Consider the following 144,179-nt stretch of genomic DNA (forward strand, 5'->3'; position numbering starts at 1 on the left):
CATGTTTTATGATTATCGACTCACGTTTTTATTACAAAAACCTTGTTACATTCAAAGTTTAAAACTTATCAATTTAAACAGTAATAGCTAAGTTAAAGTTTAATCTTTTTTCATCAAACTAACAAATCATAAAAGATAGTGTTGATCATTTAAAAAAAAGAGTTTAATTATAGTATATAACACTTAAACGATTGAGTCTTGTCTTTTTCTTATTTATAAAAGTAGTGGGCAATCTATACTGAGTCAATATGTTTTTCGTATTTCCTAATTCAAGTGAACTTTGATTTCGAAAAACGTGATGACAATATGCATGCATTGTTAAAGCAAATTATTTCTCATCTCAAAATTGTGACACACTTTTGTTATTAATTTTTACTTATATTGTCCTAGTCGTCATTTCGTTTTATCTTTTATTCCCATAAATAAATAGATTACACTAATAAAAATAAGATTTAATGCTTAAAGAAGATAACAGCTTGGTTATATTTTGTAACATGCATTTAATAAAACACCATATTTTCTTTTCATTTATAAGCTAATTAGGGAATACGTACCTTTGTTTTCTAGTCAGAAACAGGGGTGAAGATATTATTTAAAAGCAAATTTTCAAAATAAAAATTCACGAGATATTTCTTCGTCCTTCTTTCCTAAAACACAAACGCAAAAGGAAGGTTTAAAAATCCTGAATTACTTTCGGTTTACTGGCACAACATTCCTTAGAAACGACCATCCGTGAATTCCTTTCAGAAAAACAAGCTGAAGAACTAAATTTAAAATATCCAGCATCTAACCTGCCTAGTATTTTGTTTCTCATGTTTTATGTACTTATCTTCTTTGTTGGAACACGTATAATGCTTTAGGATATTCGAAAAAAGAATAATACAATGTTGTGATATTTTGTTATATAGATTTAATAAAGCTTCATATTATTTTTATTAGAAACTAATTAATTGCAAAGTTATCAGATAATATTGATTCCGTCACTATTTTTCCCATCCCTGCAATCATATGCATTGCCAAGAACGTTTGGGTGTTCTACGAAAATGTGTTGAATATGCTTCTTGAACGCATCCCTAAAACATTATTTTTGTGTTTTTCTATCTTTGAAAAATAAGCTGTCCTAGTTATCGAAAACCGCACTTAAAATACGTTTTTAATGGTAAATTGATATTTTTATTTTAAAAAAATGAATTATAAATAAAAGACAAGTTGCTGTCCTTTAAAAAAGGACTACAATACGTGGACCATTTGCATGTGTTACCAACGAAAACGTGAAAGCCTTAAGATTATCAGAGATTCCATCGGCTCTAGCCCTCTGCTTTTAACCACTAAATTTGTACGTTTTATTACGTATACATGTATGAATAGCCCTGACATAATCTCCGAATTTAAAGGGTTCATACTTCTGAAATGATTATGATCTATCTATGAATGAAATTTGCATGTATAGTATCAGGCATTCGGTTAATTCTACTATTTGCGCACACATTACGATTCGCGCTACTTAGTTAACTATGCAATGATAGCTTTTTGATAATTAAAAATTTCATATTTTGATGCATTTTTCTTGAGATTTAAACTTTTATACAGTGACATATAAATTATTCAATCATACTTAAATGCTTTAAAAAAATTAATCGGGAAATTCTCTAGCCTCGGCTACTCTAAAAGTAAAGTTAAGTTACATACATGTGCATTAGGAAAACAACAAAACATTGCAAATTATGCTGTGATAATTCTTTCGGGCACCAGTGTGTGTATCACAAAATGCTAGTAAAACCAAAAGCGCTGGTTACAAGTTAAAGAAATAAACTAGCTGTCACGCAAGATGAACAAAATCTCTATTCCATATATTGTTTAGGCCAACAATATGTGGAACATGGGTAAGTGCATAACGTCGTCGATGTTTTATTTGCGAGATGACTATGTATTGTCACGAAATAGAAATGTGATAAGGCCCGTCTCCAGCTTAACACAACCGTGCACAGGAACAAATCTTACAACCCTTAAAACAGTAGGCCTATCTATTTCAGATTTTTAAAAGCCTGTTGTTACATAGCATTCTCTTTTTTAAGCAATCTCTTACAAACCTTCGTGCTTCAAGTTCTACACTTTTTTAAATAAAACACTCAAGATAGATTGACATTGAAAATATTTTAATATTCCAAACATTGTCTAATCTACAGCTAACAAAAGTTTCGGTTATTTTTTTTTATTATTTGTCAAGGATGAAACATACATTAACTTTACAAAACATAACCATCTTTATTCTGAGCAAGTACAATATATGGTAATAACAATAATTATAAATGTTTTTGATTCCATCTGGATAGGGTACATGTGTAAACTGAAGTTTTGCTTTTTCTTTTCTTTCATGACCTGATAGGAAACCTTGCAATTCGGGAATAAAAAAGTCATAAATTCAGTTTTATCAGCTAATGACAGACTGTGCATAACTTTCAAAGTTAATAGAGAATGTACAGGTATAACTTAAGCATGATTATGAGGCAGAAATTACAGCTTCCTTACGATCAAATAACGAAAGCAGGCACCGTCACACATAAACTTGGCATATAAATCCTTTGATTCCGTTACACCCGATTGCACTCCTGAAACTCGTGGTCGACGTGTAGTATTCCTTTCGTAGTCTTTCGATTTTATACATTTATTTCTTATTTTATGTGCATATTCTGTTTGTAAATAATGCATTGGCCAACTTATTTGATGAAAATATTCTCCTAGATTGAAAAAAGTGCGTAAAATTGGATAATTTGATCGCAACCGGGGAACACGGCGATTCAAGATTTACGCTTACAGAGGTGAAGTACTTTGGACTGTTTAGACGTCTGTGTCTTATATAGAGGTTGAAGAGACATCAGTGATAAAAGAGAAATATGGCAGACATTGCCTATTTACGAGTGGTGTTTAGCTTTAAAGGGGCAAACTTTATTTTTCCGATTTTATTGTTTACAATGCTTTAGTAAGGCATTTGTTACAAGCAACCAAAATATGAGTGTTATTTGTTGAGTTATAAGCAAGTTACAGTCTTTGCTATGTAAACAAACCGTTTGTTTACATTGTGAACATTGAAGTGAAAATTCCAGTTTTAGACCTACATTGAATGAGTTAAACGTTAAAAACTTTTCATTTATGCTTTATTTATGCTTAAAATGAATAAGAAGATAGATAACTCAGCTTGAAAAAGATTTTCTTACTGGTATATTGAACCATGGTAAACAAAAACAAAAAAACTTGTTTACATGACAAAGAATTGTGGGCCCTGTATCTTGCTTTTAACCTTTAACCTTACAATTCACTCTACAATTTTGGTTAATCATTACCAAAGCATTCCTAAAGCATTGTAAATAACACAAAAAAATGAAATTTTACCAAAATCGAGACCATGCCCCTTTATGGCTGACTATGAAAATATCAAGGGATTTAAACGTTCGTAAAAACAATGCATCTATTACAATTACAAAATAAAATTTTTACTTATTTTGTTATGTTAAGAAACTGATATCAAATTGAACAGCGTAGTAAATCCCACTTTGTATGACATTAAGTGTTTATTTACAGTAACGTGATCTGTGTTGATATTTCACCCGATTGGAGGTCTAACAAATTTTAATATTGTATGGGCATACCCTTCTTTGAATTAAGATTTTAAAATGATACTTAAAATTGTACTACACTAGTAGATTGTGACAAATGTACCTGCTTTGTATAAAGTTCATTTTTTATTAGAATACATATCAAAGAAATAGCTCCGGTTGAAATTTATAACTTAAAGTCCTTTGCTTAATACTTTACTTATATTTATCAATTTATGCTATAGATTTCACAAAGCAGCAGCTCTTTGAAATAAATAAAACAAGCCATTACATTATATTAAAAAGATCGTAATCTTACGGTCCAGTAAGAGTATGCCTGTGTAAAAAGAGAATGTAGATCGGCATCCCAATGTCAAATAAATCGACCTTGTTGTAGTGTTTGTTATTTACACTAAGTATTCCAAGAGAGGTGACTCTATGCTATCCCCTATTGTGTTATGTTGGATTATTGCCCCTGTATAATGTGTGACGTTGTTCCCGGTTTAATAAAGGTCTTCAATGACGAAGATCTTATTTATTGATACACTAAATGCGGCTTGTTCCGTAGTGTAGCATGCAAGGACGCTACATGAAATTGGTGACGAGGATAATTAAGGCTTAGTGATCACGATGGCAAGTGTTTTGATGCATGATTTGCATGGACCTCCGAGTTTCGATGTTTCCAATTTGACCGGCATTGCATCCAAATGGCAGAGATAGCGTCGGGCATTTGAATTACTACAGGGAAAGGGATAGAGGATGCGGCTCAGGTAAAAGCTTTGCTGCTACATATAGCAGGTATATACGTGCAAGACATTTTCTTTAAGTTACAGAAAAGTACGGGTGATAACGTTTACGCAAAAGCGTAGAACGCTTTGGACAAATATTTTAAGCCCCAAGCAAATGTTCCCTATGAAAGATCTGTTTTTCGAAGTATGGCACAGTCCGCACAAGAGACTATTGAACAGTGCATAAATCGATTATGTCAGCGTGCAGAAACGTGTGAATCGTCGGGAAATGTGACGCAATGGACCAGCGGATACGTGACCATATTATCGACAAGTGTGTACGTCAAAACGTGCACCGTAAACTACTTGAGAAGGGTAGAGAACTCACTCTCGACCATGTCCGTGAAAGAGCAATGGAAGACTCTGAGAGACAAGCCACATCAATTGAAAATCAGCCCCAAAGAGCCAGTAGCAGTGATGTCAACAAGGTAAGTGTTCAGAATAAGAAACGTTTTGTGAAAAAGACTAACAGTACATTGTAAATGTTACAGTTGCGATTATAAAGGGCACTCACGGAATGATCCTAGATGTCCTGCTAAGGGGGAAAAGTGTCGTAAGTGTAATAAAGTGGGACATTTTGAACGACAACTGGGGTACTAAGGTGAAACACGGAGGAGTTCATAATATCACAGAGCAGCCAGATCAAGGCGATGAGGACAAAGTTTACGCATTTAGTGTCCGTATTTTTGTGTTAGATGATGGCCTCGTTTTGAATATTGGGGGTGTTGATTCTCAGTATGATTATCGACTCAGGAGCAAGTTGTAACATTATGGGAAAGCCTTTATGGAACAGCGTGTAGAATGTTTTTCCTCCAAAACTGACAAGCAACTCTTCGCTTATGGAAGTCAAGAGCCCCTGAAGGTAGCTAGCATATTTACAGCAATCGTGAAATACATCCAAACCGTTATACCGAATGTGAAGTTCGTGGTCATTGATGGGAAGGAACAAACCCTACATGGTCGTGATACAGCTCTTCAGTTGGACGTTCTACAGATTAATGGCGTCAACGTTGATAACCGTTGATATCTGTGTTTGATAAGACCCTCAGTGCATCAATGAACTGCTCAACCTGGACATCATTGAACGCGTTGAAAAGCCGTGTTCGTGGGTGTCATCCGTTGTGTGCGTTCCGAAACATTAAGAGGATGACATCAGATTGTGCGTAGACATGCGCCAGGCCAATACCGCCGTCAAGAGAGTTCGTTATCCTATACCAACCATTGATGAACTTTTGCATGAAATGAACTCTAGTACTATTTTTAGCAAACTTATTGTTACTTGGGCATATCACCAAACTAAATAGAAACCTGAATCTCGAGAAATTACTACTTTTGTAACACACAAGGGTTTATTTAGATACAAACGTCTTATGTTTGGTATTAGTTGTGCCCCTGAAATGTATCAGAAGGTCATGCGACAAGTGTTGCAAGGTTGTGAGGGTGTACACAATATGATGGATGATATCATTGTACATGCAAGTAGTCAGGTAAAACATGATAGTGTAAAATTCACACTTTAAAGTGTAAAATTCACACTAACATAGTCGACATCGCGATGTTGACCAACATTGAGTCGACATTGTGTCTACATCCATGCCCCTTGTTTTTTGTCTACATCGTCTGCATCGCAATGTTGGCCAACATCGTCAACATTGTGTTTAGATGCGATGTATGACGATCTAAAGGGTAAAGAAATATCGACAATGTCGACGATGTAAACTCGATATTGTTTCAACATTGTCTACGTTGCGATATCAAAGGTGTTTAACATCAAAGAAATATAAGCAATATCGATATCGATGATAAACACTCAATATTGTGTTAAGTTCGTTGCGATGTCGACGAAGTTTACATAAGATAAATCATTATATTTATGATGCGTACGACGTTAATCGATATCGTATCAATATTGTCTACATTGTGATGTTAACAATATGCATATATGGCATTGTAAAGTATTATCGGAGCCTGCAGTATATGTGCTTGTTCACTTTTATTTCCATTACATATGCTCAACAAAAATATCAACCTACGTCTTTGCTACATAAATAAATATGACACCACATTTTAAGGGTCCTCTGCACATCTGGGAAACGTTCTGCATACAATCCCATTTTTCTTAATTACTCAAAGATATGGAGTTTTAGCAGGTGTTTGATTTGAAAATGACAAATTTGGTTTTTCTATTTTAGAAAAAAAAAATAAACTTTATAAATGTTACCACTCCTTGCAGTATTCGAACTGAGGACCTGCGGGTTCGTAGACCGAAGTAATACCTATTGCGTCACAGAGATAAATTCGGCGATATAAACTGTTTCACAAATTAGCGTTAAATTCGCTATGTTGTGACGTACTGTCATAAAAATATAGGACTTACGGGGTCACTGTGATCCTTTTAACTTTATTTTAGGAAAAAAAATACTCTTCATTACATCTTTCTGTTGTTGAAAATATAATACATGTCTTACTCATTTGGTTTGGTCAGAATTGTTTTACTTTCATACATTAAATGCATGTAACATATGGAATTTAGAAAACTTTAGAATACCAGAATAATTTTTTTTACCATTTATTGAGAAATCAATTTTTTTTATCCTGTATTAGTTTATTATGCAGTATAATACATCTATTTCAATGCCATTCTTGAAATTCTATATAGGTTTGTCTAACACTTAGGCAACCATTAGATACCCATTTTCTTTTAATCGACACATTTCCTTTAATGTATTATAAAAAAAAACTATAATAAAACTATAATTTATTGTATCAATAATATCACTAAAAGTATTGTTAAGATCTCAAAATCTACTGTAACATAGATGTAACATAGAGTTTGATACTTTGATTCTTTGTTTGCCTGAAACAGATCATATTGGTATCAATAATAAGGAAACCTTACCCAGAAACAATCATGTGAATATTTTTTTTTAAAGAAAACTAGCTCTGATGATTTGCGACTATTAAATGCTGGTGATCCGTATGATTTATTGCAAAATGTTCACGCCGTTAAAAATAAGTATTTTTGTGACCTACGTATTTGATTTGGACGGTGAATTTTAAATGAAAAGTAAATGCTTTTAATATTTAAATTGATACAATCTTGAAATATATTTTTTAATTGTATTTTACAGACAGTATACAAACAGATATACAACACCGTCAAGTAATGTAAATAAATTATCAATACAATTGTGTTTATGAAAAATTCCTTTGCATATATTTCCATGGCGACAATTGATGGTCATCATATCAATGTCATTATTTTTTTTTTACTCATGAATGGTACACTACTTTATGAGTTAAGAGGTTTAATTTGCGGTCCTCTCTAAACACAAAAAGAGCAAGACTTGGTTGCATTGCAATTTACGAACTGTTCATTTCATGGAAAATAACTCAAACTTTTAAAAGCCGCAGACAAATTTAAAGGTTGACAGCCTTTCTTCCAAGAACAGCGCTTGATTTTTTTTTCAACATTAAGAAGATGTTGAAAGCACATTCCGGCGAGAATTAGATAATATTGCACTTAGGTTCCAAAGAAGCGAACGGAAAGGTCGAATCGATGGTCCTAAGGATTTCCTGGAGCACCACCGAAAAAAACCCTCGAGATCGTCGCTTGTTCAACAGTTTCCCAATCCATTGATTCTGATCCGGCGCGTAATGGTCCCTTATTTTAGGGCCGGTTAATTTTCCCTGGTTAAACATCTTAATGAATCGTGCTTCAATTTATTTCCGAGTCGTTGTTGAATTGACATCAATATTTCAAAGCTTTACGGAAACATTGGAAGAGTTTAGTGTGTTTGGATTAGGTCGTGATTCCGCCGACCGCTACAGTACAACAGCTTCAGGGATTCCAAAATCTTCTTTCTTCTGTGTCACTTAATAGAAAGGTAGAGGTAAGTGTTTTAGGTTTTGTAAAGGGCAGGGTTAAAAGCCTTTTAAAGCTCGTATATATTTAACGACTGACTTTTGTAAAGGCTGGTAATAAATCTCTTTGAAGTTTCTTTAGCAGCAATTCGATACTCACTAGAGAGTAACGGTGCCAAGTTAGAGCAATAGTAATGAACGAGTTTGCTTTTTCATGAAATTAATCACGTTTAAAAAAAATTGGTTGCGAGGTTTTGTAATTGATGAAATGTTGCATTATTGAATGACTGCATATACATGCTGCCTCTCCAAAAAACAAAGCAAGGTTAAAAAACAAAACCAACCATAACAATACTATAAAAATATTTTGGATGAAAATATGAAATAATAATTATTGTAATTATTTCATATTTTAAAAGGTAAAGTACATGTAAGTAGATAAAGAAAATTCCAAATTAGTTATTTTTAGGCCCTATCTATGATTCAAATTTTAAAACAAATATGACAACTTAAAAATACGCCTTAATAGCCTCATGATCACTGGGGGTTTTTTATCGTCCTTTATTCGTAATTTTGCGATGCATCATGCTTCCAAAAAAAATCTAAAATGGGGGCTTTTTTGGCAGATTTTTTTTTTGTTACTTTTCATGGGAAATTATTTTTTTGTTGTTGATGTGATTGGCTTGGAAAAGCTGAACAAATGTTTTTCTGATACAAATCTCTTTTTAAACTATTGTTTGAAATACGATGTATCGTTAAACATTTCGATAAGTCATTGAGACATAAATGTATTGTCACAACATTTTAATGTGATGATAAAGCGATGAGCTAATTCAATTTTTCTGAAAGTTCAGGCGCATTAGTCAAGATAATATGATGCGCCATCCGGTAATTTGTGCATAATCACATGTGTAGCTATGAATCATTAATGCTAAAAAGTTGTAATGGAACAATAATTTATCCTCGTTGTGGCTGCTTTTGTGGAGTCTTTTCAGGTCCATGGGAACATTTTTTTTTTCATGGATTTATTTGTACGTTCGCTGTATATAAATTAGGCAGTCATCGAGAAAAACATAGAGAAAAACATTTGTGGATGAGAGGTGTCCATGTAATCCTGAAAAATTGAGCAAACTCGAGAGTTGATGAGTTCGCAGTATCTAAAAGGAAATATAAAATTCCTTACATAAAGTGCAGAGTTTTTCTGAGCAGCGATTACATGCATCATTGGGTTCTGGTCGTTTTATTTGTTTTAAACCAGAAAAAAATCTATGTACGTATACCCTTTGTAAACAGCGAGGAGATACGAAAAAATTGACAGTTTATAAACAATCTATTTCGAATTGATATTAAATTAGTTTCAAATTTTTTTTCTATCAGGGCAATAAGAAACATATGTGAGATGTGTGGGTTTTTTGTTTTAAATCTAGATGCGAATGTTGATCAGTTATGTGAAAGTCTTAATTGTCAAAGTGTTAAAAGAAGAAGCGGAAACTTAAATGAAATTTATCAATTATAGTTATAGAACAAAGTCCGTTTGATAAATTTAAGGTGCATGCAGCGGAAAACAGTATGACAATGTTTACATGAAGTATATAATTATCACTAGCCAAAAACATATTGTTTAAGCTAAAAGATTTTGTGTAGTCGGGGGTTAGCCCAACGCATTTTTGTATTTTTAACCTTGTTCATTTTCTTGTATTTTCAAGAAATCTACGACACCCTGCTTTATATCAGAACATTTTAACTAATACTGCTACAAATCAGTAATAAATTTTACAAAGCTCATGTGCAGATTTCAAAAGTTATTCCGTGGGGATATTAAAGATTTATAGGTGAGGAGGGATCCGAGACATATTTTCGATCATTTTACAGTGTGAATTTAGGAAATTAAAACTTGGTGGGGATCCAGATTCTCCCCCCCCTCCCCTCCCCTCTAGATATGCGCATGAAGCTGGGTCTTCATGAAGAGAACATGCATAAATAAAAACACTGTGGGAAGTATGTGCTGGCACAATAAAGGTAGAATCTTGTGGGCCAGGAAAAACAGTGACCTTCGAACCAATGGTGTAGGCTTTCTTTCACTAGTGGATTAGGGCTTTTCATTTAGTTTATTATGACTGACGTTCACGGTGAATGTTGGGGATCATCTTCTTCGACATAAAAAGTTAACGTAATGTTGAATGCATCTGCGGATTCAGTAAACTTGGAGGTGGTTTTAGAGGGATAGTTATTAAACCCCCTTGCAAAATAAATCATGGGGGGGGGGGGGGGGGGTTACACAGGAATCATCTTTTTCGTCTGTCTCTGCAATCGTGGCCGGTTCATATCTCTCTTACGGAGAAACATTGGAAGTTCATACTCCAAAAAATACATATCATTGCGAATGACCTGTAAGTGTGCCATGAACTTGACCCATAATAGTTTGGCTAATTTTACGATCACTGGATCGAAAAGTTCAAAACACGTGTTCGGTTTATATCTTTCTTACACATAAAAATTAGAAGCTCATACCTCACAAAATAATGCTTATCAATTAAAGCTGTGCCGTGATTTTGCCATTAGGTCATGTGGGTTCAAGAACACTCGAAGAAAAGAGTGGTAAATTCGTGTCTGGTTTATAATTAATAACTCTCTCTTATGGAAAATCATTTAAGGTTCTTGCTGTACACAAAGAATGCCCATGACCTGAGGGTGTGTCATGATTTTGACCAAAGGCCATTTGAACAAGTTTAATGTCATTGGAAAGAAAATCTTCATAATTTGTGTACGGTCTTGATACGTCTATTATGGAGAAAATTGGACGTTACTACTTCATATAAAGATTGCTAATAACCCGAGGATGTGTCATGAACTTGACCCAGGCTCAGTTTTCCAAGGTCATTGTTAAAAGCATTTCTTGCGTGGCCATTGCAATTGAAAATGAGAAGAAGCTAAAAAATTTACACAAAGATAGCTTGCGACCTGTAAATATGTCTTGATCATGATTCATGGGCGATGGCCGGTTTTGCAACTTCGAGGTCACTATAAAAAATTGCATGTGCATCTTCTACTATTCAATGGAGATGTAATTATCATATTTTCTTGGCAATGGGATATCATTTGTGAGCTTGCTCTTAGTACCTCTAGCTTTATTTGCAGGGGGTCGGGGAGGAGGGGGCTTTTATTTTCCTTTTTTCAAAACATTTACTATTTATGAACTAAAGTAACAAAAACCCACCCCATCCCCCTTTCCGGGATGTCATAAACGTTAAAATGTTTTAATTACGATTTTATGAGATTGAGATTTATTTAAAAAAAAGATTTTATCAACAACTGCTGTATTGTATGACTCTCATTAACAAAGTAGACGCCTTTTATGCAAATACTTTTTTTCAAATTCTTTATTATCTTAAATGATTTTGTACAATATATATTAATAAACAATACTCTGTCCCGCGTTTTTGCTTCGACCACTTTTTGCTTGATATTTCAATAATAGTAAATGCCTTTGTGCTCAAACTACGTTCATCCACTAATATGAAAAATGTCCAGATTATCTGTTTTGAAACGCCCCCTCTACCGCGTCAGGTTTCAATACACATCCCAAAATTGAAAGTCTACGGAGATTTTGCATTGCATCAGCCATTAATAAGCCCGGATGATAATGTTAAAAAATTGCGCGATGTATTCCGAGTGTATTCCGAATGGGGAAAAGATGTAAACATTTCCCATTATAAATCTCCGTAAGAAAATTGTTTTCGTTCCTGTGGAATTTTATGAGTGAAAAGGGATAATAGTCCAATCCACACTTTGCAAAAGTTGTTCCCCTTTGCGGGGTCAACCCAAAGGTCAAAAGGGAAAAAACAACTTTTCCCTTCTGTATGCAACCAAATGTGTGGGCGTCCTGTGAAATAATCTTTTGGAATTTAATTTATTCCTTCAATGTGTGGGTTGCCCCAACTTGGGGCAATCAGAGGAAACCGATTTCTAAAGTCAAATGACGAAGTTACAACCCTTTAAACTACAAAGGCTACTGTGAGAAATATATGGGTTTTTCCCCAAAGATGGCGGTCAGGGGACATAACTTTTGTAAAGTGTGGATTGGTCTATTGTTCTATGAAGATATCTTGGATATATTCCCTTTCATCGATTTCAATTGTGTTTCTTTCACATGTATGTGTATTTTTATTAAAAATCATCAAAAAGTGATGGAAGCAATAACTTGGGACAGACTATAGTAAATGTTTTAATAACTAGATCTCGTTACGAGTAACGAGTAGGTCTTCCGTCCGATTTTGTTTTCATATGATACGATGAAATATCGATATTCTCTGCCAAATCTGCGATCTTGGTGAATCTAGGTTTTTTGTCTCGAGACCGAAAACGGACGAACAAAAGAGGTTTATGAAAATAAAACCTAGGTTTTTTTATACATTTGTTTAGTGTACACTACTGTTAATCATGGAAGATGAAACACCAACGATAATCAGTTAAACTTGTGAAAAAAATGAATTGTTTGAACTCTTCTGGTGAGTACCGGAAGTGACGGTTGACAAAAGAAAGCCCGTTAAATATATCTTCAATCGATTGTCTATCATTTATAAAACTTTGTGTCTCAATCACTTACTGTAACAGTGACTAAAATCTCGCTGGTATCAATTTTGTAAAAAGGCTAGGTACCAAAGATATTTGAAATCTTGATTGTTTTCAAGTTATCTGTAATATAGTTAACGAGTGTCTTGGCCCCTCATTTAAGGGGCCAGTCCCTTTTTCTTGAGTTCAATCGAAATGTCTCACGAATACTAACATTTTTTGTTCTTACACCCATCTAAAATTGTTGTTCATTTTTGAGATACAAATGATTGAATATTTTAGGGGCCAGCCCTCTAGATCCTTAATGGGGACAGACCTTAGAGTTTTGATTAGTGGAATCGATTAAAATCATCAATGCAAACATTTTCTTTTCTACATTGCCTAACAAAATATGTCTCCTTCTCTAGAGATATTGCATCAAAGTTTAAGTACTTTGGCCCCTTAAAATCCCTAATTACGTCATAAATGGGTGTGAAAATGATTTTACCTGATCAATATTGCTACAATCAACAACTTTGCTTCTATATTGTATTACAAAATTTTGATCGTTTTTAAGTTATTTGTAATAGAGTTTACGAGTGTCTTGGCCCCTAATTTAAGGGGTCAGCCCCTTTTTTTGATTTTGTTGGAAAGAACGTATAATTATCTACTACTTTTGTTATATATGTTTTAACAAAATATTAACTGAAAAAAAGATACAGATGAAAACGTATGAAAATTTTGCATGAAAATTCGTACTCAATTTTCGAGCCCAGGCGAGCTCCAAGAAATGGCGCCACTGGCGTAAAACAATATAATAGTGCACAACTTCAAACTATAGACTACCTATCCTGAAAATTTCATAGTCATATCTCTGAGAGTTTCTGAGATCAGCTCTGCACAAAATAGGTCGTTAAAATAGACAAAATGGCCGATAAATCGGTACCGGAAGTGCTGACAGAAAAAATCTCAAAAACGTATGAAGTTTACATCAAGTCTCATCTTCTGTGAAAAAATGGTTGAAATCGGTCGAATAGTTTTCGAGAAATCTCGTGCACAAAATTTGTGGAAAAAAATAATAATAACTAGACACGATCTCGTTGCGAGCAACGAGGAGGTCTTCCGTCCGATTTTTAGAAAGGAAATGACCTTGCCTTTTATCTTCATCAGCGAAACATATCAGGAAATGCAGATGTGATCTAAAAGAGCGATGGATGAAGGATTATCCACCCTGTAGGATCCTTAATTTTAAGGACCAGTCCCATTTTATTACACATTTAATAAGAGGTCTTTTGACTTAATAACAGGTCTAATAACCTGTAATAAAAAGAAACCGAAGAAAAAAAAGAGGGTCTACCTTTGTAAACGGAAGACCTTAATAACAATAAGAATAGAAGGGTCTTCCGCTGAAGACGGAAGACCCTAATAATAAAAGACTGTTTTTGTCTAAATCTTAATTGAAGAGTGTTTTTCAACTTGTACTATAGAAGTATAGTTTAGTATAATTTGTACTATAATTAATTGTAATTAGTACAGTCTTAGTTGAAATTAAAGGACCAATATCAAAGATCAAGTAAAATAGGACCAGAAAAACTAAATGATTTTATGAATGGGGGGGGGGGGGGGGGTTGGTTGGTGACTTCTATATTAAAATAGAATATTAAATTCTAAATATCACATATTACACAATTTCTAAACAAAATACATATGTTAGAACATTGTATAAGCGCTGTATAAGCCACTGTACCATTGATTTGAAATTTAAAATCTCAAAATCTTAATTATGATTTTTTCTTTGATATTTACCTTTATTCTAATATATGTATAGCATTAACATTAGGTACATGGAGATGAATGCAACAGGTCAAAACGTTTGAAATGGGCGGGAACAAATTGACGCGGACGTCTGATGAAGCGTATTTTCAATCCACCTCAGCATTTTTAATTTGCTATATAAGTTAATAGAAAAACATTTTATTTCATCAATAATAGTGATTTTATTTCATCAATAGTAATCGGATCCCCATCCGAGAGAGATTATACGCAGGGCAAAGCATATTGTCCCATGACTCGTCAAAAGTCTGAAACCAAGTGAGGGCGATTTTGAAACGGGGTTTATTCCCAGGGGAGAATAATTAATTCAAATTTCGATTTAATAAATTAATACATATATTATACCCATATGAAAATGTTCGCTAGGCTAATTTATACGGATATGCACATTCATTGTTTATCTAGCTATAATGAGAGAGAGAGAGAGAGAGAGAGAGAGAGAGAGAGAGAGAGAGAGAGAGAATTATTGACCCCGCTGCTTAATCACTAATCCCGCTTTTGGGCGAGCATGTACATGTTTATAGACTTTTGTAAATAAATCTAAACTTTAAAAGACTGATTGTTTAATGATTATAATCCCAATCCACCCTGCCGTAATGATTTTTATAAATCAAAAGTGAATAATCAGACTCTCTGTTTCAACAGTGTATATCAACGATCAGTGTTTACATCTGTTAATACATAGGCCCAAACACAGATACAAGGGTGGTCAGTTTTCACACCGTATCGCAGTCACCTGGTTGTCAGAGAGAGAGAGAGAGAGAGAGAGAGAGAGAGAGAGAGAGAGAGAGAGAGAGAGAGAGAGAGAGATTTCATAGTGTTTTATAGTGTTCAGGAAATCAATATATAAGCAACCTATGTCAATAAACGCATGTATTCATGCATGCGTTTATCTATATAATTATGTAAATAAATACTAATCAGTCCTCATTTTAAAGACATGTAGAATAACGTTTGTGCATTGCTTAGTAAATGTTGTGTGCATACAGTCAAGGAGATGGCGGCATTTCTTTGATGCCGGCAAAGCGACCCAGTGAACTCTAATGTAGTCGTACTGCAAGGGAGCTTCGGCGGCATGTCTTTGATGCTGGCGATGGGACGAGCGTCTGAATTAAGCCAACTGCTGACAGAAACGAGCTCTATATTTGTACTAAAAAAGCTGTTATTATCTTTATTTATTATAAAAATAAAACGGAAAACAATAAAAACCATCATTTTAAAGATAAAATCATTAACCAAAACAAAATTAGGGAAGAAATATAATCGGCACTTGGGGACGGAACCCGGGTCGCCTGGGCACAAGTCCACCACTCTAACGACTGAGCTACGCGGACTTTCGCTTATGAACTTTTGAGCTCAAAATCTCGGGAATGCGTGGATCGATTTAAAAACGAATTTCCTATTCTGAAGTGTTTTAAGTGTCTCTATCGAATAGTAACATTAAAAAAATTCAAATTCAAAAAATTGAAAAATTAAGGTTTTTCATTTCCTTCCGGTGACGACCGGAAGTGACGGCGGACGTTCGGATATGCGAAGGGCACTGCGGCCGTTCACTCTCTACCATCTCTGAAAATTGAAAGGTTCTATCTTAAATACTTTTTGAGAAAAATCGTGAACAAGCAAAAACGTAAAATCTTTGATATCTCGGTACCGGAAGTGACGACCAAAAAAAGCTCGTGTAATTTTCTTACAAATTTTGTCATGAATAAGCTCTGAAAATTTCATGAAAATCGGCTGAAGCATTTTTGAGAAAACGTGGGAGAAAAAAAAAAGAATAATAATAATAATAGAGGAAAAGAATCAAAGCAATAACAATAAGGTCTTCCGTTGGAAACGGAAGACCTTAATAATAATAAGAAATCGTACGAAAACTATAAGGTCTTCCGTTGGAAACGGAAGACCTTAATAAATATCAAGTCTGACGTTTTAAGTAGAAATTGCTACACATTCACATGACTAATGTCGCAAACAACTCATATGTACGCTTTAAATAATTCTATAACTAAATAACATTTTGCAATCATGTACTGACCCAGTAACTGTCATTTCATTCGTATTTTGTCAATTTACATTTGCTTAACTGGTCCGTCGTAAAATAAACTTTATTACTTTGAAGCTAGGAAAGCTACTTCTCTTTTGGTCTATGGCCGCTAACTAGTAATTCTGTTTGAATTGTACTCGCTACCTTATCACCACTACCGGCTAAAGCAAAACTACAATCATCAACGTCCCTTCATCAGTATGGATAATCCACGTTTAACAAACAAGCTCCATTACAACAAGTGTCATGAATCTCAATCACATACTCAGATTCATTGCGCAGCGCCGCTCAAATTGGGATAATTCATTTCCTGTACATGCTACGGCGACCTCTGGCGGCAGATAGGATAATTTCGCCATTAATCTTGTTCGCCGCTGTTAACAAATTACAAAGAATCGATAACACAAGAAAACATTTATCTATTCAATTAATCTTGTATGTTTCATAGAGAACGAACTAAGTACGGGGGATTCTTTACAGAAGTAAACGTGTCTGGTGATAAAAACGATAGACTAGAAACACGAAGAAGTCATTATTTAACTCCGTTCTTCCAATCTTAATATGGGAGTTATAGCAACTACAGCCGGCGTAATTGAGTAGAGCAAGGTTTTTATCAGTGCATGTAAACTGCAGACTGCTAATTATTAAGTTCCCTTACACGAAAAATGAATGTTATAAGAAAAATAGTTCGGCCGACACTTGTTGTAGAATTAGTTAATTTATAAATATGAAAACATCATACGATGTAAGTTTCCTCAAAATGTTTACACTTTTTCTATCAATAAAATATGTTTTTCAATTCCTTGTGTCAAATCATTAACAAATTTATAATCATTCCAGCTGAAACTACATGTACATTGTAATCTATTTTCAAGAGATGGAAAATAACATTGCAGATTTTGAAATTAGAAACTTTATTTTTCAGTTATTTGTCGTTTTAAACTTGCATACAATATGGAAACTTAAAATAAATCTAAGTTGACTAGTTTTAAATAAAGTTTTGTCAAACGCATTATCATTTACATGTATGTGGAGACACGAAAAATAATTAAATACCTCTGGAACTCCAATGTATTTTATGTTTAGTAGAGTATAATCATGATACCAAATTTGTGACATATACTCAGTATATATACATGTAGTGGATAAAGTATAAGCCTAGACAGAAGAAAAAATGATAAGCAAGTCTAAATAAACGATGGCCATAGAAAACTGACAACTCTTTGTCGAAATGGCGATAAAGAAAGTCTTGGTCTTTGCTGTATCTTATATAGTGCAGACTTGCCGGACTCTGGTCTAACCAACTGTTGTATACATCAATACTTGTAGACGCACGATTCCTGTAAAACTCAGTTTAATCCTTGTAAAAATATCATCCCTAACGACACCAGAGACTTGATTTTATTATGGCGAGAGAAACAATAAATTTTCCTGGTCTAACTTAATTTGGGTTATCCGTTGATACACGTCAACAACGGCAATGAATTGTACAGCCGATGTCCGACGCCTTATTATGAACGGATATACTTTCTTATTATACATGCTCAGAGGCTTTTTCTCGTTTGGATTGGAAATACTTGAGGCCAATAAATGAGGCCATTTGGACTGTTTCGCATTAGAGTAACACGCGTACGAATTTGAACGTTAACTTATCTAGCAATGTTAATTTGCATATATCCGAAAACTGAAAAGAAAATCGAATAATGATTTCTTTTGAAAATTTCACAAGATGACATGTCTATACATATAAATGCAACGCGTAATAAACTGATAATGAGTAAAACTCGATATGGAGGATCTTTTTGATCGACATGTATATCTTACACTATACTTAATGTAGGAACTTGTGCAATTTCAAATAAATGCTTTTGAACTGAAGTGTATGTATGTAAAACTGAGAGAGAAAACCAAGAATAAATGTTACGATTGAAAAAGGAATAATGATCACTTTCTTGTCTATGTCTGCAAGAAAATTATTAAGTCGAAAATTATGGATTATCCCTAATCTTTCTTACCATTAACCATCTTTTTATCAGAAGGAAATTCAGTTCAGAAGGTAGTTGTAAGTATATAGGGAAATTACACTGTAGTTTAACTAGCAGACAGACCGTTATGGGTGAGGATTTTTGACTGATTAAACGTACTTTTGCAAAGCCTGCCTGACAGTCTACATCAACGTTAAAGCACACAACTCCTAATATGAAAAGAATTTTAATTATTAGACTACGAAAGGCTAAAGCTCGGTTAAACTATCGGTTTACTAGTCTGCATTTTGAAATGAAAGACTATCCATATCGCCGTCCTTGAATGAACACTATGATTATTTCGAATTCGTTCAAAGTTATTATAATGATAAATAAATGTTATGTTAGAAAAATAGGTATATGGTATATAAACGAAACAGCCAGAACTTCACCATCTTAAGTATAAATTTCATAAGCTTACATATATCAATATACATCTACTCAAAAGAAATTTAAATATCAATTTGCTCACAAAAATTTAAAGATAGATAGTTTATGAGAAATGGTTTTTAAAAAGTTGATATTTTTTTTAAATTGACAATATTTGAGAAATATATGACGTTACGTCTGCAAAACTGAAATTCTTTTCACAGAATATACATGTTTCATTTCCTATGATATTCGTAAGTACGCCTTTAATTTAAATTAAATTACATGTACATACACTTTTTAATAATTTTAGCATTTGGTGATGGATATATTCATCAACCAAATCTTATGACCTCCAAATTCATTTCGCGCTATGCATGCACGGATTTAAAAGGGAAAATGAAATTCTTAAATTGACATTGTAAAATTGGCGAGAATGTGCCTTGGAACCACCCCCCCCCCCCCGACTGACATAAATATTCCCTCGGACACCCCCTCCCCCTTTTTGGAAATAAAATCTGGATCCGCGTTTTCAAATTCGGATTGTTATAAAGTTCAATGTCATGAGTGAAATTTGTTCTAATCACATAAATATAAAATTAATTATTATTGACATTTATTTTGATATGTTTACTTTATTATGAAAATAGGCCTAGCAATCGTGCACTTTTAGCAACTGAAAGGAAATTCGGACAAAATTTTTTAGATTTTGTTTTTCAATGAGATATTTTTGGCAGTTCTATAATATTAAAAGGTTCATGTTTTATTTGATATTCAGCACGATTTTGCATACTTTCTAGCTGTTCGTTTTATCTCACTTTTTCATTTATATAATCGTATCGTGCACACTACAAATATATTGAGAAATGTAAAAATGATAAAAGACACAATATCTCAAAATTTTGAACATTGACATCATATGAATTTGTATGCCAGCTGAAAAAGGTCAATATAATGATTTTAACACTATAAATATTTTAAGTATTTTCTTCATTCAATTTTTGTTAAATTGAATTAAGAACGGGTAGGGCTTAACTGGTAGATGAAATTCGGAATAGGCCTATTTATAAACATTGTCAATGAAAACTTAATGCTTTGTATCAAATTACTACCACTGCCATTCATAAACTGTATTTCATTTTAAAAAGAGATTAGCAGTTTGCAATGTTTTTACTGTTAAAAAAATCTTAATGATGGTGTAAAATTTTAAGGGATTTTTCTTTAAAGAGACAGTACAGCGCTGAAAACACATGTGTGAATAACTTCAGATTTACCTATTGTATCGTTAGGAAATAAGACACAACGTTGATTGTAATAGTTGAAATACATAAAAATCCCTTTCACATACTTAATTAATGTAATTATGAGCTTCCAGAAATTTAAGGGTCGTACAAACTGGAATAATCGTATATCGTTTATTTGTACCACGTGGACTTTGATTGACAGAAATTGACACGTGCTGAAAACTACAAGATCTTCGTCCGACGACTATGGTCATCTTGGTATACGAGCTTAAAGGGACTCTCTAAACGGAACACATAATCACTTTCTCGATAATTTATAAATGATTTACCAATTTTCGTTTATTTTAAAATGAACAGACATACATGTAGATATGTCAAATAACCCCTTAAAGGGTCTCATTTACAAAAATGAATTTAGGTTGTAGCCACTCCTATGATAAACACGAAAAATACATGCTTACAAAATAAAAATTGTGGTTATTTTAAAAACGTTGAAAAATTTTTATCTGGGAGAAGGAGAAAAAGACATGTCCAGGAGAATCTTCGCAAGCCCTGCATGTGTTTTGTTAACAGTAAATACACATGCGTAATGGTATAGAAGGCTGAACCCCGTAACACGTTGCGATGTAAATATGTTTACTTATAAGATAATACGTAATTATTAATTTTAATGAAATAATTAGATTTAATTCATGGGGAACTTTGTAATTTTCTGAAAAATTATACATTCATGAGTAGTACAAAAGTTCTTTTTTACAAGTCGGTTTTTGATAAGGTGCGCCGTAATGTCTCTTTAATTTGCTTAAAATATTCAGTCATTGACCTACTTTTATAAAAGTGAAATATAACACTACAATAAAACGTCTTCGACACACAATAGATGGCTTTTCATTATCATCAGTGGAATTTTTACATTCCCTTTACAGTGGCGAAGCGAATGTTGTGCGAACAATCAAAGGTTGTGCCAAGGATGACGTCACGTTTGTCAAAACAAATTTGGAACATATTTGGAAATTCCTGATAATGTCAAACTCCATACAACAGTAAATAGAAAATTTTGAGTTGTAACACAAAGTCGTCAAATCCTAATAAAGGAGATTAATCAGCTTAGACATTTGATTACATTAATGACATTAAAACATGCAAACATATGCAATTTGATCAGCTGGCGGGGTTCTGGAAATTATTAGAAAGACATGAATGACGCTTCCGAACGTCCCTCGGGAGTCATCGGTTTTATTCCTTAACAAACACACAAACTTCTTTGGACATAAAATCAATAAAGATGGCGGTTGTTCTGTAAATAAAGACTCCCAATGGTTGTTCCCCTTTTTCTTAACTTGGTTCGATAACTATTTCCACTGTTTGCTTGTAGAGGGAACGTTCAATTACTGCGCTTTATTAAGTGTTAGTTTAACCACCGGGGAATTGCCGACAACAAATATACCATCTATTGTAAAACAATCACATAAAATTGAAATTATCTCTAGCTATCTCGGCTTTAATGGAGTCAATAGTAAGCTCGAGCTCGGCTTTGAAACTGTCTCTCCAGGATTTTTATCTGTTCTAATGCATAACAGCAAGTCACAGCAGCCTAAAACACGTTGTTTGATTTTGATTGTGTAAAAGGATATTTCTAAAACTAGTTTTCCGCCATTCCTTTTTTATGATTTTTTTGGCTGTGTTTTGGAGGAATTTTTGATTTATGGAGACAATGATTTTGTTCTATAGTTATAGATAGGCAACGTTCTTTATATAATTCGTCACTTGATTTAAAACTAATCATGTCCGTAAAGTGTAAGTAAATTAAACATATAATTATATATTCTTCATTATGAACTGATGTATTTTATAACAAAAATACTTCTATTTGCTTTAATGTACAACGTTTTTGTTTATCCATTTATCCAAACGGTCCATTTTGCAAATAGTTCTTTAAAATGTTTTTTGATTTGCAATAAGTTTATATTCATGACAATTGTTAACGAGTATTTCTTTTGTTCCATGTTGTAAATTAGGGGCCGGTTTTTTTTTTAGATCTAAATATGCTTGAAGACATTGTAGAGTAAAGAACAACATTTAATATATATTCTTGTATGAATCCGTTAAAAAATTAATTAAGTAGTATTTGTTAGGAAGGAACATATTATATTCCTTAATCAATAAATTAGAAAAATCACACCTTTTACATTTTTGGCACACTGCTTTTGCTATATGTATATTTTCTAACACTTTTTCACTCTGAACATATTTCCTTGAAGTATTAGAGAAGGTGTGCTCTCGTTCTTTCAGTAGTGTCTCCTCGTCTCTTCTTGGTATATTTGAAACGGTTTTAAATGCTTTATACATACATAACTGAAAGTCTGAACTAAACGGTGTCACTTAAAGGGGCATGGTCACGATTTTGATCAAATTTTATTTTTCTGTTTTTATTATTTACAATGCATTGCAAATGCATTTCTAATGATCAAATGAAATTTGGGTGCCAGTCGATGAGTTTTAAGCAAGATACAGGGCTCACAATTCTTCGTCATGTAAACAAGGCTCGTGCTTTGTTTTTTTTTACATAGGTACAATCTACCGGTAAAAAAAATCTGTTTCAAGCTGATTTGTCTATCTTTTTATTCATTTTAAGCATAAATAAACAGTTCCTTACGTTAAACAAATTCATTTTAGGTCTAAGACTGGAATTTTCACTTCAACATTTAAAATGTAAACAAAAGCTTTGTTTACACAGCGAAGACTTGTAAGCTGTGCAACTCGCTTATAACTTAACAAACGACACTCAACATTTGGTTGCCTATTAAAAAAGCCCAACTGAAGCATTCAAATCGAAAAAAAAATTTGGACCAAAATCGTGACCATGCCCCTTTAATGTTATAAGATATGGAATTGCAGCATCAGTTAATGCATTGTTATTATATTCATACAGTTAAGTATTGCTACATTTTTTAAATTCCATTTGTGAGGGGGTGACTGAATTTGTTTTCACTCTTTGCTCTACGTCAAACAAAGAATTTGTGAAATAAAAAAAAAATAACATGGTTATGATATTTCTAATTATGTATCCTAAATACGCCTAAATATAGAATACGATTATTAAAAACACCTCACAGGTAAACATACTCACTCTAGGTACCTCTGTAGATTTTGGGAGTTGATTTTAATCAACTCTTCCATGCAGTTACTCAAACAAACCGAAAGTGGAACAGTGTTTGGACCTCAGCACAAATCATTGCTGCTGATAAGACTTAGTTCTTGAAAATAATCGATAAATTCGATGTAATGTATGCTAAAGCATTGTTTTTCAAGGAAACTTATTTATAAATGCCTTGAAAATAGTCAGATTTTAAATGGTACGAACAATTCAAATATGTTTTGTAGTTGTATGTATTCCTACGCCAGAGTTCAATATAGTCTCGTTCAGCTCGACGCTTGGGTGTCTCCGTAAATCCTTGTCGGGGATTTATGGTGTCATCCGAGCGTTTGGTTGAACGAGACTAGAGTTCAATATTGCTTGGATCCATACAATTTTCGAGAAATATTTCTATTACTGATACATGTACATAGTTTGATTGAATTAATTTTATCTTTAAATATTATTTAACATGATTCACATGGGGGTTTCTCGACATTCTTGTCGAAAAAGTCCAAAAATTCATATTATAAAAATGTGCGTAATTCAAATTAGAAACTACATGTACTTGTCATGCAAAATAACATATTATTGATTTTAAAATAAATTAACATCGACAAAGTCAACTCCCGTCAGTTCTTCAGTACTTTGATCTTAAAATTCTATTTGATAGATGACTATATATAATGTATATATTTTATATAAAACCTACAAAAAGTACATTTCTGTTCAGGATTTATCTAGGTACAAAGTCCTCTTTATGAAAAGTTAATCTATAATTTAGCAATGCATTAAGTTACCATAGTTAATTTAAACTATCTAAAAAAAAAACACCCAAAATTTGTGTTGGCATTCTCGAGTAAAACTTCTCGAGCTTTAACGGTAGAGCTTGGAGAAACACCTTGAATGTATTAAAAAGGGCCAATGGGGAGAAACTCCCTGTGGTATAAAATGTTATTATCTGATTATGTTAACGTTCATACACTCTAGACATAAATTCAATGTATTCCTTAGAGATTAATCTGAATGATGATTGAGAGGTTTTTTATGGTGTGGCCATTTTGTGGTATTGTTCTGCCTCCAGTAAAAGAGATTTTGAAATTTTGTAAATGTTTATAGGTGACTCATTTTTTTGATACTGTAGTAAAGTTTATACATTAGTTGGAATTAGCCTCGATTATATCTTTTGAAATTGACAAAAGAATATATCTCTTGATTTTTTATCAGGACAAGCTGCCAAGGAGTAAGCACATGGTGTTGTGTTTTGTCGTGGTTTGCTGATTGTGCTTTTTATTGTTGGATATGCGAGATGCTGACTATTTTTGTTTATTTCAGTATTTCATGAAACTGATTTGTTCAGTGTTCACCTTTCTTAATTTATTCCATTGAAGTTTCTTTATTAGAATTATTTTAAAAAACTGTATGTATGTTCCTTAGTTGTTTTGAATATAGTGTAGATATATTATTAGCATGTCTAATTGAATATTTAGTAAATTGTTTATGTGACTGTATATACATAACGTGTTGATATATTGTAAGTATATGGTAAGTATTGTATATTGTGAGTTTGTTAATTTTAAGTAAGTTTTTTATGTTGCGTCTATGATTGATTAGCTATTTGTTCGTACGTTATATTTATGTTGATTTCTGTATTTCCATTTGTGGACGATTATTAAAATACGTACTCATTTTACCTTAGAACATTCAAAGTCATAAAAAGTTAACGATTTAATAATATAAAATTTCACAATTGATATAAATTTATGTTACATATATGTACATTTATATTTATGATCAAGTTGTACCGGAAACCATATTGCATGGTAGGTAAATTTTAAAGGAAAGCTTTCTATTTATACCTTGATTTTCTCTCTATCTTTCTTACAATATTCCATTAGCTGTTTTCTTGCTATGATAGTTTTCTAAACTTAATTGGATAAAAAATATATATACGGATGGAAGTTAAAATGGCAATTTCATTGATTTCAGATTTTCGGCGAGTTCAAGGGGATTTGATGGTAAGTAAAATATTAAAAGCAAATTTGAAATGCATGAGAGATTAAACACTCCGCACATTTGTTTAATCAATAAAGAATTTAAATTATATGGTCATTAATTTCGGTTTGTGTTGATTAATATGTACTGTTAGGTTCTCTGCGAGATAAATGTTTTTTCGATGTACTTGTCAATGAATCTTTGATGTCGTCGAGATCACTTTGAACAACTTTAAGCGCGACAACTCTAGCATCTGTAAATTCCGCCGAAATATTGTATTGGCTTTTATAGTAATATAGATTTTCTTTTTGTTCAATTGATCAGCAATTGTTTCAACGAAAACATATTACGTTACAAAAATCTGTATCAATCAACTGTCAAGATTACGTTTTTTTATTGCTTTAATTCGTGAAGCTAAATTCGGCAAAAGTACAATGTATAACTAATTGAGACTGATTGTGTAGAGATATGAAATAAATTGAGAGTAATTGTGCAAAGATATTTTTAAAGATATAACGAATTGGAACTTTTTCACATGTTCAAACATAAAAGATTATTTCTCGAAACGACAATAATAGCATTTTTAACCATTTATCACCAATAACTATTGTTTTTTCATTCTCACCAATTCGGAAAAATAATTATGATCATTGAAAAATAACATTTTGTTGAATTATATCAATAAATTAGTGTAAAACAGTTTTACAGAAAGTTCGTAAATAGAATAATATAACTGTATAAGTGAAAAGTCAATATGATTAACTATCTCAAAATATATTGATTTGGTCGCTTCTTCTACGTAAACGCTTAGGAATGTAATTTTTTTTTTTTTGGAAATTATAATAAATGAATTTGAACTTGAAGAAAAAGTCCTTTCGTTTAAGACGTCTATTCTGAGAATTTATTTCCGATGGGCAGCCAAAATTTTATTGTCAGTTGTTAAGTTTTAAGTTATTTTATGTAAACATCATGTGTCATGTTTCATTGATGCTTTAAAGGTTGAAAGCTGTGTGAATTCCACATTAATGATTTTAATAAAAGAAAACAACATAAGTGTAACGGAATATGAACTTGGTTGGGCACGTGATAAAATCATGTAAGAACTGATCACGTGCCGAACAAATCACTGTTGAACAATGCCGTTTATTGCTTATATTAACGTTTCAAAAGGGTATGTCATTTGAAATTATTATAACAGAACCGTATGCAATAGTACAGCCGTCAAATTACAATAGCTTGCGGTAATTAAGTGTCCCAAACGAAGTTTTTAAGTATGCCAAACAAATGGAGGCGTATTGTGTCTGCTCAGATTCTTCGTCTTCTTAATCCTAAACTTGTCTGTCGCGTTCCTCATCAAAGATAGCAAAATGGAATATTACAAATCATTTTTATTTAATTTGTTTTTTTTTTTTTTTTGTTTTTTTTTTTTTTGCTTTTTTTTTTGGGGGGGGGATGGGGTCTAACATAGAATTAACATAAGCTATGTGATTCCTATCCTTTAGATCTTTCCCCCTGGGGTCGTCCACACCCCCCAAAAATGACCAAATATGTCATAAAAAAGTTCGGATTCTGACCCTAACCATATAATCCTTGTTTCTTGTTTCTTAATCAAGTATCACGGTAAATAGTTAAGTGATTTTTTATATGCAAAGTTTGACCCGTGTTGGTCATCCCTACCCCCAATGATGCCCTCGCCTCGATTGGGAAAATTTATAAGCGTCCTGATTATAATTACTTCTCGTCACTATTACGTTATTAAAAAGTCCACACGGAATTGAACGGTTTTTTGTGTTCTTTTATAGGTTCATATAAAGAAACGTGTTTGCAAATTCAACATATTATTTGTTCAATGAACTCGGATTTATGCCTTGACTATCTTGCACAAAAACATGTATTCGTGTATATTTTTTATGTGGAATAACATGAAAATGATTAATTTGGCTTTGTTAGATACAAAGCTTTTGTAGATGTCACAAACAAAAGCTTAATATGCTTACCTTTTTTAATTGGAGTTTTATATTAAACAAATCGAATGCCGTTATTACATGACATTTTTTACTTCGACTGCTATTAAGAAATGAAATTTAATAAATTAAAATAAAAGCATGCATATCTCCTCTCTCTCATTCTTGTTTCCTAACCCCTCAATCAATCCTTTCTCTTTTTCAGTCTCTTTCTAAACCTCTCTCTCTTCCTCTCAACCTCTTTCTTTTTCTATCTCCATCTCTCTGTCTGATTCTCTCTCTCTCTCTCTCCCTCTATTTCTCTCTCTCTTTCTCTCTCTCTCTCTCTCTCTCTCTCTCTTTCTCTCTCTCTCTCTCTCTCTCTCTCTCTCTCTCTCTCTCTCTCTCTCTCTGACGTATCAGACTCCCACTGTCTACCATCATAATATTATTAACAGTTTCGTGCCTCCCTCGGGATCTAAAACCTTTTGGCATCTCCTGGATAGATTAAGCAATGATACCAGTATCCCTGGAGTATACTCCTGTGTCACATTTTAGAGGAGAAAAAGAGTAGTATGATAGGAAATGATTTGTCTGCAATGTGCGCTGGCGTTTGAGCGAGAAAAAAATCAATTGTTGGTTTTCTTGATATTATGACTTTGGAAACATTTATTTGATCTTATGGAGGTAGGATTTTTTCATCGGTTTGTTCGTTTGATATTCTTACTTAATTTGTCATTTTGATACAAATGTATGAATAGTTAAGCGTATGACTAAGCTCTTTTTTGCACTGGTTTACCGACGATATGAGATAAATATTCTCTTTTGCTATGATTTCTTGTAAGCCAGACAACTGAAATTAAATTGTTCTGTTTATTACCAAGATAATCAAGCTTATGAACTTAGCCTTCTTTTATTTGTTCATACTAATTACTGAGCCGGGAAACAAGTGAATAATTCGTTTTAAACACCCATAAAAATGTCGAGCGACTTACATGTAAGAAAGCCTCACAAGATACTCTCGTTCAGTCTTCTTTCTCAGACTTTTTCTCTACTCTGTTTTTCTATGTGTTACTCTCTCTCTCTCTCTCTCTCTCTCTCTCTCTCTCTTGTATAAATAAAGAAACGTTTTCGCATCTTGTGGTTGTAACTTAAAACCTGTTAGAAGTTAACAAAAGCTTACCAGGGAACAAAATCGATTCAGTGTCTTTGGAAGGATGATTTATATTAATGCTTCGTTGTAAACGAGGAAGCTTTTGAGTGTAACGTTCCCTCTTTTCAGGAAAATGTTTTCAATTTTCTTAAACTTTTTTTTTAAAATCTAGATATTATCATATCTTCATTTTATTTGCTGTTAAAAAAAATAGATTAGCGATGGTACTTTTAAGTTTTTAACAGCTTTTATAAATAATGTAGAATAACTGTTTACAGTTGATCGAAGTATATGGTTCGCTGCACAGGCGACCAAACATGTCTACTAACATTATATTAAGCTGATACACTTTAAAAGACTGTGAATTGATTTTCTTAGCAGTGATCCTCATACGATAAAAATTGCTCTAATTACCGCATCTAGCTGTCAAATATTATGCAAGTCCGATTGATATTGATGGAACAATTAGTTGCGTTTCTGTGACACAGAGTGGCTTGGTCCCCGATTCCTCAAGTTTGCAAAGTGAATTACGATGAACTGATGAACTGTGATCGATGAACAAATAGAAAACATCTTCTCCTCGCCCGTTTTCTTAATGACTTTTTTTCGAGTATTGATTCGTAAATATTTATCTGACAGCCGACGTGTTAGTGGGAGAAAATGAAGGCTAATTGGACTCAAACTGGGAGGATGTGCTTTGAATTGAGATCTGAATTGGTTTAATGACCGTGCCAATCATCTGGGAATGACCAATGTGCATTGCGCTGTTGAATAATCTCTCCTAATTTTAATTATTTATGGGATTGCAGAAAACAACTCTTTTAATTTGATGCACCATGTAAAATGTATTTGGGATATTTTACGTTTGATGGAAGACAAATGTTTATTAGTATTTGTTGTTTTGTTAAACTTACAAACCGCTCACGCCTTATCTCGAAATACATTTGTCTTTTAAAAGAACGACGATTGTCAGTGAGCAACTGGACGAATTTAACGGGGTCCCAATGAAACCACTAATTTCATACTTTTGGAATCTTGTCTAATTAGTTAAAACCAGTAGCTTAATCGACAAAAAAGACAAACAAACAAAAACCCAAAGAAACAAACAAAACCCCATGCAGCCCGATTAAATATTATTATGAACAAATAAGTTCATATTATTTCCAAACAGTATCAAATGGTAGAATAGTTTAACAGTGTGTTCGTTTCTTCGACATAAATAAACTTTCAACATTGTTTCAAAACGCAGTTTATGTAATATGAATGGCATACAAAAGTGAACATTAACGTAATTTAATCTTAATTGAACTACTTTAAATTAACGTTTTATTTCAATTCCAAAAATGTAAACCTGACAACGATACATGTACATAGTTCACATAACCCAGCATCATAAACATAACTATACTTTAGTAAACAAACAAAAATCGTACAAATCTGAATAATGGCGGCATCGATCATTCCTACCTTAAATCAGTCAAACTTTAGTCACAAATCAAATCCGAATACTGAAAAACTGAAGGGAGTTGATTTTATGGATTATTATTTTAAATTGATGATATTTGAATTTGCATGACAACTAGTTTCTTAGCTGTATTTGAATAATTGCGCATATGTTTTTCTATATTTATGAACTCTCGGGCTTTTTTAGCAAGAATTTCGAATTATAGAGGGAAAACCCAATATGAATCCTGTTGTTTAATATTTAAGATAGAATTAACTCCATTAAACTTAACGATGCAATATGTATCAGTACTCGAAATATTTCTGAACAAGAGAAAGGCTGTCAATAGGACAGCAAACCGAGTTTTCCTTTGCGTGAACAGTATTCATAATCCATTTGTCTACCCTAAATTGATAAACACAACCCATCCAGAGAAATGGGATACCCTATATGCAATATTCTGCGTGAAATTGACTAAATTCAACAGCTGATACATTTTTTCAAAAAATATCAAAAATCAAAATCAAGTAATATTCACAGATCTGATATATGTATAATTTATCTGCAAAACAACTTCCTATCTTGAAAACTGTAGGAGAAGTTATTCGTGAAATAGGGCTACCCTATATGCAATATTCTGCAAAAAAAGTTCAACAGAGTGTATTTTTTTTAACAATAATCAAAAATCAAAATCCAAGTAATATGCACATCTCTGATATATTTACAATTGATCTGCAAAATAACAACTTCCTATCTTGAAAACTGTAGGAGGAGTTATCCGTACAATAAGGGTACCCTTTTGGCAGCCACCCCCTCCGCCATTTTCACCATTCAAATAACCGGATTTTTCCTTTGGAAAACCCGATTAAAAATAATATTAAACATGTTAGTAAAAAAAAAATAATAATGAAGTCTACCCAACGCCCGTTCTGGTTCTTTCTTTAGATTGGATGTGCGGCCCTTGATTCCAAACGCTACCGCTGTAGAAATGACCCTTTGGTATTCAATGGCAGCGAACCAGTCTTATAGAACTCTGGCGTAGGAGTACATACATGTACGACTAAAAATATCTAAATTTTTCGTATCATTTGAAATATGATTTTTTTAAGGTACCTGTATTTATGAATAAAGTTTTCTTGAAAAAACAATGCTTCTGAATACCTTACATCGAATTTATCAATTTTTTTCAAGTACTAATATCAGTCTTGTCAGCAGTGATGGTTTTCCATTCATAATTGTGCTTAGGTCCAAACACTTGTCTCACTTTCGTTTGGCATAGAACAGTTGATTATCAACTCATAATCAAAGTACTGACGTACTGACTGGAGTTGATTTTATCGATTATTATATATTATAGAATCAAAGACACGTTATTTTGCATGGCAAGTAGTATACACGTACTATGTATTTAAAATACGCACATTTTTATAATATGAATACTCGGACATTTCCGAAAAGAATTTCGATAAAACCCATATGAATCATGTCATGTAATATTTAAAGATACTATTAATTCCATCACGGAACGTATCAGTAATCGAAATATTTCTGAAAAATTGTATGGATCCAAGCCAATCTCCGACAAGCAGGAGAGATTCTCTGTTTGTTGAAAATTTACGGAAAATTTACGGAAAATTTACGGAAACCACCGATCGTCTGGTTGAACGAGACTATAGTAATCTCTAGAGTAGGAATACATACCACTACAAAAATATCTAAATTTTTCCAACCATTTAAGATCTGACTATTTTCATGGTGTTTATAAATAAGTTTCCTTGAAAAACAGTGCTTCAGAATTCATTACAGTGAATTTATCGATCATTTTCGAGAACTAAGTCTTGTCAGCGGTGATGATTTGTGCTTAGGTTCAACCACTGTTTCAATTTCGGTTTGTCAGAGTAACTGCATAGGAGAGTTGATTAAATCAAACTCCCAAAAATTGTTTTACTACCACACGAATTTAGCACTAGTACATTATTGATACTTGTAACTGTATTCGAATTTGAAATTATGAAGGAATACAAAAATATAGCTACTAGCTCTTTATATTTTGACTGTTGTAAAATGATATGACTGTAAAGTTTCTTTTAAACAAACTTAAGGACTTTGGAGACTTTAATTTTAAAATGAAATAAATATATGTTTTGGCATGCACTGTTTCGTTCATCTTGAAGACTACGACATTGGCGATGAACATAAAACAGCGTTAAATAACATGCTCATGATGAATCTGTCTCCGGGGAAAATATGGTGTGTCTGTGAATCCTATAGACTTAAAAGCTTTAAATTGTAAAACGCATTTTCTCTGCCATTCAGTTAACTGAAATCCGACGAATGGCTTCTAAAAGGTACATATTTCCGCCATTCACTCGCTTTTTCAGACGTTTCAGGTTTAACATTCAGTTGACTGGATGTCACGAGTCAATCTTGTAGATGTAACGCAAGTTTCGTAGACAAAGGATAACACGTAAATCGTTTGTGTACGCTTTTTATTGATTAAAATTTATATTAATGGTGTGAAATGTATATATATATATATATATATATATATATATATATATATATATATATATATATATATATATATATATATATATATATATATATATAATTGCTGTTGATATTTTTGTAATGGATAATGATAATTATCTCCATAGATACATAAATGCGGAGTGAATTGACATTTTATTTACCAATGACTATACACCATTTAAACTTCATCCGTATTTTTGTTTCACTAAACTACCCATCACAACCCCCCCCCCCCCCCCCAATCCATCAACTGGGAAAATTAAAATAATGTTTAAGTTTCATTTTAATAAATATTTTTGAATCTTAATAATAATCAATTGTGTACTGACATGGAGCATCAAATGCACGTGTGATCCATATCAAATATTGATGAGTCAACCCTGAATAGGAAGCTATCTGGCAGTATTGCTATATATTTCTCCATCAAGTATATAAAAAAAAAACAAAAACGGAAGTTGTTTCCGATGCATTTTCAACATCATTTACTTTCTGTTACAATGCCTTAATATAGACATTGCATGCGTATTTTGGATTCCATATTAATGAATAATTGATATCTGTGGCACCAAAATGTTTTGATGAAAAAGCACGAGTGAGTAAATTTTAGAAAGGATCAAAGAATTGGCCTTTGATTACACAATGGGGAATTAAGATAAGATCAGGATTTTAATTTTTTATCTTTAATCTATCTACGCACGCCAGTATAGCTATCTTCTGTTTTTTATTACTTAACTAGCCAAGGCTAGTTTAAGACCCATAATGGAAGGTCGTCATTGAATAAAAAGTTGGGAGTTGTGGATTTTTTTTTTCGGGGGGGGGGGGGGTGTTTTGTTTTGGCTTTTTGTTTGTTTTGGGTTTTTTCCTTTGTATTTTTATGTTTTGCTGTTCTTCAATGAAAAAGTTTCCAAAATATATTTTTACTATTTCTTTTAGCCTTGAAAGCTTTTTTTTATTAAATTTACTGCCTTTTTAGAGTTTAGATTTTACAAAGTTTTAGATTCGGGTGGCATTTGTAAACAATGCCACTGTTTCGTCTTTCCAAATATATCAAATAATAGCTTGTAACAAACATTCTAATATTAATGTTGAGGCGTTGTTTCCCCTGCCTGAGATTCTTGCTAAGCAGACAAAGTTGCTCTTTAAGTTAAATAAAATTTGGATGTTAACTACGCCAACATGTTTAAAGCAAAGAAAATTAATAATAATTAACAAAAACAAACAAACAAAACGTGTCGTCATTCAAAAATAAATTTTTTTTTAAAGATATGTTTTTTCTACAACAGCCACAAGACAAGAAACCCATTTCTATATCTAGTTAACCTTCAAATTAATTACACGGCCAGAGGAAAAAAAGAGATCAGACTCTTTGTGACACCATAAAGTGTAATCTACACTGAATTCCTAACAGCTGATAATGGGAGAACATTCGGATTATAGCGTTCCTTGTAAGACTCCGCGTGTGTTGAGCAAAAATCAATTCCCGCTCGGCATCCGGGGAGTAGGAGACATTTTCAGAGATTGTTTCGTCGAGCATGTGTTCTAGGTGGAGGATATGACTACGTGAGGAACATGTCAGATACAGTTAAGTCCTATCAAGGCTTGGCCATAGTGATCACAACATAGTTCTTTATTGCTTTAGCTCAATTTCGAAAAGAGACTGTGTTTTTGGGTAGATTCGGCCTCCCAAGGATCTAAACGTAAGCATTCTTCCAACTTTATTTTAAGTTTATCTTAGTTTTTATCTGGTGCATTTGTCGCTAAGATCAGTAGATCTGGACTAGAGTCTTACTTGTTTAGTTTGAAACGCATATGATCAAAGCTAAATCGTCAGAATGTACATCAGCTTTTTGTGGATCTCTGTATATATTCAAATTAACAGTGCAAGTATGATTTCTTTGGGGTCTGTTTGATAAAGTAAGTTAGAGTATTTTTTTAAAAAGCTGCCTGGGTTTTTTGTACGAATCCATTTAAAACCTAGACTTATTTGATCTTCTCTTTTATAAAAAGTAAGCTAAGTTTTAGTCGATCTTTTTCAATAGCTTAAAAACTTTCCTATCATCGTTCGAAAGACAGACATTTTATTGTATGATTTTTTGATAAACTATAAACCTAGTAGATGAAATGAAATAACTAATAAGTTTTCTTAAATAAGTAAGAAAAATGTTTATGGTTCAGTTTTAAAAGGATACAATGTGTAAATGTTAGTTAAATCGAAGATAAGCTATAAATATTGGTCATAAAGGGTTTGGTCAATTCTATCGACAGTAACAGTGTTAACTTAATACAATTCTTTCATTTTGACACAGCATTGAAAATACTTTTTATGTCTTCTTTTTTACCGCCCATTTTCAATTCTAACATTAGGTATTCTAAAGCCATTGATATCTTAAGAAGTTTTGCGACACTTTCAATTCGAAAAACCCTTTATGTTCCAACTGCTAAGTTCAACGCAGAAAAAAAAAATATGTGTGTGTGATGTGTGTGTGCGAAACAATATGCGTCTGGTTTTTTCTGTAAAAATTGAGATCATTTTTAATTTTTTTAAGTTGTTTTACTTTACAATGGGGTTTTTGACAAAATTAAATTTTTTGACGTTCTATCGTCTTTAACCAATCGATGCCAAATGAATAAAGAGCTGTGTTTTCAAAATCTTTGGTTGAAGCGAAGCAGATTTGGTAACGATAGCTGTCATTATACAAGACAGGGTTTGGTGTAAATTACAAGGTTTGGGCAAAAGATGATGGAAGCGGTGATTAGTGGGTTCTGATGGAACGATTGGTGATTCTTAATGTTGATTATTTTCTCCTAGTTTTATTCAATCTCTCTGTTTTGCCTATTACCACAAAATTCAGTTTTTGGATGGAGGTTTAACATTGTTCCGTAAGCTGCATGATTCACTGTTGGGGCTTAATAATTTTGAATGTAATTAAGGCTTAGTGTAATTTATTATTCGAATGAAAAAGACCAAATATTTTGAGTTGAAAGAAGATTTTTTTTCATCTTTAATTTACACATATTTTGAATTTGTTTAGCTGAATATGTGATGGTGCGGAGGTTAACATGTACGTTAACTTCCATCTTCAAGTTGTCATTACCAACATCAAATCTTTGATGTATTTACATACTAGTACGTATATATACATACCTTATTTAAGACACAATCATTATGATATATTTATAATCGATATAATTAGGTACTAGTATTTAATTAACTAGGTGTAGCATGGTATATCAGAACACCATCTACAGCTTAGGTAGATATCAAATTCGTGGTTATATGTAAAATGTCCCTTTTATTAAATTGCAAAAACAAAAGATACAACGATTAATACTTAGTTTTAAAAAAAAAATGAAATTTCATTGAATTTTTACATAGGAATATATAGAGTTAATCTTTTCAAATCTTCTTCTTAAAAACCATTTGGTTTGTTTATCGAATATGTATCACGATAAAAAAAGGCAACTAACATTCATGTATGTGGCATGGCATTAGTAATTCAAATAACGTTTAGCTGTTATCAGAACGTTAAGGATTGAAATCCCAAACCATTAAGTAGAAAACTATAAATCTTATTCTATGTATGCGCGTAGGTACAAAACTATTAAAAATCATTTCCTGTAATGGTACTATTTTGTTCGATATGAAAATGATTTAATTAACACTTAGTAACGACATTCATAATAATATCAGAATACGGTCGTAATCAGATTTGGTTCCGTCATCAGAAGCAGCGGTCCCATGGTGACGCCAGCGTAAATCAATTCTGTTTCACGTCGCCACGTCTAAATCAAATCACCTTAATAGCGGGCTATGACATAAAAGTGACAAATCTAGGTTCCACAAAGAGCAGCCGCCTTTTTACTCAATTGCTGAATAATATTTTTATTTATTTCTATTTCTTAACCAAATATTTTTTCTTAATAACAGTGATTTTTAACAGTCATTTTTTTTCTCTTACAACATTCTTTCATTAGTTTATTTTATCTATGATCATTATTGCTGGATTACATGTAAAAGACTTGTTAATAATTTCTAGAAAGATCAATTGAATTATGAAATCGGTATATACGGATAAAAAATTCTGTGCACACAATACAATGACTTTGATGGTTTTTGCGTAGCAACAGCAAAGGGTAAATCTTTATTTTAAAAGCAACATTGTATTCTATACGTTTATTAGTATCGAGAAAAGTGACTATCTGAACACTAAACATCTTAGAAATAGACATAAAGAATGATGCATGACCCATATTAATCATTCATCGATAATAAACATTTGTAATAAGAAATGAACGTTCTTTATTATTATGGTGCACCAAGAATGTGGTTCTTTGGTTATATTAATTGTTCTGTACAGTTCCCAATGCTGGTTTAATGTTTACTATTTCCTCTAGAGATATGAAGCATCGCCCGCAGATATCCATAATGGTCTGCTGTACAGACATTTTGGTGTTGGATTGCGATATATGAACCAAAATGAAAAATCAAAGCAATCCGTTGGATGTATGGTGATGAATAGATCGTAAAAGAGGGTTTAGAGAATCACTGTTGTGAGAAAAAATTCATAAAGCAATATTGTGGATATTCATGTGGTGAATTTTCATTGTAAACTGTTTCAACATTATAGTGAATGTCGTTACGGTAAAGTGTTCCTCAAAACAGATATGTAACTTAAAATAGCTAAATCAAATTTAGATATTTAGTTTTGTTTGTTTTGGTTTTTTTTTTCAAGATTGGTCTCATATATATGTACATGTTTATTTCAATATTGTATAGATTTCTTCAGCTTGATTTTTATATATGTGTGACCAGACCTTATGGATAATGTGTCTGGTTTTAAACGTAAAAAAATGCTACATGTATGTAAAGGAAATTACTTGTCAAGTCTTATAATGAGGTACAAGATAATTTAAGGACATTTATCACTATATAAGTATATTGATCTGTATCTTTTTCTAGATGGAGACTGATAATGTCTACATTATCTACCATAAATAATGGTTAAATCCATGTCGCTATAAGATATATGTCATTCAGACAACGAAATTCCGTCTCCACACATAAAGTTGGGTAGAAAGAAAAAATGAACTATTTCATTGTCAAATAAGGAATAACCTAGTGTCTTTAAGACCCCCTTGAGGGATATCTTCCCGATGAATACATGCTGAAAATATCGAATTTTCTTTAGTTAGTGTGCTAAATTATCAGAATTATCCTCATCGAGTTAGAGATGTTTTCTCGTTATTTTCTAGTCATTTCTCTCAAGAGTACTTTTAAATGAAGACTTAATTCAGAATTGTTATAGTTTTACTCCATGTCTTATTCCCTACAGCTAAGAATTGCTTACCGATGTTTCGGTGGAAATTAGTTGTTTTCATGAGTTGCTCTAACTATTCTGAAATTCAGAGGTCAAAAAAGTACTTGACTACTAATTAAAAGACTCCTCAGAATTCCAAATCTATGTATAAAACTAAGCTTTAAAGAAAGAAAATTTAAGCTCCATTGTAGAACAAATGCCGGATTCTGAAAGTGATACATGATAGAATATGTTATGCAAAAATATAACCAAAGAACGAGAAATATTTGCATTGTCCCTACAAAAAAGGGAAACACATTGTAAAACTATACCCCAGTGATGCAGTATTTAGGAAATGGAAATGTGTATGCATTAACAAACGACATTTAAGACAAAAGAATTCACTCGGATTAAAAACTGTTTAACACGAACTATGTGTTGTTGCACTGGAACTAGAGAGGGAAAACTTTGTAATAGAAATATTGATTCTCTCTGTGTTAGCCGTGACAGGGCTATGATGATCATTGTTTTTTAAGATTGATTGCATCTCCAGAATACCGCCAAAAAAGCATACACACACTGCTTTCCCCCTAATAGCTTTCAGAAATGCCTAGTAAATAAATGAGATTCCGTCAGAGAAGGGTGATTTAAACTTGATCCGACTTCTGCATCAGGTGTGGCTGTGTGCCTGATGTTTTCTTGACATGTTGACTTGATATTTGTTGGGTTTTTTACCCAATTGGCATTTAAATAATTATTATGTTTAGTTCAAATCACTTCAAAGTATCGTCATCGATTTTAATTAAATCTTGCGAATTATGAGGAAAAAAAGTGAATGTACAACTTTAGAACCAAAATCTACCTTTCTTTTAAATTGGATATGGATGTATATGAATAAACTATAAAAAGATGTGTAAAATCCAGTCAACTGATATTTTTTAAAGTATTTGCCGAAGAGTAATATGTATACTACATGAATGGGGACAAATTGGCCAATATCTTATACTGGAATGATGGATACAGATAAGAAACATCTTTTGAAAAAAATCAGCAAAGACACTTTGACAAGAAAGCATTTTCATGCACATATCATGCACTAAAGTGATTATGAATTCGAAAATAGCCAAAAGCATTTATTATATAAACGTTTTAAACTAAAATTTCGTTACAAACAATTATCACTCTGGATGCATATTGCATACTGCAAATTATCTGCATAATTCTGCACGTTTTGCTTTGTTGGTATTCGTTGTCGTCCGTTGTCTGTTTGCAGTTTTACAGTTTTTACCTTACGTAAACAGTAATTTCAAAAAATGTGTTTGGAATGAGAAACTTATAATGTGAAAACAACGATTACTAGCCAACAGGGGCCTTAAGTGTTGGGGAAAACGAATTAACTGCAAACATTAGATACAATTTGCGAACAAAAAAATATCTGCTTCCTGTTATCAAGTAGACAAAATAAGTACATTGTAATGTCGAGAAAAATTGTTAAAAAGCAAAACTAATGTCTCAAGAATTTTAGGAACACTAATTTTGGTTATTATGGTAATACATGTACAATCAATTACTGTGAGGTAAATTCATTATTGTTTAGGAAATAAAAACAACCATTGCTTATATTTACCCGGATAATGGTAGGTAAACATAAATATATAGATGTATACTTTTTAAGCAGAAATTTAGTCGCTAGAAATACTTTAAGTAAAAATAACTTTAAAAACATTTTTCCCTCCAAATGATAAAAGTCCCTGTACTGAAGGTAATAATAGTTGCCAAAGTATCAGTCTCTTCGTCCATCTGTCTGTCCGTCAGCATAGACATTTTTTTTAATTCTTATATAGACTCTGAGGCATAATCATGATTTTGGTCAAAAAATAATTTTCTGATTGTAATGGCATTTTTGATAGGCAACAAAAATATGAGAGCCATTCGTAGAGTTGTAAGCGAGTTACAGAGCTTGCAATTATTTGCTATGTAAACAAAGCGTTTGTATACATTTTGAATATTTAAGTGAAAATTTTAGTTTAAACCTAAAATGAATAATTGAAACTTAAAGAATTTTTTTATCTATGCCCAAAATGAATAAAAATATAGATTATATAAAAATATATAATCAGGTATATGTGTATATTGAACCTATGTAAACAAAAAATAGGACACGAGCCTTGTTTACATGACAAAGAGCTGTGAGCCATTTATCTTGCTTATAACTCTACGTATGACTCTCGAATTTATTTGATTATTAGAAATGCACTCCTAAAGCATTGTAAATAATAATATAAAAAAAGAATTTGATCAAAATAGTGGCTATGCTCCTTTTAGTTTTATCTAGCTTTCTGCGTAAAAAGTTGCGGTCAAAGCAGACTTTTGTGTAAAATCCTTGTCCGAGCTATACATTTTCTCCCAATAAACAATTACCTTGAGCCATGGATCTACATCAGAGGTCGATGTCATATCGAAACTCAATGTAAAATCCTTTTTTCAAACCTTTTTACCTTTGCTCATACTGTTCTCAAATTAACATAATTCGTGCCTATAAAAAGGTTTTATAGTGACTTCAATCAAATGTTTAAGTCATCGGCTTACATCATACATGGTATTTTGAAATCCCGTTTTTATATTAATTTACTCTTCTTTTGGCCCAATCTGACTCCTACTTTACAATAATGCTGAGTATAATGACCTTAAAAAGGTCGCGATCCTATTAGATCTCTGTGAAATATATTTATCGATATATTTTTGGGGATCCATCTGCTTTATACTTCAACCACAGATTCCAAGAATGATTTAGGGTGTTGTCAGATCTAGAACTTAATGTCAGAGTCAGAAGTTAATGTCAACCCCTTGAATTCTGTTCAATCTTTATGGGGTTTATTTTAATCAGGACCATTTGAGACATTGGAATTCTTTAAGTTTTTAATACGCCCACTGATAATGATGGCTAAAAGAGCAAAAATTAACGGGGCCAGTATTTCTTTTATATACTAATAGTAAATTAATAAATGCTTATTGAACACTCTGAACTATTGAGCGTATTCACGGAGTGCATGGGCTTTTCCTAAATTGTTAAATTTAAAAAACTATAATCAGATTTCAACAATCTAATTTTCTTGAATCTTTGTTATATTCATTATTTGCTGTGCATTATATTTACATGATTGGTATCAGTTATATTTTCTTATCATATAATCATCATCATTTAATTATCATATGTTTATTATATTGACATTGTGTAGCTCTGGTACAGTGCTTCAATTTCATGAAATTACATATTCAAAATATTTTTTTACTTAAATATAGGACGATTGTTTGTCAAAGATAACATTTTTCTTCAAAATGTTAATACTCTAAGTGATGTTGAGCTATCATTATTATTGTCAATAATTATTCAACCCTTTTCATTTCAGATGACTGAAAATGTCCTTCAAACACTTTTCCTGCTCCAAACATTCTTTTTATCTGTTGATCTCATCGGACCTAGTAAGTCCCTATCAGATTGTAATTTATTTAGTCTGTCGTATTTCTTTATAGAATTCATTTCTGAATTACAAAAATGCTGATGTAGGTAAAGAGAGTCATTACTAACAAACACCTAGTAACAAGTGATTTTGAAACTCTTAGAACATAATGAACTGAGTTTAATCCAATTTATAAAATGAACATGTTATGTTAAAGAAAGAGTTAAGAACTAAACAAAACACAAGATATCACCTTACCAAATTTACAAATAAGTCTTTTGACCTGACCTTAAATACTAAACTGCACATAATAAAACTGTGCCATTTGTTTAAATTTCAGTTTGATGAAAAGTCACTTGTAAATGTTGATTAAAATTTCATGATTGATTAGCTGGGTTTTGCCATTCAGACCTATTGATGGTGTTGATTAAATGGCACAGTGTTTCGACTTGTAAAGTTTAAGCGCCGGTGCCCTACAGCAGAAACCTAAAATTTTCTTACGAAGAAAAAAAATGGAGAATAAATTGGTGGGAACATTTAGCTTACATCATTAATAAATTCATTCAGTTCATTGATATGAAGATGTAACCTATAAACAACATCTTATTGTCTCTGAAAGGAATGGCTATTAACCCATAGATTTACATAAAGTTATTTGAGTGATACGGCTGACAACAACAAATCACTGCCGGCTCTATTCGGAACCACTTCCTGGATTTCCCTACGGAAGGAATCCAGTTTTTCGCCTCAATGGCTTAGTCAACACTTTTTGTCCCTTCATTACGACGTTTAATGAGTTCTAGGTCTTCTTCTCGTCTCCTCGCTTTCTAGTGAGCACCGAGTTTATAACAACATTGTCAGCGGTTACACAGATATATTTACACTACATTTACCCCGTGGTATTGATCCCGCGTCTAGGGGATCAATCGTCTGCTAAATCATTTCCCGCCGGTTTGGAGCTCCGCACGGAATAAGTTGTTAGCTCTGATTGGCTTTGTTTTGTCGAACAATCTAAAGACTATCAACAATAGCACTAGCTGTTATACAAGTCAAAATAATTAGTTTTGACTGTTTTATATAACACCCAAAAGATATTTGGTCATGTATAATGTACTTTCAAAAACACATTTCATTTTTTGTAGAAAAATCATTTGTAGAATAAATGCTCATTTTTTGCTTTATAATAGTCGATAAACTGACACACACTACCTGTTACATTGAAACCTACTTTCTTTGTTTAAGGCAAAAACACCTAATTCAAAAAAACGCATGTAGTTCTGTGTTATGTTTTTTTTTAAATATTGTTAGCTGTAGGATAAAAGAGATGATTTTGTTTTGGTCTCTAGTCTCAAACATGAAAACAACCCATCCCGCCCCCCACCCCCCCCCCAAAAAAATCGAGTCAATTCAAAACAATTACAGTTAGCAGTCTGTTGCAGGTGTGAAAAGGTTGATGATACGCTGTACTTTGGGTTGTAACGCCCTATAGACTTACTTTGGTTTACTGACGTATGTGATCATGATGAGAAGACGCGCTAAAACATATAGTCCGCCACCTAAACTTTAAAATTATACACAGTTTATTATTTATGAAGGAAAACATAAGTGGAAAACGAAATTATTTAGAATTAACTGATTTTACTTTTATGAATTGGGTTGAAAATGTTTCCCCTTTTCAATAACGGCTATAGTTCACTTGAACTTAAAATTATTTCGTTTAACCTGAGTAGCTATTGTATTTATTTAAAGGTGAAATTCGATTTGATATATCCTATAAAGATGAATTACGAACAAAAGTAATTTAAAATGTAATTTATCTTAATGTTTATTTAGATCGGACGTGTGGTCTGAGGAATGCATTAAATTCCCTTCGTATTAAAAAAAAGTATTGCAAAAAATGAATATGGTTCTTTTTTTAATATATTCCTTATTCAATTGAATTAACCCACTATTGCAGTGCTGAAATTAATGTTTCAAATGCATTTGAAGTCTTACAACCTTAAGTTTATCACAATTGCAGCTAATTGATTTGAATTAGGTTGTCATACTTCAGAATCTATTAAATTATTCAAATAGATCAAACTGTAAAATAACCCAGTAGAGACAATCACTAAATCAGTAACTGTGTACAAATTCAGGAGATATATATTTTGGTTATTTTTTTCTCTCCAGCTCTTCCTTTAATTGTCGAGACCCAAGCAATCTTTGCATCCAAACATATAAACAGGCAACAATTCTTGCACAATTTAGCACTTAATATACATAAAGACTAATTTTTCTAAGATTTTTCTCATCAAGATATATAAAGTCAACCAAACGGTATCATTTTACTGTCGAGTACCAGAAATGTCACAATTAAAAATAAACCAATGCTCCCAATTGTTGCCAAGAGTAACATGGTTTTTTAAAGCGCAAAGCATAGCTAAGCGCTTTATTGTCGTTAGACGTCTACTTCCGGTGCATCATATAACCGCCCCCAATTAGCAGAAATATATATTATTTCAACTGGTTTGGTAACCAGTTTAAGGGGTTCGCGTGATTATGAATAAAGTGCCTAAACAGAGGCTGAAATATAGAAATCTCAAATTGATTCTCTCTAAGCTTGCACAAAGTAAATTTCCTTTAAAACCAAGCTAGGTCAGCGCTTTTCAATACTATCGGTACTTTGATTAGAATATTTTCTTTCATATGCAGAACATTTATAAGACAAGAGCTAGCTAATATTGTTCGAGAGATTTATTCGGTATCATATCACCATACATCTAAACATACATATTGTACATATTGTACATACTACATGTATGTTTCAATATTTAATGAGTATATTATATATTGAAATTTAATGTATATTTCCCCGTGTGTTTGAATTGGATGTACATGTATGCGACGACTGTAAATCGTTTCCTTTCGATGGAATTTCAATATCCCACACTCGTAATAATGAATAATTTTATTAATTTGCTCATTTTTCTATCTGATCGTAAATGATATAAACGTAACTGAACATATTTTTATATTCCTTGCATTTTAAAGTCGTAGTGATTTGGAAAGTAATGAGTTTTAAATTCGCAAGGTGAGGCCTATATTGAGTTTTAGTCTTAAAATGATATTAAATGATGCATTTTTTATCTATTTGAATCATCCTTACGGTAAAATGTCAATCTGCTTCCTTTTGATTTTAAGTTTTGCACTCCACTTATTGGGATTGTTTTATATGACGTATGAGTGATAGGAATAGTCTTATATGTTAATGGAGATATTCATGATCAACTAGTTATTGGCTCAAAGAAGAGCAACTCTTATCTAAATCAATACTATCTCAGCCGACACAATAAAGATGATACTGAAATAGTACGTTACAGGGGGCTGGATGGTTGTGGTTTTTTTTAGACTTGTTTGATCTCCTTACAACAAAGAGCTCTGATTAAAGATATGAAAATAATTCAATTTTTTTTATGCAAAAATATGTGATTTTTTTCTTGAATAAATAAAAGATTATTACCTAAAATATTCTATGTCAATGTTAAAGGCAAACCTCGTCGATAATGTGTTTGCCATCAATCCTCCTTAATGATGATATGACATCTACAAATTTCTTATAATCAAACTTTCAAAACATATTTGATTATTTTAAGGAACATTGTTTAAAGACACAATATCGTGAAACATTCGTATTAACAGTCATATTTGCTTCGTTTGTTTTCGCTGTCATCAGACGCCGAGAGGGGTTGCCTCTCATTCGACGAGCATGCGAAACAAAGAGGTAAAACAAATAATGCAAATATCTTCCTGGAAATCAATTCATTACTGTGTGAATTTTATATATCTACCACATATATTTTTTTCTGTAAATATGATAAACAAAAACTTACCAAGTTGACTGTTTTTCAAGTCCATTCTAACACTTTTTGTCATTTCCTTTTTTATCTCTTTCAAACAGGTTTGTATATGGCTTAGAGTATTAATGTTAATTAGTAAAAAAAAACATATATATATAAGTAACTGTATGTTGTAAGAAAAACGGAGAGTTCACTTAGTAACTAAATTTGCTACATCACAATAAAAATGTGCAAAAGTGTCATCCAACACAACCTTTCATCATATATAAGACAAAGCTCTTGTTACTTATATGAACTGACGCCATCTTCAAGCAGTGTATTTTTATTCTTACCTAGGATGTGATTGCGTCGTATATCAGAGCACTGGACAGAGAGGCGCCCTGACCTTCCACTCCCCAAACTACAACACGGCCCCCAACTACCCCAGGGGCATCGTGTGCATACTACTTTCATTCATTGGGGACATGAATGAAACGGTGGAGATTACTTTTATTGACTTCAATCTTCGGCCAAAGGAAAACAACACGTAAGGCATTTAATTCTCATTTAATGTACTATATCATATAAGAGAAAAACTTCAATTTTAATATTATAAAGAAGCTTCTAATCTGGTGTGATTTTTTATGGTACTTTTTGTAAGTCCTGACAGAAAAAAACAATTTATAAAAGGATACAATCCTACATGATGTGAAGCTAAATTTTGAAAAAAAAAATATGCTGATTTATTGATAAATGGGGTATATTTAGTACATTTGTTTAGACTAATTTTAAGACTAAGACTGATTTGTTCTGCCCACTGAAATTAAAAATAATAATACTCGTTTCATATCGATGCATCTACATTATTTGGGGTTTTTTTTTCATTTTTCTAAGGGTTAATTCCTTAGAAAGCAACCAAATTATACTTTTTACATTCAGATTTTTTTTTTTAAAATAACTCTTTTATGAAGAATTTTTGTTTTCAAAAATATTGGTCAAGCAGAATGAAAGTTTCAGAGATTTTATTACAGGTGTAAAGATTTCCTCAAATTATATCTAGATGAGCAGGCAGCAGTTAACGAAAATAGTGTACACGAGTATGAGTTGTGTGGTGATAAGTCCAGTCTACCTCAGAAAACCTTCTACTCCCGCGGCAGGAGTATACATCTAGAGTTCCACACCGAGTCCGTGGTTATTTCGAATCCGTATAAAGGATTCATAGGGAAATACTCTTTCATTGACTCAAGTTAGTTTCTTAATTCACGTTTCTCAACAAAAGATTCGCATTGAGTTATGTTAATCAAGGTATTCATTATTAGTTTAAGTTAATTCAAGTTACAGTTTCTTAGTTCACATACATTTTAAAAAGTTTTGCATTGTTATAATATCACTAACACAGTATGTATATTTGATTCATAGGGAATTATTTTTTATAGACTCAAGTTAGTTTCTCAATCAACATTCTCCTAGTTTTGTAAACTATTTACATGAAAGCATCTTGATTGATGTATAAAATATTTATATCAATTTATATAAGAAATAGTCATCATTAAACACAAGTGCATTTTGAATTCAAAAACATTTTTATACGGTTGTTATGGAACTAATTTCTCACTACGTAAAGGATCCATAGAGAAATATTTTTTCATAGAACGAGTGAGTTTCTCTACCAAACGCTTGGTAAAGTTAGGAATAACTATATTCTTTTATTGAACTAGATATGTTTTCTTTAATTTATTACAAATGGAATACAGAAACAACGTTTTTGTCCTATTTTTTTTTCAAATAGGTGAGTTTCAAACCACAATGACCCGTGTTTCCCGAGATGTTAGCCCTTGTTCCTACATAGATAGACACAGCAATGATACTCACAGTAAAGGAAGGTTCTTCTCCCCCAGCTACCCCCAGAACTATCCCTCCTGGTCTGACTGTAGTTACCAGTTCTTTGGACGCCCGGGGGAGGTTGTCAAATTGACTTTCCAGGTTTTGCAGCTGGCTGGAAACACGACAAGGTAAGTAAGTATCTAATCTTCTGGGTTTTTTATGTAATAAAATTTTAAATCAAAATATTTTGATATTTTCTTTACTTATCAATAGCTAGCCGCTCATAATATCAAATTCAAACTTTTAAGCCAGAGATCTGATGGGTAATTATTTGACCTTTCAGCCTTATTGATATAATTTTTAATCAAAACTCTAAAGTATCGGGGTCCCTCATTTAAGCATACCCTCGACACATTTAAGGAATAAACAACGTTATTTAGTGAACATTGCGTTATGAATAGCAATTGTTCTGTTGACATATTCCATGATTCATTAAATAATCGTTGTTTATTACTTATATTTGCATTTTACCACTCGCAAATACCCTGTATTAGCTGTATTAGCCTAGACCTTGACATTTAGCTTTTGCATCAAAAACAAACATTCAGACTGTAATGTATTGTTTTAATTCACACAGATTTGTGAACAGAATCAATAATATGTTATTAAAAGTAAAAGAAATGTTTTAATTATAAATACATCAATTTTATGGAGTTGAAGAAAAACACATGATGTATCGTATAGTCACACCTTTGCAGACAGAGCAATTGCGATTATAAAAAAACAAATGCAGTTCCTCAGTATGGACTAACAGTGGGAAAGAACAATGTATATGCAAATATTATGTTATGTGTTATGACTGTATCAAATGTCTACATAAGTTCAATTACTTTTAATCGATAATTTTTCATGATTCAATATTTTAGTGAATTGTCACAATGCTTTCAAAAATAATTCCGCGCGAGGCGGCGGTTATATAGGGGTGATATACACTGTATTTATGTCACATACACTTTGTAATTATACTCTAAATATTGTTTTTAAAAAATCGAATTAAGGTCCCTTGCTGAACTCACAAAGCATTGCTGTATGATTCCCTCAAAAAGCCAAAATGCAGAGAGCAATCGAATGATTGGTGTACTATATTTCTTGTTGACAAAAACTATCGACAGTTTCAGGCATGGAAAAGTCCTAGACTGTTATTCGACAGCCAAACACACGTCAAAATTTAATTATTTTCTAATTATTGCTAAACAGGACAAGCCAAAGATCGATAACATTTCTGAAGTTACCAAAGACCTAATGCAAGATATAAGAGTTGTCTCCACTCTTGTATTTGATTATTGAAATATACAGTCATGTATTTTAGTCGTCGTTTAGTTATACATGTAGATTGAATAAATGTCATTTACACGCAATGATCATGCTGCAGTGTTTAATTATTCATTGTAACAATATATCTGCATTTTAGTTTGGTCATTCTGATCACTCTTTTTTTGCCTGGGGAATATCAAATTATATATGATAAGAGTTAAATTTGGCCCACATAATTCGCCAATTTTCAAGTGTTCGGGTACAATAAAATGTTAACTCATTTTTTAGAAGAGTTGATATAAGATATATTTTTCATCTATTTTTTTTTATTTATTTGCACTCACGGGCAGTATATGACGTCAGAAGTGACGCCATTTCTATAGTTCAATCAAAATCAGCCAAAAATTGACATTTTTCTTATCTATTTACGAATGGGAAATATAGAGCGCATGCTTGAACAAGGGAAAAATTGTTGTCACATATTAGTCTTGGCTAGATACATCTCTGATTGAAATATTTTATTTGTTCAAGAATGCACTCTATGTTTTCGGAAGGAAAAAATGATTGAAAACAAACTGTTTTACGCAAAAAATGCAAAGATGGTGGGACAAGGTTGTCTCTACAATGTCATATTTCTAAATTGTGGGCACTTGAACCAAAATGAATATTATGTAAACACATCACATATATATCTGTACTAAGAAAACAAAGAATGATAGTGAAATGATGATGTTCATCTTAGGGGGCCATTTTAGGCCCTTATCATATATAGTCCTTTGATAGGAGAAAAATAAGAAATTAATATGAACTTAGTATTTGTTATTCTTTTGTTGCATAACAATTTAGAAAATAAAGATTTGAATTACTAACGTCAAATTAGTTTGTTTCTCGATATTTAATTCTCGAATTTCATGTTATTTTATAACTGTTAAACATGATAATATTCTTAGTTAAACTATCGGCATATATTCTCATACAACACTCATGAAATTCTGATATGACTGAACAGAAGTCCGTGACTTTCCAATAAATGACGGATTTGCGAACAAATATTACTTACTAATCATCACATTTTAGACAACATCATTTTTTTCACTCAAAATTTAATCTTAATAACATATCTTTGCATATATACATGTAGGCGATAGTCCAATACACACTTTGCAAAAGTTGTTTGCCTTTGCGGGATCAACCCAAAGGTCAAAAGGGAAAATCCAACATTTTCCTTTTTTAAACAACAAAGTATTTGAGCGTCCTGTGATGAAATCTTTTGGAATTTAATTTATTCCTTCGATATGTGTTGTCCCATCTTGGGGCAATCAAAGTACACAGCAAAAATGAATTTTTAATGTCAAATGACAAAGTTATAAACCTCTATACAACAAAGGCTACTGTGAGAAATCTATAAGGTTTTCCCCAAAGATGGCCGCCAAGGGACATAACTTTTGTAAAGTATGGATTGGTCTATTGTCCACATTAGAAAGGAAACTAATGCCATACACTTTTCCTTATTGGTTTTGTTTAATATTTTCTATCTTCAGCTGCAATAAGGACCAGTACCAGGACTATATAGAAGTTTACGACGGAGTAAATAATACAGAGAGGATAGCCTTTATTTGTGGTAACGGAGGCGTCCCTAGCATCAGGTCCCGCACCAATTACCTGACCGTACACTTCCATTCCGGGCAAAACATCAACATGAAGGGATTCGCCGCCACATATGAATATCTGATAATTGATATTGCTGGTATGTATAAATCGCACCATTACCGTGTAATCACTAAAATTCATGGGGTCTATCTTTTTTATAGATTTGTTTACCTTTCGTGGGTATTTTATGCACCCAACTGAGATAAATTCTAGCCTTGGTTTTGACACATAGAGTACATGTGTTTTATATCACTATTAGGCTGTCGATTTGTTTTCGAGGGGTGAAATCTTCAAAAATATTTTCAAAAAAAGGAATGTTTTTACTGTACTTGATTTTAAGCAAAATCTGTAAAGAAAAATTTAAATCTAGTACAATAAAAATTCTGCACTGGTTCACGAACATTACTTTCTCATTGTCAAATAATTAAAGACAAAGAAAGGAATTTGTTTTTTTTTTAAACAAACATAGAACTGACCACATAAAATATATGACTTTTGAAACAGACAAAAGCGTTTGAATACTATAATAACTTGGTTTAAAAACATCCTTTTTAGACGGAGGCTGTTTAACAGCCTCCGTATATTGTGATTGTCTTGCCCGTGACGTCAAATAATGAAGATTCCCTAAGCACCATCTAGCGGTGGACGAAATAATGAATAATTATTAGATTCAATTAATAAACATGATGTGTTTCTTTGTCTCTGTCGTCTATCGTTCGCATATTATCAATTAATTTCCCGCGGAGACGTATCTCTCTTTACAGCCCCCCCTACCCCCCCCCCCCCTTGCAAGTGATCTTAGAAGTCGGTGTATTTTACATGCTGATAAGAGTGTCGCGCGTAAAAAAAAATAAATAGAATTGACAAGAAATCTGGTATATGATGCAAACAATAGCCATAATATATATCATTAAAACTGGTACCATACAACTGAGAACTTGAGTTCTCTGCAAATTCAAAATAAATAGCAAATTTTAATTCATAGTCTTAACGGTAGAGAGAGAGAGAGAGAGAGAGAGAGAGAGAGAGAGAGAGAGAGAGAGAGAGAGAGAGAATTTCTGTTGAGAAAAAAGAATTCTACTACAGTTATTGCCGAGATCAAAGAGATGCCGCGGACATTATTCTCCAATATACCACGAACGTCATCAGTAAATTATTAGATCAGAAATACCTATTTTTCTCGCACTGATAATGAAAGTACAACTTCAAACCGTAAAAAGTTTTAAAACCATGTCAATTTCACGTGTTAGTTCCAGTCAAAACGATGTGTATTGCCTCAAATGTTTATTTTTAAGAGATCAATGTGGCTGTTCCTAGGACCTCCCCAGCACATTTTCACTGCATGCTTTTACATAAAATATATAACTTGTAGTAGTAATAATCGTATTAAATTACCCTTAAAATATTAGGAATATAACTCAAAGATATTTCATGAATAAGTGAAGAGTAATAAAAATCCAAAGAAAAATGTTGTCGTCTGCATGTGATTCCTTTGATCGATACACATGTAAACATTACTAACAAAACCATTGGGGTTACACGGAACAGCCGTCAAAATGACCTAGATCGTCTCTCTATAGGAGAAACGATATGTAGAAATACTGGGCTGTTAGTAGAATAGAAATAAAGTTCCTGTTTTCGTGAATGTTGCAGGATAACCTCCTCGGTCTCGAAATGTTGTTTGAAATATAAAAGCCTCGGCTAACGCCTCGGCTTTTATATTTCTAAACAACATTTCTCGACCTCGGAGGTTATTCTGCAACATTCACGATAACTCGTACTTTATTTCTTAAGTATACGAATTAAAATTCACAAACGCAGAATATCAATATTTAAAATAAACATCACAAACAGTGTATAGTACTGCATTGTTAAGTGTGTTTCTTTTCTCTTTACTTGAAATCAATCATCACAAACAGTGTAGAATACTTCATTGTTAGGCATGCTTCCTTTCTCTTTACTTGAAATCAAAAATCAAAAACAGTGTAGAATACATGTACTTCATTGTTAGACATACTTTTTTTCTATTTGCTAGAAATCAAAACATCACAAACAGTGAAGAATACTTTATTGTTAGGCAAACTTCAGTTCTCCTTACTTGAAATGAAAACTTAGAACGAAACTTTTCCCTTTATCTTGGAAGGAACACGTGATGCACCTCGCGCGTTGATTTGATTAACAGGGGTAACACGTGGACTTTGACTGAAACTGCATACTGGATTTAATCACAATGTACTATATTCTTTTGTGGGTACTAATTTTATGAATATATACTATTAGTATATTTCAAATGAATGTACGTAAAATTACGCCTAAAACTCTCTCTCTCTCTCTCTCTCTCTCTCTCAACGATCGTAATAAGAGAATATCTGGATCGACGACACTCATTAATCAAGAAACCCCTTCTGCAAGATAGAAAAGGGGGGGGGGTGTTGTACAGTTAGACAAAGTAGTTTGCAATTTAGAGGTTATCTTTTGTCTTGATCAGGTGTGGAAACCTCTAGGATATGCCGTTTTCTACCTTAGTTTTGCAAATCACTATACACAGGAAATAATATCAACTTAAACTAAATATACACAAGAAAAGAAATGTGTATACATAAATAGTGTGCATTGTATATTTCCAGTTGTATACTATTAATAACATGTACAGTTTCCCATGTTGTTTTGTGATGCAAAATAATTTCCTCCTTCCTTTTTTGTAAAGAATAAACACATTTAAGTGGTAATATATTAACAAGCTTATAAGGTTAAGATAAGAGAACAACACTAATTATTCTAATATTATCTACCTAACTCTGATGTCAACCTGAAAATATCCTTGCGACCTTAAATTGTCATAATACTAAACCGCTTCGCGAATATTCTAAAATGATAAGCGGTTTTTTTCCTTAAATAAAAAAAAATGATATATTTTCATTACTTTAATTTCCTCGGAAATGATGCCTCCGTCTATCAGTACTTTCAGTACTTTGATTAGATATACTAGTGAAAGAATTTCCCTTATTATGTTTCTCTTGTTTGAGTAACTGTGTGTTTGATTTAAAATCGCCCAGTTGAGTTATTTTTACTCATGTTAAGAATCTGCTTCAGAATCAAGAATTTCCTCCTTCCTTTTTTGTAAAGAATAAACACATTTAAGTGGTAATATATTAACAAGCTTATAAGGTTAAGATAAGAGAACAACACTAATTATTCTAATATTATCTACCTAACTCTGATGTCACCCTGAAAATATCCTTGCGACCTTAAATTGTCATAATACTAAACCGCTTCGCGAATATTCTAACATGATAAGCGCTGTTTTTCCTTAAATAAAAAAAAATGATATATTTTCATTACTTTAATTTCCTCGGAAATGATGCCTCCGTCTATCAGTACTTTCAGTACTTTGATTAGATATACTAGTGAAAGAATTTCCCTTATTATGTTTCTCTTGTTTGAGTAACTGTGTGTTTGATTTAAAATCGCCCAGTTGAGTTATTTTTACTCATGTTAAGAATCTGCTTCAGAATCAAGTGCTAACTAATAATCCTATGTCTGTCGCTTATCGCCATATAAATCATCGATATCATGCTTGAATCTACTAATTTGATCTTCACAGAAGTTAGAGTCTAAGACTAAAGTTCCAAATAACAACCCTCATGAATTTGATTGCATTCTAATCTAAATAATTCAAGAACGAAAATTTGTTTTCTGAATCGATTTTCTATCAACTTTGGTTTATAGCGGTAGGGAATCGAACAACCCCCTACTGTACCTAACGTAGCATCGTTTTTCGTACAGATAAAAATATCAAGTATACTCTAAATTGATTATATTTGAAGTTAGATCATATCTAATATTTCACTTGTTACTCCAAATTATAAAAATTATCAGATAATTTTAAAAAAAAAACACACACAAAATACTTTCATTGATATTTGGAAACATCAGATATGGAAAAGTCACTTTTGAAAAAAAAAAATCAAACAAGCAATCGTGACTTAAGAATATTTAGGTGTGGCAATTTAGCCCAGTAGTTACAATCAACATTTAATGCAAGAAAAAAAATAACTATTTATCAAGCATTGGCCTTTTCTAAATCATATCATATGATGGTAAAATATGCATGTTAAATTAATTTGGTGATTAAATTGGCGACGTCCCTCTAACATATTCCATGAAGGCATCTTAACCTAATAATCCCTTCGATCGTTTTCCCTCTTTCTTTTAAACCTCGATACGCCGCTGCTTTGTGTTGAATGCATTGAGCATCTACATAGATTCTCCAATAACTTAACTTCAGAGGAGAAAGTCTCTCCCTAGTTATCTACTCTCGATACACGGAGAAATCGATGTTGAAGAATTTGATGTGACAAGATCACGACAAGGGGGTCTTTGGGAATGGTTTCTTTGAGTTGGATCGACTACCATCATTCAAGCCGAGGGAAAAATTAGACAGCTTAATTAAATTCATCCGCCTGGTGTGTGCTTCGCCTCCTGCACATTTTCTGCTGTTGGGCAATATTTTACAGTTTAGTTCGTTTGCCATTTTAATTGAGTTGCGAATACGAGCCTACAATATATACATAAAATAATACAGAAAAACCAAAACATTTAGAAGGAAACTCTGAAATGTAAATAAAAAAAAACCAACTATGTGAACACCAGTTATTTTTTAATAACTTTGAGAAAACCGATCTGATGAAAAACAATAAATAATTGATGAATTATGTTTTTTATCCTATTGTGCATGCCTGCATTTTTGGTGCGAACCTTTCACCGGACATGTTTATTTGATTCTTGATTCATCATATTATGAGTCCCATTATATGTTTACTGTTATTAGTTGAACCAAACGTTGAAACCAAACAAGATTACGATAATTCCAAGACGAACATTAAAATTTTTTTTGGATCGCAATCATCAATAAAAGACCCCGTGTGTGAGACTCAACATCAATTCGCAGAGGGCATCTTACGTCATTTCATAATTCAATAAGATGAATTTTAGTTTCTGTCAGAGGAATCAAGGTGCCATAAAAACAGATTAGCGACTACAGTGCCCCTCTCACAAAATGATTGCTGGACGTCCATCCAGATAGACGCCGTAATTACCAGGAAAAAAGCGAAACTATAGGACCAATGAGGCTCTCCTTTGCAATTGATCGGGACAAAAAGACATTCATTTTTTATTAGGCCGACGAAAAAAAAAGTCGAAATAATTACTCTTACACAACGCAAGGCTTTTAAGGGTGTCGTTGTTGGTCGAAATTGGATAAAAAAAAAATACAGTGAACGTTTCGAGGAAGAGAGAGAGAGAGAGAAAGAGGAAGAGTAGGGATGTGAAAGTCGTATCGTTTATAACAAATGTCATATTTTGGCTTCAGCTAGGCAAGTTGTTCAATCGATACGAAGGAAATTGGATATTCTGTTCCAATGAGGTCTTTTTCAAGTATAGTGTATAGTTTGTGCAGTGTTTGTTGATACACACTATTTGGCGGGAAGTTAGATCCAGGCGTTACGGATAACTGTGACAGTCGTTCCCAACGCTCACCGCTGTCATTTGTATGAGCGAGGGTAATGAGGAATTTCTAACAGTGTTGAACACTGATAATTCATTGGGGAGGTTTTTGCATACATCCTTTAATCTCCTTTGCTGGATACCACTGTGTAGCTATGGTTGTTGTCTTGGCAAGACTTTTGTGGTTGGTTTTGTGGACTATTACTGTAACCTTTGTGAGTTCGTTCAATCAGTATTCTCCTTTTCAACAATGTCCAGTAAGCGGTAAGTCTTAATATTATGGGAACTTTATATGCTAAAACTATTCAAAAATAAGATGTACATACAAAATGAGTTGTATAATGGGGATTGTATTAATATTGCTCAAAAAATAAGATGTACAGAAATGTTTTATAATGACAGTTGTTAGATATTGAGGATCTTATTGTCCTTTGTTGGTACATGGATTTTTCGTGTATGTACATATACATGTATGGTTGTGTATTTATTATATGATATCCTCTCTCTCTCTCTCTCTCTCTCTCTCTCTCTCACTCTCTCTCTCTCTCTCTCTCTCTCTCAGAAATTTAATTCAATATTACAGCTACATGCATTGTACATAATTTGTTGATGACTCGATTAATTGAGCGATGAGAAATGTTAATGCTTTTATATTTGTTTCGATGATATTTGTTCAAATGTTACAAATAGCGAAATTGCTTTCTTGTTTATAAAAAAATCATTGTCAGCTTTAACTCAATGACATTTGAAGGTGACGGGCGTCAGCAAATGACAGCGGCCATTGTCATTTGCTTTTTTTTTTATTTCGCCTGTTAGTAAATCAAATATCTATCGCTTTCTGACTTTGAAGCTGGATGGTTATGGTCAGTTTAAAACTAAATTTTCTTCTTTAAGACGAAAAGCTGTGCATTAACTTATTGGAAGCTATTCATCTTTTAAGCTAACATATTTTTTTCTTCAAACATAAATTTATGCACTTAATAATGTCATATCTAAAATTCCAAGGTAAATCTAATGGGTAATTTGTTGATCATTTAGCCTCCTTAATCCAGCTAAACTTTATCATGAATCAAGGTATTATTATACAATACCAGACTGAAGTAATTATCAACTTAATTTTTTTAAATTCATGTTCATAAATTCGTTTTAAAACCAGGAAGTTAAAGTGATTATCTCCAAGGTTTTTTTTATATTTGGTACTCTCTCTCTCTCTCTCTCTCTCTCTCTCTCTCTCTCTCTCTCTCTCTCTCTCTCTCTCTCTCTCTCTGCACTGGTGCATGTTTTTTTCCTTACCAAAAGTTATGAAAATGTCTGAAAAGAAAATAATATTCAGCTTCCACATCATAATATGCCGATAACATCACTTTTACAGCATTACTACGATTTAGTGCTAAATTTACATAAAACTGGTGACAATTTGGTTCATTGCATGGTTCATGGTGGACATAAATGCTCACATTATTCAAAACTATGCTAAAACAAATTGATATATTACCAGATCAATTTGATAAATATGGCGGTGTAATTTAGATCGAGATTGTAATCCGATTTTTTTTTGTTTCAGCCGAATGCAACAAGAATATCACTCAGGCTTCCTCCCCCGAGGGTACGATTTGTAGCCCGAGGTATTCCCACCCTTACCCAGCGGACATCACGTGCACTTATGATTTTTACGCCAATCCCGGTGAAAGAGTTCAAATCAAATTCACGCACTTCAACCTCCACAAATCCAAGATCTATTCAGAAGTGAATGGGTAAACGTATAACAAGTATTATCTATATTAACGTGCTTCAATTGTTTTGTGTAATATGTTTGAGTTTACAATTTCCATCAAAGTACTGAGAGTACTGACACATACATCACGCGACATGTTCTTTAATTTACGATATTTCTATTAATAAATCAAGAACGTTAAAGTTTCCAAAATGGTAGTCATCAAATGTAAAAGGAAAATCAACTTAGAAAAAATAGTTAATGATCATGTATAGGTGGCGCTTAACCGGAAATCGGTGTAAGATTGGATAATGCCAATGACGCTTCGCTAAGAATTGCGCTTACCAGAGCGAATAAATAAGCGATGCATCTGACAGTTGGATTTGAAATGCAGTAATGTGTACTTCTTTACTGCTGAAATACACACATTGTGTTACAAAAGCTATGAATGTTAAGTAAGAACGAATATTTGTTCTTTCTTGATCGAACCATCACGGATTAGAGGATGAAGAGCTCAGCGCCAGATAATTGATTTTCCGTGTAAAAAGCCTCACCTAAATAACGACAGACTATTTAACAGGTCTCTACTACACTGTTAAAGTCGTTCTCGAAGATTTTAATTATTGCGAAAGAAAGGAGCTTCTAATTGTTCCCATTTTAAGTACACGAATAGAGGAAGACATTAACTCCACAGACCCTTTTTCTGTAAATGGAACGTTTTTCGTGCACGTAATGAAAAATGCTGTCCTTGTATAATGAATTACTGCTAATTTTATTATTGGAGGCATTTCATGTCAATGCCAATAGTATATGTAGCATTTTGCAGTGGTTGATCGACAAGTGTAGATAAAAGCAGCTCTGAATCTAAAAACTTTGAACAACTGCTAGGCAATCACCAACGTAGCAATAGAAATGAAGAAACAATAGAAACAGCCTTCATGCATTTAAGAAGCTTGAACAGAAATTAAAAATGCGTGTTATAAACTAATCCATGTCGTAACTCGGATCCTGAAAGCAGGGGTCTCGGCTGATGAAGAAATCAATAGACAACAGATCAGCGCTCTAAATTAGAATTTATGGCTTCTCTCACTGGTATTTTCCGTGTATTCGTCTTGGAACCTCTGTACACGGTAATGGCCCCAGAATCTGACAATAAACACATCAATGAACATTAAGAGAGCGACCGTGGGATCAGATGTGTAGCGGAGGCCGGTAGTTAAGGGGGGACAAAAGACAGTCGGTAATAGCTTAATGTTAGGGATATTATCTACGTTACTTTGATATTAGTATCTACATTAGCGTTTATCAAACTCTTAATAGTTCCTGAGAGTATTTCGGACTGCATTCAACTCTTGTTTCCAAACATCTTGGTAGTATTTTTTGAAAGTGGGAGGGAGCAGCTAATCCAAAATATCCTCAGAAGCAAAACATATCAAAAAACAAAACAAGACAACTATAATTTAAAATAACTTAATCCGTGGGGGAGGGATTCATAGTATTCATTTATTTGCTTATTTCCACTTCCATTGAATACATGTTGTACAGTCTAAATGATGACATGTTTATCCTTTTGGTCACGAAACTCAACTCAACAATAATGATAAAAATATATCAATAAATGTACTTGACAGTGTATTAGTTTGAAAGTGTACATATTCATAATGGGTTAAAACAAAACTTTTATAAATAAATTTAAGAAATTTAATACTAATCATGAAGGGGGGGGGGGGCATTTCTAATCGATTAACATCATTTTAATAAAAACTGGTATAGAATTGCATTTTGACAATAAGTTTTTAATGCACCGTGTATCCAGTCCATTAAATTCAAAATCAAATACATTGTATGATCCACATTCCTTTTAGGATTGTTGTTATATTCATTGAATTGAAATAACTGTGTACAAATGCCGATGCATGTAAAATTACAGTCAGGCTCTTTTAATTGCATAAACACCGCGATCGAAAAAGGTGTAGCTACTCTGTGTAGAATGTACCGCACTTCAGCATTATATGTAGGCAATCTCTAGGTCTTTTTTTTACCATTTTACTTCCTACTAATAAAGAACTCTCGAAGCAATCGATAAGAACGTCCATAAAGCATGTCTTTATGGTTAAATCTCCTTAATAGAAAAAGGTTCATAATATGGAGACCAGACACTCTGAGCTATGAAAGCCTTGTTTCCATTTTGATGGTAATTTTGATTTTGTTTGTAAATGCATAAAAATCTATTTTTTATTACTAGCACCAGTATAATACTACACATCAATATTAAACTACTTTTGTTTATTATTATTATGAAAGAGGAGAATTTTTCAAACCTCCTCACTATTAACCTCTCTCTCTCTCTCTCTCTCTCTCTCTCTCTCTCTCTCTCTCTCTCTCTCTCTCTCTCTCTCTCTCTCTCTCGTTTTAGGATTCTTTCTTATACCATTATTTCTTCATAGACAAATTTCTATTATTTTTATACACTATATTTGATAATATAGAGTACCAAAATTAAATAAGGTCTGCGTAAAATTAATAGAAATACTTTACTTTCCTGAACCCTTTTCCTATAAATATTGATTGCAACTCGCAATAAATCTCAAAATAATTCAATAAATAAAAGAGGTTCCACTACATCAAAACATGATATAAAAACCTTATCACCGAAAACCGAAAGCTCTCGTCCGGGGAATAATTCCAATGATTGCCGGGGAGAATTTTTCCTTTCTATGAAGAATTGCTTTTCATAATGGTCACCTGCTATTTTTGCTTAGAGATACGCACATTCATTTCCTGATCAATTCGGGGCTTTGTCCTAAGCGAGCTTTAACAGTCCTCGTTCCCAGGGGTTTGAAATGGATGGAAACTGAAAATTAATTAAGTTTAAGCCCAAATGTGTTCATTACCTTCATAGCTTAGGGACTCTAGGCTGATGTGACCACTCGACATTGCGGAGAAGAGGGGGTGAGGGCAAGGAGACTTCATTTCTCTATTCATTGATTTCCCAGTAGGGCTTTTGTGATGGTTTTTGTGTTCAGTTTAACAAATGGAGTGATGGGCTTAAAACCAAGTGTTGTAATAACTTCGCGAAAAATTAACCTGTCTTTTATACGTTTTGACGGTGGTGAACTGTGAAATGCAATGCAGTTGGGGCTTTTTCACTTTATTTCTCCATTGCACCAAACAGTTAGTTTTTCAATTAATAATTTTGTGTGTTGTCGGGATTTATAATATGTCCAAAAATAATCCACCTATGCCCCTTGAAGTTGCCATTTTTAAACTACATGTACATACACCTGCATTTTTCACACAACATGTACAGCTGAATTTTCCTTTTGAGATTGATGTAAAATACATTTTTAAACAAATTCCAAATCTAACGCAATTGGAATTTTTCTTGTCAAGCCGGGTTTATTTTGCATCTATGACAGGTCCTTTTTATTTGTTTTTACGAACTGCGCCTTAAGACTGGTGCATAACTGTCACCTTGGCAATGGTACATTATATAAATAGTGCCTGTTTGGGAGGGTAACAGTTAAAATTGACAACCCGAGAAAACCATTGTCAACCGACGCGAAGCGGAGGTTGACAATGATTTTCGAGGGGTGTCAACTTCAACTGTTATCCTCCCAAACAGGCACTATTTATTTTGTTATACTGAATGTCTTAATTTCAAAGAAAACATCACTGCGTTTAGATAGGAATAACGTGAATTCTATGGCGAACCGTACGCGCATGATTTTCGCGCATGTAACAATTTGTAATGTTACCCGTTGCTAAGTGCGTTGCTAACGCTGAGGGTAATAGAACAGATTATGAACTGCGTCTAAACCAATCAGATTTCAGTATTTAACATGAAAGTATAACAGAATTCTTTGGCAATAGTTGGTAGTTGAGGGCTTTTAAAATAGAACATATTTTATAAAGGTATTGTACTTATCAAAACTCTGTAGGCGTCCGTATATAAATCTGATTCACTTGAAAACCATAATTAAGGCGTTCAAGGTTTAGTTTTAGGCTATAATGAAAACTTGGGTTTTTTCGATCTGAAGGCTATGAACTTGATCAAGCAGTGCACAATCTGTAAAAGTTTTTTTTTTTTAAAGAAAGGGACAGAATAATTTGTTTGCCGCGGTAGTGCCTCGGTAAAGTACAATGTAACAAATGACTGATAAGGAGGCTGGCTGGCCATCTCCTCTTCTCCCCTTCACCCTCCCCTAGTTCGATGTAATTCTCTCTGACTGTAATAAGTGTTATCCGCTGCGTTTTACAGGGACTGTAAACTGGAGGATTCCGTTTCTATTTTTATCTACGAGGACTATGATGAGGCTACAGCCATGTTCTGCGGGGACACCCTACCCCTCCAGTTTATGTCCGCCAACAACTGGATGAGGGTGAGATTTGTCAGCAACCCCTCCCCCGGCAAAGGACAGGCCTCGGGGTTTGAGTTCCAGTACAAATTCAGAAAAGGTACAGTGTATATTGCATGATAGATCGATTCTTATCGGACTTTATAACACTCCAAACCAAGCTTACAGTTCTGTCGAACAATGAATTTATGTCTTTAAAATAAAATTGGTTCACGTAAATGTCATATTTATCTCGCGCACCGTGTGCAATCAAAATTTCATGTATTCCTCAATAAATCTGTGTATATAAATATTGATCACATGCAACAAAATAAAATGACGCTCTCTGATGTTTTTTTTTCATATAATGGCATGTATCATTTTTCTTAAGTACTAAGTAGTGTTAGCTTTTCTTTCAGATTTTGGAATAACAACAGGTCTACAGTCTTTCGGAGATCGAAGTATGTATAGTACAGGGTTCGACACTATTTTTTTAAAGCATTGGTCCCGCCGGACTAGTGCATGATTATTTTTACTAGTCCGCAGGCAAGTTTATTAGTCCGTCCAAAGAAATAAATCTGCAATTTTAAAATAAATCAAAGACAGAAAGAATTAGTGTGTACTTTTATAGTACACACTAATTCTGTCTTTCATTTTTGTAAATGTATATGGTTACACGTATACGTTAATGTACATCACCATAAGCGAAAACTATCTTCAAAATTAATTTGAAACCTTGCCAATTCATTATAGAGAATTAAAATTGATGCTTTATAACGTTGGTTGATGCCATTGTTAATTGTTAGTGTACTGGGTGGGTGCGAATGCAAAAATTTACGATAGTACAAATATTTTCATTACTTGGATTTTTTTTCTTTTAACTGAACCATGACATTGGGAGAATATGAATTTTAATGACAAAAACATTCAGATCCTCTCAACATACATGTACATGTATGTATAATCGAAACCGTATAAATTTATGAAGTTTGATTGCCGTTCTACAACAGACTTATCAAGCGAACGTATAGTACATGATCTTCTGAAACAGACATGCAGTGAAAGAAATCTGAATATTTTGTATTAGCAGATAGCATCATAATTTGCCTAACCATCTTCCTCGAGACCAATAGGCACTTCCGTTGCACACATTTTCCTAAGGTTTAAACATTTTATAAAGATCAATCTATATACTTAATCATGTATCAGCAATTGTCCTAATTTTGCTGTCAAACAAAACGAATAGGCTATTCAGTGATCTTGAAGTCAACGACTATAGAAATATTTTCACATGCTACTTCTCTTTACTTTGAAAGTTCACAATGTTCACACGGTTATCATTGGAAATATGAACAGAAGAGATTATTCATGCAATTGACCATCTCTCTCTCTCTCTCTCTCTCTCTCTCTCTCTCTCTCTCTCTCTCTCTCTCTCTCTCTCTCTCTCTCTCTCTCTCTCTCTCTCTCTCTCTAATGGTTATAGCTAGTATTAATGAAAACGAAAGGTCATTTCCCGCTCCATTCATTATCACGAAATCTTTGTTTCAAGTTTTATGAAATAGTTACTTTAAATTTTTAAGATTAATTGAGTATTGAAAGAAAATTTTCTTATCAGGTCAAATTAAAGACTTGTTTTTAACCCAGTTGTCCTTTTGTGTTCCAGTGTCTTAAAAACTGCGAAGCATCACAAATAAATAAAAATCTCGCAATGCATGTATATATGCATATAAAGCTGCTAAGCATTACAAATTAAAAAAAAATATCGTAATACATGTATACTAGTATCATGCATAGCGCTGTTCTAGATAAGTTTCAATTTTCAATGATAAGTAGATATTATTTTCTTTTTACCTTTTGTTTAAAGCAATATGAGCTGCAATTTTCATGATGAAATATTATTTTCTTCTTAAATGACAAAAATATCATGGTTTTTAGATTTCTTTTCGCCAAATTTTTGTGAAAAGGGCTGTTAAGGAGCCTTCATTGGAGCGAAATTAAATTGTACAAAAATTGATTTGCTTTATGTTCCTTAGAAGAGGTATCTTTCCTCTGACAAAAATTAATGATTTTTTCCAACCTTATTAATCATAAAAGTTTAAGTTACATGCAGACTTAGCATACTAGCAGGTTTTTACAGCAAAATAAAATTCTAAAAAAATACAGCTCATATTGCTTTAAACAATTGTATTCCTATGAGGATCTGTAGTATAATGATTCCCTTTACCAGATCGTCCGCTCTGTCATTTCACGTACAACAGCAAGATACAAAAGGTGGGGAACTTTACCTCACCGAACTACCCCGGCGTGTATCCCTCCGTCACTAATTGTCAATACGTGTTCCGTGCAGAGCGTGGAGAGCGAGTCACAATCACTATGGATAACTTTGACGTCGGACTACGGAGTGAAACAAACGTGTGAGTTGAGTTTGTCGTCATCCCCCCCCCCTTCCGGCCCCTCGTTGTTCAACTTTTGTAAAGTCACCTTGGTCACTTCAACTTTATTTTTGGATTTAAAAGCTGTATTATAAACAAAATGCATTTGTGAATCTTATTTTATAGGGTGGCGTCATGTTGCAAGAGTTTTTGTTGAAACTGATACTACTTAAAAAGATATATTTTAGCCAGTTCATTTACACACAAAATCACTGCTTTCAGCTGCGGGGGTCAGAATGACCACGTGACCTTCACTTGCTACTCACATGAGGGGCCGGATAAGGGATTCCAGCCTATTTGCGGAGTCATGCAGTCGCTGCTCACCAAGCGTGTGTCTGACGGGGAGTACTTCCGGGTCCTGATGACTTCAAACGACAACTACGAACACACCGGGTTTCTGGGGCGGTACGAGTTCGGCAAAGGTGAGAATATTTGAAAGTGTTATGGTATACTAGTTTGTACTTGTACCATGGTCACAAGATATTTTTAATTTGACGAAAAATCGATATCGTGTGACACACATCGTGAAATACGTGAATTGTAATATTCAACTTCGCTACAGCCGTACAAAAAAAAAATGACAAAAAATTAGCACTTCTTTTAGCTGGAGGATCCATAGATACTTCACTATAAGAGACAATATTACTTATTAGGTTTGTTACTGACTGTTTAAAGAAATTTGTGGGGACGGTAAAGTCCATAGAAGGCGAGGCGGAGCCGAGCCTTCTATGGACTTTACCGACCCCACAAATTTCTTTAAACAGTCAGTAACAAACCTAATAAGTGTTTTGTTTTGTCGAGGACCTAAAGTTTGATATGTAATCAAAGGTTTGTGTAGAAAATCAGTTCAAATAACGTTACGTCCGCCATGTTGCGCTATAAATTTTGACGCTTGCCTTTTAAAGAAATTTGTAAGGCAGCCACGTGACGCGTTTCATCCAATGACGTCGCGACATTCTAGTCCGAGGCAAAACAACGCTTAATATTAGAGCATTTTAACAAGAGCTTGGACTTGTAACGTCGGCCTGTCTATTTCATTGCTGTCCGCTCAGCCATCATAATGCTTCTTTGAAATCAACAAGATTTGTCTGGCTTTTGAGTAAACTTAAGGCTACGCAATCGCTGCGTATTTCGCTTGTAACAGGGCACAAGAAATAGATAGATACATATCCTATATACCGAAAGTTTAAGGTCTTGTTAAAATGGTTTAAGCGTACTTCCTGCACGCAACAAAGGTTTCTTGAGTCAATATATAATCTTGTTACTTATTTACCAAGAACCTAAAACCAGTGAATATACACCCGACACTTAGTCTAGAATGTTGAGTCTCTTCGATGCCTTGACTGGCATCTGCATTGCTGTGAAGTCGGTTAATTGAAGAGACTTGATGGTCGCTAATTGCTCCATAAAGTCAACTCAATCTCATGACTTTCTTTACTTTCATTACATGTACAAGTGAAATTTCGGTACTGTAAAATGCAGGAGCAATTTTTTTTTATTACAATATTGATTCTTTATATTTTATTCCAAAATATGTATAGCTTAAAATTACTTTTAGCTCTTCTTTATAAACTAAATTGAAATTAATATTACACGGTCTTCTGTCGTTTACAGGGTACAACGTCTTTGCGCCCACTACGCCTTCCCCGGAGACTTTGAGTGGGCGTGAATCCTCGTCACCCCGGGGGCCTTCTCTGGACGTCATTAGTGCTACCCTTCTTGGACTGTTGGTCTGTTTTTATATGAACACAGCCATGAGCTAGCTGAAAGGGTGCTTCCGTGTTAAATGCATTATTTATTTATTTAATAGTCATTCATCATTTTGTACCTGAAATATTAATAACTGTGTGCGTGTTTGGTATGAGAGATATAGATTTTCTTGCGATGAATCTTCATGTTTAATGCAGTCATGTTTATTTTGTGAATGTAATATATTCGTCAGATTTTGTGATGGCGTGGATGCTGATGCTGTAGGCCTATTTCATTTTATGTTTCACAAAATGAAAGTTGTTGCAACTGCATGCTACATGTATAACGTTAAATTTTCCCTCTTGTTAAATGATTAATTGTACATGCAAGCTGTTTGTAAAAAGGCTACATTGTAAGTGTTGCAAGGCATTGTTCTAAAGTTGAGAATGTTCGTGTATTTTGCTGCACGCTTTGATAAAGATTTCAAATCAGTTCGTTTTTAAACTTCCATGTAATTAGCCTCTCAATATTTAAATAATCTTCGTCATTAGAAAAACATTATTTGGCATGTCAGATCAAGACTATTTTTTAAGATATGCTTGATGTTATGTATCAGCTGTGTATGTGACATTTATCATGTATATCTATCGTACGTCGGGAACACTAGCATTGATCAGTGTAAATGCAGATTATAATGACCGTTACTGTTGTTATACGAACACATTCCATAGAATAAGTCATTTAACATATTCATTATGTGACTGTATTAAAGAATTTTGGTGAATGCACTTTGCTTCCTCCAGTGCTGGACTATTTGTTTCCATTAACTAAAAGCTCATTGTACCACCAAATTCACAGTGCATATACATGTAGATTAGCGCGTTCTATATTCCCATGAGTTCCTTTTTGGTGTTTTAACAAATATAACTTATGCCTCTTCCAGTATTTTAGTTTTAATAGATTTGATGTTTCTTTGAGACGGAAAGGGGTGCAATCCAAAGATAATGCCATTTCTATGCATCGTCTTTGTCCTGAACAAAATAATCAATAAATTTCGGGCTTTGTGATAGATATGATCACATGACCGACCTGTATTTATGTTTCCATAAAACTAATCAAATCCTTATTTCTTAAAGAGACATTTTATAACTAACCTATTTGATTAAAGATATAAGGGCCACGGTTATCTTATTGAATTGGAAACTATTGAAACTTAGGGGGATTGAGCCGGATGAAATAAGTTGCAAGAAATAAGATTACAGGTTTATCCATGATGGATAAACTTCATTGTTTTAAAAAATGGTGTATCTGTCAACGAATGTCTTTTACAATTCATGTATATATGTTAATGCAATGCATGTTGTTTTATATTGAATTACGATGAGGTGTTGCTACATAATTACATGTATGTATGATTTTCTTTATCAATGGGATAATGGTGATAATTAACACAATTGTGAAGAATGTACAACATACATTTAACACAGTCAATATTCCTATATAGGGATATAAAAGAATAAAATCGTTGAAACCTTTTTGTAATTGCATATAAATCATGTTGATTCATAATTGATATTAATTACATGTATGTATATTTATTTCCATTTCATATTTTAAAAGTAAACTATAAAAGATTTAAATCAAGACTTTAAAGATGTTGTGATTTCCTTCTGAGTAATTTTTATTTCATACCCCCGATCCCAAAGGTGAATGGGGTATAGTTTTACCCTTGTATGTCTGTCTGTATGTTGGTAACAAAAATATATGTCACATTTTTCTCAGCAACTACAAATTGCAGATGCTCGACATTTTTCGGCATGCGATATCGTTGGATAAATTTTTTGTACCAATTGGATGTCAACTTCCTGTTAAATGACGACTTTGTTTATTTTTAGCCTACATGTATATTTTCAAACGAATTATCGTCAATAATTTCTCAGCAACAACTTATCGCAGAATCTGATGTTTGAAATTTTAACACACTATTTGTTTAGACAAGCCATATCGTGGGGAATATTTTTTTTTCCCAACTCGACATTGCATATTTTGCATATTCACATCAGAGCGGGGGTATTACTAGTTAACATTGGTTCATAGATATTTTGTTGATTTTACATGTTGTGGTTGGGGCACCATGATGACACTAATACACATGTACATAAGCATGTGCCCAATAAGTTTTGGGGGAGATATCTGAAATTAAAATTTTTAAAAATTTCAAAACCTGATATTTTTCCCAAAGTATCGAGCTAAATTATTAATCCAATTATTATTTATTTTCAAAATAAAACGAAATATAATCTTATAATCATAAATATATATATAGAGAGAGAGAGAGAGAGAGAGAGAGAGAGAGAGAGAGAGAGAATTTCATTGCACCTTTTTCTCTGTGTTAATTTTAGGCTCTTGTGAGCGTACTATCATTATTATCACAGCAACGCTTGATGCAAAGGATCCAACCAATGCAGTTCCTGAAACACTGACTTCCATTACTAGACCGGAAATGAAGGGCGAGAGCATGCGCGCTAATGACATCACACTTTGACTCATACCCATAATTCCTCCGACATTTTTCCCGCCACAACGTTGTATCGTCAAACTAATGGCGGCAACTCGTAACATTGTAGAAATGAGACTTACAGGTGTAAAACAGATGACATACAGTCGTATGTCATTCACTAAACTTAACGAAAGTAACGTTAAAGCTTGAAATGCTGCCATATAGAACACAATCTGTGCGTCACTTCTAAACACTTTTGAGATTCTCCCCACAAGAAATCCACTGAGTGCCGCCACGGTTGCGGAGTATGACGTCAGATTCCCTATACTGCTGGGCGACATCTGGAATTTCTCATTCATTGTCAATGAAAAGTTACTTCTGTAAAGAAGGATAGAAAACCCGAGACAGAATTTGATGAGAAATAAGTCCCAAAGGTTTTTCCAGTCAAACGTTCGGAAGGACTGGATCATCTGCTTCAGACTAAAGCTGTCTTCTCCTATGTTTGGCTTTGTTATTGAATCTTTTGAGTTGGTCCCCATAGAAGGATTGTCTTTTCTGGACACATTAGAATCTTTATCACTGACTGCTGCCCACACCAAAACTGGAAGTTCATGGATAAATAGGATTACAGTTTCTTTCATTCATATAATTCGGTTTAATTTTACGACATATATTATAACTAGTATTTTGCCACAAAACTAATCATTCTTACAATGCATGAATACTAGTATATTAAATGTAAAACATGATAGAGATGCAGCACTGAAAGACCATGCATGTTAATAAAGTCCTAGGAAGCCAATGGCATTATATTTTTACTACAGACATTATGCTATTACTGCCTTAACCTTTGACCTTCGACTTAGCTTAGTGTGAAAAATATCCTCAAAAAGTTCAAATTTTGAAGATACTGAAACAGAGAGAAAGAGACACACTTTTCTGAGAGGGTTATAATAAAGAATAAAAAAACAGCTGTTGTAAATAATGGAAAAATGTACAGGTACAATAATTATTACAAACTCACCTGCGTTGAGTACAAATATCACAGTACACAGTAAAGCCACTTTGTAGAAACCGCCACTGGTCTCTGCCAGCCTTCCCCCCACCATTGGCCCCAGGATAAAGCCCATACTGGAGGCGGCATTAAACGTTCCCAGAACCCCCGACTGGTCAGGCTGGGGGGTCACCTCCGCCAGGTATGACCTTGACACGCTCTGACTGTGCTTGAAAATTCCTGGATAAAGGAAAAGAAGAAATTATGGAAAATGTGAAAAAGCTTGCATAATAGTACATGGACTCTTCTGACATGTTCTTCATTTACTTTTATCTAATTGAGTGATGATATATAATTACATGTACATGTATGTAATTCAGAAACTATTACTACTAGTAATCAAAGCATTTTATCATTCTTTTATTGAAACACAATCGGAATCTTGCTTTATAATGGCTTTAGATTTTATTCATTCCAAAGATTCTAGCTTTCAAATACTACATGTATTAACAAGATGTAAATTCAAAACCTCAACATACAATCATGTACATGTATAATACACAAAACATTGTCATTATCTGGCTCTGGCACCAAGTAAGACTGGAATCCTATTGAGTTGGCTGCGTTTACTTGAAGGAATTATAAAAGTGGGCTGTGTTTACCTGTAGGAATTAATGGAGTGGGAGTGGGCTATATTTACCTGTAGGAATCAATGGAGTGGGAGTGGGCTGTGTTTACCTGTAGGAATTATGGGAGTTGGCTGCATTTACTTGAAGGAATTATAAAAGTGGGCTCCGTTTACCTGTAGGAATTACTGGAGTGGGATGAGTTTACCTGTAGGAATTATAAGAGTCTGCTGCATTTACCTGTAGGAATTATAGTAGTAAGTTGTGTTTACCTGTAGAAATTATAGGGGTGGGCTGTGTTTGCCTGTAGGAATTATAGGAGTGGGCTGTGTTCACCTTTAGAAATTATAGGAATGGGCTGTGCTTACCTGTAGGAATTTTAGGAGTGGGCTGTGTTTACCTGTAGGAATTATAGGAGTGGGCTGTGTTTACCTGTAGGAATTATAGGAGTGGACTGTGTTTACCTATAGGAATGGGCTGTATTTACCTGTAGGAATTCTTGAGACCAGCAGAAGAATGAGAGTGGTGGAGAAACTGAGGAGGAAATATCCCCCCGCCGAGGCCAGCAAACAGAACAGGAGGCAGAACTTTCTCCCCACATCATCACTCCACTGGCCCTGTAACACAGAATAGTCATACATACATGATTATATACACATCATCACTACACTGGTCTTGTAATATATAACAGTCATACATGTATACTGTCACCGTGGTTTCATCAATATTTGCTTAACACCATTTTTTCCTGGATTTCTTGTTGTGTTTATCCACACAATTGAATGGTCACTGAAAGGCAATATCTAATAACATATTTTATTGATAAAATTCTGTGATTTTTACTATATCCACAAACAAATGATGCCCAGGAATATTAATGAAACCATCATATGGTATATACATCTTTATGTACACTTTAATTTTACCCATTCAATTTGAAACTGTTTTGCTGCATTGTTACATGTATGTTACAATGAACTTACCACAATTGGACTGGAGAACAGCTGTAAGGCACCGTATGTTGATCCTGCAAAGCATTTTTTCCACATATACATGTAATTTTAAATCAATTAGCAATGCCAATATACAAACTCATGTTTATCCTAATGACACATCTCCAAAAAGCATTGTTTCATGGACTCATTGACATATACATGTACATGTACAGTACACTTTTCCATCATTCATGCTAAAATGATGTTTTTCCTATTCTAATCAGCTTTTCACACATTTAAGAGAAAATATCTGTAACTATGCAATATAAGATATTTACATGTACTTCGAGTCTAAAAATATCAAATACATACATAAAAATAATTTTAATGAATATTATTAACTGGTATTTTCTTAACTGGGTTTCACTGCATATTCAAAATACGCAAAATAAATTTTCTGTGTTTACCCTAGATGTCAGCATGCAGTGATGGTTCAATACTGAACAATAAGAAGACTTAATATAAAAAGTGGCACTATTGACTTCTTGTATTGTACCATGCAAACAAATTAATAGTTTTCTGAACACAACACAAGTTGTAATTGCTTGTATTGCTGGTATAGTCAAAGAAAAAATAAAATTTAAAATGATTGCAAATGCATTAATTACAATAGCAAAATAAGGTATCTAACAGTATTTTTAATAAATATTTGCATTTCACGTGAAAAAACATCGTTTACGCAAAATCTCCCCCTTAGCCAAGTTGGTAAGGGGGAGATTCTCCCACATAGCAGCTTTGAAAGGTTAACAGGTATGGTACATGCCATGAAATATCATATGTATATACATGTATGTCCAGGGATATCAGATACATCTTCTGAGCAATTTATTTATTACTTCTCTGAGATATCTGCAGATATTTTCCTGACATTAGATATTTATCTGAGGTTTTAGATATTTTTCAGATATTTACCTATGATCCCTGTTATTGTAGGTGTGGCTCCTAATTCCTTGGCGTGTGTTGATATGAGAGGAAGGACCATGCTAACCCCAAACAGGTCCTGTAATAGAATCAAACAAATTAATATCATTAGGTGTAAGAAACCCTTTTATATACCATCCCATTGATGACAAGCAAACTTGAAGGTAAAGCTTTACACAAATTTACAGTGCAGCTTGTCTAAAGTAATCAGACACAACTCAAGAGCTTGCAAAATACTACACATGTTCTTGTGAAACACAAAAATGTCAAGTTAAATATGCATTGTACAGGAAAAGCTCTACAGATGTTAGATTTGTCTTCCTTAGTCAGTCCCAGTTACTGTGTCCATTATTTTTGACAAATTTTAACGAAAAAACACACGTCAATGAAGCAGAATTGAAATCAATGTAAGGGAAGATCAAGATTTCTTCATTGACACTCCATCTATTTTTACCCAGAGAAGTTAACATGAACTAATTAAAAACAAATTTCTAACAAAGATTTTGGGTTGTGAACTGAAACCAGAAGCAGTAGAGGGGGCCACAGGCGTCTAAAAACAGAAAATCTGGACTATTTTCATTCCAGTGGTTGAAGGTAGATTGGACATAGACGTAGCGGTATCTATTTAATAATAATTATCAGATGTTGAGCAAAAAGTAGTGGAAATAAAACTTGGGACAGAGTCATGTATAGTACAAAGAACGTATAAAGTGTACTAACATGTCCCTGCTAGTACTAAAAAGAAGGCAATATTATTATTAGTGATATGATATGTCTTCTCCATACTTTTTTTATAATTATTAAAATTTGATGTCAACTTAAAAGGTCATTGAGTACAGACGCCTGCTGATTCTGTAAACAATGTTAAATACAGCAATCACATTAATCTTACTATTATTTCCTTAGACAAGACGCTTGAGAACATCAACATGTAGATCATTTAAAGGGTCGATTACCAAATAAACATAAATTCATTTTGAAATATCATGACCCCCATGATTACGAAACCCTGCCTCCGAGTCGGAAGTAGTAAGATTTTACAAGAAAGTACGTGTTTGCCAATCTAATCATATCGGTTACTTTCGTTTGATCCAATGAACACAATTACAAGACACTGACTGCCTTACCAAAAATCCAGAGAAGTACATGCACAACACATTCTGTCGTCTTCTGCCAGTATTTTTGTCCATCGTTTCCTGTGCGAGTTATCTCCTCCCGGATGTGACCATTTCAGTAAGTCGTACTAAGTTTGTTCGTTTTACACCCCCCCCCCTGTCATGTTTATGTGTAATAGGGTTTATTAATGACAAAAATTATAATTTGTAACATCTGTACTATATTATGCTTCAGTCTTTTCATTTTGGAAATTCTAAATTTGTAATTGGAAAATAATTAGTTTACTCTGAACTATGGAAAGTTGCATTCACATAATAATTGTTGGTAATTTCATCTTGACATCTCCCTTCCCTGAATCTTGGCATCAATGTCATTATTCTTTAATTATTGTCAAATTAACGGTCAGATCTGAGAAATACGTTTCTTTGATTAATTCATGGTTAGAATTACGGTTTCCTGTCTCCCAAATGTGAGCGTTGTAAAATTCTGCTTGCTGATGCAAATTTATTTGAAACTTTTTAATTAATTCTATTGATCAGTTTAGGTGAGAGTAGGCGGAGTTGTCAAAGATGAAAAGTGTGTGAGTGAAAATTGTGTGTTCTTCTATTTCCGACCTTTGTTAAATTGAGTTGTACTTTTGTATGTAATCTGAAATACTGATTTTCGAACTTAATAAATTTTGGAAATTTTAAAAACGGTATTTATTATTCAACATCAAAGGGAATACGTTACACCCAAACCCATTGGCAATTTTTCACCTTTTTTATTGGAGTATTTTTTTCTCAATGCATTTGCCAATATCACGAGCTAATCAATTTAGATTTAATTTAAAACATTAAAACAAAGGTAACATATACGTTACGTGATTAAATACCATTTCGGTAAGGATTTATAGGATATATTTATTATGGGGTTTTTTTCATTACCAGAAAAAATGAATTACGCAATTTTTTCAAGGTGCTTAAAGTTATTCTCAGATTCATGTAATACATATATATGTATCTTCACCTTTCTATATTTTGTCACATCTTTACATTAAGTTAAAAAAAAAATCTGATTCACAAATTCTTTTTTTTTTTTTTTTTATTTTAACACTTGTAGAATTACTTACAGTATGGTATGCATAATCAAACATATTCCATACATGTAAAATAGAATCTAAACATGTCAATCAGTTTTACATAGAATTATTCAAATACGTGCATCAGATTACTATAAGCTTAAATCATAATTGCCATAATTTAAGGCAAAAACCCTTTAAAATCTATTATGAATAATGAGAAAAATATACCTTTTCATTATTATTAATATGAAATTATAAAATTTATAACAAGTAAAAGAGTAAACTTTTAATATGCAACTATTTTCAATCAATATTTTACGAACTTGGCTGAAAATCACACATCCGTTTATATTAGTATATTGCAACCAGACAGCATCGAAATATTTTTACTCATAACTGTTAGTAATAGTTAAACAAAATGCTGGATTTTATTTTCCCACTTTATCTGTTTGCCGATACTAATCTTATAGAGCATACATACAGAGACACACTTTAATTCAAACTGATACATCGAATTCCAGCAGAATGATTTATATACACAGTAAATAATTCTTATCTACAGGTACATTTTTAGATAAACAAAGGCCGTTCATTTAAAAGGAGCAGGCCCGCTTTTGTCAGTTTGGTTAAATTTTTACGGAATACAAAAGACGCATCATGCACGCTGGATCAAATTGATCGCGTCCTCAGTTTAAAAAAGGTTTAAACCTGCTTTACAGCTGTCGGTCGTCTGTTTGCATAGAATCAGTACTTACCTTGAGGACTCTCCACGATCGCTAGGGGTAGATCTAGAAAAAAGAGAGAAAGAGAGAGAGGGCGAAGGGGAGAAGAAAGCGTCCGCTTCACGAAGGTTTCTGACACAGAAATGGAAAAATGATCATCGGACCCAGGGTCAGATCTGCAGAGTTCTTGGGTGAGTAATTGAGGTTGATTTTGTGTCAGACTCTCAGAGATTCTTTAGCACGAGGCATCTTGGGCATGTTTGTTTTCGCTGTAAATTGACCATATATAATTCTGAACTTACAACGTCGTAGTAAGTTTCTAAATAATAATGCACAGTTTTCAAATCATTGCAATTAATGGATCCCTTAAGGTTTTGATATGCACGCTACTATATAAAGCACGAACGATTATGAAATGAATAGCTTAATTGTGTATAGTACATTTATTATCTGTTAAATTAGTACACGTATAGTATGCTCGCATATACTGAGTCGCGTCCACATCGATGGGCCAATCCAACAATTACTACTAAGCCATCAACTGTTTCTTGGTACGAAGCTATGATACTATACATGATGAACAAATAATTAAACATATCTAGATATCCGCCCATCAGAAAGCTTAAAAGAGATATATATTATTATTCAATATACATGTACGTACGCGCGTTTTCATATATCTTATAGACTAAAATTTCGATCGGTATAAATGTAGGATCCACTAGAAATCGTTCTAACGAACAAAGATGTCTTGGCATTATTTCCTTATCTACATGCATGTGCCTTCGCCTCTTTGACAAATCAAAACCCGGCAGAATTTTTTAAAAAATAATATTTTACAAGGCAGACTAATTAAGAATAAACAGATAAAACAATATGTTTGTTAATTAGATCCCTTTTATTTCGTTAACAAAATGTATGTTATTTATCTCTATCACAAGGAATTAGTACCCATAGCTATCCGACTGACTATATCAAATCTATAGATAATATTATAATAATTAATCATACAAAGTGCTCAAATACAAATATATAGTTTTTATTAGTTTTCTACTTATCTTTGTGTTAATTAATATGTTTTTATAATTGCTAATATGTGTTTACTTCAAGTGTAATGGAAGTAAAAAATACAAGTACACAAATTGCCCGTATCAAGAAGTTCATGCGTCCTTCAAAGACAAGCTGGTCGATCTAAGTCTATGGATTTCATTTATTTCATGTAAGAAACAAAATACGTGTACATGTAAAATAAATCTCATTCCTTGCTCCATGTAACGTCATCTCACAAAGGCAAACGTATAAGATCCGCTCCTGTTTTAAAAGACATCTATAGAAAAGGAGCAAATCATAACATTTGGCTGAAAAATTATCGATATCGACAATGATTGTCAGCTGAGTGGTGTAACTTAAGGGTTATCTCCCTTCTACTGATGTTCATGGCGTACACTACAAACAGTGTTTACAATTATCACTGGTTTCACAGATAGCACCTGTCATTTCACGATTCAATCAAAAACCAAAATGGCTAAAAAGAGCAAAAAAAAAAAACAAACAATTAAAACAACTGGTACAAAGAACAATTACATGTATTACTAGGTGAATGAGAAAGAATTTTTTTCAATGTAACATTTTTGTTTTTCCTTGCAAACACCTCTCTCTCTCTCTCTCTCTCTCTCTCTCTCTCTCTCTCTCTCTCTCTCTCTCTCTTATATAGGTCATAAGGTGGTTCTCTTAAGGTCACAATCCATCTCCGTGGAGACCACCACGCCTTTGGTCCATTCGGAACTCTCCACCGGAACTGGGCTCAAGTTTGGCCTGGCTGCGAGTACATACAGACTGAGCTCTAGAATATACTCCTGCCACGAAACGTTCCTATAATTAAACAAAATATTCAATTATTCATGATATACAGTTTACATGTATGTGCAACTTCAGACTGCAATGCAGCTCATATACAAAGCAGAGTCTGTTTGATGTGTACAAAAATGCATTGTTATTCAATAATTAAGAATACGAGAATCATCTAGCATTTCTTTTTGTATACGCAATTTATGATAAATAACCTGATTTTAATTCAATAAAACATCTTTTAAATCTATATTCATATCCAAAAAAAAAGAAATACGTAGTACATGTAAGTCAAGACCTTTCGCTTGTTCAGTCATTTTTAATATAAAATTATTCATCAATCCACCTTCCATCGTAACAATACATGGTTATATTTCTTATTAAGAATTATTATACAGGTACTTTTGTTTAAAGTCTACAATGTGAGTTTTTATAACACTTTCAGACTTAATCTCAGCGAGATTCGTCGACGTCGAGACTGAAAATTTTCGACGAATCTCGCTGAGATTATTTCAGACTATGGCCTTTTCTCTATTCTGCCTGACGTCATAATCCCCTTCCTACTAAATAAATAACTACCTTTTGTACAATGTACATGTAGCTGTTTATTTACCTCGATTTGTCTGCTTCCGTGTCCATTGTAAAGGACAGACTCTCGGTCAGGACGAACGCTAACTCTTCTTCCTTCTTCGAAAATACGGCAAACCTTGACAACAGATAAAAATCACCAAGTATGATTATAGCATGGAGTTCAGCAATGAACGTGCATTGTATTGAGCTATATGACACAATATAGCGGCAGGTACATTTATTCAAAGAGGGATATACATGCATAACTGAATTTTTCATCTTGAGAGATACATTTTTATTTTTTAATATTTTTTAGGGGTTTTTTTGTTGATCTGATCATCTATTTATAATTGACGATTATCTAAAGAAATCCTCTGCATTTTACCTAAGATATGACATTGCATCTATTTTTGCCATCACGTTCAACACTTTAAAAGACGATTTAGATTTGCAAATGTAAACTTATTAAAACACCTTTCGTACAAGTACATGTAATAGCTTGACTTCTTAAATAAAGAATCTTCATCCGTATAGTAATTAAATGTTCTAGCTGCTGTTGAATATGCTGCCTGCATTCAAACTAAGTTTTAGTATCTATATTGTCCGGGTTTTTTGACAAATCGTTTGCCTTTTATTACTCACCCATTAAGTGTGTCGTCACATTCTATAAATAGCGTGTAGTATGCGGCAATGGCTTTCTTTGCGTTCACTTCCGTTATGTTTCCTTGGTGACTGTCGTCATAGATACGGAAGAGTCGCCTTGCGATTTCAATTTCCCTTGGTGACATGAGATGAACATTTGAGTTCTACACATTAAAAAAAATTGAACAATTAAAGTTAAATTGACAACGAAATATCATTTTCTGAAATACAGCTGTTTTACAGACTTTTTCTGTAATTAGTTAACAAAGTCTTTGCATTAGTTCTTAAACAAGGCTCAATTGATGGTTGTGGTCATACTAAACTGTACATGTACATATAACATACATAAACTTATATATATAAACCGCCTTTAGAAGGAGATCTTTATTCAAATAATTATATAAAGGAAAATATTCAGTTTCGGAGCTAAAATTTCATATCTAATATCTGGAGGTACTTGTAGTTCTTATGGTCAATTTATTAACCATTCCGCCTCCTTAAAATAACAAATTTTATGGTCCCATTTTACCTTGCTGCGCTTCTTTAGAATCCGAATGGATTCGAAATTGATAAACTCCCACCACGTAATGGATCCTGTGTTATCTTTGTCGATCCGGTGGAATCTCGCGAGATCTTCTTGAAGAGATTCTTTTGGTAAAGTTCCACCATCTTCGTCGGCATAGCAACGTTTTCGGTATTCCATAAAATCCTCTAATCCAATGCTCGAATCTTCAAGTAAAATCAGATAAAACTACAAATTATCCGCGAGACTTATTTTTGCTTAGCGTTGTATAACCGATTAACATTGTCTCAACTATATAATATTGTCGAATATATTTGCATGTGTTATTAACTAGAGTTGTTTAAATATTTTTTCAGTCAATGACGAATACAAAATGGGGTTATTTGATACACATGTATGTATATACGTAAACTTGAAGCAACAAACTATTTACCAAAACATTTTCAATAAAGTATTAGGATAAACCCTCAAATGTTCATAAATCGTGGGGTACAATGTATGTGTGGGTTTTTTTTCATTGCATATATATCATGTCTACCTTGTGCAACTTCGTAGCGATCTAGGGAAGAAAACAGGTTATGTAATTCTTCCTCTGTCAGTAGACTGCTCAGGTCGTCCTGTAAAATAACGCAAAATGTTAATGTAAAGACAGGGAATTAAATGTATTTGAATTGTTTATTCCTGCATGACTCATGATGAATATGTATCAAATAAACAACCGATTCGATCAAAATTTACATGTAAGATATTATTTCCGAGATAAACATTTTTAAATACTTTTATGAGGAATAAATATCCTTTTTCTCCATAACTGCAATTCTAAGAAAACTTTGATAAAAATATCAAATATTATAATTAATTACGAATATAGAAAAACAAAATCATATAAGGTAATAAATATTAGATAAATGTAGTCAATATCAATCCTCTCGTCATTAATTTCATGAATGCAACTATGATAAATTTTCCGATTTTGCAGCATATGATATTTGGAGGAGCAGGGTGGAAGTTTAGGCGAGGGGCAGGGGTGCCTTACGCAGTTTTGGCAGCTCCAGCCCGTGGCTTTGAGGGCTTTCTTTAAGAGGACAGATGAGGCAGGGTCGTTGCATTGACCTAGTTTTCGAAGACAACTTTCATGATATACTTTATAACAAATGCGGCATGGATAGGTTTCTCTTCCGGTGTAAACACTACACACATGACATAGCTCTTCCGGTTCAACCTAAAAAGAGAGCAAGAAGGAAACATTTATATCGACTGAATGCATAATTAAATCAATTAGAACTTACAATGACACCTTTGATCTACGTTGTGTATAGGCCAATAGGCACAAGCCAAACAGATTTATCAAATACATGCAGGTATCATTTGAACACCGATTACATACAGAGCATAATTACCCATTTGCATGATAGTACACTTCACTTTTATCGTTTATGTGCAGGTGTAATAAGCAGTAGCTGCATGAAATAATGACCGTCACGTCTAAACAAAAATCTTTTTAATAAGAAAACACCCTTCAACTTTAATTTTAAAAACGTGTTTTATCACCTCTAGCCGTTGGGTCCCTATTTCCAGACTATCTGACTTTTATGATTGGAAGATATTTTATGACTTGTAACATGTCGGTCCAGGCCGTTGGCTCTGTTTTCAAAACATTAAACGTATTACAGTTTCCCTGATCCCCAGCCTCAAAGTATTTCTTTTTCATTATAAAAATGTTATTAATTATCCTTCAAACTTTATGAATGAAGTAAAATAAAAAGAAGCGTTTTGACCAATTTTGACCGCGATAGATAAAATGCAATAAATATTCAAACTAAGATCAAATTAGAAAAAAACGGTTGTGCCGGTGCATCAGTGGCTCGAAACCATTCATCTTCATATAGTAGGTCTCCATGGAGCCACTTAGCCAAGCAGTTCGTAACTATGGGTAATATTAATTGACACTATTACACTAATAAAATTTGTCTATAAAAGGGCAGATTTACAGTACGAATAAAAAAATCCTGGTAATTAAGAGTTATCGAACATTGCTGAGGAGCGGATTACGTTACATGTAACTTCCATTATTATATAGTACTCTGTACTTCATAACGTTTTACATATTGCTGAAGATTAGAACCATTTAACAAAAGCTTGGACTTTGGGTAGTTGTGTCAAACAGCAATGTGACGTAGTTCTGTCTATTTCATTGCTGGCCACTCAACCAATGCTTTTTAAAATGAACAAGATTTTTCTGGCTTTTGAGCTACGACTACGCAATAGGTGCATCATTGAAACCGCGTCATTTTTAACTTGTTTTGACGCAAGAAATAGATAGCTACGTCCAACTGAAAGTCCAATGTCTTGTTAAAATGGTTCTATATTGCTTGTTCTACAGGGGAACACCGGGCCTATGTAAAACTATCTATGCTTCTCACACTCCGTATGTGAAACTCTGTATGTTGCCACGCCGCGCTGAAGTACATTATAGAGTCTGTTCAGTCATGACTTAGACTTTGTACAAGGCTTCTATTCCCGTGACAATTCTTGGGATACGTGATTCAACTACCATATATAAACGGGGAAGGAGCAATTAATTTGAATTATCCCCGGCCTTGGTTCAGGCTCGAGCGCTTGATCTCACGGCAAATTCTCCTTAAAGAAACATGAACTTGAACCTCTGTTTGTGTTCGTTGAACCTATTTTTGTTGAACCATCTTTATATTTTTATATTGCTGTTACTTTGTGCAATTAAGCTAAGAAAATATTATAGATTGTGGTAGAATATCAATGAATGTTCTGGCTTTTGAAAAAAAATATCTGAGATTGTGGAAAATTAATTGTGATCGAATCTTTTATTATAAAAATATGCCTTTCAAATGTTCATACTTTTACAAAAATACATTGACTTACGAGTTTTTATTGACAATCTGCAAATCGTAATAAAATATGATAGTCTGATTGTAATACCAGTCGGTAAGAACGATGATGATGATGATGATGATGATGATGATGATGATGATGTGCTTTTGATTATGATGTTAATGTCATCAATTCACACCTGGTAATAAAATGTTTGTTCGATAGTTAAATCAATTGGACAAGGCTCTCGCGGATTTTTTATGATCTAAAGACAACACGAACAAGAGTTGCGATGAAATCAATTGTTTTCTTCTGCTTTTGCCGACCTTTAGCTGTTATTGACACAACCATTAAAATTATCTCTTTACTTTCCCCCCAATTCTTTGCTGAACTTTGCAGAAGAGTTGACTGGCATGAATTTGCTTCATACAAATGTATATATGTCTGATTTAGGCCCACAATTAAACAAAACCGCCTCTCCTTATTAGCAAAATTAGCAAAATCTTGCGTAAAATCGACCGTGGCTTCATTTCTCTTGAGAACGCTTCTATTGAATCCAGATTGCCGTGCGCCAAGACTACGGATTTTCTGTCAACGGTTTTCAATTCCTCTCCACATATCGATTAAAACCTCTGTGACCGAAATTTCATAACTCGGTCTTATACCACTGCTATCTTTTCTAATAGCAATGATTCCATAATTCACAAAATGATGGCACTGACAGTGACCACGTGAACAAAGACCTATCACGTGACCGCTGGCATCTGTGACATCACGAACAGTTAATGCGTTTAAATTCTCAGTACCATATATTTTGGCAAACACTAATAAGATTTAACAAGTAACTTTAGATTTTACAGTGCCCCTCTCTTTGTAATTTCTTACGTCTGGATCAGTTTGAAAGTATAGATCCTTAAACGGCTAATTGAATAAAGGCTAGTAAAACGACTATAATTTGGTTTCAGAGAAAAAAAAACATGACAGAAAGAAAAGAAAAAGAGTCAATTTTGATATGTTCAACAGACGACTTGTCAAAAATACCAGCACTCTAAATCGACAATTATGGGTTATTTTAAACTTCAAAAATAAACAAAGAGGAAATTTCTTTAACAAAATGGTGTGCCTCTTTTAAATAATATTAATGCATTTCTTTTGGATTTTGATTTTTAATTGGTGTACCTCTTTTTATAATGCATTTCTCTTGGATTTCAAACAGTAATAGAAAAAGAATCTCTCTCTCTCTCTCTCTCTCTCTCTCTCTCTCTCTCTCTCTCTCTCTCTCTCTCTCTCTCTCTCTCTCTCTCTCTCTCTCTCTCTCTCTCTCTCTCTCTCTGAGTTATAAACTGCATATGCATAATAGATAAATAATCGTCTCGGAAGGCTAATAAGTATGACAAAGAAACTACTTTTACCTAGATCCCAATTACATTACATTCATACAATTACGTTTTTTTTCGGATTCTTCTCAAGAAACATTTATCAAGATAAATAGCCGTGCAGAGTACTTCAGAATTAAATGCTAGTTCTTTTAATAACGAGCTATCTAAATCATTTTCATGTTATTGGAAGCTCGTCCTAAGCCTCGTGAGATCTGGGACAGACTTTTAGTATCAATTATTTATATCTACCACATATACGACATATACCACATATACGATTGTACGAGGGATATCTTGGCGGTGCACTTCATAATCCACTTCATTATTACATAACTTACATTTAATATTAAGGGCCTTCTTAAGTGAATCATATCAGATCATTTTCTTCCACAGAATACGGAGAAGACCTTGAAATATTTTTTCACAAGCACAAAGAAAGCGGCTGTCTGTCTCAAGATTTCCTCTCTTTCCTTTTCATTTTTCCGGACCATTCAACATTCCACTTACTATTTGGTTATTTTAAACCTTTGCAATTAAGATATTTCTCATTTTTTTCAAAAATTCTGTGTTACAGCGACAGTACTTAAAATATTAAACAGAATTCATACATGTATGCATTATCAAACGAACCAATTACCTCAGGAAAGGGGTTTGACGAAGCAGTTGAACTTGGGGGCGGGGGGGGGGGGGGGGGTTAGATGATGCTTTCGTTGATCGTTAAAAATGCCAGTTTTTTCTAAAACCATTTTTAGGCCATATGTACTTGTCAATGACTTCCTTTTGAAGAAGAGCTATGTATAACGATATTAATAGGAAAATGCTCCAATTTTTATTTATAGCTTATTTTTTTACTAAATGTTACTATATAACTAAAAATATCATATGTCAAAGTTCAGGGCAGGTCTGATGGTTAATCTGTTGACCACCCAGTCTGCTAAATGAGATATAGTTTCGCTGATAATCTTTTATTAAATAATGATTAAATATATTCATGTTTGAAATGTGTGCAAATGAAATGATATAGTGTTTCATTCGAAGCCACGAAATCCGCGAACTCTAATTCCCACGAAAAATTACATACATTTTGCAAAAGGCATGCGTCAGCTAACCAAGGTATATTGATGAGTGTATATGTATCTGTAAAATTGTTTCAATCTCTAAGGTTTATTTGATCATCCGTGTTTCTCATTTACCTGATTGATTTTTCTATATTTGATGCCTGAGTTGACCACCTGTGTCAATAATACAGGTGTGATTCAATGCTCTCCTACGTGGGGGAGGAAGTTATAAACCCAGATAATGACCACGTGAGCAAACAAAACTCGAAGACTAACGTTTTCTAATTCTTAAAGAGGATACACAGGCGTGGCTTATGTGGAAAAAATGGCATGTTTTCATTGTCCTTTAAATGCTTGCTGATGTTTTTGTAAAGTCATAAAACATGTAATCTAAATTGTGCTGATGTTTGTTGTTAAAATTAGGCAGGATTTTTTGTTGATTTGATTTTTAATGAGATAGTGGTGTTTTGTTTACTTATTTACTTTGTTTATAAATAATTAAAGCGCCATTTTGAAATGTTTTATATAGATATATCAATTCACAGAACAAAAAAAAAATATTTTGACATAAGCTGGTTTCTGATTATTGTACATCTTCGTCTGTCTTGCTCTGTGAAAATAAACTTGTAATATCAGCATTTAACTGACATGCTTCTTTGCTAATTTTGAATGCTTTCTTTGCCTTCTGGTAATGTTTTTGCAAAATTATTACGTGTCGGTTGATTCCAAAATGAGTATTCTACATGTTGCACACAGACTGGACAAATTAATGCTGCTATCCCTCTACATGTACAAGTATACATATACAATGTTGCATAAAAACTGGTACATTTGAATTTTTATGCTGCAATGCTTCTACATGTACATGTCGCATAGGGACTGGTACATGTAAATTTAATGCTGCAATGCATCTGTCCATTTAGTGCGTTTAACCATAGTTGAATTGCTGACTTTATGGCCAATACTGCTATGTAGCATATTTTTTCTGCTCGAAAATTGTTCTCGAAATAAGGTGTACATGTCCTAAAAGCTTTCTCGTTGTTGATAGATACTTTTCCCCTATCTTGCCTGTACATTGTGCCTTCCTTTTGATTTTATGTCCATTTAAATTGGTGTATCTTTAAGGATTTAAAAGTTCTAAATTCTGTTATGATTCTACAAATTTTAAAGTACCAATTTTACATAAGTTTACCGTTGGTGAAATTTAAATTCCATAATTTATGAAACACAGGTTTTATTTTTTATTTTTAGTTTGTTTAGTGTGCGTTGAATGACTTTGCCAAATTTTACCCCACCTTGATAAGTGAACTTGCCACACTTGAAACCGACACACGAATATATTAAATCATACAGTAGTACATGCACATGTATTGACATATGGAAGCGATATGCTTCGATAAAATATACTGTATTAATGGCTACTTATTGACGTTAAAGACGCTTAGATCTATTTTCATGCTGCTGACTGTGAAGAAAGTATCATTGATGCTGTATATATTCATACCTAAAAAAATTATGCTATTTAATGCTTGTTTTAGAGGTCGTTTGTATATAAACATTGATGTTATATTCATACTTGCTTACGTAGAGGTTATTTGCTTGTAGGAGATCTTGAGATTGGGTTTTTATTCTTGTTAAGAGGTTGCTTGAGATTAAAGGATCTTTTTTGCTGATTTATCTTAAATTGCACATTTAGAGGGTTATATATAGGCACATTTAGAGGGTTATATATAGGCACATTTAGAGGGTTATATATAGGCACATTTAGAGGGTTATATATAGGCACATTTAGAGGGTTATATATAGGGTCCTTTATGCTTCATTTAAAATGCTGATTTAGATATGCATGTATGGGGGTCTTTGATGCTGAATCTGAGATCGTTTAGAGGCCAAGTCATGCGTTAAGTCGTTGATGCTGTACATGTCCCCTATATCGATGCTGCATGTATGCTGTGTGACGAAATTCAGTGACGATTTAATGTGAGGAAGTTTACTTACAAAAGATAAACCTTAACACAGTACTAGTAAATTCTGATGTAGTCCCAGTTATTCTAAAAGCCTTACTGGTTAACGTACAATGACGTGGATGCTTAAGTAGTACTAAGTACTAGTGGAAAATGCATCAAGAACGCCAGCGCTGTACACTTATCAGCCACGCGAGGCGTCTACTTTACACAGATACTGGAAACTGATACTGGGAAAACTGTCCAAAAGAGTCACTTTTTATGTTAAACAGTTTGTCACACTCACACTCATACTCATACTCACACGCATCCATCAGACTACATCTTCGAAAGAGCGGGTATCGTAAAATATGTTAAAATTTTTCACACAGATACCCCCCCCCCCTCCCCCTCCGTTAACCCATATTAAGATAATTTGTTCGTCTGTCTGTGTATATTTGTATGCTAGTTAATCGATTTGATTTTGAGAATAGCTTAAGATAAAAAATCAATGCGTTATTTTTTTTTTCCTTTAATAACATACTTTTCGTGCACGTAAGTTTATATTTGATTGTTTAGAATAGAAACATGAAGACGTCCCCGCACGGCGCCACTCCTATAATTCCGTGAAGGCCTATACACGCGATGACAATCCCAAAGTTATGAATAAGAAATGGACCCCAGTGGCTTAACTGTGCCACAAAAAGATTGCACAATCCCTTACTTTGTTCCGATCGACCCCTCCCCTTTTTGTTAGGTCAGGAATCCAGCTGAGCTAGGATGGCAGTCTTTCCGTGCGCCACTGCATTTATAACTCGAGGTATGCATAAGTCTGTGCCATAGTCCCTATATTTGCAACTTTGTTTACGTTTCGTCTCCATTCGCTTGGTTCAGACGTTTTTTGATACCAAAAAATATATATCAAGAACAAAGGCAGGCTCAATATCTAATCTAATTTGAATTTAAATTTGAAGAAAAAAAATATGAAAGTTTGAAACATGACGAAGTCTATGGTTAATTGGTTGCCATAGGAGGGATGGGGTTCAAATAAAGTGAACGCTTTTATTTGTGTGACTTAATGTTCAGAAAGATGCGCGAGGAGATAAATGAACGCAACTCAACACTTGTTTTTTTATGACTTTTTTGTCCAAATTGATTATTTCTTGACGTCAGAAATTCAAATGAGAGTAACAAAAGCATGTAATTCGGATTTTAATCGGTTTATGCTTTTTTTTTTATCTCCACCGCTTGCACCTTTCCTGTACATTGACGCATTTAGCGATTTAAAAATTAATGAAAAGTAAAACCGAATACAGTCCATTGGATTTTGAAACAGAAAACATTAAAAATTCATTTAGTTTTAAATTTCATGAAAAGTATGTTTAATTTGGTAGGTATTGAATTGATATGTACCCCCGCGCAGCGGTTTGTGTATCGTATCAAAATTTTAGAGGCTCTAAACAAGGTTTTTGATACAAAGATAAAACCCCCCATTTGCTGAAATACTGTAATTATGGTCATGCGTCATAGCAATTTAAACACATAGATTTAAAAGTCTTTGCGAAGCAAAACTGAATTGAAAAGGAATCTCTTAAATGTTCAATCAAAGCTAAGATAATGTTATAGGATTATTCTTGATGTAATTGATTTGTATAGAAATCTCTCTCTCTTTCTCTCTCTCTCTCTCTCTCTCTCTCTCTCTGACAAATTGCTAACTCATTCTTAAGTTGACAAAAAAACCTTTCCTTATATATATATATATATATATATATATATATATATATATATATATATATATATATATATATATATATATATATGACGGTGGACTAAATATGATTTTTGTTTGATATGTGATGTTTTTCAGTACCTGTGCAAAAGATGATTCGCCGACATAATGAACTAATTTTATAAGTTGGAAAAGAAATGATTTTTGCCGATATATAATGTTTCTTTACATTTTGTTTTTGTTTTTACCAAGTTCTTCAAAGTTAGAGATAAAAATAAATTGGCTTTCGGCAATCAAGTTAATTTTTATTGCATAATTCACTGGTTTTTCCGTTTTCCCTTACTATATTGAATTGCCATGGCGTCTTGTCCCAATTTTAGGATAGTTAGAATAAACATGTCGTCTAGTAACTTGCTTATTTCTGCTTAACAACTGTAATATTGTAATACGACCAATATCATGTTCAAAACAATACCTCTCTATTAAGGAACTGCCAATTTGGTTGGCTAAATTAGGAAAAAGCAAGTCAGCTATTATTTGGGTTATAATCGTAATAAAACATTTTACATGTTACAATCTTTAAATGTTACAATCTTTAAATCTTGAAACCCACGTTAACCTGTAAAATAGATCGAATTAGCGAATTCGCTTAGATTAACTGAAAGGTCAATTTCATATAAATCATGTTAATCAACTGATATATCACTTAAATTGAATCAAAGGTCGCACATGAAATGTCAAGGTCGCGCATTAAATGTAAAGGTCGCGAATGAAATGTAAAGGTCTCGCATGAAATGTAAAGGTCGCGCATGAAATGTAAAGGTCGCGAATGAAATGTAAAGGTCGCGCATGAAATGTAAAGGTCGCGAATGAAATGTAAAGGTCGCGCATGAAATGTCAGTGTATCAAAAACGTAGCGGTAAGTTATCTTAGATTGACTGAGATGGATTATACAAATGAAAATCAATGAAATGTCAGTAAAATACGAAATTAATGAAGTCAAGACTAGACCTCAGTCAATATAGTCAGTTCTTGAAATGTTACTCTTTCAATATAGATATGTGTATAAAGTTGTTGAATAGTGTGATTTTCGTCGGGGATATAAAGGCGCGAATACCCTTTTCATTTTTTATTATGAATTGAATACTAGTATTCATTTTACACAAGTTTAATACCGTTCATTGAAATAGTCTCAGACTATTTTTATGCTCACAAATATATTGTATGAGTAACGCCTGTGTTGATGGGTATACCGTCAATTACAAACTACATGTATTTATCATTATATGGGTCTCAAGGGATCAGCGGTCACGAATGGTTCTAAACACCAGAAGCACTTGGTTCGAATCCTGGTTGAGACTTAACTACACGTTATTCACCATGCACCTTCAACATTTTTATAACACGAGTCGTTTTCTTCGTCTTTTTGTGCTTTTTGTATGAACCTGTATCGTAAACACGAAAATTTCTATCAATATCATATTTGGAATCATATGACACATGATCCATTCAACTTCCTGTGCATCGAGTACTTGCAGATTTGTTGTGCGAACAACATATACATCAATTAGAGAGGTATTTGCGATGTTCACCAAGCCATTAATAAAGAACATATACCTCGCAGCACTGAAAGCGTTTAACATTGCAATTAGAAAATTGAAGGTTTGTTGGGATTTTTCTCTCTTTTCCTGTATGTATCTTTAGGGGAAATAGACGCATTAACATTTTTGTGATCTTGACTTTTTTGACTTTTGGTTAATTAGCCTTCTCACACATCGTGATGGCGGAATACGTACCTTTTCATTTGAAACATACGGTATGCTGATTGGTACGTCGTCTTCTTTCTCTAAAGTCCGTTTCCGCACCACCTTGTTGAAATCACTGAGACGGAGGACCGACCGGGACTCCAGTTCCGTTTTGGAAATGGTCCTTTCTTTCACCCGCATCCAATGAGATTTCGTTTTGTCTGATGACGTCACACTGTCCACTTTTTCCTCCCTCATGACGATATTGTTACTTTTCTTAGAGTTCTTTTTACGCCTGTGACGTTTGCCCGCGTCCTCAAACGCATTGACGGCTTGGACTTTCCGCCTCACTTGTCCATGACGAGATACGCCTGCTCCCATACTGAACAGAATTCTGGTTACTACCTTGTCATGTGAAAAAACATCCGATTTACCTTTTTTGTTGTTGTTTTGTTACACCCACTACTAAGAGAGTTTAAAAATAAGTTTAAAAAATGTCCACCTTTTAACACAGGAATGAACGTTACAAGCAATTGATTCCTCCACACACCACGTGCTATGTTTACATGCCTCTATCTAAGCCCGGGGATTTCCAATTCAAAGCAATTGATCTAATCGGATTGAATTCTACACAGATCTTTCTGTAGACGAGAGTTGAGACTCTGTCCTTCTGACTTCACTCTGTCACATATACAGTGTAAAGGCGGCCAAGTGTGTTCTCAAATGAGCTCCGTTGATGCATTAAAACTTCCTTATATCAATAGTTTAAAAAAGAGAGTCTCTCTTTTCTCTTTCTCTCTCTCTCTCTCGCTAGCTCTCACTTGAGTTTTTGTGTCATCAATTATAAATTTCCGGAGTGGCCGCGTCAAACTAGAAATTTAATTCCTTTACTGCACAATCTGAAGGTAATTTTTTTTTGCCGTGTAACAATGCGCAATTTTCACTTTTGCTGTGCATGCTCTCCGAGGAAAATCTATGTATAGCTCGCGAGAGAAGAAAAAACCTCTGGCATTGATGGCGAATTAAAAATCACAGTTATGGAAAAAACTCACAAAAGGCTAAAAGGCGTCGAAAATTGAGAGAGCGTGTCTCTCTTGTGTCCATTCGTAAACAAAGAATCCTTTAGGTCTTTGGCGCAGGGTTTTAAAACTGGCGTCAAACGAAAAGCTAAGATAGAACGCTGGAGGGACGGGTTTAATTGATTAAGAAAAGTTTAAAGCTACCTTCGTTATTCGCCATGGATCTCGGGAACAGGAAATCTTCAAATACATTGTTAATGAGAGATCGAGATTTTGTAGGGGGAGAGCTTTAAATCGACGTACGCGGCTTTTTTATCCCACGTTTCACTGTGGGTTTTTTTGTCTTAAAATATATGTACATTCAATAATAAGATCGTAAAAACGAAGAATAGGTAATATTATTTACCCCCTGTGTAGAGAATGCGATCGTATGGTTTTGGTAAATTAAACAAGCACTAGAAATTAGCGACTACACACACTGGGAATTACACTAGAAGAATTTCAGCATGATTTGGGAAATTGTTTAATGGGTTTCGCTGAGATATATTTAGCTTTGCGGGAACATAATTTGAGCAGCAGAAACTAATAACATTGTATATTGCTTTTGAATATTTAATGTTGATGGAGATTCGGCAATATTTAGAATTTCGGAAATGCAATCTTGTTTTTATCATGGAATAAATTGGTTATTCGAAGATTATGCTACAAAAGAACTCGATCCACATACAATGTACATGTCGAATTTATATTGATATGAACCATATACCGCTTCTCAATCAATTCAATTTGAGTCAAGTTTATTGGATCTGGTTTCTAAGGCAACTGGAAGTGTTCTAAATTTGTATCATATTTAATATTAGAAGTTTGAGCAATACAAAGAAAAAACAAAAAGAAATACACAGTATCTATATTTTAACTGATGTACAAAATGTATAAAAATTTAATTTAGCACAATCACTAGTCTAACATATTTGGCGTTTTCCTGTCTTTTTTAAACGATATTGTTATTTTACATGCCAGGAAAATGTAAAAATCGTTCACAAAAGCCAGGAACACGTCAGATATTTCGGACTAAACAATCACATGATAAACTAACAGGGAAATCTGTTGTTTTATTATTAATTTCTATTTTAAAAGTTCATAACTTGAACCGGCACTAGCATAAATACGCATTCGCTGTACATGTTTCACAGCTAATGAACTATGATAAAACTTAAACATTCAGAATAATTGTAGTTAAACTTATTATGAGAATAAAAGCGCCAATTGCAATTATAAAAAATATTGTGTGTCTCGGTCGTTATATATTAGTGTGATTATAGGTTAATAACGTGCATGCATTTTGTCATTACATGATTTCCTGTTTAATTCACCATTTTCATTTAAACTTAAGAGGAACAATTCAGTGCGATCTCATTAATGAATACCGGAGGCGATGTTCCCTAATATCACTCAATGAGTGATCATGAACAATGACATAAAGTGCATCAATATTTAAACAACCCTTGTACAATGTCATCATAAAGTCATTGGTTCACAGTCCAAATGAAGTATTACATGCATTTCATCAGTACATTGTAAGTATGGACAAAACCACGCATTGTTCCTTTTGATGATGTATTGATTACATGTACTACCGGCAGTTTGAACGATACTGCAAATAATTAACACCCCCACTCCGCAAAATTTCAACAAATGCTTGGGTATCTCCGTGAATCTCCGTAAATCGTCTACGATGGTCGGAGATAATTGACTGGTGATGTTCAGTTGAGTGTATGGTATTCTGATTGTACATGTAATGGTATTTACCTACAAAATGACGTGATAGGGTGCAAAAATAAAATTGGATATACATGTAATTGCTAATAAATGGATTGAAAAGGGGGAGGGGCATTTTTCGATCATTTGAATGGTATACATACAAAAATTGTGGTACATAAATTAAGACAGGTATAATTGATTAATTTACGTCATTTTGTATGGTACATGTACAAGTGCCAGTGGCAAGCTGTAGTTTACTTATACATGTATATGTACATTTGTATACATGTAGACCTGTGATTATAAAGCCTTTGTGACAGTGCAGTGGCTATTTTTATAATGGCATACTGATATCACTCATTTCCTCGAAACACTCTCATGTATTTCAACGATCGAACTTATCTTGCTACAACAAGTTTTACTTTTTAAAGAGAAGGCTATATGATTTTGACCATTTTTAGGACCATCTTATTTCCTTCCCGAAGAGAAGATCCGAAAATAAAACCGGGGTGAATATTTCCCTGAATACACACTGTATGTTGTGTAAATCTAAATGGAGTCTGAATATGCGTTTGATGTTTTAAAACACAGAACAGAAAATCCGAGTGATAATTGTAAATTTACTTCACCAAACGTAATATTTTTCTTACCACAATGTGTGACATTCTCTAAATCAGTAGACATGCATGTATTTGATATGACAATTCACAAAAAAAAACGACGTAGCCAGTACGTGTAATATTATATGACATATTTGTTTTTGCAAACCTTTAGTCTTTTTTCCCCCGGTCAGCATAACCTCTCATTTATAAATATAACTATTTTGGAATCTGTCACGCGTATATTAGGACAATTTTGGTGTCAAGACAGTCTCGGTCTTGTGGTAAACTATGTATAGTCACGATCTAGGAAGATACATGTAAGTTGTTCGCTAAAAGTGAGAAGATTGTACTTGGCTGTTCAGTGCTTAGAAAATCATCATTCTCTCTCTCTCTCTCTCTCTCTCTCTCTCTCTCTCTCTCTCTCTTTCTCTCTCTATTTAAAAGATCAATGAATTTTACCTTATCTACACTCTCTGACACTATTTCTATCTATCTCTGTGTCCATCGCATGTCAGCATCAAGGGAGGTAACTCATAAATATAAATAGCTCGAGTTCAACTCAATATTCTCTTCCCACGAGAGCATTTTCTCCAGTCTGGTATTGATTTTTTAATTTTGTCTAAATTCAAGGAGTCAACAACCTTTTGAAATAATCGTGCTGCAGCTTGGAAGAGGTCTGTGAACACAGAGAGAGAGAGAGAGAGAGAGAGAGAGAGAGAGAGAGAGAGAGAGAGAGAGAGAGAGAGAGAGAGAGAGAGAGAGAGAGAGAGCTATTGTAAGCTTCGCGTGCATGGAAATAAACAAATAAACATCTGCTTGTTTTTTCCTATCATAAAAGATTTGTTTATATGCGTATACATATCATTCACACGATTAAAATAAACCCACAAAGAACATTTTTACTCAAATTTAATTATTTCACCCAATATAAATTGGATTTGCTTTGTCATGCTTAAAATTGCCTTTCATTCTCATCGATTAGTGAACAGGTGTATGTTTACCTGCATTCCAATTCTTTCTTGGACATTTAACCTCACAAAAAGTTAAATCAAAGCACCCTCGCAAACCACGGTCATATTGTTTGCATTTAATCAATCCCCTCCCCCCACCCTCCACCATCTGGAGAAACCTACATGGACATCATTGTACATGTATATGTTGATTCCGCGCGCAGGCGCCATGACTTGTATACTAGTAGTGCATGTAGACTGATTCTTGATTGTAGCAGCGGCAATCTAATGTAATGCAAAAAGGACGTATAATGAACCGGAAAACAGCTGCATTATTTGACGCTTAATTAACAATTAAACTTGTCTTTTTATCACATCCTGATCCGTAAATATTTATTTCCCTGTGATGATACTTCACATACCATAAAAATATTTATTTAAAAAACGCATATATACTCGATCATATGCATGTGTATAGCTGCATGTAAAATACAGTATATCATATCAACTTTTAAATTATAGACTTGCGTCGTTTCTACGTTTTAACCAAAATTTTAGTTCGTAGAATGCTTTTAGAGAGCTATAGTTAGAGAGCTTTAGTATTCTCTCTTATGGAACTCAAGTTTTATTACTAATGTAAACTTTATATGTTTTGAAAATCAATAGACTATATTACTATACAAACCATACTTGGCATACACCTGACATTATTTGAACTGAGATGATGCGTCTACTATAAGATCAAATTTTTCCCCACCCCCGCACGCCAACCCTAAATACTTAATTAGACTGAGGCCTAGAACAAGCATTTTTAGGGACTTGGTCGTAATTTGATCTGAAGTTATTTGAATTTTTATTTTTTATAATTCAAGCTGAATGTGAACATTAATAATTAATTTCCTTGCGACAAAGCGAGAAACTGAAATTGTAATTCTTGTCAAGTAAACTACACCTATAGGCTTAATTGTTCAATATTTTCGACACGTACTCTTTTATAACACATATTTGTGCGCTTTTTACCTACATTATGTGACCTAAAACGTGTAAATAAAATCGTGACCTCAATATGCACTTTATATCTTTGTTTTTGCCCCACCCCTATCCCATTCTTATTTATTTTTTTATTTATTTATTTACAATTTCGGATAGAAGGTGTAAGTGGTTATCAATATAACACCCCCCCCCCCCAAAAAAAAAAAAAAATAGGCACTCGATCCCCATTATTTCAAATCAGATAATTGCGATGCAATTTTTACTCCCAACACAGATAAATTTGCCATCCCCATAATCACTTATACAAGATTAACACTGTTTTATAATAAGTAATAAACATTTATTTTACATGATTTGATTATTAGTTGTTTAGAAACGACCCCTTAATTCTGCTATGATCCGCCCTTTCTTTGAACGAAAGTGAAAGTGTTGATAGATGGCGCTGTGATCGGGCACCGATTTGTTTACATCACCAGGGCCACCGCTTTCACTCAGCGCATGCCGCTGTTTGCTCGAATTGTTTACATTTTGAGTTAGCGCTGAAAATCATTTAAAATGTAACTTCCTAGCAATTGAATCTTACGGAATATCTATACAATAACTGACAAATATGCTACACGTGACCACGGAAATCGGAAAAGTGGGAAGGAAAGGTATATGAATGTCTCCTGTCATCCCGTATTTCCTCTGCTTTCAAACCAAACGTTTTAACTTCATTTAGAACTCATCTAGCGTCTGCCAATTTAACTTTTATTTAAACAGTTGTTTAGCTACTGTTTATGAAGTAAAGAATGGTATTTGTGTTTCACTTTACATACACTGTATTAATTCTATCATGATTATAGCTGGTATAACTATATATATAATCGATTTATTTAAAATAAACAATTTAAAATTTTAATAAATTAACAGACAGTTTAATGCACACACCAATGAACAAAATCTGGTATGCACATAAATGAAGCCTGTCCCCTACATCTACATGTATGTACATTTTGTATATGTTGATGAGTGCAATGTTTGTTTCAGAGAGGGAGAGGCGTCACTTCCCGGACATCCACAATAACTGCTCGGCGCCCGCTTACCGTTCCCGGGGACGGAGGTACATCCCCCATGGGTACGGGTTTAATGATGAGTGGACCCCCCACAACCAGAACATCAACATCAAATATACAGAGTAAGTTCGATGCAGAAAAAAAATTATGATATGTCTGTACATGTTACTGGGTTAACAGGCGTTTCATTATATTAGGACAATATATCACATCACATTAGCTCAGTGGTTAGAGTGCTGGCATGGTACGCCAAAGGTGTTGAGTTCGAATCCCGGTTGAGACTTGACTTTTCGTAACCTTGTACGATATGTAAGTGTAACATATAATGGAATTGATCAAAATTCCTCAGTCAATCCTTGATTAAGCAGAACATAAATCTTTGTTACATTGGGTATAGTCTTTTGTTACTGCCAGAACTTGTCCAGGATATCTCCAGTGTCTACTTGCTATTTAGTAAGTAGACAATGGAGATCTGCTGGATATCTCCTAATCTCAGCTAGATTCGTTGAGACTGAAAATTTTTGAAGGACGCATAAAAGACGTTCGTCAAAAATTTTCAGTCTTGACAAATCTCGCTGAGATTAGATATTTCCATTCTGCAAATGAGCAAATGAGGATTACTTTTGCAGATCTCCAATCAACCAAACGAATACACCCATGGACTTTTTGAAGCAGTCAATTTACATTGTATTGAGTGTGTTCCCCACATGGTTGACATAGCCCCCACCAATTTTGGTAAATGTATAGGTCAGGATGAATTTACTATGAAATCTTCACTCTCAGATAAGAGGGCAGAATGAAAAAATAGATGTTCATGCGAAAGTGTCATGAGATTACTGAGAGAGTTTTATGAATTTATCGCAGCTAAAATGCCTAGAGAGTTACCTCAATATTTATAAAGACCAAGATCACAAAACATGAAGATGAGTTTCAAATTTTCACCGAATGTTTTTGTTAAAAATGTATCATTTTACAAACTGACATTAGAATGGAATTTTCTTTCTGATTCAGAAATGGACCAGACTGGAAATCCAAGCTGAAGTACATTCCAGATCCAGAAAATCCTAAATATCCTGCAGCAGAGATTTTTGAGAACAACTGGAAAGCCATGAGACCTTATCCTTGTAAGTCATTTACCTAACAAATTGGTCTTTTGAACTTTGTCACAAACCCTATAACTCAATTTTTATTTTTTGAAATTGTCAAAAACCTGATAAAAACACTGCCTAGAAAATAACATATTCGACTTTGATGATATAAAAGTTAAAAATTGTTGGACACTTATAATTATAAATTATTTAATAGCATCATTACCTTGCTGCCATGGACAGTACATGAAAATAATTTTCATACAACATATTTTCCCTCAAAGTTGTTTCCTTTGGCTGCATGTTATGGGCCAAGCCAATGAAATATTTCTTTTTTTTTCTCTAATTTTAATGCATGTGGCAGAAATATACAGGAAATATCCAAACAATATCACAATTACAGACTAAGGAGGCTTTAACAAATGTATTTCTGTAAAAAAAACAGTATATGTACTCTCTACTTCATAATGCCTTAGTATGACAAGATGATTCAGTGAAATATAATATTATATTAATTAGTTAGGCAGTTGACCCAGTGCAAAATAGCTGATAATGGAAATTCAAGCAACTTCTGATAATCGAATAAAATCGCTCAACTGAAAAGTATCAATACCAGTTTCTGATTTTCTAGTTAAATGATACACTTAGATGTTCCGCTTCATGCCTCGGACCCCCCGGTAAACTCAAATAACAGTCACACCCCCTTCACCATGAAAAATTTTCTGGATCCATGCATGTGCTTGTCATTCTAATTAATTTTTTTTTCATTTCCAGACACTTACATGCGGACCCGGAATGAGTGGCTCTTGGACCCGGGACTGACCAAGGTCGGCCTGAGGTGTAACTTTGAAGGTGTTCATAGGGCTACAAACACCAGCAGTGACGAGATCACACACAGGATGCTGTTTGGGAGGGGACGCAACGGTCAGTTACAAGTTACATAAAGAAAGTAAATAGTTACATGTGAAAGTTACAGTTATCATGTGAAAGTTAAAAGTTACATGTGACTTTTGATGAGTGAAAATTTTATTTCTAAATCTTCAAATTTTTCACATTGGTTTATCTCCATTATTTCTCTCTCTCTCTCTCTCTCTCTCTCTCTCTCTCTCTCTCTCTCTCTCTTTTTTCTCTTTTCATTTATCTCAACCTAATACTGCTTATTATGAGTTTATGCTCACTGTGGAATCATTGCTTCTGAGAGACCAATGTTCGTAGCTTTTTTGGGTACGGTAACCCTTGCCCACAAATTTCCATCCCCTCAAACATATAAACAACCATTTGTTTAATATTTATTTTACTAATCCTGATTACACTACCAACAAAATTACCTCTCCACGAACCAGAAAAATTGTGGTTACCCACAAACATTGACCCCCACAAATAAAAATGATTCCACGATATTCAGATTACCGGGTACCTTAATTATGCATTACATTATAAACTTTAATATATGTTGACTTCATGCATCATACTATCACAAGAATAACTCAAGTTACTGGTATATACATGTATGATGTACATGAACTCATATATCAGTTAACTCAAAGTTTCTGTTAAACTGTAGCTGCTAATATGGCTAAAACATGTATAATAAGAATTCAATTCTTTAACTGAACCTTTTCAGATAAAAGTGAATTCCCCCCAAAACAAAGAATTTTATAAAGTTGGTACAGATGGATTTTTGTAAGACTTGCCGATCAGTGATCATTTTGATCCATTTGACCTTGACCCTGATAATTGGCCTTAAACTTTAACACACAATAATCTATGACCTTGACCCAGACTACAAATACATGCATGCAGAATAATTCATATCTTATAGAGAGAAATCCTTTAATGTCATTGAGAGATGAATTGTATATTTATTTTTACATACATGTATTTTTATCAGAACAACAGATAGACAGATAGACAGATAGACATATAGAATAATGTACATATGTTAAAAATTAAAAATCTTTCATCTGGCTCTTTTCTTTTATCTTAGAGGCAGGCATATATTTTATATATCGGTACTTGCAACTACTATACTGCAGTGTCCATATAAGTACAATACAGTCATAGAGTACTAACAGACGGAGTGTATGTTTCAGGCTCTAGCATAGTGGACACCAGAAGGGGTTATGATGAAGTATTCAATACAAAACTCCACTACAACATGCCAGGTTTACACATTGAATGTCTCGATTGTTGAGTGTCTGGGGAGAGTTGTAGATGTAGAATATGTTTTACACTGTAAATACATGTATAGGCCTATGGCATTAGTAATGTGTAGTAGTGTACATGTATAATATTGAGGACTCCCCGAGTTTTAGGCCACGGTTACGTGCCACTGAGGGATCCTCGGGCGCTGGGTGCTGGTTGAAATTAACATTTATTTGTAATCTGGAGTTTTACGTGTAGTAGTTGTAATTAAGCAGCAAAAAATTTCCAGTTCAGCTTAAAATCATCATATTGAAAAGAAAGTTGGCTTCATATTATAATGAAAAATAAAATTTGCAAAAATTTAAGAAATTAAACAAACATTGTTCCAAATTGTAAGTTTTTAAAAGATATTTTTCAAAGTGATATTGATATGATTAATTTCTATTTTTTATTGTTTTTGCTGTTTGTAGTATAGAGTCATTAAAAATCTTGGTATATTTAATATAATAACCAGAGTTATCGGGTGGTGATTGTCTGTAGTTAATTGTAACTGTTTTTCCTTAATTACATGCATGTACTTTGAATTTTTGTTAAAAAAACACACACAACTTAGTTTGTGCAGTATCGACACAAACAGCACAAATTTGCATCAAGGGAGTTAAACTCGATATTTAGAATAAATGCATTTCAATCCAAGTTATCTTTCCTGGTTCACTGCCAGGACAATTTCGAAGCTAGATTGATTTAATAAAATTTATTTTTTCTAAACGACACTATCATTACAACAATATTAGTCGAAACCTTTCCATCACTTACTCTCTTAAAATTAGTTGCGATTTTCTTTTGTATTTTCTTAAAAGACACATAAGCAAAAAATTAAAGCCAAAAAAAAATTGATAATAAAGATTAAAGCCAAACCACAGGTAGCTAACGTTATAAATTTTTCTTATAAAAATAAAACCATATATCTAACAATTTGATAATAATATTAGATATAGGATATTTATTTTTAGAACGAGAAAAATAGATAACGTCAGGTGCCTGTGAGCCAAACCCCAAGAACCGATGTTGACCGCTTTGTATGTGTTTCAGAGACGACAATAGACAGGAGGAACGGCATACCGTACGCCTCTGAAGGGGACAAGTCGTACCAAGCCGTGGAGTACTCCCCAAACTTCCACAAGGCGGGCTCCAGTCTCCCGTCCCCACAGTTCGGGTAAGTTCAACGGAGCCACGAAAAAAACCCCGTAGTTTGTATGTACATGTGTATATGTAGCTATTTGCCGATCCTAAACGCCTTTACCCAAATAAACATCCCCATCCCACCCTCACCAAACACAAACTCAAGCATTTTTGTGGCATGCTATTCGTTTCAGGACCATATTCTGTGTAGCAATTTCCTATTTCCTCTGTACATTTCTTACCCATCTTTGCTAAAATATAGACCCCCATCCCATTCCAACCAACGCGATAATCCATTATTTTTGCATGCTAATTTTTCGCAAATTGATATTACCTTTCCGCAACAATTCAAACAATCAATTAATTTATCTATGTACATGTAGGTACAGATAACATGTATTCATGCAGTGCATCTAACTTTGAAACAGTACTATATTACATTTGTGAATTTTTTTTCTTATTTCATTGAATATTCCCCCAACATCTTCAAAATTGTTTTTTCGATATACTTGTAGCTTAAAAGTCTTTTTAGTAGAATTGAAGTTTTGAACTTTTTTTTTCAAATTCAAACCGCATTGTAATTGATGTTTAACATTCATCCGCCGGCCATACCTTAAATAAAGCATGTCAACTGAAGTAAAGAAAAACTTACAATTTAAAAAAAAAAAGTTAAAACCTAGCTCTCATTAACCTAGCAAGCAACATGGAAGCTCGTTTGTTTTCATTTGCACATCAACGTAAAAAAAAAAAAACATCCCGTGATAGTTAAAATATTGTCGTTTATTTAAAACTGACGCAAAAAATATAAAACATAGAAACAAAAGTGGCTGGAAGATCCACAAACATTTGACTAGTGAACAAATTGGAGAGTATAGAACAGAAGGAGTCTCCCAGCCACGAAATTGCTAAAACTAGTACACATGCTAAGAAACTCCAAAAATGAAATACAATGGAAACATTAGTGGTGCGTAAATTTATGTAAGTAATAAAACAATCAGTGGACTTGTTACCTCTTTCTCTCTCTCTCTCTCTCTCTCTCTCTCTCTCTCTCTCTCTCTCTCTCTCTCTCTCTCTCTCTCTCTTCCCACGTAGGTGAAAACATAAACTGATTTAAAGCTCTTAAAGATTCAATTAAGAATTAATTTTAGATCTTAGATGTGCAAATATGTGGGAGTTTTAACAAAATGGAAAGATCAAAAATCATTTTAATGTCAAAACTTAATGAACATGTAATAGTCCCACACAACGAGACCTCATCCATCCTTTAAGGTTCTTTTCAACAGACATCGATAATTCAACACATTTGGAATCTCTATTAAGACAACCGCTGATGGGCGTTTTAAAAGCAATGATAGCGGGCTTTCCCGAACAGTCTTGTCTCCAAAAACCCGGATGTTGACCTACCTCTTTTCAAAGTTCAAAGGAATATAATTTGCATTACTTTGAAAATAAAGAGGATAAAGAAAGAGCTCTAAAGATCGATGTTGGATGGGCATGTTGGATTTTATATCAAAAACTCATTTCACTTTTAAATTATTTCCGCGTACACCATACCGGAAAGAACTTTCTCTCGAATACCACTTAGCTTGGAAATATAATTCTCTTCTATTTGTGATGAAGGCCAGTTTTTGAGCAGTGACGTCAGAAAATTCAATACCCAAACATTACATCTTCACATGAAAATAACACAACCATGGGTCGTTCCTTCCTCCTTTTGATAAGAATTTTTTAATTATACACCTTTTCTTCCTCCTTTTAACAAGAGTTATCAATTACATACGTGTGTTCATTAGATCATTTTTTTATTTATTTAAAAGACTGAATTTCACTCAGAACTCAATTTCATTATAATTGATTACTAGCCATGTTTTGTCGCCTTGTGCCTCAATTAAAAATAGTCACTAGGTATTCGCCATACTATGTTGATTTCTGTTTCCAGTTTTAACAAAGTTATAGTATACTAAGTCTCGTGTAATGTAAATTTTTTAACGTTTATTGTTTCAAAACTCGGATGAATTTGTTAACAGATTTTTATCACGTGCATTGTCAAAAAGTTACAATTCAGTGCTGATCTTTTGAATAATTATTACTTCTTTTATAAAATATGTCTGTATAGATAGTGCATATCGTTCTTGTGAACGTAAATCGCGGCTGCTCGACTGTAGATTTTTAGTTTCAGTATCTCTGACGTCCCTATTACTCCAATACTTGACCTCCTCATCTGTGTCATTCAATAATGAAAAATTAATGTGAACACCATTTGAAAGAAATTTATCACATATAGACCTATAGAATGTAAAATAGAGCTATAACTAAATAACTGTATTGTATACATCTCAGTGAAGTATCGGGATTAACTAATGTTCCATCGACAGGAAACTTGTTCTTTCTGTTGGATAGTTTAAGCATAGAATAAGTCTGATTTGAATATTGTCCGGTGTTTTGACGGGTTATTAACCATTTGGAAAAGACACAGAATGAAGTTAATGTGTATTACGGTTTTCATTGATTTTGACTTTGCGTCTGTCCTCCATTATATTCTCCCTCACTACGTTCGCCCGAATATAAAACAATAAAGTGCTAAATGAATAAAAACAATTATTACATACATGTAGTTACGCTGCTCGCTATCGTTTATTTATTTATTTATTTTTTACACAAAAACACATCTTAACAACCATCTGTCAGCCCAATATCAACGCTTGCCATTTCATCTGCCATTTTACCTGAAGTCGCAACTAGCGAGCGAGCTTAGAGTGTCACTCCACCACATGGTCCTATACTTTTTATATTACGTGATCGCGTGACCCGAAACCTATTCGAGTACGTATAAAAACCCATCACGCACATAATTTTAATTATTTCAATCTGAACAGTTAAAGTTCTGTGTCTTAGAGAGCTACATATCGTTAAATATATCGTTCCGTTTATTTGAGTTCACAACTGTATAATGATAAATTAACTTAACTGTTTAATTTGTTTTCTCTTGGTCCCATCCAATATACTTGCATATCATTGCCTAAACAATCTACACGTCCATGTATTAACCCCCCCCCCCACCACCACGACACCAATATTAGGTGACGATAAACAGGGTTGTCTCCAAGACCCGGGAAGCGGGGAATTCCCCCACATATGATGCCTTAATTACCCGGCTATTTTTGCATTTCATCAAACACAATGTAGCCCCAGACCACCTTTCTACTTTTTCATTTCCTCCTTCTACTTCAATTTTTAGAGACAACTCTGCGATAAATGTTCAACTTACCGATACATTTATATATTTATTAAGATTTAGCTTCAGAACTGTAGCTCTCCGGGGAAAAAATACTGACAGACCGGAGAGCTACAGGGCCACCCATTGAAAAAATTGTATATTTATTGCGCAGAAAAACGTACGCTAGTTTTCGACTAATTTACCTTATTTATACGCAAATTCTGTGAAAACAATTAGTACCATTAAATTCTTATGCAATTTACTACTGATATCGTCTCTTCACTTGCCTCGGATAGTCTTTTAAACACCATCACCAGTCCCGTAAATTCATGTGGTGCACTTTGTTTACATGTAAAAATGGCGACTCTCGATCTCGATGTAAATTCAACATACTTGATTTTCCGAGGTCGGTAGCGTGTTTCGGAGAAAGTCTGAGGCAAATAAAGAGGCGTTATCAGTAGTAAATTGCATGAAGAATTTAATGGTACTAATTGTTTTCACAGAATTTGCGTATAAATAAGGTAAATTAGTTCTGCAGCTGTCAATATTTTTTTCCCGGAGAGCTACAGTTCTGCAGCTAATTAAGATTGTTATTGTTTTTCCAAATAAAGTAAAAAATAAAACATACGATAATATATACAAAACTCTTCTTATTCACGGTTTTTAAACCTAAAGACAAACATGATCGTATTTATATATATATATATAAGAATTTTTGGGCAAGAAATTTCGATAGAATGTATATAAAACATTTGTTTTCACTCTTGACTTGTATTTCTATACGGCGTGTATTTTGTTTAATATGTCTATTTGGTTATTGAAGATATTCTCTCTATTTTCTGGTATTTACTTGTATTTCAGTCGAGTCAGGTATTAAGTGATGTGTTTGTGTGCGTGTGACAATAACAGTTTGTTATCAAGATAACATCACTAAGAACGTTATTTTAGCATCTAGAGACTTTCGTACTATAAATACAGATGACGTCATGTTTGTTTAAAAAGTTGTTTCGTTATTCGCTATTTTTAGTAACAGTTTAACGGATTAATAAATGTGTTCATATGAAATAGTTTTTATCGAAAGTTTTATATCTGTACACTACACATATTCATACGTATACATTGTAACTATTATACAGCAAAAATGTACGCTATAACAGCCACTTTACAAGTTTTCAGTTCTCAATTAAAGTGCAAAGGGAAGCGATGCTATCGGAGTTGTTTTTTTGCAACTGTTTGAAGATATGTAAATCAAACACAATGCACTCACATTTAAAAGTGTCAAGCATAGACTAAAATAATAGCATATCCTAAATAGGATAGTACTCATTAATCTGAGCTTCAAACAGACGGGAAGGAATAAAAAATAGCAGAGAACAGTGTATATTTCACTGGCGTCGGAAGCAAATTGAAAGTGGGGGGGGCTAGAAAGAAAAATCCTCAAAAATATTTCCCAAAATCAGGAAAATCCTAATCCGGTGGGGGGGGGGGGGGGGGGGGGGGGGGGGGGGAGTAGTATGCCTATCCAAAAAAAATTTTCCTACCCAAATTTTTTTTTCTCCCCCAAATCATGAAATTCCTAATCCGTGGGGGGGGGGGGGGGGGGGGGGAGTAGGCTTATTACTCCAACCTTATCACTCTTTCACGGTTAATTTAGGAACAACTATACTTACGGCAATAAAAAGTGGGGGGGGGGGGGGGGGGGCTAAACCCTCTATAATGCTATGTGCCTAATGGATAGGTCTACATTTGCAAAAAAAGTGGGGGGGCTAAGCCCCCCCTAGCCCCCCCGGTTCCGACGCCTATGTATTTAGTAAGCTTACACCATAAAACGTTCTCAGTGGGTTGGAAGCAAAATTAACAGCTATCAATTAATGTTGGGATTCCCAGAACAAAAAGAAATGGCGCTCACGTGAAAGAATGGTCTATGACACGAGGTGTTGGATAACTATGTCAGCAGACGGTGGAGAAAGTCATTTGGTTTAGAAACGAACTGGCTGAAAAACTTAGGTGACGATGAAACAAAGAAAAGCTTTAATGTATCGATCTGGTCACCTCGAGCACTAGTAGACTTGGAGGGAAATAGTCGAGTATACATGAGAAGTCGCACGTACAGTTTATAACGCTGTCTACACCAGGGGTTTTTTTGGACTGTGAAGACTCTATGTCTATTGAATGTAAAGTAAAACGTGTTTATGAGTCAGTCAACACAGTAATACGTCCTTTGTTTAAGTTTTTTTTTATTTTAATGAGAAAGAAAATCAACTTGTTTTTTGCATTTCCGTCAGAGAAATTTTAGCTTGATCGTCTCTGACGTGCAGGATTTTTCTTGCAATGCACAGCGCTACAACTGTTTGCCATTATGTATATATCCTACATGTGTGTTTTTTTTAAATTCTCATGACGTCGCTAACTTAAGATGATGTCATTTCCGTCTTCTGCGTAAACATACTTTTAACGTGTAAGCGCAACCTTCTGTACAAAGCTTTATTATTGAAAATTCCATTAAAAAAATATTCAGTATGAATATCTACAAAACATTTTTAGATTTATTAGTTTAATTGGTATTTTAAAAAAACAATACCGTAAATTATTCATGAAACCTTATATATGCTTCACAAAAAAATAACGGTATATATGTGCATACAAAAAATCATCATACATATAAGCATTTATTACATGTGTTCTATTATCCATTGTTTTTTGTAATATTACAGTTTGGTCCGAAAGTAAGTTCCCTATTACCCGTAGCATGTAATAGGTTGTTCTTAAATTCCTTTGTTAGAGACTGTAGCTCCTAATTTGCATGTCTGAATGCATTTACCGTGCTATATTGCATGAATTGTTTTAGACTGCTTTTCTTTTGATTTTTTTTTTAATTTCACAGAACTTCTGATATTTTTCATTTCTGTATCAAGTATACAAAGAAGAAAACATTAATTGATCCCTGACAAATAAACGTGATTTTTACAGAGACATGTAAACTATGAACGTAACTTTCTTTACACTCCCTCCAAAGTAACATTGACCTTATTATATAATTAATACGTATAGATTTGTCATACCCTACATATAAGTTTACCTGTATTTCTCCCAACATACCCAATCTAACATTAAATTGAAGATTTCAAATAGAAAAGTTTTAAAGTAGTACCACTTTTTTTCAGACAAACAGGCAATGTAGAAAACAGTTCACGTTAATGTGATTCATTGTAAATAACATGCATGCAGTGCATTTTAATTTTTTGTTTATTTGTTTGATTTATGTAGTTGCTCGTTGTGTTTTGCTTTTGTTGTGATAACCTTTGACCTTTGTGTTCGTGTGCAGTGCTAACTACCCAAAAGTATCCACTGACACCTGTGTACCGCTTCTTCCGCTTCCCAAGATTCCAAGGTGAGTGTTTCGATGACGTCATAGTAAGTAAGTGAATGGCGTCAAATGGTAAGCTCTTCTGCACATTTATGGGTGCATATATCAATATAATGAACGACGATTCTTTTTTATTCTAAATTACATGTATACAAAAGAAAGTACATTTGTAAAATTTGATCATATTTCTTTTCAATGCCTTGTTTTAAAACTATTAATTCAAGAATTAGCGTTATCTTTGTTTGATATTATTACCAAGTCGCCTGAACACAAGGGTGAAAATGCAAATTTCGATTTGAACTGCAACGAAAGTAGATGACTCTCGCGTTGCTGGTAAGAGTCCAAACGAGAGATGTAAAAAAAAAAACCAACATTCTTTTGGGTAAAGAACTGAAAAACCCAAGATCATCCAAGAATTTACATTATTCAATGGCCGTCGGTGCCCCCGAGAAATATTGTAGATCTCCACGATAGATAACAATGCTTCATTAAGTACTGACATTAAATTCAACATTAAACGATGAACAATCTTTCTTACTTAAACATTTTCTGCGCCGTCGGAAATTCAGTTTTCCCGTTCTCACCCGATTAACAAGTTTGCTAACATCTGAGATGTATTGAAACCCTGGAGACAAGGATTAAAACCTCTGCTTTTAAATTCCTATAATTGTTACAAGAGTTTAAGATTTTATTGTTTTAGTATTAGTTTTTGTGGGCGATCAAAAACATCTTCAATTTTTAATTTTTTTAGAATTTTTTTTTATTCTTCATTACATTTGAAGTTCAATCGTTTTATCTCCTGAGTAGTCTTGTAATAAAAAAATATATATATGCAATTAAATTATTTCACATCCGGACAATTTTTTACGTATGACGTGTTCGTTTCTCTACAGGTGTGGAAAACACATTTTAAATATCAAAGCAAAGTCCAGACTCATCGCAATTTTCCTACACGAATCATGACAAAAAGTGTGTATTAGTCTGGGATATATTTTTTATCTTAATTGATTGCTCAATTAGCATATTTCCACGTACGATCTTATCAATTATCTAATGCCTTCAGTTTTACTACGTATACAAGAACGACACGTTTTTGATGTTTAATTAAAACCAACTCTTTGATAAAAGCAAAAAAAAAAGACCTTGTGTTTAATTGATGCACTTTCCTGCAGCAATACGGTTTAATTTGTAAGGTTAATATTTATGATATGTACTTTATTGGCCCCGAGATTTTTTTATGTTCTAAAAGCGCCGATACAAGCGAGGATACTATGGTTTTCGTCCAAATTAAATAAACTATAATCGTGGCTCTTTACCCAAAGAAGTATTCTTGTATAAGGCTGAAGGACTGTACTCAGCTAAAGCCTCGACCTCATTTTGTCTGATGACATACATTGATTATTTTACTATTAATTAAGTTATGGTTACAAACTAGAAACAAATTATAAAATATAAGGTTAATGTAAAAGATTTTTATTTTTACCATAAAACTACGATTTTCTTGTATCATCGAAACTAATTTTCAGTTTTCTTCAGCAACTTTGTATCAACCCTAGAAAGGACGATCTAATGCTATTACAGTTAGTTTTACTGTGCTGTGTTTTCGACATAAATTTGCCTACTTTTAAAGAGGCTGGGTGCCCAACAAATTCACCATCAGATCTACCTGAAATGTTTTTGAATGATTTGTTTATCCATATACTACTTTTAGTAAAGCAAATTTTTATATATATTTCAACTTGAAAATTTGAACGTGTTTCTATATAATTATACAAAGCTCTTCTTGTTAAGGAGATTTGTAAGGTCTAAAAATGGCCACGACCACCCAGTCCTTTTAATTCCTTAACTTTTATGATGATATATTATTATACATGTATATAGAATGCTCTTTGGAATGTACCGAGACAATGAAAATATCTGTATACAGAATTGAATTGATATAAACTCTTATTTGTCGTAATTGTGTTTTTTTTTTTCAGAAGGAAAAAAATGTAAATTAAAATGTTGATGTTTTAATCAATTATTTTTGTAAAAAAAAAAAATGATTTAAAAAAAGTGCACTAAGAATGATCCGGTCATCATTTTATATTTAAAGAAATTTGAATATTTTTTTAATGCAAATTAAAGAATCGTAAGTGATTTGGTCCTTCTACATGTAATACAGAATATAAGCGATTTCTATCCATAAAAGCAATCAACAGGAATAATCAATGTTTTCTCAGGGACACTTTCCGAGAGATGGAGAAAAGGCGACAGATGTCGGACGAGATCAGCGCGGTCCAGGACTTAGAAAGCTGGGAGCCCGCTAAGCCAATCCACCAGGCATTAATCCCGGAAGATCCTCCGGCCAAGAAATAAACAGCTGTCACAAGATGGCGGGCAATCATACCGGAAGCTCCCTGTCACCGATGTCATATTGGCCAGCGTTGCCATTACCGTTCCTTAAGCGTGCACTTGAGTCCGCCATTTTTTTCCTCTCCAAGTTTACTTCTTCCATCTGTATACAATGGATGTGTGTAGGGTTTTTTTACGGTTGTGATAGGGTATCTGTTTATGGTGGCATAAATAATATGTAGTCCATTTTCAGTATTTATTCAGTGCCTTTTATATAAGGTTCACGAACGCCTTACTGAGACAATGAAACATGTATCTGGTGTTAAAACCTTCGACACACGAACCTTTAGCCTTTTTTACCCTTTCATGTCTTTTTTTGTGTCAGACAGTTTGTGATGTTTTGTTACTATATATTTGTCTGCCTACTGGATTTTTAACGCATTATAGAGTAATCGCTATTTTTTTTATTTGAGTTTTATGAAATTCTTTAAAAGCTTGTATGTGATACTTGAAATTTTAGACCACCAATTCTATAACAGTATTACAGCGTGTTAGCCCACTCGCACCCCCTTGTGATCTATTTGACCAGCGATAAACGGCGAATGTTACTCACATTTGTAAATCTTATTTTACCGAAACACTCCCAGTGTTACTCCGATTTCTGCATATTAACGTAAGCGACACCAACTTTACAGGAAATTATTGCGCTGTGTCACTAAAGAAGACCTATAAATATATAGCAAAGAAAATTGCATTTTGTGTCACAAAAGACCCGAGGAAGCCATTTTATTTGTTTGCCTGTTTATTTATGATCCAGAAAAAAAGCGAGGATATATCAATATCGTTTTGATTAATCATGGGCTACCATCAGTGCCAGAATATTTCATTCATACATTTTTTTTCTACAAATCAAAATGTTGCATTTTTAGAATGAAAATCATGGCGTCCTTAGTTTGTTATTTAAGCGTCGAAGAAAAATTTATGAAAGATTATTGATTTTTTAATAAATATATACATTTTGTACATGTATATATATAATCATTTTGCGCTGTTGTGTATAATGAATATTTGAATCTATCTTTTTGGATCATTAAAACTTTGTATCATGTGTGTACTTGCTACATGAATACGCACAAGTATTTTGTTTACTCGGCTGATTTTTTTTATTAAACCCATGACAATTTCTAAAGGGTTTTTAAACATTTTGAATTATACCTATTAAATGTAAAAATTAATATATAGAATATCAGTATTTTATTTGAACAGTATTCATACATTTATATTTATTTAGTGACCGCACTGTGTTAATACTCGCTCAAAACCGCACATCTTTTCTACTTGATGTATATTTACTTGGAAACAATGCTTTTATATGTAGAAAGTTGTGTTAATTCGTTATGTCAAATGTAACGTGTTTAATCAATGATAGAATAAGGGTGGAAATCCAACATATTAATTCCTATCAATTTTGGATGACGATTAATTATTATGTCGTAAGTGAATATGAGAATGATTCTTCCAGGGAAAAGATTTAGAAAGAATTGGATTTTGTTCATATATTTTTGTTCAAATATGAATTTTTATAAATCATATAACTTATATTTATTTTCAGCATATCTGTGATTCAGTCTTTTGTATTCATAAAATAAAAAATGAACATGCTTGTTTTATAATGCATTAAATATTTTTATATTTAAAAAAAAAACCAACTAAATACAAGAAATCTAAGTGGTTGTTTTATCGTATGTATTTTGGTATTAAAGTTTTTTTTATGCTGGTCTGGGTCAAACTAAGTTTATTTTAATGCCTTAACCAATATGGTTCTTTTAAAAACTCAATAATCCTGTAACATTACAAGACACATGAATACAACTGAAATGATCTCGTAAATATTTCCAACTTCCTGTCTTCATCGGATGTAATTTTGAAATAAAAGACATTAAAAGAATCATTTCGTCTGAATTTTTTGCATGCATGTATATAACTAGGTTTACCGATAAGCGTGCACATTCATCATTAACTTCATTGAAACCATGATTTATCAGATTTGATACGAGACATTCAAATAGATTGGTCAAAATATCTTTGCTGTGTAAATCGAATACATTTCTACATACGTAAACATAATTAAGATCAACTGTTGGCTAGCCTATTGTGAAACTAAATATTTCAGGAATTAATAGTTGAATATGTTCACCGTTATAATTATTTTATAAGAGGTATAGGATCGTTTGATTATATGATTTCTTTGTCACGTATGCATTAGATAAGATTGAATAGTAATATCAATATTTCCATACCATTCGGATAATTTTTTTTTTATAAAAAATGTAAATCTGCTTTATACTATTTTTTTTCATCCTAGTGTTGTGTTTGAAAAAAAGTATTCTACTTCGATTAAAATTCAACAAAACAATGAAATTGAAATGTAATGTTAGGAACGTTCGCTACATGTATATTGAGAGCTTGGATTCTAATGGCTGCCGTCACGGTTCCAAACAGTTTTATAGTATTAACCTTCTTATATGGAAGAATTCACTCTTCCATCTATGTAACGTTCTGACCCCAATCGCAACTTCTCGGGCCTTTCCGGCACGCTCGGAAAAACACCTCGAATGTATTAACATCACCGGATGTTAGAATTTTTTACAAAATGGAGTCGCTTCCTAGTAAAATAAGTATCGGCTATACAGTCTTGTATGTTGCTTCTGTGTTATATTTTAATGTATATCGTTTACTTTAATGAAGTATAGCTCACATCTAAACCGATCGTAAAATGTGTTCTATTTATATCAAGTTTTACAAAAAGGGGGGTTGTCATGGACGCCTAGGTAATACATTCGAGGTGTTTTTCCGAGCTTGCCGGAAAGGCCCGAGAAGTTGCGATTGGTTCTGACCCACAGCTATTATACTTTGCGCACTGTAACTCACTTCATATAAATGAGTGAATAGAGATTCAGTGATGCATTTAAACATTTTCATTTATGGTGTGTTACAACGCACATTGAAAAATTACGCACATTGAAAAAATTTCAAAGTGCATTAATTTTGGGACCAAGTCAACGCACTTTGAAAAACATTTTACAAAGTGCGTAACTTTTTCAAAGTGCGTTACCACAATGGTGGCTCCCTCGTGCCATGAAGGTAGCGATCGTTGCAGAAATCATTAATAATCAGCTGCAATATTCTCTACCATTAAAACCGCACAAAATAAACCACCAAAAAGTGTATATATATTCAAAGTACATTCTATTCTATTCAAATGATATACTAGTTATATTGGTTGGGTCAGCCAACTCTTTGTTAACTGCAAGTCGGAGCAAACTGTCTCAATCATGCGAGTGTTAAGTGTATGAATATTTGGATGGCTTGTGGATTAAATTGTCTTCAAGAACGGTGCGAAAATACGATATTGTCTTCATGAAATAAATAATAATCGTACAGAATTTTTACGTAAAGTGAGACTGGTTGATAAGTTATTGACACAAGATACATGCAAATTATGATAAAGAAATTATTCAATTAAGGACTAATGGACTTTTGGTGTATGATGTTAAAGAATCATAGTTTTACATAGTTCTGTCTGTTTCGTTTTCGGCCTTTCTGTCAATGACCGTTAGAAATCAACGACTTTATTCTATTCTTACATCATCAGCCTCGGTATACATGTACAACTCCCGGTTCCATAATCATTTTTTTGTGTGATTTTTTTATGACGGAACTAGATTTTGGAGGTTTCATACATGTAGAATACAAGATTAAATGTTCCATGTTGATTTAGCTGAGAGGTACGTGTTTCGTGTATAAAGATATTTCGATCTTTGCACAACTTGCTATATATAGTTTTGAAATAGCCGGATTAAAGAGACCTAATTTGGTTTCACAAATAGTTTGATTTTCTATTTCGGTCTATCTGTATATATATACTTGATTGTAATGATTTCATTTTCATCCCGCTGAAATTCAATATACACGCCGGTTGCACCACAACCATGTTTGGCGAAGCCAAACATTTGCTTGACTCAACAGCACCCGTTGGTTTTCTCAGACGATGGGAATAATTAATCTTCCAGTGCTTCTCAACTCATTAGTCTCTTATAACCGAGCCAGGTCGTCTAAGGGCACATCAAAAGTACAACGAATTTCAAGAGTCTTTTATTGACACAGCTAAGGTGGAACCGCCTACGCGTGCGTAAAGGGTCAGCCCGTCAGGAATCGAGAATCCATTATTATACCAGTAAAGTTACGCTGACACAAGAATGTGTAGATTTCTTTAATGATTTTGCTCTCGGCCTAATTTTTCTTCGACAATTTCTTTTACTATTTCAAAATGCAAACATACAATTCGATTATTAAAAAAGCTTCAAAGAAATAGTATTTCTTGTAGAAAAAGGCAATTAAAAGAAACAAGAAAGTGGGTTTTTTAAATAATGAATGAAAACTAGGTAACTTAAAGTATGTCTAGTATATATAAACTATTTTCTAAGTAAATGCAAACGTTGACCAATTATAATAGGCAAACAAGCAAATAAAGGTATTGCTCTTTCATCATATGTTAAAGAAAAATCATTTGAAAATGCGTCATACCATGACCCTGATGGAAAAAAAAATCAGGGAATTTTTACTAATTACCCATTTATTCAAACTAAGATTTTTCAGTTAACGCACATACTAAAGATTATTATAATCAGAACTTGCTAGAAGTAAATGGATAAGGAATTTATTGATGTATTCAAAGTCTCTAGTACAGTTGGTTATTTGTGCAAAGTTTCGTCAACTGATGCTATGCGAAGCTTTTGTCAGTTCAGCAATATCTTACTTGCTCCTTTATCTGATTTATTTAAGCCAAAAAAAAAAAAATCTTACACAATTAAAAAAAAACCCTCAAGAATTTTTAGTGTTATACAAGCACCATTGTAGACCAATATTAATGTTTAAGATAAAGTCGACGAATTATTACCGTGAAGGATTAAGAACAGGGTACATACCATAGACTATATATAAATTGTCCTGAAATAATTTCTGGTATATTTGGACAATGGTAAGAGGCTTTGGCCAAAAATAGCTTTGGATTATTGGATTAAAATATGAACTTACATGTATAAATGCGGTCAGTAAAAATAGCGTTTGAACGAAAATAGGAAATGCAAACGAATTAAAACAAACGCTTGACTGAAAAATGTTTATAATGTTCATTATTGTTTTTGCTAGAAAATACGCAAAAAGTGTACGTCTACTTAAAAAACCCTACTGTGTTTGCTCTGTAAGAAAACAAACGAGGCTGTGTCTATAGTTGTGCATTTTTGGTAGATATATAGTAACATGACATTGTGTACTTGTAACTTTGTAAATCGAACTCGGAAAAACTCAGTCTGCTAACGAACAATGCGTAGCTGCCGTTATGCACTTAGACATTCAATTATAAAGTCCTTATGTGTTCCTTTTAATAGTAAACTAAACTATGGTAACAGATAATAGCTTTCGTATAAGTTTTCCGTCATTCACTTTGATTACGCTTAAAAAAGACTGCTGGTGAAAACAAATGGATTGACTAAAAAAATGTGTTTTGCGTTTTTACTACGAAAAAATTCGCAAAAAAAGCAGATAATTTTATGTTCAAAAAGTGCCTTAATATTGTTCCTGGTTGATCTCGAAAACACGAAATCCGTTCTTCGTTGGGGGATCCCCCCCCCCCCACCAGGACGGCACCCAGACCCCTCGCCTTATTTGGTGCCTATACTTAATTCTAGTTCTAGCTACGCCACTGATTACATGGAAGCATACATTTGAGCTCTGGTTTTTTTTCTAATCAAGAATATATGCATATACGGAATTCTGTGAAAAATTGATAAAAGTACATGTAAATGTATAAAAGAAGTAATATAAGTTCAATACTGAGTTCTAATGTTAACTTTTTGTAAGCAGCTTCAAAGTCCGCTTTAACAACCAAAAAAGCATGTAACGTTTGTATAATTTTAGATCTTAAAAGTAAAACTTCCTATGTTACTAGTATTGCTATGCCAACGGTACGCGTCACGTAAAAGAAACAGCCAATTCTTCCATATATGGAAGTAACATGTTCATCAACTAAAAAGAAAATGGCGTCTATCCATGCATTCCTTGTTTCGTGTAGCTAAAACTTTCAATTGAACACGAAAAAAAAATCCTTCGCATTTTTAACCTCAAAAGTACTACGGGACTGTAATATCAAATAATAAGTCATTTAACGAAATTAACAGTATTCATTAAAACTTTACAGATATTAAAAATATACAGAAAAAATAGATATATGTACAAGGAAAAAAAAGGTGTTGGCAAGAAGCTATAAAATTATACGGTTCATTGTACGTTATACAAACAAAGTTAATGTACTGAATAATTCTATAAATACTATAAATAATAGCATAAAATAAAAATATTAGGTGTCTATATCAAGACATCTGAAGAGTGTCAAATTTGTTAGAAGGTTGATTCACCTTTGTATTATAAAGATAACCATGATTGCTATATCCACGTGTTTGTATATCACTATACATAACACCAGCCTACCTTTATTATATCCACGTGTTTGTATATAACAGTTACTATACAGGAGACCAGCCTATCTTTATTGCTGATTTACAGACATAAAAATAATGGTCATTTTTGTTTCTAAAATATGTCATCATGTTGTACGTAAGCAGAAGGTTGCTTTGATTTTTTCGCCGGGGAATTTAAATGACACTATTATATAATCACGACTCTTTTGTTTATAGGTATACCAATTATTGATACACACTCGATCGTATTTGTAACTATTGTACAATTCAACGCTGATATAAAAAAAAATATTCCTCCTTTAGATGAAGTCGTTTCTTGAAGTGTACATGTTTTAAATTCCAATGCTAACGGTATTATATTCAAGAAAGAAAACAAAAGCATGTCCCAAACGGATGAATGAACCAATACTAGTAATTTTGTGAATGTCACTTTTTGTACTTTTGATTACAAAACAGGAAATGCAAGTCACGTCAATACAACAATACACGACTTCTAGTACATCCTCGCTTTATTGTCCTTCCAAGAAATGAATTGCTAACTCAGTATTTTTTTTACATGCATTGTTTATTATTATTAAGTTGGATTGACATGCGAGGATAGGGACGTTTTACGAGTATTCGCCGACGGATAAAGCATATATGCTATCACGAACATGAAATGCTAGACAGCATTTTCTTTGATATATTGGGATTTGAAATTTGTAGAAAAAAGTTTTTGCAAAAAAATCCCATTTTACGAGGGTTGTTAGAAATGTTCGCGGACAAGTTTGATTGTGAGCGGACTATTCGCATGATACCAGCGAAACTTTTCATATTCGATCTGACGTATTTTCTAAGAAATAAGTAAAGATTTGTCTATTTTAAATGCACCTTAAAAATATACAGATTAATTATTTTGATAAGATATGTTTCACGGAGCATGTCATTTTTAATTGTTTTATATTTTGTACGCATTTTTCCTTATTAAGAAATATACAGTTTAAGCGCATAAAAATAAAGGATATTTCATATGAGATCACAATAAGTTATGAAGGTCATTTTGTTAAAGTTTCAATTAAATTGAAGAATTTCTGACCGTTTCTTTTCAGTGATTTGACGTCACCTGACGTCGTGGAAATATGAAATGGTGCTCTGTAAATCCAATTCATGCAAAATAAAAAAACGATGCATCTTTTGAAAACAACTTCAAAATCATATGATTTTTTGCATACTTATTTTCAGTTGGTAGTCATTTAATAAAACATACGTCATCCTAAAAAGTACAAAGTAATTTTGCCGTAAATCACTTTGTCCGCCAACTTTTCCAACAACCCTCGTATTTCCCATTTCTTGTGGCTGCACTGTGATATTGTCTGTGTCTGGTCCGCGAGATTTGAGATGTCTAAATAATTTTTTTTCTAGTGTTAAGAGGGCATGATGGTCGTGGCCATTTTTAGACTATATTGATCTCCGTTCGAAAAAGAGCTCTAAATAAAGATATATATCGGAAAATACTGAAATTATCAAACATATATTTTATATATACATAGAATGTTTCTTAACAAAATGAAGTTTTTAGCTGAAAACTGTTACATCATTTTCATAAACGTAAGGCAAAATCTGATGGTTAAATTACCTAGCCTCCGTAAATTATGTGACTGACATTTATATACATATGGAGAAGTGTTACAAAGAAACTGCTTGCCGTTACGACACTACATGTAAGTCTCCAATGGATTTGAGCGCTAGACATTGGAGTTTTGCTGTCTCTACACGTATATTCTCGAAGAGATAGTAAGAAAAAGAAAACAACCAACATCTTTTCCAAAAAAAATTTTATATATATATATATATATATATATATATATATATATATATATATATATATATATATATATGTCGGTGAATGACGTTAGCCATTTTAGTGCTATATATATGTGTAGGTGATTGCTTATACATTTATTTTTGAAAATGTAAAATCAAATGCTTATTGCAATTATAGCATATCGAGGATTTGAAGACATACAAAAAATGACTCAATACTTTTTTCATTGCTAAGTAACTATTTCATTTTACGATAGATCCAATATAATATACTTTTGTGAACAATATCAGTGAATTGACCCAAGCTGTACAAACATTTAGCCCTCGCTGCTCATAGTTAGCTCTCTGTCTCTCTCTCTCTCTCTGTCTCTCTCTCTCTCTCTCTCTCTCTCTCTCTCTCTCTCTCTCTCTCTCTCTCTCTCAGGTAACAGTTTTAAATAAATGGTTTTTTTTGGTAACTAATTTGATCTTCAGATTCTCACTTGGTTTATGTTCCTCTGAAGATCATTTTCTGGTCTAAAATCGATGATCTACTCTTTAAAGTTAAATGTAGAAATAACCATTATTGTCAACTTTGTATTCTTGCCTGAAAGACCTAAAAGATTGTCTGCGAAACTATTCAGACAATACTAGCAAAAGTATTGAATGGAAGGCACAGAATTACCATTCACTCTCTAGCTGGCGACTTGATTAGTTCTCCCGGAAGTTTGTTATGCAAATAACTTTGACACAGGACATGTATGGTAAAACAAACAGCAGTGATTGATAATATTGAGCCTTTTAAAACCAGAATGTCTTTTATAATCTCTCATGGCAAGATTATGTGTCTCTTGGATTTGTATGACTTTTTGAAAAAGGAGGCCAGAGTTCTCAAAACGAGGTCAGCGATCTTAAAAGGAGACGAGAGATAATCGTTTATCCAAATTAATTAAACGGTTGACATTTTTTAACTTTCGGTCGTAATAATCTTGCCAATAATTTTCAATATTCAATACTCGGCTTTTTCTCTCAATCTATTCCGAGCAACAAGGAAGGCATGTTTGGCTTTTTTATGCTGTGACTCACATTTTTTCAAGTCGCAGTCCTAGACACAAATTTTAACTTTACATAATGGTAAATAATTATTTTCTTGATTCCAAGAATACTAATGCTCTAGGTGCCTCGTCTGATTCCAGTAGTTTTTTTTTTTTATAGAATTGATATAACCCCTTTCACCAAAGCATTTACATTCAGACATAACAGAAATACAAACACCTGTAAGATGACTTTCATTGTTACAAAAATAATTGAAACAATCAAAATAAGGAGTTTTGTCTTCGTCACTTTTGGTTAATGCACTATACATGTTCATAGACTTTTACTGCTATGGAAAACTGAAACAGTCATTCTCATTGTTTTTGATGGGTTTTTTTTCAAGCTGTATCTACTTTTTTACTTTCACGGACGTTGAATTTTGCTCTAATGGTACACAGCAATAATTTTTCAAAAAGTTATCAAGCCTTTAAGTGCATTATTATGGCCAAATATTTTTTCATATAAACACATTCTCATAGAAAGTTTTGATTTTGCAATAACGTTTTGTTCCTTATATAATATCATCACCAAATTCATTTAACTACTATAGATTCTGGAATTATGATAAGAATTCTAAAACTGCAAAAATGAGATCACGGCGTAAGTTTTTATAATTTCTATTGTCTTAACATCGGCGTATATCATACAAAGGACCGGAATCTCGTGATATCAATTTAAGAGGACTGGGTTAATTGTCTTTGCCATTTTTAGACTTTTAATATCTCCTTGAGATGAAGAACCCTGTATAAATATATATAGAAACTTTTTTAAATTTTAAAGCTAAAATACATGTTTTTTGTTTGTTTGTTTTTTTTGTTTTTTGGTTTTTTTTTTTTACAAAATAATATGATATTATGCCTTAAATATCAACGTTTAGAATTTGAAGGTAGATCTTATTGGTAATTTCTTTACCATCCAGCCTCTTTTATTAGTAATCTCCACAGGAACGCTTGTTTTAAAAACACGCGTGTTTTGCATCATTTTATTCATAGAAATATTGCGTACAACTCTATTACTGATATACCTGAACAAACTGAAAACTATTTGCAGCGTCCATTAAATATCTGTACAATCGGATCAAGCAGCTCTACCCTATAAATATTCGTAAAGAATAATTCATGTAGTTATTAACATTTGTAACAGTACTTTTTCTTGTTTAAGGGGAACTGATTCTATAGTAGTTGTACTTCATAGTCTGGGTTTTAAGATTGACAAAACAAACACTAAGTTAGTAGGTTAGTAGTACCTTTATTCATCTGAAGTACACCGCTGTACGTTAGGAGAGATGTTAAAGCCCATTTCTATTCAGGGTGTCTTGATCACCTTTCATTTTTTTTAATCTTTCATTAAAAAGAAAGAATATTTAAACACTAACAGAAATCATCAGTAAAGAGAAATGCACAAGTAACTGCATCGATCTACATGTAGCACAAAATCGTATTTTATTTTTCAAAACAGAACTTTCATTATCAAAGAAATTTCAATACGGTCAAGATGGACAATTAATTGATATTCTTTGAAAAATGACCGAGAGATCTAAATAGAAATCGGATTAATGGGACCCTGTTTTGTTTCTCCCGTACAAATTCATACATAAGGCACAGTATACAGAGATGCTGAACTTTACATGAAGCGAAAAGAATGGACAATTATGAACTTGAATATCCATCGCCCGAACAAATTACTCTCCCTCCATTTACGGCACAATCACGGCCACACGTACAACGAAAAAAATACAATTTGAGAAGTAAAAAAGCGATTCACTCGAGAAAATAAAAATAAGCAAAGTAAAACGAGATTCTCAGCCTTTTTTTCATAAAATGCCCTATTATAAAAATAAATTCATCGTCAAAACAATATCCGGATGTTTTTGTATCATTTGTTCAAGACACTATCAATCAATTTTCCAGAATTTTGTGAACTTGCTGAAATTGAGTCGGGTTCGGTATTTCGCTTCTTCCTGAAACCGCAATATTGCTGGAGTTCGAACCAGTTGCAGCCATGGTAACAGCATTCGCATACAATGCCTTGGTATGCATTTCTCTTGGTTCTCGAATGTTGGCTGGTCAGATACATAGAAGCCTCTCTTTTGCCGAGGATCAGCCCTTCTAAGGGTGAGTACCGTGGAAAATCTACAAGAACAAAATCCAGAATTACGAGTCAGACATAACGTCATAAGATTTCAGTATTGACTTATAGATTTGGTAATTTAGCTAATGTCATTATTACTTTTAAATAAACTGTCATTATGTATTGGTTTTTTTTTTTATTTATTAAATATTCTATATACGTTATCAACAGTTGTACATTCCTTAATGATTTTACATTCATTAAACTAAAGCAACATCTTAACAGACAATATCCAATTTCATTTGTACATTGTGCTATATAAAGCGCAAAGTAATCGCATTCACTGTTTACAGTTCGTTACATCATGTTATAATATCGCTGTGTAAGCTCTAGTCTACCCGTCTTTATATCTCTTATTTCTGTATCTCCACATCTCATGTCCAGGTCTATATGGGGCTGATATCAGAACATATTGTTACAACGGTATTAAATTCCAAAAAAAAAAAACGCCAGCGAATGTTTACAGATATATTGAACAATATTCAGGCTACTGTATATTTTTTGAGAAAATGTTTATATCGCGAAATCAGCAACTTGCAAAAATATGCAAAATTGTTCTTGTTAATAAATTTACAACATACACTTTATATATCGCTTTTAATGTCCAATTTAATATCCAAGCTTTTTTCCTAATTAATTTTAGTTTTAAAAAATGAAGGTTTTCCTACTGCTTTTTACAAAGTTCTTTTTACGGAGATTCATTAAGTCTTAAAACTTCCACGACATCACGTACATTTTAAAAAAAAGAAGAAGAATTATTAACGAATTGACAGGGGGGGGGGGGTTACATAAGTTATAGAACACAATCCCATTCTAATGATATTACAATAAAATAAGTTCAAACCTAGCCAAGAATTGACAACATACCGACATTTCTGTCCTGTTTATGATGAGACAGTGATGAGACGTCACGCTTCGATGGTACGTAATATTGTCCGCCACATACCAAATGAAGCATTTCCGGAATCAGTCTACCACATATTCCTTGTGGATCCGGTCCACGGAGGTCGGTTTGAGAATTACACACTCGCTCAAAGTCTGACTGCACAGAGGTGAAATGAAGACACAGTAGTATAAATATTTGATGTTTCCGATTTACTGGCATGATTTCCCAACTATTGCACTGTAAATTGAAATAAAAAAAATATATATTAAAAAGAATAAGTAAAATGAAACATACATATATACATACGCTAGGTATAAAAACGCTGATAAAATATTTTTCAATTTTTCTATACTGAAGGTACTTTTCATAAATCTTTCCTCGCATGTTCTCTCTCTCTCTCTCTCTCTCTCTCTCTCTCTCTCTCTCTCTCTCAACGAAAAGGGAAAGGAACATATTATCATATCGGCAACAGATAATTAAATAGGGATAGGATAATCTATTATTTTCCGCAAATTATTATATGTAAGATTGCTATTATTATGGAAAAATCGATATTCCTCCCCATTATATAATCTCTACAATGAGCAAACGTGATTTACCTGCATAAAGCAGAGTTTTGTCTTTGGAATTAAAGTCAGCAATTTTGAATAATTACTATAGATGTGATTCTATTGATATTTGGCGCTCGTAAGATTCATAATTTAAAAAAACAACAATATTGAGAGAGAGAGAGAGAGAGAGAGTGTGTGTGTGTATGTTTCACGGTACTAATGAGAAATTTTGACCAGACATTTTTCCGTGCTAAATGTTAATTGGAACAAACTATTCAATTTAAAATTCCCCGGGCTCAGAGATAACTTGATTATGAATACCTAGTTAAAGGGAAGCGAGACAGTTTTGTAGAAGAAGTTCTTAATGTAAGATGAAACCATTTGCGGAGGCTTTGGTTTTGGAACCAAATCTGATAGTGTGTGAGACGATTTGTACACCATTTGGTTTTTAACTTGGTGTTTGGAGGAAGAATTTTTAATTTCTTTTGGATATTTTGTTTCGTATTTTATTTAATCAATATTATAAATATAAAATAATGTAATGCATAACAATTAATTATTTGCCAGAACATTTAGATAAACTAGGTGTTAGAAGAAAACAGGAAAGGCAAGTTTTTTTTTTATCAGTGGGTGATACGTTTTCATTTAGAAGTTTATTTTGGTTAGACATAGGCAAATTATCAATAAGAGAATTGCCAATCAAAGCCTAATCTTCGACCAGACACCGACAAATTGCTCCAATATTTAAACAGCGGGTATACCCGCGCACTCACTTCTGTCAACTAGATATTGCACAGTGTAATATTGACTCAAAGATAACACTTTGACCAAGGTCTCTTAGCGGGTACGGCTATATTACTGTAATGTGTCAATTTGACCCGGTCAGCAATTATTAAAGGTCTGTCTTAAAAAGAGTACAAAGTCAGGAAAAAAGAAATTAGATAGAAAAAAAAGGTTTTGGAGGGAGTTGTAGATCGACTTAATTGTAGTTTTAGTTGACAAGAGTGTTGTTGGTTTGGGTTTTTTTTTAATAAAAGAAACTGGGGAAATGTAAATACTTAGCATTTTTGTCGGACCCTGTCTTGTTCCCCGTAATTGCGTTAATCTCACGTTAATCCGATTAACAAAAACATAAGTCAATGCTCAAATAAACAACCTTCGTATCAATATCATCTCTGTTTCCCCCCGAGGTAACATGCGCGGTGTGCGTACAAGCTTCTATACATATCCGTCTCAGTAGAAAGGAAGAAAAATGCAAAACGAAAAAATAAATAAACTGCATTTAATTTAGAATATTTTTGTTCATGTATTAAACACTTACCCAATTTCGGCAAGACATATATGTCCGTTCGGTGCACCTTCACCTCCTTCGGTTAGTCAACGACATTAGTCGGTTCCGAAAGGAGGGTCTTCCACTCCGATGTTTCCCCGGTGCGAGTTCACAACGAAAGACGGAGTCAAGCCGGCGTGCTTAAGTCTAATATATAATCCGACAACAACGCGTGATCGCCGATCTATAGCGCTGTATCAGTAGTTTCAGTAGTATCGGAAACTAGAGGTTATACCGTTGTGGCCCTATAGAACGGTTTCTTCAGCCTTTTCACGAATAGATTTTAAGACAATTTATTATATAACACTAGATTTCCACGCCCTTGTAAAACAAGACGACCAATATTTTTTCTGCTGAATCAAATTTATTGACTTTGTGAGGCATCTTCTTTACGAAGAAGAGGGAAATATAATTTAAAGCTTTTGTTAGAGAAGTGTTTAAGTTATATTGCAGTTGTTGAGAGAAATGGGTTGAATTTTTAAATTGTTAGTTTGTCCCCTCCTACGTTTATGATTGTCTTTCGTCGGTGTGGGACGGACCCATTGTTAATATCCAGATATAGAGCATTCTGACGATTTATGTAGTTCATTATTAAACTTCCGTCATTTTATCAGTTTAAGTGGTATTCTTAATACATGAAAATATGCGTATGTACACATTTGTTTGAGGTCTGCTTTTACTGAAAAAAAAAACCGGACGGTTTTAATTTGATGTTTAACGGATTAAATCACATTCCCCCCTCATGATTATTTGCTGCTGCTGTCGCTGCTGCTGCTGCTGGTGATGATGATAATGATGATAATGAAGATGATGATGATGGGATAAAAAAAAATTTTGATAATCAGCGGATTAAAAAAAGAGAGGTTTTGTCCTCTCTTAATTATTTTTTGTTTAAGATGAACTTTTTTCTTTAATTTCAGAAAGGAAAATCAAAATGAATTTTTATTTTGACAAGTCTTTAAGAAATTAAAATGTCATTTATTCGCTCCGGATCAAACTTTACACGAGCTTTATCATTTTAGACATTTTTAAAAACACAGGAAATAAGACAGCAACATAAAATAACGATCAAACCTATTTTTTTAATGAATTTATTTTTTAAGAAAGCTGACATGTAAGCTCAATAAGAGTTTAAACGCATCACAACTTTCTGAAATATTGTGTGATTATCGATATATTGTATCAAAACGAATAATTACATGTCCTTGTATATCACAGAGAACTTTCAGTTGGCATTTGATGAATGAAAAAAAAATTTTTTTGCTGTAATCTCTGTGGGAGAAATTGTTCTGAAGCCATGAAAACCCTGACTTTTAATACAATAGAGCTTCCAAAATGAATTCATAAAAAGACTATTCCTTCGCAATGTCAATATATTGTGACATATTCACCACATATTTCCCCTCAATTCATACTCCCAGCGACTATCCCAAAGGAAATCGGAATAATTTACCCACCCCCATCATATTGCGAGATGATTTTATCACAGTTTATTAATTATAATTTTGATCTATTTATTGTTGAATATGTGCGTATTTCTTTTCTTTAAAATTAATTTTGGAGTTTGTCGCTCTGGGTTTATCATAAATGCTTACAACAAGACAGTTTCATTTGAACCAGTACCGAAAAGTGAAAATAAATAAATTCTAGTCAAATTCTATTTATGACCTCAAAAACCTTGGTTATCGGAGTAGGGACCTTGGCGAAACGTAACGAAACATATCCCCGGTTGCTTGGACTCCCAATACATGCATGTACCTATGACCTACCATAAAGATATTTTTAAAGAGCAGTCATCAAAGAATGATGATTCTGGGTTCAGAGTTATCTTTGGCGTATTGATTTGGTCTCTATAACGGTGTGAATTGCGGCGTAAGCAGTTCTAAGTTGATAATCGTCTCTCGTCATTAGTACTTTACACCCAACTTCTACAGTTGGTACTCACTCAACGGTATACAGGAAGGTATCACAGTAAAGTAAAATTTAAAACAATTTGAACGTTTTTAAGTTATCCGGATCCTGTTTGAGATATTTATATAGAACGGAATAAGCGTAAAATCCATGTACTTTACATATATTTTAATACAAAAAAAGAAATACTTTAACAATATTAACAAAATTTGACCATGCATTAAATTCCACAAAAAAATCAACAATTTTTCGTGAATGATTATACAAATGAGGAAATACTTTAATCAACAGCGTCATAACAAATTACACAACAAAACGACCATTTTGATTGGTTCGTTTTATCAGTTTAATCTTAGATTTGAGGTCGTTTTGTATTCTCTTTTTCTACCCAAGTCCCTTCATACGTTCTTTGAACTTTATTCCTGACTTTTTAGATCTTTTTCTTCAGTGCGCTGTTTACCATTTATCAAACACATTAACCACTCTATTAATGAGACGACACTTTCTCTTTCACGCAATGACAAAAGTACAAGTCCTCTTAGGTTAATGAATTGAGATTCTCTTTATAGAATGTCTAATTGATATGATCTGCTCAGCCAAAGACGAATTTAATGATATCTTTATGAAGATTTACGATTTTATTTTCAAAAAGAGTATTTTTTACTATTTTAATTCATGTTTATTTTCATAATCATCTTTAATTTTTCCATTAATTCATGTTCGGGGTCACATTCATTATTACATCTTCTTCTTCTTCATCATTTAATCCTCGCTATTTTATGCCAGTCCGGTTCATAATGATATATCATAGTATTACAGCTGTATCGATTCGCTGACTTAATGTCCAATTGAGACAAATATTCAAGCGACGAAAGAGTTGAAAATGAGACGTAATTGGAATACGATTACAGCCGTAATGAATGCAACTCTTCGAAACTAGGTCATGCCCGTATGAATGAATGATGTCGCAACCTCTGAGATCATCGAAGTCGTCTTCTGTCCTGTTTTCAAGACAAATAGCTGACATTATGCAAAATACAAATGAAGAACATTGCCTTACGTAGAAATGCCTGTAGCATATCGCTGGTATAGACTTCAGATATTTTATACTACAGAAAGAAAAGTACATACTTGTCTATCTATCTATTTAAAAAAATGAAAATTGATTAATTTCATTTATTTCCATGTATTTATTTTTAAAAATCTAAGTTAAAAAAGTCAAGTTTAGCGCAATTGTATGCTTTAGAATTTGGTCCGTAAAACTATTCAAAACAAAAAAAAGCCTTTGGTTGCGACTTGTAAACATCTTATATATAATTCTAAAGTTAATCTATGGAAAAGTTTTATGCATTTACTACTATGAAAAGTTAAAGCTTGCATACTAAGTATATAACTGTAAAGAATAAGTTAGAATTGTTGCAAAGAACACTAGATGCACCAAAACAAAGAGTTCATGACCACTACGAATTTCAAACCAAAGTTCAACGGTCAGAGGTTTTCCATTTGAGTGATTACTAAGCAGCTGCTGTATCCATCGCGGTCAGATCAATACTTTTTCCCATCACACCAAACTATCTTCTTGCAAAATTATGTTGAATGGACGTGCATGCACGTACCTTACAAAGGTCAAGAAATAAAGCGCAAGATGCGCGGCCGGCCGCACGGTCAGAGAATGCTCTCCATTCTGACAGACTGACAGTAGAAATTATCATCTTTCGTCCAACCTTCTGAACGTGCGGTGGGTGTACGGCCGCAAGGTATTAGTTTTTCGCTTAAAAGAGACAAACCTCTTTAGTTTAGAAAATATTTTTAATTTGTTCCCCTCTTCAAAGCTTTGTGTCGTCCCTTTTAGATTTTTTCTTCCTGTTTGAAACTCTGGTCACATTTGATACGTAGATTTTTTGTCATCCTCGAGTTTTTAGTGAATTGCTGCAGACTTAATAAATCTTCATTTTTTTTTTTATTCAGTTATGGTTTGTACTAGTTTGTGTATTTACGTAAAATATAAACAATAGCCCACTCATTAAGATTATAAGGGTACAACGTAAACATGCACATGTAGCACATTTTGTTTTTTTATTATATACACTGTAATTATGTACAGTTGTCAATGTTGACCTATTTGTACTTATTCAACCTTTTTGTGTTGTAAAATGTAGTTTTGTAAACCAAAATTTTGTTTATCTTGCCTCAATCTGAAAACAAACAAATGCGGAGGGGGCATTGTCTTCTCCAAGGTCAGCTGACCAATCGTTGAAGAGATTAACCTTCGCCCTCAGATTGCCTATCGTACGTGAGAAAGCCATATTTCATACCTACCGTTGAAAACTACACCACCAAATACACCATTCATCGCGATTCAGAGTAAACTTCCTATAATTTTCTATATTTTGTGTCACCTATATTTTAGATAACCTCTCTAATCACGATTAGGATCAAAAATTTATTTATTTTTTTCAAACTTGAAAATAAAAGGGGCTCTAGAACTTTTGGCAACCTTGTTACGCAATTTCTGACGTAATTATTTTCGTGTAAAACTTTAAAATGAAATTATCTTCGTAATTTTCTCGACAAACTTTAAACAACATTATATTCCAACTGAATATTCTCAACTTTAATATACACGATCAAATTTATTTTTTTGTGCATGGCAAATAACGTCGAAAGTCGGTCACTCGATATACTATGTCTCACGAAGTGGCATTTGCGACGTAGCATCGTTCGGAATCACCTTTTTTTCTTTTGTGCAATTTCTGGGGTATATGTTATGTCGAGCCTATTCCGAATGAACGCCACTTATATGAGGTGACTAGCGGTTAAAGTACATTTATTATGTAATCGTATGTGTATTACGACATTACCTACATGACTTTGTCAAGGCGTCACGTTTTACTGCTCGTGTTGACAGTTTCCCAAGATAATGTGTCGTAAGACTTAAAAGGTCTAAAAATCTATTGTTTGTTGGTTTTTTAGAAACAATATCTGAGAGTGACTAAAAAATATAAAATATTTATATACTTTAAAGAAAGAAAGTCAGTAAATGACATAATTTCAAAACATGCCGTCTTTATGTTGAAGTATATTTTCAAATCAAAAAACATAACTCCTACACACATTGTGTCACCCATAAAAAGGGGTCATTATAGGAAGTTTTTAAGGTGGAATAACACATCATCACAAAATGGCTGACCGCTGATCGAAACGACATTTCGTTTTATTAGAAGGATTTTATGGACTGAAGCATATAACTTACTTCATGGACGAGTGGATAAATTGTCGGACTTGTGATCCGTACATCCCGAGTTCGAATCCCGCAGGAGCTTTTGTTGTTACTTACTGGAATAATTATTTTAGATATTCATTTTTTATCCCCAAACTGCAAATTTTTCGCTTATTGACATTTGTACAGTTTATTTATCATTATATCTTTCATTATCAAAAAATTTCCTATTAATTTGAATGGTTTTTTTCCAGGTGTGTTATTCCACCTTAATTTCTTTGACAGATATTTTAAAAAAAACCTTGCTGTGTTCTAATTACTCCTCGCTTTGACATGATATATATGAGGTCCTCGTTATTAGGATAAGTATCGATCGCTAGGTGTCGCTTGAGATTGATTGAAATGGAACACGGTCAATTTAGATTACGATCATTGCGCGAATCACCCGAAGACGATACAAATGCTGTACGGTGGAGATTGGCATGACATTAAGTTAACTCGGGAAGTTGTACGTTTAAAGATCCCAGTCGTTGGCAGCACTAGATGCCAGCCCACTTCTGTTCTCTTTTATGACTTTATCGATCAGATAATGATTCCATTGAAGGAATTTTTATTCAAATCTGGCGTAATCTGCACCCACCTACACCCTTAATGTTTATACAATTAATCGCTTTCCCCAGGAATTCCTTTTGGGGGAAATGCTTTACGATATACAAAGAAAAAGAAATTTCTCAAAATTGTTGCATTGGGAACAAAACTTAATGTTTAGAGAAAAAAAAAACCGGAAAGCCGCAAGAAACACAATAAACGAAAGTTTAAGTCAGTGTACGGTTATTAACTGAGAACTCCCCCTTAAACTAATTATTACAAGTATATATAAGACGAATACGTTGAAAAGGGAGGAAATGAATCCTCAATTTTGTTAACAAGTTGTTATCATAAATATTCCATGGATGTTCCTTATGACGTGTACAGGTTACTTTCATGAGGGAATACACATGTAATACAAATGAAATGCGTTATATAGAGGCAACAATGGATTGGTACTGAAGCGAGAATTGATTGACCAATTTGCAAATTTGAAAATAAATTCCATTAACTTTTAAATTTAGAAAAGATGTACAAAATAATTATCACATTTACCAATTCTATATAATTATTTTTTTTTAAACAATAGCAAGTTGGATACTATATTGTGTCAATTGGATTAAGGTATTCGATCCGTAAGAGTCCCAGATTCAATGAATCTGGATGCATAACAGATATGTGTGGGCTTAATACTCAGTATACTGGACAGCAATATGAGCTGTATTTTTTAGAATTTTATTTTGCTGTAACAACCTGCTAGTATGATAAGTCTGCATGTAACTTAAACTTTTATGATAAATAAGGTTGGAAAAAATCATTAATTTTTTACAGAGGAAAGATATCTTTTCTAATGAACATATAGCAAATAAATTTTTGTACAGGACGACAATAATTCAATTTTGCTCCAATTAAGGCTCCTTAACGGCCCTTATTACAACATTTTGGCGAAAAAAAATTCAAAAACCATGATATTTCTGTCATTTTAGTAGAAAATAACATTTTCGTTAAAAAAAATTTCATCAAGAAAATTGCAGCTCATATGGCCTTAAGGGTTAATTTGGAAGAGCGGAATGCGTCCTAATGAATGACCTTTTTTCGCTTAAAAGTTGCCCCAATTGTTTTTAATCAATAAAATTAATTTCAATAAAATCTTTTTAGTATAAAATTTATTTTCAATAATTTTTGTATTCTTAATTATAAACAACACTAAATTCCACGAAAACATTTATTCATATTCATAGAATTTAAACACTTTTAAAATTTGTGCTTGTCCCCAAAGACCTTAATGCAACTTCATTAATCAATTACTGCTTAGTTAAAATATCTTTTTCTATCCTAAACTGCTTTAAATTAATATCAGATTATTTAATACATGATGAATATTAGGTACAAAAAATGAGGTCCTAATATGGATCAGATACCTTAACGACGTTGGAAAACGAAGATTACCAAATCTATGAAATTAAAACAAAATATCAATCATTTGTACATTGCAGTCATTTTAAATGATATACTGAAATAGATACAAGCACAAACAGATCAAGGGAAGTGTAGCAAAATGACTTTAAAATAAATTGCATGTACCGAAAACATATTTTCCTCAATGTAAGTAATATTTTATTCAATGTAAGTAAAATGTAAAGTTGTATAAAATTAATTTTTTAAGGTTTTAAAATTTAAAGTTTCCAAACATTTCCCAACAGTTCGTTTAAAAGAAATAAATTATCTAACAGATAATTCCAATTGTAAATAGAGGTTTCACTATTGCAATAGTTATTGGGAGAGTAACATTAATGTTAATGTTTTAAAAACTTCATTAACGCGTGTTGTAAAGCTTTCAAAAACGTCCAAGAAAATATAATTTCATCTGAATGCAAAAATACAAGAAGAAGTACAAGGGAAAAAAATGACGAAAAATAAATCAGCGCACGAAAATGTCGTCGATTGTTAGTAATTGTTAGCGTAAATACAGAACACTAAAAGTAGAGGCTGAAATTTAAAAAAAACTGCGTGATGAAATCAACTTGAGTTCGTACGCGATGATAAGGTGTGACGTGTGTAATTGAATAACGAACGTCACAAATCCAATGCACAGATTAGGAAAATTATACAATGAATGTAAATGAATGTAAATACTTGTTGTTGAATCTTAAATTTGAAACATTTATGTTATGGGTTTTTTTCTGTACGTGTACATGAGCTGCACTTTTTAATACTACTATCATCAATAATCTTGAAATCAATCATAACTTTTTTTTTTCAAAGTTATGACTCTTAAAAAATATAAACAAGTACTAAAATCGTTATTTTTAATATTAGATGAATAGCCTTTCAGTTAAAAGACAATCAATATGCCCTTTTTTTCGTGACAAAATAAGCATTTTTTGAAAACAAATGATCGTACTTTTAAAAACCTCAGAATCGTGCACGTTACATAATGAAATCAAACATAATGATTACATTATAAAACCAAAATTAACAGGAAATGTCTGTAATACGGGAAAAACATGGCGACTCTTTTATAAACCCCGGTGGCGTTTCAAACACGGATGTAGATAAAACATATATAAATACGTTTAGAATATCAGGAACAGACATATTGGTAGGTAAAAGAGATAAAAATTAAGTCACGTAAATTAGAATATTTCCTCTGTGGGAGTTTGCACCATACGAATTACAGCGCATCGTTTCTAGTCTCTTGTCTGTTTGTTCTTATATGTTGGTTGAAGAAACACGGAATTCTGTTTAGTGGCGAAAACTATTTGTCCCCCATCAGTGCAATATAATTTACCTCCTACTTTGGGAAAATATCGGAAATATTCGCAATGAATGACATCCGACAACAATATCGGTCAAATGACATAATCAGACTCAATAAGATAACAGTGAAGACGATGTTGTTATGATTATAAAAAGCACCTGGAGAGAAAGCCAAAAATCTCTGCTAATTATTTCCAACGTAAAAGCTAAAATTAATCGCTAAAACGTCTTAGATTCTCTTGATAAGGAAGAAAAAATAAAATAATTCCCCCCAAAAAAAACTAACAACGTGGAAGAACAATAAAGTGGCGGAATGGAACGACTTGCTTGTAGGAGGCTTTTACGCTGATCATTAATGATATTAAGTAAACCCATCGTCATCCGATAATTGATTCCCCGACAGCTATATGAAATTGAATAGCTATGCTTGCATTTGAAGATTTTTAATTGGTGTGCACCGAGAGTCAAATTGAAATCGAGGGCCAATACATTAAAATGTGTAGACCCCCCCCCCCCCCCAAAAAAAAAAATCAAATGTTATAAAAAAAAAAAAAGAAAAATGAAAAAAAAACAACTTAATATATTTTATGTTTATTATCTTTAAGACTTAAACCCGGCATATTGGAAAAAGATCACAATTGTTCTTGCATGAATTTTAGAGAAAAATTGCATTGGAATTATATTGATGGTATTCTAAAAATAAAAGTATTTCCAACAGACATTATTTTATTATGACAAGTCATATTTCTGACAAGATTTTGTTTTTTGTTCAAATCCTACCGGAATTTGAATTTCTGTTAAAAATAATTTAAAATCTATGGGGATTTTTATTATTTCTTGAAAATATTACATGTATTTTGTTAGAAACGGCACCTTAAGCTGGCACCAACGTTAACTTGGTCTTATTTAACGACAGTCTTATTCTTTGAATTTTTTAAATCTTGAAAATACAGAAAATATAACAAAAATAACATTAAAGTTTTTTTTATTTTCAAACACAATCTAAATCAAACAATATTCCAAATATGACTTATTCATTTACACGAGAACATTGATAAAACCCTATGAAAATAAATCCCAAGATATATTCATGGTAAGACCCCATATATATATATATATATATATATATATATATATATATATATATATATATATATATATATATATATACAACATAGATCTATCACCTTGCTTGCTAATTGATATTAAACTGCTACATACAGCGTGGACCAAAGATGCCCCTGAACAACTGTAAAATTCATATATAAATGAATTGCTTGTATTAGGTCTTTAAAGTGTTATTATGTTCAGTTACGTAAGAAAGTATTATATTTTAACAGATATCACTTAACAAAATAAGAGACCCTTAGGTAACATCGCTTACCTGAGCAACGGCAGCCAGATTTATGGAGTAACATCTGAGCAATATAGTAAAATAGATTCTGTATAAAAATAATTTCACAATTTTCACCTCACAATCTTATGCTAATCATTGAGCCTTTTTTGTAGCTGGATGTTTTTATAGTCATATCAAATATTGAGCATTGTAAATCTCAAGAAGATCAAGACAAAAAAAAAATCAAAAAAGAACTATTGATATGAATGTAAACCTACCTTAAAGTTTGAACCACTTGTACGGCCCCAACATTTTCATGAGGCCACATTCTTAAAAGTGAAAATCAACAAATGTCAATATGCTTGTTTAAAAGAAATATCATTCGACTTTTTGATAATAATGAACTTTATTTTCAATGTAAAAAATCAACCGAACCCCCGAACCCCCCCCCCCCCCCGCCACATTTTGGCCTTTATTCTATCCCGGGATCATGATTTGAGCAAACTTAAACTTACATTAGCAATGGATGCGTCTACATAAGTAACAGCTTTCTGGCCAATTGGAATATGCTAAACGATCATTCTCTATATATTCCTATATAAACATTCGTCCCCTCCTCCAATTTGGCCCCATCCTACCCCCGAGGATCGTGATGTGCGTCCTCAACTACACAAGTTGTAGTTGTTCTGGCTTATCGGGTTTTTAAAACGATTTTTAAAAAATACAAATACATTTTCAATGTTTCTAAATGAAATTACCCCTTTGAAAAGTACATGGTTCTTCATTTCGAAAAGCTTGAAAACCCTTCACCTACGAAAACTTTGAGCCAAGTTTGGTTAAAATTGGTCTAGTTAGTCTGGAAAAGAAGATAAAGATGTGAAAAGTTTACGACGACAACGACAAAGAGACAACGGGCATATTTTGATTAGAAAACCCCACTTGAGCCTTCGGCTTAGGTGAGCTAAAAATATTTTTTTGAGATTGCATACAAATATATTCTATTAAGAAAAAAAACTGCCTGGTATGAAAAGGGGACTCAAGCCCCCAGTGAATATTTAACCAAATCTTGAACACTAATCTACAGCATCAGGTGCTCACGGAGTGGTCATTCCATTTATAGGATCCTTGAGGGGAAACTTTATATTCCTGGAAAATCTCGGTAATCTGTTTATTATTCTCATAGAAAATTTTTATTACTCAGGAATTGACATAAAACAATAATACTTTGTCGATACATTCCCAATGTATATTTTATCAGTTTGTTCCTTTCATTACGTATGTTTGATCAGAGTGCGGTTGCAACTTTTTACAATGAAATGCATTATTTAAAGGTTCGCGAATTCTGAATTTTCAGTAGCGTAACCAAACTTAACTTCCCAATTTAATATTCGACAATAGCTTAATATAATAATGCTGTATATATCAAACAAAGTAATTATGCGTTTTCACACACTTGTTTAAAATATTATTTAAAAAATCTAAATGTTACACCGTGTCATTTTGAATGACATAAGGCTATTAAATGTTACAGAACATAATTTGTACCTTTGAAATTACTAAACTTCAAGATACCAAAAAATGAATAATAAAAATTAAACAAAATTAAACGATTCAAACGCGTGAATTATCTATTCATTAACCGTTAGATACCGTCATAGACACTGGATGAAATAGAATAGCATTGCTTAAAAGAGAATAATGTTGGTTTTTTTTCAAGAAAAATGTCATAACATTTTTAGTTATCTTAAAATGGACAAAAATTACCAAGATTACTCACCTATCCCAAAAGGTCGAAATTTAATTGGGTTTGTTTTATTCTTTCCTTCAATCTAATAATTCGTATTTCCTTCTCCAGTTCCAAATCTTTTACAATTATGAATTCTAGAAACTTTAAACGGAAACTGTTCTTGTTCTTTTCGTATTTTTATTGGTCTGAACTTCTGTTGTAAATCTCCATAAGATGAGGTGTCTGACCCAGAATTTATTTTTGCCCATGACCTAGAAAGGTGTGAACACAATCGCGGGTCCGGTCCAGATATTGTTTTTCTCTATTTCTACTTGCTCCCGGCATGCATCTGCTAGAGCATAAAAGATACGTGTAGACTTTGTACAAATCCAGTTTCCTGTATTTTATATTTTTTGCCTATTTGTCTTTTTTTTTTATTTTTTGTTTTTAATAATAATTCATAAGGAATGGCCAGCCGTTTGTTTGAGTTTGAACTTGATCAAGGTTAATATAAAAAAATCAATAATTTGAATTCATTGTTGGAATGGCGCATTTTCTGATACATTTTTGGTTTCATAGGTTATCTTCTTAAAACAATTATTCACTTACTGTGCAGTTTGAACTTTACTGTGTTTCGTTTCTGTTGTATTAGATAACATGCAGCAAAATAAGTTTTGTAATAAGATATGATACTGAATTTAGAGAATGTTATGACAGCTCTCAAACATAATAATTTATTATAGCTATTTATTTAAACATCGTATTATTTTTTTATAACCATGTATAATTTTCAATATCATATGAGATGGATATGTTGTCCACAAAGTATCGTGATTTTCAATAACGCTTTTTAAAACACAACGATTTGTTTTCTGTTATATTGAATGAAAAAATGACAATAACAAACTGTGAACCATCTCAATAACCCATAAAACGAAATACAATTCAAAGCAGAGCAACACGGACCTCCAAATAGATAGAGGTAGGATCAGGTTCCTAGGAGGAGTGAAAAGGCCAAGAATTGTTAAGCATATAAACTTAAGATTTATCAATGAATTGATTATATGACAAAGATAAACTTTACAATGACAATTCATAATGATAATTGAATAAAACACATCATCTCATTTGTCTAGAAAGATACATGTGAGTGCAATAAAAAGATGAAATATAATTTTTTTTCTGGAAATAATATTTTTGACTTTTGAAGTAATACGTCTATTTAAAAAAAGCTTTGCTTAAAATAATTCATTGTTAGTTTTAAATAGAGACTTATTTCATGATAAACAAAGCCAAAGTTACTTGCTTTTTTGGTAAAGATTGATTAGTTTAATTGAATTTTTATTAGGTTTGCTCATCTATGAAATCAAAGAATATTTTTTTCTTAGTTCATCAGTAATGAATCAAGAACTGACAAATTAAAATGCGGATGATACACACATTATATTTGAATGACTTGGTTTGATAAACAATAAATAATTGATTCATCGTAAAATTCAATCATCATATTAAATGGATAGAAAAACACAAATGGTAACGTATCGTTCATACAAATTAAACAGTAAGTTAGATTCTGTAAAGTTAGTTTCAACACTGCTGACTCGTCGTATTTAGAATTTCGAGATAAAGAATCGTATAGAAAATAAAATTTTGAATGAAAGGGATTTTCATAATTTGAAAGCAACCAGGACTGCAGTTTCTGCCAAACACAAAATCAACCACACGATAAAAAGTAAATTACACACGTTGCTAGAGAAATGGCGAAAACAGTTCAAAACCAGAACCAAATTATTAATACTATAGTAAAAGAAATATACAATGAAAGAATGATTGAAGAATATAAATATGATGCGTTAATCTATACCAGTAATGATACATAATCAAACTATGGATAATTTGAACAAAATGAAAGAACGGTAGAATTTTAATTTGATGAACGGTAGAATTTTAATTTGATATATATATAAAGTCGGAAGGTATTTAAGTACAATATACATGTACATGTATCTTCATTACTTTACATTAATTTATCGGTGACCGTATTTTAGTGGGTCTAATACAAAATTTAAACATTTTTATTGAAAAGGTGAAATTGTCCTTAAAAAATGAATATGATTTATTAAAGAGAAAAATCAATAATTATATAGTTTGCTCTACATCTTTATACACTGTAAATGTATGTAAACTAGCCTACCCAAAATTAAAAGCTAAATCTTACTTTTTAACATTATGGTTATGATAAAAAAAAGCATGTTTTCATTATATAATGTTGTTTGCTTCGACAAACTGTGGATAAAAAATAGAAATACCACTACATAATTAAAGTTCAGTTTAGTTTAAAAAAAAACGATGGAGAAATTCAACAAACAGTATGACAACTTAGGATATGACAATAAGATCTTATATGTAATTTTGTTTTAAATACAAATCGTTTCTTATACCTTGAGCTTGTAAGTTCGTCTGACTGTCTGTCCGACAGACATCACTATTCTGGAACACATTGACTCAATTTTGTTAAATAAATACTTAAAAATCAGAGTGCCTTTTGATGATGGATGTGCGGTGACCTTTAACTAAGTTTCGAGGTCATAGGTTAAGATCAAAATAGACCTAAATGTTTGTGGAATCCTTGTGTGGATAGAATATCCTCTTTGATCCAATGTTGCTTATACTTCACCCACAGATCTAGAGTGTCCTTGGGTACAGAGTAACGTTAAAGTATCTACGAGGGCTGCTCGATATGCAATGTGTATTATGGTACAGCGCGATAACGCTTGCATGTCTTTGCGGATGATGATACTCTTGAATAGCCCTATTCAGTATCTTTCAAATGGTACAAACAGGTCTAGCGTTCAGCTCCACATAGTTTCAATCTTATAGACATTTCAACAGAGCCAGTTGTCGACCACTGTAGCAGTTGTAACACAATTGGGAAACGGGTTGAGAATATTAAAAGTAATTTCTGAATTTCTTTACTTTTGAAGCTGATGAATATATCTATTAAAACTAACTTTACTTAAACTAAAGATTAACTAAAAATTAGTGTTAGTCTTAAATGAAGACTGATTGTGAACTTGAAAAGCAATTTCTGAAGCTGGAGGGTACAATCTTGCCGAGTGCCACACCAACCACAATTTCCAAATCTCTATAGCCCCATGTGACGTTTTCTTTTTCCTAAAACGTAATTTTTTTTATTTGGTCGTCTCTTAAAGTCCAGACAAGCCCTTGGATCAGCTATCAGTCAGTACCTTAGAGGTATACATAAATCAGCGAGATGCATTAAAATGGATTCAGAGATTGATATTTTGTATTTCAAACCACGGAGGAATACTTTGAAGGGATTATAATGTTCATATCACTATTCGAGTACAATGCTTTTGAGAAATCGTATAATACGATTGCATATCAAACAATCCTTTTCTTCCTAGGTCAAGACTAAATCAAGCCCTTGAAAAAAGGTGAGGTGTTGACTTCGGAGGGTCAAGGATGAAAATAAAAGCGGACATTTCTATTTTGGCTCCACGTCTATCAGTTTTTACCAGAATACTCCCTAAAAATAAAGTGTGTACTATTCTCTATATTAAATGTCAAGTTAAATATCTGAATTTAATAATCAAAATGCTAAGGCAAAGCAAAGTAATTTATTAAAGCGGGGCCCTTATAGATTGGCTACCATCTCGATGTCTAGTTTTGCAACTTTTTTTAGTATCTTTTATGAATTTTAATGAATGAATTTTAAATGACCTTTATTCACGTCATTATCTGATACAGTGAGACTGTTTTTCCTCATCAACGTCCCCACGATAGACACCACGTGTTTTCCACAAAAATTTGCTTACTCGTCAATCGACAAATAGTAAACTGTTGAAGGCATCAAACGACAAATACAATTCATCCTATGTTAAAATTAGGTTTTGGTTTTTGCAGACTGTTGTATTTTTCAACTTTAACAACCTTTTGTCTATCAAGAGATTAACAAATGATTCTATTTACTATCGTCTTCACACACCATGCAACGTCCGCTAATAATAGTCTGAGAAAGACGATAGAAAAACAACCGCATCTTGAATGTAATTCAATATTGCACGCATGTGTGTACAGGACTGTACTAATTAACTTTATAAAATTACCTATTCCATTTATATGAAAGGCAAAATGTGGCCTTGCTGTAATAAGTTATTTATTGAAGACAATGGGAACCTCGAACTTATTGTAAAGGCTTACTTTAGCTTGAACCTTCTCACATTTCGTTTAAATCATTAAAGATGTGTTTAATTATACGGTTGCAACTTCACATATAACGTTTCATTTAAGCAGGGTCTGTATAATGTTATATGTTTATTACGACTAACAGTGTATCGCTGTAGATAAAAGCGTGAGCGTAGTAAGATTAAAACCAACTTGGGCTTTCACAAAGTTTACTTTTCTAAGATTTGTTTAAAACACTATTTCTGGTTATGTATTGTAAAATTTTGAAAAAAAAATTATAATGATAAAAGTGGTAAATAATTTTTTTCATATTGTGGTTTCATCAATACTGGAAGGCATCATTTCATGAAAGTCACACTTCCATGGATTTGTAATTTTTGTAGACAAATAAGGTTTTCTTTTTGACAATCGTACACAGTGGTTATTTGTACCAAGGTATACTGAGATTCGCTCAACTGGTTCATAAAGCATACTCAAATGTATAGTAAAACATAGTTTATTACATTTAGACTGATTTAATTGGAGCATCTTTATAATATTAGATACAATTAGATATTTTTGTAATCTCTTGTATATTTGATTTTATTCTACATCATGTAAAGTTTAAGTTTGTCGAAACCTTTTTGTCCAGAATTTTAATATAAAACACCTAGGCACCTGATCCTACCTATCCTATCCTATCCTATCTATTTGGAGGTCCGTGTTGCTTTGCGTTGAATTTGTATTTCGTTTTATGGATTTTTTGAGATGGTTGAAGGTTTGTTATTATCATTTTTTCATTCCTAGCTTTGTTATATCTAAGTTCATGATAATTTTGATATCAGATCAAATTTTTCTCTCATTAGCAGTCCGTCTAAATCAAAGAACTTTCTTTCGCAAATGACAAGTAATGCAATGTAAGAGTCTAGTTCATTAAGAAATTCATTTGATAAATAATTGACTTTTGAGTGAGTTAGCGGTTTTAGTCGAGATCAAGGCTTTAAGTAAGGACAAGGTGTTAATTAGATAAAATGTGGATAATGTAATTACCGTGGTCGTGATTAATAATTAAGGCTTGGCATACATTCTCTGGGTTACTGGAGTGAGCTAAGTCTAGCCAAGAAAGGGTCAGAGAATACATGGCTTCATATTTTATACTGGGGGTAACAAGTACAGTTTCGGACAAGAACCTTTCTCTAAAAGTAAGAACAGTACTTATTGGTTTCAACTTCTAAGAAATTATTAAAATATTGGAATTGAAAACAATTCTAAGACTTTATTTAGTAAATTCAATAACATTTCTTCTTCCCATCGATTAATAACATTAGCAATTTTTCTGCAACACGCATTCATTCGAATTGATTTACATGTACCTGAACACAACAACAGATTCAAATAAAATGTAATTTTTGACATCATTTAATTTTCATGGCACAGAATATGGTCAACATAAGTTGTTCATAACTATACATAACTGAGATTTTTATCACCATAATGATTCAGTAGGTTGTAAAATTGAATCCAAAATTTGTTCCGCTTAGTAGATTGATTTTAATTTTCAATTATGGTGGTCTAAAAGCTGGTTCCTTATTTCTGTTCAGCTAGTTCACCTTTCTCCAAATGTATTACATTTTTAAAGTGTTTTTAAATCAGCAAATATGATAGTAAAGAAAATTCTCCAACGTAACCTGGATTGAAGGAATATCTTTATCAAATGTTCATATTCAATGGCCCTATATACGATACTATGTATGCATAATTTGAAAAGCTTGAATGTTAAACGAACTTATTATATAACAATGTAGCGTTTTTGACAAAAATAAATGAAGCATATTCGTTTTAATTAAATACCATTCGTAATACAATGAATATTCAGTAAGTGATATTATCTTGTCAAATATGTGAAAATCTTATTATTTTAATACAGCATAATTGGAAAAAAATCCATTGTATATTCAGTAAGTGATATCATTTTTTCAAATTATGTTAACATTTATTTTTACTTTATAAAAAAAAAACATATATGATAAGAATCCATGTGAAGTATTTACTAATTTTGGAACACGACTTTTTGTATATCCAACTTAATTTTGAAGAAAAACCTTATATGTACGTTTGAAGTGAACGAGGTTAATAACATGCTTGTGTTGTCCAAACATTTGTATGTAAACTGTACATTAACAACGATCATTTCATTACATCCGAAGGTGTGTCAACTTTGTCATAATATTATTGCAAATTCATGTTAAGCCAATGAATAAACCATTTAAATAATAAAAAATGAAATGATGATATATGTTTGTATTTTGTTGAATTACATATTTTTTTTATTCATTTTTCCATGCATGTACTTCTGACCAGAGCTTACTGTATGTTTTGATTAAGGAATAAGGAATCATTGTTTGAGCATTATAATAGGATCAAACACGGTCGGGAGTGATCAATTCCAATAAAGTTTGTTGGGGCTTTATGATAGATTTTATCATTATTTGATCACCTTATATTATTCAAAGAGTTTCATTAATATTCAAGGGTATCAATTTTCGGGAATTAAGTGAAAATAACAGTTTCAAGGATACGTAAATTCGTGGCCAATGACACTATCAATACAAAATGTTAATAGAAAATGCACTTCAATGAACATTTAATTCGTGGATCAAATAAACAATGAAATCAACGAAAATTGGTATTCAACCAATATTGATGAAACCACAAAATTTTCAGAAATGGTACAATTACATATTAAAATGGTCATTGATAAAATGTATTGGACTCTACATTTCAAAATCAATTTGTAGTCAGTGTTATCGTGGACACAAACCCCAGAAAATGTAAAAAAAAAAAATATAAAAGTACTTGTTAGTGAATAAATAAGCTTGAAATTAGATGAATAAATTAAAGTATCGTTAACGAACACTCTAAATACTTGTACTATCACATTTTTAAATTTGAGTCAAATCTATACTACGTCTTGGTCAAATGAAAGTCATCAATCGAGACCAAGATGACTGTATTGTTATTTTCCAACCAGAGACAGCCGGATTTTCTTTCTTTAATTAGAACCGTCTTATGTAGCAACGTGATTCCGTACAAGACAAAGGGGCTTATAGTGAAATGTCAAATTGAACTGTTGTCTCGAATTACTGGCCCCGCGAGGGGCGAAGTCCAAGGGTATTACTAATGATGGAAATCAAGACCCAATCTGTTTGTGGTTTGATCAGATCTAAGGAACTCAATCACGAGCTAAAAGAACCATCGGCGACCTTTGGAGAGTAATATACGGAGTACAGAATAAACCACGAACGACCTTTTCCTTATAGATGAAGAATTTGATGTCAAGGTTTGTAGATGTGATATGGTCAATAAGACTCGAAAACAAAATTATAAAAAGTGTGTCTAGCTATAAAGTACATTCTTGTTCCAAAAGTATAACTTAGATGTACATTAAATAGGAATGTCTTTGTTTGAATGGTTCGCCAATTTAATGGTTATGGTAAAAAAAAAATGTCTTCAATTGTAGGTTGGTAAATTGTGCAAAAATTTCCTGGCAATGTTTTAGTCTCTTGACATAATTTCATTCCGCCTTCTAAATGACTTAATCAAATATTCTGGTACATAAAAATGTTAAAAATTTCAGAATACTGGAATTTCGTTTAATGATTATCAGAAGAAATAATGTTTTATCTTTGACAAATGCCCATAAACTGCTAAAATAGGTCGGCCGAACGCTTAAACTCTAGATAGTGTCTTTTGAATATTTCACAAGCACAGGAAGACAATTATGATTAAAACATCAATTTTGACTTGTGGTTCATTTATTATCGATGTTGATTACTGCTCCTATTTAAATGTTTCATACTAGGTTTTTTTTATTGCATTGCGTTCTGTTATTTGTTCAAGATAAATTAATGTAAGAATCGCCATATTGGCCAATATGTGAGAAGGATCTTGTTGCCTGTCATATGACGATTATTAATCTACGCAATTAGAGAAACAAATTTAAGCTTCATTTATATTTTGAATTTCAAATCATAAACTACCATCTGAAATCAATATATATAGACGGGATGGTACACAAAGAATTGATGAATTTGGGGACCAATTCCATGTCTATGATTATTTTATTTTGCAGCACGTTGAATAACGTAAGAGAAATATGTAATCCCAAGTATTATGTTTTATGATCTAATATTGGAAAGATTAACAACTAATAATTCTATTTAGTTGCTTAAGCAAGTTATGTAAAATTGATGACCAAAAATGTTGGTTATTAACGCATATACATGTATTGTATGTATTGTATAATTTATGTTACGTATTATTTGAAAAACTTTATTTTTTAATGCTCTTCAATGTATACAACGCACATATTGTCATAAAACTGTTTTTGTTTTTAATTTTGTTGTTAATTACAATCCGATTTTAATAAAATAATGGTAACACTTAGTTAGAAGGATGGCCAACAAAATACATGTACATCATTTCAACCTTAAACAGATATGATTCTCCATTCATAAACTATCATCCGGTGAAGTTAATACCCGCAAGTTCTAATTTGACATCCAGTGTTATGAAATATTTGAATATTATTCTAAAAATTCCTTTGCAGTGTTCTTCGTTTCCAATGTGATGGTTAGGAAGAGATATTTAACGTTTCAGTTACAATGGTCTTTGAGTAGTGATTATATTCTGAAGTTTCTATCCGTAATGCTATCAACATTGCCGTTGGATTATTACATTTCATGCAGGAATGAGGCTTTGTGGGTTCGTTTCTCAATAATCCGGGTCCCTAAAGATATCGTCATTTTCTTTTGAATTTCCCGAGATTAAAACAACTTTAAAAAGAACACGTATTATAATTTTTTATACAGTAATTTTTTATAGTTGGCGCAAGTGAAAAATCTCGGTTGTAAACTGAAAATAGTTTCATTTCACATATTACTTGACAATTTGCTAGTAATACTTGTTCTTAATATAGTGAAGCATCCCCGATTAGCGTTCCTCTGATGTGAACAAACAATTCTTTGGCAAGGTTGAACGTATTTCTGATTCTTTGATTGACAAATTAACCTTGCTTTCTTTGTCAAATTTTCATTCCTTTTATGTCGTGTTCGAATTTATTCCTTATAGGATTTTTTATCAGAAGTGATGTATAAAGTGCGTGCTCTTATCTCTGGATGAATTCTGCATTGTATTATTCTCCCACCTGGAAAAACCAAATTATTCCCACATTAATATGTGATAATTTTGACGTTACGGGCAGAAGGAGGAAAATTTATCATCCTTTTTTCTATATCTTAACATTGTTCTCTAGTTTATTTTAAAAACAAACATATCTTCAAGGAATTTTGCATTTAAAATCTTGTTAAACGCATAGTATTGTGAACATTAATACATGTTGCGTATAATCAAATTTAAGTTGAAGTAAATTGGTTATTTTTTTTTAAGCAAAAAAGCAATCTTTGTATTGTTTATGAAGGAAAACACAAGAATATATATTAAATATTTTTTAAATTTTATTTTTATTTTATTTTATTTTTATTTTTTTGGGAAGCAAGAAGGCAATCCTTGTATTTTCTATGTAGGAGAACACAAGGATAAATAGTAATTGTTTTTAATAGAACGATTGTGAATATTACATATTAATTAACC

The 144,179-nt window shown here is 32.9% G+C and overlaps 4 protein-coding genes and 1 long non-coding RNA gene across 16 annotated transcripts in view; 2 read left to right on the top strand and 3 right to left on the bottom strand.

The window, feature by feature from the left end:
• LOC128184907 (uncharacterized) overlaps positions 1-685 on the bottom strand; it is a 27,931-nt gene extending 27,246 nt beyond the window's left edge. The window contains exon 1 of the long non-coding RNA XR_008243787.1: positions 555-685. This is a non-coding gene — a long non-coding RNA (uncharacterized LOC128184907). The remainder of the gene's footprint in view (positions 1-554) is intronic.
• A 7,130-nt stretch (positions 686-7,815) lies between these two features.
• Positions 7,816-67,197, top strand: LOC128185749 (suppressor of lurcher protein 1-like). 6 transcript variants are annotated; one of them, XM_052855402.1, is made up of 16 exons: positions 7,816-8,274; positions 24,671-24,686; positions 25,243-25,266; positions 25,433-25,461; positions 41,218-41,290; positions 44,984-45,031; positions 45,444-45,633; positions 46,118-46,332; positions 46,876-47,098; positions 49,766-49,971; positions 56,944-57,133; positions 61,355-61,551; positions 61,850-61,891; positions 63,658-63,844; positions 64,085-64,284; positions 65,477-67,197. In XM_052855402.1, exons 4-16 carry the CDS (start codon positions 25,459-25,461, stop codon positions 65,623-65,625), a joined length of 1,923 nt encoding a protein of 640 aa, XP_052711362.1. In that variant the 5' UTR covers positions 7,816-8,274; positions 24,671-24,686; positions 25,243-25,266; positions 25,433-25,458; the 3' UTR covers positions 65,626-67,197. The 6 variants fall into 6 exon arrangements, with proteins under 6 accessions (XP_052711362.1, XP_052711365.1, XP_052711361.1 ...); XM_052855405.1 differs by lacking the exon at positions 44,984-45,031 and having other exon boundaries at positions 7,817-8,274; XM_052855401.1 differs by lacking the exons at positions 7,816-8,274; positions 24,671-24,686; positions 25,243-25,266; positions 25,433-25,461 and adding an exon at positions 27,959-28,068.
• A 724-nt stretch (positions 67,198-67,921) lies between these two features.
• LOC128183298 (major facilitator superfamily domain-containing protein 9-like) lies at positions 67,922-89,981 on the bottom strand. The gene is made up of 12 exons (XM_052852257.1): positions 88,824-89,981; positions 79,108-79,293; positions 78,610-78,688; positions 78,078-78,277; positions 77,549-77,712; positions 76,950-77,042; positions 76,255-76,360; positions 71,579-71,666; positions 70,655-70,698; positions 70,159-70,288; positions 69,076-69,285; positions 67,922-68,652 (listed from the first exon to the last, which is right to left on the bottom strand). Exons 1-12 carry the CDS (start codon positions 89,151-89,153, stop codon positions 67,922-67,924), a joined length of 2,361 nt encoding a protein of 786 aa, XP_052708217.1. The 5' UTR covers positions 89,154-89,981.
• LOC128183297 (spermatogenesis-associated serine-rich protein 1-like) lies at positions 74,455-110,429 on the top strand. Of its 7 annotated transcripts, none has more exons than XM_052852250.1 (8): positions 74,455-74,679; positions 95,127-95,274; positions 96,164-96,276; positions 97,015-97,164; positions 98,334-98,405; positions 99,478-99,601; positions 106,110-106,175; positions 108,374-110,429. In XM_052852250.1, the coding sequence occupies exons 1-8, from the start codon at positions 74,640-74,642 to the stop codon at positions 108,507-108,509; spliced, it is 849 nt and encodes a 282-aa protein (XP_052708210.1). In that variant the 5' UTR covers positions 74,455-74,639; the 3' UTR covers positions 108,510-110,429. The 7 variants fall into 7 exon arrangements, with proteins under 7 accessions (XP_052708210.1, XP_052708211.1, XP_052708209.1 ...); XM_052852251.1 differs by lacking the exons at positions 74,455-74,679; positions 106,110-106,175 and adding exons at positions 94,546-94,750; positions 105,499-105,510; XM_052852249.1 differs by lacking the exon at positions 74,455-74,679 and adding an exon at positions 94,546-94,750.
• An 8,700-nt stretch (positions 110,430-119,129) lies between these two features.
• On the bottom strand, positions 119,130-123,005 carry LOC128184248 (con-Ins Im2-like). Its single transcript, XM_052853668.1, has 3 exons — positions 122,790-123,005; positions 120,899-121,154; positions 119,130-120,033 (listed from the first exon to the last, which is right to left on the bottom strand). Exons 1-3 carry the CDS (start codon positions 122,805-122,807, stop codon positions 119,777-119,779), a joined length of 531 nt encoding a protein of 176 aa, XP_052709628.1. The 5' UTR covers positions 122,808-123,005; the 3' UTR covers positions 119,130-119,776.
• Positions 123,006-144,179: the final 21,174 nt, after the last annotated feature.

Source organism: Crassostrea angulata, chromosome 5, assembly GCF_025612915.1.
Source record: "Crassostrea angulata isolate pt1a10 chromosome 5, ASM2561291v2, whole genome shotgun sequence".
Lineage (NCBI taxonomy): Eukaryota > Metazoa > Mollusca > Bivalvia > Ostreida > Ostreidae > Magallana > Magallana angulata.

Coding starts and splice junctions, on each gene's coding strand:
- LOC128185749 (XM_052855401.1), top strand. Junction 46,333..46,875: donor ATACTCTTTCATTGACTCAA/GTTAGTTTCTTA, acceptor TTTTTCAAATAG/GTGAGTTTCAAACCACAATG. Junction 61,552..61,849: donor CCAGTACAAATTCAGAAAAG/GTACAGTGTATA, acceptor CTTTTCTTTCAG/ATTTTGGAATAACAACAGGT.
- LOC128183298 (XM_052852257.1), bottom strand. CDS start 89,153: ATGGGAGCAGGCGTATCTCGTCATGGACAAGTGAGGCGGAAAGTCCAA. Junction 77,713..78,077: donor TTCTAAAGAAGCGCAGCAAG/GTAAAATGGGAC, acceptor TTTAATGTGTAG/AACTCAAATGTTCATCTCAT. Junction 68,653..69,075: donor GATATTTGTACTCAACGCAG/GTGAGTTTGTAA, acceptor ATGAACTTCCAG/TTTTGGTGTGGGCAGCAGTC.
- LOC128183297 (XM_052852249.1), top strand. CDS start 94,708: ATGCTACACGTGACCACGGAAATCGGAAAAGTGGGAAGGAAAG. Junction 96,277..97,014: donor AGCCATGAGACCTTATCCTT/GTAAGTCATTTA, acceptor TTTCATTTCCAG/ACACTTACATGCGGACCCGG. Junction 99,602..106,109: donor CTCCCGTCCCCACAGTTCGG/GTAAGTTCAACG, acceptor GTTCGTGTGCAG/TGCTAACTACCCAAAAGTAT.
- LOC128184248 (XM_052853668.1), bottom strand. Junction 120,034..120,898: donor TAAACAGGACAGAAATGTCG/GTATGTTGTCAA, acceptor TTGTTCTTGTAG/ATTTTCCACGGTACTCACCC.